Genomic DNA, 133,485 nt, shown 5'->3' on the forward strand with positions numbered 1-133,485 from the left:
GCTATGACCAGAAGTTACTTTTTTGTAGCAGGTTAGGAGAATTTACGCAGCAGGTTAAGATAATTAACGTAGCAGGTTAGGAACATTTGGTTAAGGTTGGGAAAAGGATTTGGGTTAGCAAAAATGCTCTCCTAACGTGCTACAAAAATCACTTCCGGTCATAGCTGTATCGAAGTGGCATGAAACGAGTGTGTCTAGGGCTGTGACGGTCACGAAATTTCGTCAGCCAGTGATTGTCAAGTAGATAACTGTCAGTCTCACGCTAATTGACTGTTAATTAACATAAACACATTTAGCATCTCCTGGCTTCCACACAAGCCACTGATGCTGACCTTTGGAACATCTACATTTTAAAAAGTCTAATAAATCCATGTAATATATCCTACACCTTCACAATACATCTATAATTTATTTTAGACAGCTCTAAAGAAACATGATATGAGACAATGTTGTATATTTCAGAAGAACAGAATAGCATCCCCCGAGTTGTCCTTATGTTAGGCCCTGATCTGGCTATCCCAAATGGCTGTGGGCTACACTAGTTAATTTATCAGACAAGATTTGCTTTGAATTACGTGGCATTATTTTATGGTATGAAGAATACAATTGAACAAAGCTGAATAATATAGACAATATATTTTCGCCAAACGATTTGAGGGAGTGCGCACATTTGTCTATTCTGTGTTCTGCGGTTAAACTAAGAAATTGGTATTCCTATATGCTTAATTTAAAGTTATTAATGTAACTTTAGTTGTTCAACAAACGTTGGGGTATATGTTTTGATTTTTAATACATTGTAAGGCTGCATGATGCAACTCTAATGATCATTTGAAAAAAGTTGCTTGAAAGGCATGAGCTCTGCTTTGTTTTTTGTGCAGGCTGTACACACTAGAGGTCGACCGATTAATCGGAATGGCAGATTAATTAGGGTTGATTTCAAGTTTTCATAACAATCGGTAATCGGCATTTCTGGACACCGATTATGGCTGATTACATTGCACTCCACGAGGAGACTGCGTGGCAGGCTGACTACCTGTTACGCGAGTGCATCAAGGAGCCAAGGTAAGTTGCTAGCTAGCATTAAACTTATCTTATAAAAAACAATCAATCTTAGCATAATCACTAGTTAACTACACATGGTTGATGATATTACTAGTTTATCTAGCTTGTCCTGCGTTGCATATAATCGATGCGGTGCCTGTTAATTTATCATCGAATCACAGCCTACTGCGCCAAACGGGTGATGATTTAACAAACGCATTCGCGAAAAAAGCACTGTCGTTGCACCAATGTGTACCTAACCATAAACATCAATGCCTTTCTTAAAATCAATACACAAATATATATTTTTAAACCTGCATATTTAGTTAATATTGCCTGCTAACATGAATTTCTTTTAATTAGGGAAATTGTGTCACTTCTCTTGCGTTCTGTGCAAGCAGAGTCAGGGTATATGCAGCAGTTCTGGCTGCCTGGCTCGTTGTGAACTGTGTGAAGACCATTTATTCCTAACAAAGACCTTAATTAATTTGCTAGAATTGTACATAATTATGACATAACATTGAAGGTTGGGCAATGTAACAGCAATATTTAGACTTAGGGATGCCAACCGTTAGATAAAATACGGAACGGTTCTGTATTTCACTGGAAGAATAAACGTTTTGTTTTCAAAATGATAGATTCCGGATTTGACCATATTAATGACCTAAGGCTCGTATTTCCGTGTGTTATTATATTATAATTAAGTCTATGATTTGATATTTGATAGAGCAGTCTGACTGAGTGCTGGTAGGCAGCAGCAGGCTCGTAAGCATTCATTCAAACAGCACTTTCCTGCATTTGCCAGCAGCTCTTTGCTGTGCTTCATGCCTATCAACCCCCGAGATTAGGCTAGCAATACTATAGTGCCTATAAGAACATCCAATAGTCAAAGGTATATGAAATACAAATGGTATAGAGAGAAATAGTCCTATAATTCCTATAACAACTACAACCTAAAACTTCTAACCTAGGAATATTGAAGACTCATGTTAAAAGGAACCACCAGCTTTCATATGTTCTCATGTTCTGAGCAAGGAACATAAACGTTAGCTTTTTTACATGGCAAATATTGCACTTTTACTTTCTTCTCCAACACTTTGTTTTAGCATTATTAAAACCAAATTGAACATATTTCATTATTTATTTGAGACTAAATTGATTTTATTGATGTATTATATTAAGTTAAAATAAAAGTGTTCATTCAGTATTGTTGTAATTGTCATTATTACAAAAATATATGTAAAAATCGGCCGATTAATCGGTATCGACATTTTTTGGTCCTCCAATAATCGGTATCCGTATCGGCGTTGAAAAATCATAATCAGTCGACCTCTGGTACACACTATATCAGTCACTCATTCAGAATTTGACAAGCACTTGATAATGCCTAGAATTTCACGGCAACATCCCATTTGTGTGGTTGTAATGCACCCTAAAAAAATCCATGCCTTTTGCTGCCAGCGGCCATTGTGCCCTTCTAGCCTGTGAGGAGTGCTGTGCGCTCCTCACATGCTACAATTGAAGACAGACACATCAGGGACGCAACTGCACGAGTCCTTATCCAATTCCTAGGTGCATATTGAAGATATTAGATAGATAACTGTCCACATTTACTTTTCGTCAGCCAACCAGATGAGCAGGCCTAATGAACAGCAAAAGCACTAGCTATCTACTAGCAAAAGCACTAGCAATCTACTATCCCCCATAGTACAAAGGTCGACCTATTCTATTCTGTGCGAGAAATAAATATTCCACATTTGTGGGATGCGATAGATCCCAAATTAACCACAAGCATTAAAAAAAACTTTTTTACACAATGTGGTTTACACAACAGATGAGAACGTTTAGCTTAAAATGTTGTTGAACTATTAGGCTATTTCTTCACATTATAAGCATAGCAATGCACCCATGTTGGTCCCGTGTGGCTCAGTTGGTAGAGCATGGTGTTTGCAACACCAGGGTTGTGTGTTCGATTCCCATGGGGGACCAGTATGGGAAAAAAAGAAAAACATGTATGAAATGTATGCATTCACTACTGTAAGTCGCTCTGGATAACAGCATCTGCTAAATGACTTAAATGTTAATAAGCTATAAGTGCGAATGTTCCATGAGTGGAAAACACCATTATTAAAAGTGACTGCAATTATGCATGTAATGCTTTTATTATAAAGGTGCATTTTTATGGTGAAAATTATCTTCACTAAACTTGAAACTCACACGCTGCTTATGTATGCCAGTTAGGCTCTAAAGCAGATAAATGTGGTTAATTTTAAGAAGTTATCTGGCCACTTTACTTGTGATACAAACCGTATTAGAACATATATAGGCCTATGGGCTAGGCTACATGAGGTGTGCGACTATGATTCGAAAAAGTCGCAAAAAAAGGTGTTGTTTCTTATGCTGGGCATCATTCACAAGTGATAATATAGAATTCACAAGTGATAGGCTAATATTGTCACCCATCAGACTATTCTTGATTAATCTTGTCTTTATATATACTAAATAATATATGTGTGAAATTTGTTTTGATTTAGAATGGACCATTATCATGCACCTGTATCGATACAGGGGCAGCGGGAAAAATACATGTCATCTATGCACTTAAAAAAGCGAATGGAGGTCGCTTTTCCCCGTGGTTTATTTTCATGCCAGCCAGGTAGGCTATACTCCTGTTGTAAATATAAGCAATGTGCTTAATATTAGGAAAGTTGAGAAATAAATATAGTAGGCCTAGCCTATAGAAGCTGATTCTCCTCTTTTTAATAGAGGCCATCACTCTGTTTTCTCTTGCAATTGCATAGCCTATTGAAATTTTGCACAGCATGAGCTCATGGGCTCTCATGAAGTGTTTGATTAGATTGATTAGCATTTATGTCAGAGTGATTAGAGGGACAACAGAGTGCTGAGTACCAGGCAGTTAGCAAGTTTGGTTGGCTACTAATGACCATCAGCAGCATCAGAGCTTGGAGAAGCTTAATAACAGTGACTGAAAGGTCACGTGGAATTTGACTGCTTTCATGACTGGTGGCAGCTGGTGTGGCAGTTTTACGGTCACCAGAACAGCCCTAAGTGTGTCCCTTGAGAACCCATTTTAAAACCCCAACTGTTTTGTTCTCATTTGTAAGTTCCCGATCTCTGTTTAGTGATAATATTTTTGGTTTCTTATTGGGAAATGTAACAGGTATACAGAGACCCGTGTGCTCACATAATACACATTTAATGCTGAGTTATTCAGAATGAAGGGGGATCGGTAAGATTTCGGGGTTTGGATGATAGTATAAAGGACCCACTGACTTTTTCAGCTCTCTCATTGTGCTAATACCTAAGGCACTGGCTCTTTTCCCCAGAGGGATACACAGGTGTCACAGAAGGACACTGACTTGAACTTTACAGATAATGTGAGTATGCTTTGAGGCTTATTAACCAAAAGGGCAGAAAGACAGACCTTTCCTTCCTCTGGGACAGCACCTTAAGGGAGGCCTGATGACTGTGACCAGGGGACAAGTATTCAACTGGAAGAATCACAGCACAAAATAAATTAGGCTATCTGGTTTATTGGGAGAAATGATGAACATACATGAAACAAGCAGCGAATACAATGTAGGCTATATTGTAAAGTACAGCATATTAATTTATAGTATCATTTTGAATATGCCCCATTACATTCCTTGGTGACTGCAGATGGAATTTAGCTAGATTTATAACTCAAAATACTATACAACACACAAGTTATGCAAATAAAACACAAATACATAAAATACATGTATTAACAGACAATTTACAACAAGGGACAAAAAGGTATCGTGCATGCAATTTCTGGACCACACGTTTTGTATTGGTCCTCAAGTGCCCTATAACGTCAGCCCTTGAACTCCAGAGCTCCCACCCAGACTCTATACAAGCTGCCTGTGCAGATGTCCTGAATCATGACTACTAATTGATACTTAGAATTGGAGTGCCCTTCCTATGATGCTCTGAGAGGAAGGGTGGGAAAGGCTGTGACTGAAAATGGAGAACACTGTTCTGCTGGATATTTTATATTCTGGATTTGGCAACAACAAGGAACATCGATGTGATCAGTCAAAGGGTTCCAGCATGTCAATATTAGCCTACTTCATGTCAATATTGTCAATATTCTCTTACACCTTTCAATATCACCTGTAAAGATTTACATATATTGAAACCAATTGTTGGCGCAAAATTGTTTTGTTACAGTCTAATGCTATTGTTTTTGAAAAATGGTTTTATTACTGTCACTGGTCATTTTCCACAGTCACAGTTAATTTTCCCTTTGCTGTAGAGTAACCTCTTCATACACCCCACAAAGGAGTGATTTGTTATTTATTGTTATCGCTGGGCACTACAAGCCAGCCAAGTTGAGTTGTTCTCCTGTCTGTTTAGGCTCTAAAGATCTTATCACACCCCTATCTTAGACACATAGGCTGTTAGAACTGGTTAGAACCTGCTTTTATTTGTTTTAATGCTGTAAGGGAGTAGAGCTAAATACCCCTTATCTCTCATGTAAGCTTGCCTCCCTCTTTGAGGGTTAAGCAGCTCTTTGTGTAGGTGGAGTACATGAAGACTGAGTGACTTGTAATTAATCGAGATCCTCTCCAGGTATATCCTGAGAATTCCTTTCCGGTGTGTCCTGAAGGTAACTCTCTGGGTTCACCCTGAAATAGTGATCTTCCTTGCAATTACTCGAATAAACATCTTATTGCTGACAAATGAGTTCTGTCTGATTCCTCTAATTCATTTTCCTCAACACAATAATAACCAATCAACCAACCAATCAATTATATCATCAAAGAAGATATACATGTCCTGTATACATGCAACTTATTGAATTAATAAATGATTTGGATTTTGGAAACAATGCTGCATTCCCTCTTCTTTAATCTTCAAATGAAATTGTATTAGTCACATGCGCCGAATACAACAGGTGTAGACCTTACAGTGAAATGCTTACTTACGAGCCCCCAACCAACAATGCGGTTTAAAAAAATACGTATAAGAATAAGAGATAAAAGTAACAAGTAATTAAAGAGCAACAGTAAAACAACAATAGCGAGACTATATACAGGGGGTGGGGTACCGGTACAGAGTCAATGTGCGGGGGCATCAGTTAGTTGAGGTCGTATGTACATGTAGGTAGAGTTATTGAAGTGACTATGCATAGATGACAACAACAGAGTAGCAGCGGTGTAAAGGGGAGGGGGGGCAATGCAAATAGTCTGGGTAGCCATTTGATTAGATGTTCAGTAGTCTTATGGCTTGGGGGTAGAAGCTGTTTAGAAGCCTCTTGGACCTAGACTTGGCGCTCCAGTACCGCTTGCAGTGTGGTAGCAGAGAGAACAGTCTATGACTAGCGTGGCTGGAGTCTTTGACAATTTTTATCTTACCTCTAGTAAAGGGACATTTCCCCACAACAAAACAAAAGAATGTCTGTGTGTGGCCTATAATGAACGTTGGATGAAGCCAAGCCAGATGGAGTCCGTCTGTGCCCAGGCCTGCCTGCCTGCCGCCAGCCAGCCAGCCACCACAGGAGGTTTCAGGATCTGATATTGCCTGGAGAAGATTTTCTGTAGGTGAAATGAACCTGGCTCAGGTCTGCAGCTGGAAACCAAGAAAGGCCTTGCTGAATCACATGAGACTTATGTAAAGATGAAAGGGGCCATATGATCTGGGGTGGCAGGTAGCCTAGTGGTTAGAGTGTTGGGCCAGTATCTGAAAGGTTACTACATCAAATCCCTGGGCTGACCAGGTAAAAATCTGTTGTTCTGCCCCTGAACAAGGCAGTTAACTCACTGTTCCTAGGCTGTCATTGAAAATAAGAATTTGTTCTTAACTGACTTGCCTAGTTAAATTAAACTTTTTTTCTTTTTTTAAAATCTGGCATTAACAAGAAAAAGATCATCTGAAGTACATTTAACTGTATGACAGTATTTGTGGGCCTACTGATCATTTAGGACTAATTTGAATCCTTCTTCACCCTTGTTTCCTGCTGTCGCTGCAGTCCATGTCAACAGAATGACATAGGGGAAACATCATCAGGCTGTGTTATCCTTACATAATCATAGTGGAAGAAGGCTGCTGGATAAGTGTAGTAAATGTAAACCTTCCCAGGTGAAGGTGTGGACTAACTCATATTCAATAGAATGTAAGTTAGTCCACACTTTCACTGGGGTAAGTTTACACTTTAATCTATACAAATACAAATAAGGCCTACCTCTGTCTCGAGTCATTCGACCGAACCCACAGTGTTGTGGATTGGCTGGTGTTTATGACTTCTTGCAAATGCTGGTGGAGGCATACGTTATCAGGTTTCCACTAGTTTCTGTATCCACAAAATCAGATTTCACAGCCACAATGTCAGATTCCTCAAACACAAAGTCAGATTCTACAGCCACAAAGTCAGATACTGTAGCCACAAAGTCAGATTTCACAGCCACAAAGTCAGATACCTTAGCCACAAAGTCAGATTCCACAGCCACAAAGTCAAAATTGCCCATACAGAAAAGTAATATATGGCAATACATGTATATTACGTATATGTATTATATGGACATATATGGTGGAAACATACATGTATCCACACATATAAGTACATATAGTGCCTTCAGAAAGTATTCATACTCCTTGACTTATTCCACATTTCGTTGTGTTACAGCCTGAATTCAAAATGGATTTTATAGATTTTTTTCTCACTCATCTACAAGCAATGCCCCATAATGACAAAGTGAAAACATGTTCTTTAGAATTTTTGGTAATATATTGAAAATTAAATTCAGAAATATCTAATTTACGTAAGTATTCACACCCCTGAGTCAATACTTTATAGAAGCACCTTTTGGCAGCGTTTACAGCTATGGGTAAGTCTCTAAGAGCTTTTCACACCAGGATTGTACAACATTTGCCCATTATTCTTTTCAAAATTCTTCAAACTCTGTAACATTAGTTATTGATCATTGCTAGACAACCATTTTCAGGTCCTTTTGCCATAGATTTGTTATGTAGATTTAGGTCAAACTGTAACTCAGCCACTCAGGAACATTCACTGTCTTCTTGGTAAGCAACTCCAATGTAGATTTGGCCTTATGTTTTAGGTTATTGTCCTGCTGAAAGGTGAGTTAATCTCCTAGTGTCTGGTTGAAAGCAGACTGAACCAGGTTTTCCTCTAGGATTTTGCCTTTTCTTAGCTCCATTCTGTTTCCTTTTTATCCTGAAAACTTCCCAGTCCTTAACGATTACAAGCATACCCAAAACATGATGCAGCCACCACTATGCTTGAAAATATGGGGAGTGCTACTCAGTAATGTGTTGTATTGGATCAAATCAAATCAAATTTATTTATATAGCCCTTCGTACATCAGCTGATATCTCAAAGTGCTGTACAGAAACCCAGCCTAAAACCCCAAACAGCAAGCAATGCATGTGAAAGAAGCACGGTGGTTAGGAAAAACTCCCTAGGAAAAACTCCCTAGAAAGGCCAAAAACCTAGGAAGAAACCTAGAGAGGAACCAGGCTATGAGGGGTGGCCAGTCCTTTTCTGGCTGTGCCGGGTGGATATTATAACAGAACATGGTCAAGATGTTAAAATGTTCATAAATGACCAGCATGGTCAAATAATAATAATCATAGTAGTTGTCGAGGGTGCAACAAGCACGTCCGGTGAACAGGTCAGGGTTCCATAGCCGCAGGCAGAACAGTTGAAACTGGAGCAGCAGCATGGCCAGGTGGACTGGGGACAGCAAGGAGTCATCAGGCCAGGTAGTCCTGAGGCATGGTCCTAGGGCTCAGGTCCTCCGAGAGAAAGAAAGAAAGAGAGAAAGAGAGAATTAGAGAGAGCATATTTAAATTCACACAGGACACCGGATAAGACAAGAGAAATACTCCAGATGTAACAGACTGACCCTAGCCCCCCGACACATAAACTACTGCAGCAGAAATACTGGAGGCTGAGACAGGAGGGATCAGAAGACACTGTGGCCCCATCCGATGATACCCCCGGACAGGGCCAAACAGGCAGGATATAACCCCACCCACTTTGCCAAAGCACAGCCCCCACACCACTAGAGGGATGTCTCCAACCACCAACTTACCGTCCTAAGACAAGGCCGAGTATAGCCCACAAAGATCTCCGCCACGGCACAACCCAAGGGGGGGGCGCCAACCCAGACAGGAAGACCACGTCAGTGACTCAACCCACTCAAGTGACGCACCCCTCCCATGGACGGCATGGAAGAACACCAGTAAGCCAGTGACTCAGCCCCTGTAATAGGGTTAGAGGCAGAGAATCCCAGTGGAGAGAGGGGAACCGGCAAGGCAGAGACAGCAAGGGCGGTTCGTTGCTCCAGCCTTTCCGTTCACCTTCACACTCCTGGGCCAGACTATACTTAATCATAGGACCTACTGAAGAGATAAGTCTTCAGTAAAGACTTAAAGGTTGAGACTGAGTCTGCGTCTCTCTACATGGGTAGGCAGACCATTCCATAAAAATGGAGCTCTATAGGAGAAAGCCCTACCTCCAGCAGTTTGCTTAGAAATTCTAGGGACAATTAGGAGGCCTGCGTCTTGTGACCGTAGCGTACGTGTAGGTATGTACGGCAGGACCAAATCGGAAAGATAGGTAGGAGCAAGCCCATGTAATGCTTTGTAGGTTAGCAGTAAAACCTTGAAATCAGCCCTTGCCTTAACAGGAAGCCAGTGTAGGGAGGCTAGCACTGGAGTAATATGATCACATTTTTTGGTTCTAGTCAGGATTCTAGCAGCCGTATTTAGCACTAACTGAAGTTTGTTTAGTGCTTTATCCGGGTAGCCGGAAAGTAGAGCATTGCAGTAGTCCAGCCTAGAAGTAACAAAAGCATGGATTAATTTTTCTGCATCATTTTTGGACAGAAAGTTTCTGATTTTTGCAATGTTACATACATGGAAAAAAGCTGTCCTTGAAACAGTCTTGATATGTTCTTCAAAAGATATGCCCCAAACATAACCCTTTGTATTCAGGACAAAAAGGTAATTACTTTGCCATATTATTTGCAGTATTACTTTAGTGCCTTGTTGCAAACAGGATGCAAGATTTTGAATATTTTCATTCTATACAGGCTTCCATCTTTTCAATGAGGTTAGTATTGCGTATAACTACAATGTTGTAGATCCATACTCAGTTTTCTCCTATCACAGCCTGTGACTATTTTAAAGTCACCATTGGCCTCATGGTGAAATCCCTGAGTAGTTATCTTCCTCTCCAGCAACTGAGTAAGGAAGGAGTCGAACGATGCCTGAATCTTTGTAGTGACTGTGTCACACCCTGATCTGTATCACCTGTCTTTGTGCTTGTCTCCACCCCCCTCCAGATGTTGCCCATCTTGTCCATTATCCCCTGTGTATTTATACCTGTGTTCTCCGTTTGTCTGTTGCCAGTTTGTTTTGTTCGTAGAACCTACCAGCATTTTTCACCTTGCTCCTGTCTTGTCTAAGTTCCTGTTTTTCTAGTTTTCCCGGCTTTGACCCTTTTGCCTGTCCTGACCCTGAGCCTGCCTGCCATCCTGTACCTTTGCCCCACTACTCTGGATTACTGACCTCTGTCTGACCTGACCCTGAGCCTGCATGCAGTCCTGTACCTTTGCCCCTGTTGTTGTAATAAACATTGTTACTTCGACACAGTCTGCATCTGGGTCTTACCTTAAACGTGATAATACGAACTGGCCATGACTGAACCAGCAGATGTGGATCAGATCCCCAACGCCCTCGCCTCCCAAGAGGCCATCATTGGAAGGCACGAGGAGTTGCTTCATGGTCTGATGGAAGGGTTCCAGGCCATGGCCGAACATCATGACCAAGCATTGGACACATTGCGGGAGCAATTCCGTGGGTTGTCTACTAGGCAGCCTACCCCGACGGTAGCCTCCCAGCTCCTCAGTAACCCGGCTGGTAGCAGCGTCGTCACCCCGGTTTCCTGGGAACAACGCTTACCTCCCCCGGAGTGTTTCGATTGAGAGTCGGGCACCTGTCGGGTATTTCTCACTCAGTGTTCCCTCGTCATGGAGCTGCAGCCTTCCTCCTTTCCCTCGGACCGCTCTAAGATAGCGTACCTCATCACCCTGATGTCCGTGAGGGCTACGGCCATTTGGGAACAACAGTTGGTCTGGAGGGATTTGTGGCGGAGGTGAAAAAGTTTTTGAGGCTCCGTTGGCCGGGAGAGAGGCTGCCCGGAAAATACTCCAGCTTCGGCAGGACTCCCTCAGTGTGGCAGACTATGCGGTGGATTTCCGGCACGCCAGCAGCGGAGGGTGCCTGGAACTCGACACGTTCCTGCACGGATTAACGGAGGAATTAAAGGACGAGCTTGTAGCCAGGGAACTACCGACGGATCTCGACTCACTCATCGCTTTAACCATCCGGATCGATGGTCGGCTACGCGCCCCACAGCAGGATGGCATGGAGAGGGGGGCGAGTAAGGGGAGAAGAAAAATTATCTTTAAGACACACCAGAGTACTCCCTCCAACGAATGAGCTTGGTCTCTTGAAGGGACAGGTAGACACATAATGACCGGTAGTACCGCAATATAGACAACTCTGGGTGTCAAGTCGGCGTATGCATTCGGCTGGAGACAGCTTAGCCCCGCCGAGCTGCATCGGCTCGGGAAGGGGTTAATCGGCAGTCTTCAGAGGCTCTTGGAGGAACTCGAGTAAGCTCGGATCCTCTCAGGGACGTAGATGCCGGGGACTTCCGGAGTTCATCAGATGCAAGGTGGGATCCTTGAGTTAGTGACTGGGACCGCAGTCAGACCTCTTCTCCGTCCTACGTTCCGACCAGTCCAAGTCTTTCCAGGTACTCATCGACTCAGGGGCTGATGTGAGTCTTATTGACGTTACCTTGGCGTCCGAGCTGGGCATCTCCACTCAACCCCTCTCCATTCCCATGGATATTAGAGCACTGTATGGGTGCTCTATAGGCTGGGTCACCAACCATACCACCCCCATCAACCTGCGAGTGTCAGGGAACCACAGCGAGATGAGACAATCCCTCTATTGACTGGGCTACAGGTGCCATCGTGGGCTGGAGCCTGTCCTGCCACACTCATTGCCTGAAGTCAGCTCTGCTTGCGCCGGGACATCTTCCTGGGGGCTTGGAAATTGCCCCGGACCTCCCCGCCAGCCCCGCGGAATACCAGGACCTCCAGGAGGGGTTCAGTAAGGCCTGGGCCACTTTGCTTCTGCAGCACCGACCGGTATCCAAGAAGGTCAAGGCTGATGCGCTATTTCTCTGCGGCCACACCCCCGGAAGCCGAGACCTTTCTCCTCCGCTCCAAGATCATTAGCCCCTCTGCTGTTCTTCCTCCATATTCTTCCTACCTTTCTTGTGTCTAGAATTGAAACCATGTCTTACAGCCCTTTGTACTTGTTTCCCCATTATTGCCTGTGTATTTATACCTGTGTTCTTTGTTTGTCTGTTTGTCTAAGTTATTGTTTTCTAGTTTGACCCCGCCTGCCGTCCTGTACCCTTGCCCCACTACTCTGGATTACCGACCTCTGCCTGACCTGACCCTGAGCCTGCCTGCCGTCCTGTACCCTTGCCCCACTACTCTGGATTACCGACCTCTGCCTGACCTGACCCTGAGCCTGCCTGCCATCCTGTACCTTTGCCCCTGTTGTTGTAATAACAATTGTTACTGAGTCTTTCCTTAAACGTGATAGATTGGGTGTATTGATACACCATCCAAAGTGTAATTAATAACTTAATCATGCTCAAAGGGATATTCAATGTCTGCTTTTTTAAAAATCCATCCACCAATATGTGCCCTTCTGTGTTAGGCATTGGAAAACCTCCTGGTCTTTGTGGTTGACTCTGTGTTTGAAATTCACCGCTCAACTGAGGGACCTTACAGATAATTGTATGTGTGGGGTACAGAAAAGGTTAGTCATTAAAAAATTATGTAAAACAGAGTGAGTCCATGCAACTTGTGACTTGTTAAACCCAAGTTAAATAATTCTGAAATTAAGCACAAACCTAAATAATTCTGAAATTATTTAGGTTTGCCATAACAAAAGGGTTGAATACTTATTGATTCAAGACAATTTAGCTTTTCATTTATAATTAATTTGTACAAATGTTGAAAAACATAATTCCACTTTGACGTTATGGGGTATTGTGTGTAGGCCAGTGACAAAAAAAATCTACATTTAAGCCAGTTTAAAATTCAGGCAGCAGTCTTGAAAGAGTTCCCACATATGCTGAGCACTTGTTGGCTATTTTTGCTTCACTCTGCGGTCCAACTCATCCCAAACCATCTGAAGTTGTATGAGGTCAGGTGATTGTGGAGGCCAGGTCATCTGATCCATCACACTCCTTTGTCAAATAGCCCTTACACAGCCTGGTGTTGGGTCATTATCCTGTAGAAAAACAAATGATTGTGCCACTAAGCGAAAACCAGATGGGATGGCGTATCGCTGCAGAATGCTGTGGTAGCCATGCTGGTTAAGTATGCCTTGAATTCTACATAAATCACAGACAGTGTCACCAGCAAAGCACCCCCACACCATCACACCTCCTCCTCCATGCTTCACGGTGGGAACCACACATGCAGAGATCATACTTTCACCTACTCTGCATCTCACAAAGACACGGTGGTTGGAACCAAAAATCTCACATTTAGACTCACCAGACCAAAGGACAGATTTCTACCTGTCTAATGTCCATTGATTGTGTTTATTGGCCCAAGCAGGTCTCTTCTTATTATTGGTGTCCTTTAGTAGTGTTTTTATTGTTTCAGCAATTCGACCATGGAGGCTTGATTCACGCATTCTCCTCTGAACAGTTGATGTTGAGATGTGTCTGTTACCATTTATTTGGGCTGCAATCTGAGGTGTAGAGGCAGATGGATGAACACTCCCTGCATCGAGAAAGTCCTCAATGTACTCCTCCATAGCCTTGGTTTCCGGACCCGACAGGGAGTAAAGCTGCCCCTGAGGTGATGAAGTGCCCGGGACAAGGTCAATGGTGCAGTCGTAGGGTCAATGCAGAGGGAGAGACATAGCGCGGGCCTTGTTGAAGGTCCAGGTACTCCGCGGGAATGGCGGAGAGTTCCAAGGCTTCTCCTAAGCCTGCAAGAAGACGTCCCGAGGCAGGCTGTGTCGACTTAAGACACTGCGCATGGCACAGTCCAACCCACGATAGAACCAGTAGCCCAGTCGATCAGAGAATTGTGCTTCTGGCCATGAATACCCCAAAACCGGGGTGGTATGGAGAGGGGTACGAGTAATGGGAGATTGGAAAATCCCCGTAAGGCTCACCAGAGTACTTGTACCTACACGTGAGCCTGGTCTTTTTAATGGACAGATAGAAATATAATGTTGTGTAGTCCCGCAATACAGACAGCTCCTGGTGCTCGACCTGTATAAACATTAATCCGGAGACAATCTAGCCCTTCCCAGTAGCTTGGGTTCTGGAGGAGGCGAGTCGACCGCCCTCTGTGATTCCTGTGGGCACTCGGGTGACCTCAGATTCTCTCGGGAAGGTAGACATCAGGAACTTCCGGGATTCCTCGGAGGTGAGGTGGGTGCAGTGGATGAGCGAATGTGACCGGGAACAGACCTCCTCTCCCTCCTACGTTCCCGTAGCGGCCCATCGATCCATACGGTCAAGGCGATGAGGGAGTCGAGGTCCATGGGAAGCTCCCGGGCTGCGAGCTCATCTAATCCGTGAAGGAACGTGTTGAAAAGGGCTTCTGGGTGTCAGGCACTCTCAGCCGCCAACGTGCGAAAATCCACTGCATAGTCTGCCACACTACGGGAGTCTTGACGTAGTTGGAGCAGCTTACGAGCAGCCTCTCTCCCGGACAATGGAGAATTGAACACTTTTCGTACCTCTGCCACCAACTCCTCCAGACTGAGGCAAACGGTGGACTGTTGCTCCCACACCACCGTAGCCCAGGCATGTGCCCTCCCGGATATCAGCATTATGAGGTACGCTATCTTCGAGCGGTACGAGGGGAATGAAGAAGGCTGCAGCTCGAAGATGAGGGAGCACTTGGAGAGAAAAGCCCGGCAGGTTCCAGAATCTCCAGCGTAGCACTCCGGAGGAGGTAAGCGAGGTTCTTGGGACACCGGGGTAGGCTGGGAAGAAGCGCCGCTTGTTTGGCGGGGTTGCTGAGAGTCTGGGGGATTACTGTTGTGGCTTGCTGCCTAGTAGGGAATCCACGTAATTGCTCAAGCAATGTATTGAATGCATGGTCATGGCATTCTGCCAGGGTATGGAGTCCCTCCATAAGGCTTTGCAGTAACTCCTCGTCTTCCAATGATGGCTCCTTGGGAGGAGACAGCGTTGTGGAGCTGGTCCAAGTCTGCTGGGCCAGTTCAACTATCAAGTCTCAGGCTAAGACCCAGATGCAGACACAGGAGGCAGAAAGTACGAGTCTCAGAGTTTATTATAGTACAAGGGGCAGGCAAAAGGTAAGTCAAGCAAAGAGTCATCTTAAGAGTTTTTTCTTAAGTCCGCAATCTGGATCCCTGCACATTGAAGATCTTGATCACTTTTCTAGCCTCTTTGGACTTAAACCTAATTATGACAAGTATATCATATTATGTATTGGATCGTTAAAAAAACACAGTGTTTACACTACCTTGTAGTTTACCAATAAAATGGGCAGATGGTGAAGTAGACATACTTCCAAATCAAATCAGACTTTATTTGTCACATGCGCAGAATACAACAAGTGTAGATCTTACCTTGAAATACTTACTTGCAAGCCCTTAACCAACAGTGTAGTTCAAGAAGAGTTAAGAAAATATTTACCAAATAAACTAAAGTACAAAATAAGAAGAAGTAACACAATAAAATAACAATAACAAGGCTATATACAGGGGGTACCGGTACCGAGTCAGTGTGCGAGGGTACAGGTTAGTTAAGGTAGTTTGTACATGTAGGTAGGGGTGAAGTGACTATGCATAGATAATAAACAGCGAGTAGCAGCAGTGCACAAAACAAAAGGAGGGGGGTGTCAATGTAAATAGTCCGGTGCCATTTGATTAATTGTTCAGCAGTTTTATGGCTTGGGGGTAGAAGCTGTTAAGGAGCCTTTTGGTCCTAGACTTGACGCTCCGGTACCATTTGCCGTGCGGTAGCAGAGAAAACAGTCTATAACAATGGGTGACTGGAGACTCTGACAATTTTATGGGCTTTCCTCTGTCACCGCCTATTATATAGGTACTGGAATGCAGGAAACTTGGCCCCAGTGATGTACTGGGCTGTACGCACTACCCTCTGTAGCACCTTACGGTCAGATGCCGAGCAGTTGCCATACCAGGCGGTGATGCAACTGGTCAGGATGCTCTCGATGGTGCATCTGTATAACTTCTTGAGGATCTGGAGACCCATGACAAATAGAGGGGGAAAATGTTTTGTCGTGCTCTCTTTACGAATGTCTTGGTTGGTGTGTTTGGACCATGATTGTTCGTTGGTGATGTGGACACCAAGGAACTTAAAACTCTCGACCCGCTCCACTACAGCCCCGTCAATGTTAATGGGGGCTTGTTCGGCCCGCAGTTTCCTGTAGTCCACAATCAGCTCCTTTGTCATGCTCACATTGAGGGAGAGGTTATGGTCCTGGCACCACACTGCCAGTTCTCTGACCTCCTCCTTGTAGGCTGTCTCATCGTTGTTGGTGATCAGGCCTACCATCGTTGTGTCATCAGCAATTTTAATGATGGTGTTGGAGTCATGTTTGGCCATGCAGTCATGGGTGAACAGGGAGTACAGGAGGGGACTAAGTACACACCCCTGAGGGGCCAATGCTTGGTATTCACATCTCAAAAAATATACATGAACTTACCACAATCAATTTCAAAAGAAAGTTAGCAAAAATAGATAAGATTCTGCAACCATGGAGAGGTAAATACTTGTCTATTTATGGAAAAATCACATTGATTAACTCTTTGGTCCTATTACAGTTTATTTACTTTCTAATGGCTACTCAAGACGACTCGTTTTTTAAATCATATGAGCAAAAAATATTTCATTTTATTTGGAATGCTAAGCCAGACAAAATTAAACATGTCTATTTATATAATGAATATGAGTTTGGGGGGCAAAAATGATTCAATATTAAAGCTTTAAACCTCTCACTAAAAGCTTCACTCATACATACATTATACTTAAACCCGAAATGGTTCTCCAGTAGATTATTAATAAAGGCTCATCCTTTGTTCAAAAATGGCCTTTTTGCCTTTATACAGATTACAACTTCTCATTTGCGACTAATTGAAAGATAAATGTTGTTTAAAGTATTGCCCTTTCTTAAACAAGCCATACAAAGCTGGATACAATATCAGTTTTATCCTCCAGAAAAGATAGAACAAATATTACAACAAATGTTATGGTTAAACTCAAATATACTGATTAATTAAAAAAACATTCTTTATGGATTAAAAAAAATATATATTATATGTATTAATAATATTATGAATAGAAACGGAGGAGCAGCTATCGAAAATATATGTGAATATCTGCTCAATCCAAACTTACAACCAACTGATTGCAGCATTACCACAAAATTGGATGAGGCAAGTGGAAAAAGGAGAAGGTAGGGAACTTGTTTTCCTGACACATATTAAAGATAGAAATTGGCTGAAAGGAATTGGCATATATACCAGTTTCATTTGAGGACCAAAATGTTGACAGCTGCGCCATACAGGTTGCAAAATAAATGGGAAGAGATTTTCAATGTACCGATTCCATGGCACATGGTTTATGAACTGGTACGAAAAAACAACACTTGATTCAATACATATAGTTTTTCTATTTAAATTATTATATATAATTCTTGCCACCAACAGAATGATATATATATGGGGCATACAACAAATTCAGCTCTGTAGATTTTGCTGCGGAGACAGAATCAACAGATAATTTATTCTGGTATTGCCCCTATGTAGCTTGTTTCTAGTCACAGGTTCAGGAAAGGTTAAAAAATCGCAACATACGCTTAAAATGAACCTTGCAAATAGCAGTGTTGGGCGATTTGGAAAGCCATAGTCCGTCAATAAATAATATAATAATACTGGTAGGAAAGGTTTTCATCTTTAATCAAATCAAATTGAAATCTATTTTTATTGGTCACATACACATGTTTAACAGATGTTAATGCAAGTGTAGCGAAATGCTTGTGCTTCTAGTCCGACAGTGCAGTAATATCTAACAAGTAATCTAACAAATTCACAACGACTACCTTATACACACAGTGTAAGAGGATGGAATAAGAATTTGTACATATAAATATATGGATGCGTGATGGCTGTGCAGCATAGGCAAGATACAGTAGATGGTATAAAATACAGTATATACATATGAGATGAGTAATGTAGGATGTGTAAACATTTTTAAAGTGGCATTATTTAAAGTGACTAGTGATACCATTATTAAATCCATTTATTAAAGTGGCCAGTGATTTGAGTCTGTATGTTGTCAGCAGCCTCTCTATGTTAGTGATTGCTGTCTGATTGCCTTGATGTCTCTCAGTCCCAGCTTTGATGCACCTCGCCTTCTGGATGATAGCGGGGTGAACAGGCAGTGGCTCGGGTGGTTGTTGTCCTTGATGATCTTTTTGGCCTTCCTGTGACATCGAGTGCTGTAGGTGTCCTGGATGGCAGGTAGTTTGCCCCTGGTGATACGTTGTGCAGACCTCACTACCCTCTGGTTGAGGGCGGTGCAGTTGCCGTACCAGGCGGTGATACAGCCCGACAGGATGCTCTCGATTGTGCATCTGTAGACGTTTGTAAGGGCTATAGGTGACAAGCCACATTTCTTCAGCCTCCTGAGGTTGAATAGGCGCTGTTGCGCCTTCTTCACCACGCTGTCTGTGTGGTTGGACCATTTCAGTTTGTCCGTGATATGTACGCCGAGGAACTTAAAACTTTCCACCTTCTCCTCTACTGTCCCGTCAATGTGGATAGGGGGGTGCTCCCTCTGCTATTTCCTGAAGTCCACGATCATCTCCTTTGTTTTGTTGACGTTGAGTGTGAGGTTATTCTCCTGACACCACACTCCGAGCGCCCTCACCTCCCTGTAGTCTGTCTCGTCGTTGTTGGTAATCAAGCCTACCACTGTAGTGTTGTCTGCAAACTTGATGATTGAGTTTGGGTGAAGTACAGGAGAGGGCTGAGAATGCACCCTTGTGGGGCCCCAGTGTTGAGGATCAGCGGGTGGGGATGTTGTTTCCTACCTTCACCACCTGGGGGCGGCCCATCAGAACGTCCAGTACCCAGTTGCACAGGGCGGGGTCGAGACCCAGGGTCTCAAGCTTAATGATGAGTTTGGAGGGTACTATGGTTTTGAATGCTGTAGTCAATGAACAGCATTCTTCCATAGGTATTCCTCTTATCCAGATGTGATAGGGCAGTGTGATGGCGATTGAATCGTCTGTGGACCTATTGGGCCGGTAAGCAAATTGGAGTGGGTCTAGGGCTATTAGGTGATATGATCCTTGACTAGTCTCTCAAATCACTTCATGATGACAGAAGTGAGTGCTACGGGGCGATAGTCATTTAGTTCAGTTACCTTAGCTTTCTTGGGAACAGGAACAATGGTGGCCATCTTGAAGCATGTGGGGACAGCAGACTGGGATAGGGATTGATTGAATTTGTCCGTAAACACACCAGTCAGCTGGTCAGCGTATACTCTGAGGACGCGGCTACGAGGGTATAGATTGTCTAGGAGCGAGACTTTGATGTCCGCTAAAGGGCTGGTTTTCTTTTTGTAATCCGTGATTGTCTGTAGACCCTACCACATATGTCTCGTGTTTGAGCCGTTGAATTGTGACTCTACTTTGTCTCTATACTGACGCTTTGCTTGTTTGATTGCCTTGCGGAGGGAATAGCTACACTGTTTGTATTCGGTCATGTTTCCAGTCGCATTGCCATGATTAAATGCGGTGGTTCGCACTTTCCGTTTTGCACGAGTGCTGCCATCAATCCACAGTTTCTGGTTAGGGAAGGTTTTAATAGTCACAGGGGGTGCAACATCTCCAATGCACTTCTTTATAAACTCACTCACTGAGTCAATGTATACGTCGATGTTATTGTCTGAGGCTACCCGGAATATATCCCAGTCCACGTGATCGAAGCAATCTTGAAGCATGGAATCCGATTGGTCAGATCAGCGTTGGATAGACCTAAGCAGGGTTTTTGTTTCTGCCTATAGGAGGGGAGCAACAAGATGGAGTCATGGTCAGATTTGCCGAAGGGAGGGCGGGGGAGGGCCTTGTATGCATTGCGGAAGTTAGAGTAGCAGTGGTCCAATGTTTTGCTCGAGCGGGTGCAACAATCAATGTGCTGGTAGAATTTGGGTAACCTTGTTCTCAAATTAGCTTTGTTAAAATCCCCAGCTACAATTAATGCGGCCTCAGGATCTATGGTTTCCAGTTTGCATAAAGTCCAGTGAAGTTCTTTGAAGGCCGTCATGGTATCTGCTTGAGGGGGAATATACACGGCCGTGACTATAACCGAAGAGAATTACAACTACAAGTCCACTCCGAATACCTCTTCTCCGCAGGTGGTGTTTTGGATCAGCCTCTGGAAACAATTCAATTGCCCTGGGGAGTACGAACAAAGGATCCAATTCGGGAAAGTCGTATTCACGGTCGTAATGCTGGTGAGTTACCACAGCTCTGATATCCAAAACCTATTTTTGTATGTAATAACACAAAAGAATCCTGGGCTAATAATGTAAGAAATAACACACACAAAAAAAATACTGCAAAGTTGCTAAGGAGCTAGAAGCAGAGCTGCCCTATCTGTCAGCGCCATCTTGCTTTGTGGCAACAGTTTGGGGATGGCCATTTCCAGTTTCAGTTTGACAATGCCCCCATGCACAAAGCAAAGTCCATACAGAAATGGTTTGTTGAGGTTGGTGTGGAATAACTTGACAGGCCTGCATAGAGCCCTGACCTCAACCCCATCGAAACACCTTCGGGATGAATTGGATCGCCTAGCCAGGCCTAATCGCCTAACATCAGTGCCTGACCTCACTAATTCTCTAGTGTCTGAATGGAATCAAGTCCCCGAAGCAATGTTCCAACATCTATTGGAAAGCCGTCCCAGAAGAGTGGGGCTGTTATAGCACCAAAGGAGGGACCAACTCCATATTAATGCCCATGATTTTGGAATGAGATGTTCGACGAACAGGTGTCCACATTCTCATATATGGCCAAATATTACTTTTCCGTATGGGTGGCAAAAAACAAATTGGTCTTAATTTAAGGTTAGAGTTAGTCATAACGTTAGCAGTGTGGTTAAGTTTAGGGATAAGTTTAGGTTTCAAATAAAATGTATGAGTAACTTTCATGAAGAATAAAAGTTCATAAAAAAAATGATGTTTTAAGATTAGTTATAGTGAAACACGTCAATTCTAGTCTTAATTTTCACAGTCCGTTGCAAAAGTGATATACACTGAGTGTACAAAACATTAGGAGAACCTTCCTAATATTGAGTTGCACCCCCTTTTGCCTTAAGAACAGCCTACATTTGTCGGGGCATGGACTCTACAAGGTGTCGAAAGCGTTCCACAGGGATGCTGGTCCATGTTGACTCCAATGCTTCTCACAGTTGTGTCAAGTTGGCTGGATGTCCTTTGGGTGGTGGACCATTCTTGATACACACGGGAAACTGTTGAGTGTCTTGCCCATTCACCTTCTGAATGGCACACATACACAATACATTTCTCAACTGTCTCAAGCCTTAAAAATCCTTCTTTAACCTGTTTCCTTCCTTTCCTCTACACCAGTGGTTCCCAGACTTTTTATAGTCCATACCCCTTCAATCATTCAACCTCCAGCTGCGTAACCCTTCTAGCACCAGGGTCAGCGCGCTCTCAAATGTTGTTTTTTGCCACCATTGTAAGCCTGCCACACACACACTATACAATACATTTATTGAACATAAGAATGAGTGTGAGTTTTTGTCACAACCCGGCTCATGGGAAGTGACAAAGAGCTCTTATAGGACCAGGGCACAAATAATAATATAATAATAATCAATAATTTTGCTCTTTATTTAACCATCTTACATATAAAACCTTATTTGTTCATCAAAAATTGTGAATATCTCACCGCAGGTTAATGAGAAGGGTGTGCTTGAAAGGATGCATATACCTCTGCAATGTTGGATTGTATTGGAGAGAGTCTCAGCCTTAAATCATTTTCCACACACAGTCTGTGCCTGTATTTAGTTTCATGCTAGTGAGGGCCGAGAATCCACTCTCACATAGGTACATGGTTGCAAAGGGCATTAGTCTCTTCACAGCACGATTTGCCAAGGCAGGATACTCTGAGCGCAGCCCAATCGAGAAATCTGGCTATGGCTTCTGATTAAATTCAATTTTCACAGAAGCGCTTGTTGCAATTTTGATGAGGCTCTCTTGTTCAGATATCGGTAAGTGGACTGGAGGCAGGGCATGAAAGGGATAATGAATCCAATTGTTCGTGTCATCCGTTTCGGAAAGTACTTGTGTAATTGCACACCCAACTCACTCAGGTGCTTCGTTATATCATATTTGACATTGTCCATAAACTGGAGTTAATTTGCACACAAACAATCATACACTGATGGAAAGACCTATGTGTTGTCCTTGTTAATGCAGACAGAGGGGTGCTTCAACTTCTTAATCATATCCTCAATTTTGTCCCACACATTGAATATAGTTGCGGAGAGTCCCTGTAATCCTAGATTCAGATCATTCAGGCAAGGAAAAACATCACCCAGGTAGGTCAGTCGTGAGAGAAACTCGTCATCATGCAAGCGGTCAGACAAGTGAAAATGATGTTCAGTAAAGAAAACTTTAAGCTTGTCTCTCAATTAAAAAAACGTGTCAATACTTTGCCCCTTGATTACCAGCGCATTTCTGTATGTTGTAAAAGCGTTACATGGTCTCTGCCCATATCATTGCATAGTGCAGAAAATACACGAGAGTTCAGGGGCCTTGCTTTAACAAAGTTAACCATTTTCACTGTAGTGTCCAAAACGTCTTTCAAGCTGTCTTGCACGCTACATTACCACTCCACTATGTCTCTCTGTCATGGCTTTTGCGCCATCAGTTCAGATACCAACATGAGCAGCAGCTACGTTTGGCTCCATACGGACCGTTAGTCGTATTCCCGTGCGAGTAACGGTTAATGTGATTGGATGTTAATTATTTGACTAGGTTACCTGTATTTGACGTTGTGTTGTTATTTCGCTGAACACTAGACTAATTTTAGGCAGTGAAAGGAGGCTACTCAGATGAGAAAAAAACCTCACCCAAATGTATAGCCACATTGGAAAATATAAATGGACTGTTTGAAAATGTGTAGAAAAGTACATTTTGCGTACCCCTGACGGCATTGCGTGTACCCCTGGGGGAACGCGTACCCCAGTTTGGGAATACCTGCTCTACACTGATTGAAGTGGATTTATCAGGTGACATCAATAAGGGATCATGGCTTTCACCTGGATTCACCTGGGTAGTTTATGTATGTCATGGAAAGAGCAGGTGTTCTCAGTGTATTTTGGTCTTTTAGTAGTAAATCTAGCTCTTTTTGCCTTGAAAAGGTGCCTCTTTGTCATCTCAAGGGAGGGGTTCGGTATGAAATACCTTCTAGATATGCTAAGTGGTAACACCTCAATGCCTTATCAGAGGTTCTAAACCCAGAGGCGCAACATCACAAGACTTCTGGGAATATTTGTGAAACAGACCAGACCTGGGTGTGGGGTTTGAGAAGTCAATGAAAGAAGTGAAAAATGCATCCCTAAATGTTCATTTTCTCGAAATCTAAAGGCACAACCTAGATTTGAAGCGAACGTCTTAAGTAGTTGAACAAGTTATTACTCCAATCTCGTGAAAGTGACAAACTGACACATTTTCATTTTACTAAAAAACAACTTTTCAGTGCATTCCGAAAGTATTCAGACCCGTTGAATTTTTCCACATTTTGTTACGTTACAGCCTTATTTTAAAATTGATTAAATACATTTTTTCCCTCATCAATCTACACACAAAATCACATTTACGTAAGTATTGAGACCCTTTACTCAGTAAATCAAATCAAATGTATTTATATAGCCCTTCTTACATCAGCAGCTGATATCTCAAAGCACTGTACAGAAACCCAGCCTAAAACCCCAAACAGCAAGCAATGCAGGTGTAGAAGCACAGTGGCTAGAAAAAACTCCCTAGAAAGGCCAAAACCTAGGAAGAAACCTAGAGAGGAACCAGGCTATGAGGGGTGGCCAGTCCTCTTCTGGCTGTGCCGGGTGGAGATTATAACAGAATATGGCCAAGATGTTCAAATGTTCATAAATGACCAGCATGGTCAAATAATAATAATCACAGTAGTTGTCGAGGGTGCAACAAGTCAGCACCTCAAGAGTAAATGTCAGTTGGCTTTTCATAGCCAATCACTAAGAGTATCTCTACCGCTCCTGCTGTCTCTAGAGAGTTGAAAACAGCAGGTCTGGGACAGGTAGCACGTCCGGTGAACAGGTCAGGGTTCCGTAGCCGCAGGCAGAACAATTGAAACTAGAGCAGCAGCACGGCCAGGTGGACTGGGGACAGCAAGGAGTCATCATGCCAGGTAGTCCTGAGGCATGGTCCTAGGGCTCAGGTCCTCCGAGAGAAAGAAAGAAAGAGAGAATTAGAGAGAGCATACTTAAATTCACACAGGACACCGGATAAGACAGGAGAAATACTCCAGATGTAACAGACTGACCCTAGCCCCCCGACACATAAACTACTGCAGCATAAATACTGGAGGCTGAGACAGGAGGGGTCAGGAGACACTGTGGCCCCATCCGATGATACCCCCGGACAGGGTCAAACAGGCAGGATATAACCCCACCCACTTTGCCAAAGCACAGCCCCCACACCACTAGAGGGATATCTTCAACCACCAACTTACCATCCTGAGACAAGGCCGAGTATAACCCACAAAGCCTCCGCCACGGCACAACCCAAGGGTGATGCCAACCCAGACAGGAAGACCACGTCAATGACTCAACACACTCAAGTGATGCATCCCTCGTAGGGACGGCATGGAAGAGCACCAGTAAGCCTGTGACTCAGCCCCTGTAATAGGGTTAGAGGCAGAGAATCCCAGTGGAGAGAGGGGAACCGGCCAGGCAGAGAGAGCAAGGGCGGTTTGTTGCTCCAGAGCCTTTCTGTTCACCTTCACACTCCTGGGCCAGACTACACACATATGACCTACTGAAGAGATGAGTCTTCAGTAAAGACTTACAGGTTGAGACCGAGTCTGTGTCTCTCACATGGGTAGGCAGACCATTCCATAAAAATTGAGCTCTATTGGAGAAAGCCCTGCCTCCAGCTGTTTGCTTAGAAATTCTAGGGACAATTAGGAGGCCTGCGCCTTGTGACCGTAGCGTACGTGTAGGTATGTACGGTAGGACCAAATTGGAAAGATAGGTAGGAGCAAGCCCATGTAATGCTTTGTAGGTTAGCAGTAAAACCTTGAAATCAGCCCTTGCCTTAACAGGAAGCCAGTGTAGGGAGGCTTGCACGGTAGTAATATGATCCACATTTTTGGTTCTAGTCAGGATTGTAGCAGCCGTATTTAGCACTAACGGAAGTGAATTTAGTGTTTTATCTCGGTAGCCGGAAAGTAGAGCATTGCAGTAGTCTATCCTAGAAGTAACAAAAGCATGGATACATTTTTCTGCATCATTTTTGGACATAAAGTTTCAGATTTTTGCAACTCAGTACTTTGTTGAAACACCTTTGACAGTGATAACATCCTCAAGTCATCTTGGGTATGACACTACAAGCTTGGCATACCTGTATTTGGGAAGTTTCTCCCATTCTTCTCTGCAGATCCTTTCAAGCTCTGTCAGGTTGGATTGGGAGCGTCACTGCACAGCTATTTTCAGGTCTCTCCAGAGATGTTTGATCGGGTTCAAGTCTGGGCTCTGGCTGGATCACTCAAGGACATTCAGAGATTTGTTCCGAAGCCACTCCTGTGTTGTCCTGGCTGTGTGCTTAGTGTCGTTGTCCTGTTGGAAGGTGAACCTTCGCCACAGTCTGAGGGCCTGAGCACTCTGGAGCAGGTATTCATCAAGGACCTCTCTGTACTTTGCTCCGTTCATCTTTGCCTCGATCCTGACTAGTCTCCCAGCCTCTGAAAATCATCCCCACAGCATGATGCTGCCACCACCATGATTCACCGCAGGGATTGTGCCAAGTTTCCCCCAGAAGTGACGCTTGGCATTCAGGCCAAAGAGTTAAATCTTGGTTTCATCAGACCAGAGAATCTTGTTTCTCATGGTCTGAGAGTCTTTAGGTGCCTTTTGGCAAACTCCAAGCGGGCTGTTATGTGCCTTTTACTGAGGAGTGGCTTCCGTCTGGCCACTCTACCATAAAGGCCTGATTAGTGGAGTGCTGCAGAGATGGTTGTCCTTCTGGAAAGTTCTCCCATCTCCACAGAGGAACTCTGGAGTTCTGTCAGAGTGACAATGGGGTTCTTGGTCACCTCCCTGACCAAGGGCCTTCTCCCCCGACTGCTCAGTTTGGCTGGGTGGCCAGCTCTAGGAAGAGTCTTGGCGGTTCCAAACTTCTGGAGGCCACTGTGTTCTTGGGGACCTTCAATGCTGCAGACATTTTTTGGTACCCTACTCCAGATCTGTGCCTCGGCACAATCCTGTCTCGGAGCTCTACGGACAATTCCTTCTACCTCATGCCTTGGTTTTTGCTCTGACAATCACTGTCAACTATGGGACCTTATATAGACAGGTGTGTACCTTTTCAAATCATCATCCAATCAATCATCCAATCAATTGAATTTGCCGCAGGTGGACTCCAATCAAGTTGTAGAAACATCTCAAGGATGATCAATGGAAACAGGATGCACTTGAGCTCAATTTCAAGTCTCATAGCCAATGGTCTGAATACTTAGGTAAATTAGCTTTTTTTATATATATAAATATTTTGCTTTTTTATATATATACATTTCTCAAATGATTGCCTTGCCTGGTTCACCAACTACTTCTCTGATAGAGTTCAATGTGTCAAATCGGATGGCCTGTTGTCTGGGCCTCTGGTAGTCTCTATGGGGGTGCCTCAGGGTTCAATTCTTGGGCCAACTCTTTTCTCTGTATACATCAATGATGTCGCTCTTGCTGCTGGTGAGTCTCTGATCCACCTCTACGCAGACGACACCATTCTGTATACATCTGGCCCATCTTTGGACACTGTGTTAACAACCCTCCAGACGAGCTTCAATGCCATACAACTCTCCTTCCGTGGCCTCCAACTGCTCTTAAATACAAGTAAAACTAAATGCATGCGCTTCAATCGATCGCTGCCTGCACCTGCCCGCCCATCCAGCATCACTACTCTGGACGGTTCTGACTTAGAATATGTGGACAACTACAAATACCTAGGTGTCTGGTTAGACTGTAAGCTCTCCTTCCAGACTCACATCAAACATCTCCAATCCAAAGTTAAATCTAGAATCAGCTTCCTATTTCACAACAAAGCATCCTTCACTCATGCTGCCAAACATACCCTCGTAATAGTGACCATACTACCGATCCTCGACTTTGGCGATGTCATTTACAAAATAGCCTCCAATACCCTTGTGCTGCCATCCTGTCAGAAGGTAACAGATAATTTTATTACAATGGTTAAGTTGGATTTTCATTATGTTCCATGGTGTTATTTGCCCCCTAGTGGAGCTTTCTGGTACTTAGACTGTACGCAAACAGGAAGTAAAGAATTTGTTCTGCACGTATAGAAGCAGCTAAAAACAATGCTACGGTGCAGGTCTTTCAGTGTAGCTATTTCTTGTCACGCTTCAGCCTCGGAAAATATATGTTTTTTCACAACATAAACGTTTTCAATATTCATTCAAGAAAAGTCACGCCTTGGGAGTTTTATTGAAGACTTAGTTGTTAGCTATCTATCTAGTTTTGCATGGGAACGCAATTCAAGGGCGTTCATTGAGTAGAATGGGCGTTTATTGAGTAGAATAACCCTACTCAATAAACTGGATGCAGTCTATCACAGTGCCATCCGTTTTGTCACCAAAGCCCCATATACTACCCACCACTGTGACCTGTACACTCTCGTTGGCTGGTCCTCGCTTCATACTCGTCGCCAAACCCACTGGCTCCAGGTCATCTACAAGACCCTGCTAGGTAAAGTCCCCCTTATCTCCGCTCACTGGTCACCATAGCAGCACCCACCTGTAGCACGCGCTCCAGCAGGTATATCTCTCTGGTCACCCCCAAAGCCAATTCCTCCTTTGGCCGTCTCTCCTTCCAGTTCTCTGCTGCCAATGACTGGAACAAACTACAAAAATCTCTGAAACTGGAAACACTTATCTCCCTCACTAGCATTAAGCACCAGCTGTCAGAGCAGCTCACAGATCACTGCACCTGTACATAGCCCATCTATAATTTAGCCAATACAACTACCTCTTCCCCTACGGTATTTATTTATTTTGCTCCTTTGCACCCCATTATTTCTATTTCTACTTTGCGCTTTCTTCCACTGCAAATCTACCATTCCAGTGTTTTACTTGCTATATTGTATTTACTTTGCCACCATGGCCTTTTTTGCCTTTACCTCCCTTATCTCACCTCATTTGCTCACATTGTATATAGGCTTATTTTTCTACTGTATTATTGACTGTATGTTTGTTTTACTCCATGTGTAACTCTGTGTTGTTGTATGTGTCAAACTGCTTTGCTTTATCTTGGCCAGGTCGCAATTGTAAATGAGAACTTGTTCTCAACTTGCCTACCTGGTTAAATAAAGGTGAAATATATATTTTTTTAACCATTCAGCTACTAAAAACTCTTGGTTTAAAATGGTGCAGTTCCCGCATATTTAGGAGTTGATAATAAATAATAAATAAAGTTGTAATGGGATGCTGGGAACCCCCTCTTTTTAACAAAGGCCATTAAAACAACCGTTTTCCCCGTGATTGCAGTATGAATTGTTGTGCATTGACTGCTTGTCAGAATGCATGTTTCCCTCCCTATGGTACTCGCAACTTCAATGTGCCTTGAGAGGAATATTCATCTCGCACAGAATGCACAACAACAAACCGACTAGGTAAATAGATCAACTATGGACTTGTCTGGATTTTCTCTTCATTACTCATTTATTTTGCAAGGGAGAATTAAATGTGGACTGTTCTACTATCGTCAAAGTGCACCCCGGCTGTTCCATTTTTTTTTTTTGCGCGCGTTGTCAATGAGTTTGCAATGGTGCAGCGCCACAACTAAATGACTGAAGCGGAAACACTGCACCTGTTGTGAAATCCACAATCCAGTACAGAGGTTTTAAGCAAGGTGATCGCCAACCATTTACTGTTTAAAAAAGACCAGAAGCCCTTGCTCTAGTACTTCTGGACATGTTTACCCAAGGAGTTTAAGGCATGCTGATGACTGGTCATTGGTCAACAATCAAGACAATCAACTTTTTGGTTCTGAAGCACAGATTAGGTGTTTTTGAGACAAAGGTATATAGATAAAATACAAATGGTACCATATATGTAGCCTATTAAAATATCTAAGAAAAACATTAATTTTCATACATGCGACCCCACAAAAGAACCACTACGCTAGCTCACCTGACCTGGGTTGATTGACAGTTTACTGGTCCAATCAGAGGGCCAAGTGTGCGTTTCACTAGCCAATCTGTTGAACGTTTTTTTGCCTGTCGATTCTGCAGCTCGTGTCTGGCTTGGTGGAGAGTAATCATGGAGACTGTTCGACAAAATGAATGACAATGTTACAAAACCTAGCCAGATCATTTAAAATCATCAGTCTTAAGTGAAAGTAGACTCCCAAGTTTTGAGGCTCCAATTTCAAGTCAAGTTTCAAGTTATTTAATTTTCTATCAAGTTAACTCTTCATGAATATTCATAGCCATCTTTTTTAATTTAACTAGGCAAGACAGTTAAGAACGAATTCTTATTTACAATGACGGCCTATCCCGGGCAAAAATCTCGAGACAACTCCTTTATTAAAAGTTTTTTTTTTTTTGTCAAAGTTACCTGGATAGACAGTATATCCGTACACGAATAACAACTAAGGCATTACGAAACTTCTATTTAACCCATTTTTTGGTTGACCACTCTCATTGACCTCCATACAAAAAGCCCTTCCTCTGCAAAACAAGGAAAAAACGTCACCTGCTGGAAGGAGAAAGATTTTCCGCCGAGTTGGGCTTCTCTTCCTCTTCATCCACACCTCTGCCATTCAGTGCTTTCAGTGTTCATTGTCATAGTGACAACTGCAAATAATACTTAAATGTAGGCTACATGTAGGCCTAATGAAAAATAATATAATAACTCATATTTAAAGGTAGCAATTAAACAACAAACCCTATTTGTCTCCGCATCTATTACAACATGTCATTGTCTCCTTGCTCAAGTGGTTTACAAGTGATTTCCATTTTTGTAATGGTTGTCAATTCCTTTGGGTCTTCTTTTTCACTGTGCTCATCTTTCTGTCTGTCCTGTGCAACTATTTACAATGCATCAGTGCAATAATGTGATCATAACCAGCCAAAAGTGATAACACCAATGCACTTTTTTCCACACCAATACCAGTCATGCATTTTCTATGCTTCTTTCCTCGAATAGGCTATTAGGCCTAGTCTAACAAAATGGTTGCCTGTTGTGCACGTGAACAGCTGGAAGAGTGAGGCTAGTGATGTGTAGCCCGAAGTAAGAAGCTAAATATTAGCGAGATATTAGGCCATTCATTAGCTAAATATTATCGCTATAGGCTAAATATTTACCTGTCAAAGTTTATAGATTATGTAGTTCGTTCCTCCAGGGTGCGCTCTGTGGTCCCCGGGCACGCAAAGCTCCACTACTGATTAGGCCTACATTTTTAGACAAGAAAATGATTATCCCTCGGCTACAACAACGCAGTGCAATGAGGAATGTATTATTGTTATCAAGTGAGGTCACCATTATTGTTCATAGACTGTAAACTGTAGTGATGTAGGGTAATTTGAACAGGGGTGCAACTTTCTATTTATTTTTTGTCCTCCCCAGTTTTATCATTGTACTGTGATACAAAATGTGGCATCCGGGGGCCGAGGGGTTCGTGCTGATTGTACGGAGATTGTGCAGCAGTGTGTAAGAGGGAGGTTACTAGGTGTGAGAAGTGTGCAGAAGGGCATGAGACAAAGGAATGTGTAGCGTTGGGGAAAGTAGTGGAATGTGTTAATTGTAAGGGTGCTCATGGGGCTGGGGATCAGAAATGTCCCGTGAGAGAGAGGCAGGTTGAGGTTTCCAGGGTTAGAGTAGTGCAGAAGTTGTCATATGCTGAGGCAGTGAAGAAAGTAGAGGAAGATGGGTCAAGGGGGAGGTATCCTGAGAGGAATGGTGTGAGTAGTAGATCTGTACCAGTACAGAGATAAACCAGCAAGTGATATGTTTCAGTAAGATTGGACTGAACTGCAGGGATGGAACATAAGTCGCAAAAAAATGTAGATTGTGATGGCAGCTGCAGAGAGGTATTTGGGTGTGTGAGACTTGATGTCAGAAGAGTTGCAGGGTGTGTTAAGTGGTGGTGTCCCATCCTTTCAAGTTGTTGGCCTGAGGTAGGACTAAATAGATGTAAATAGTGGAGTAGGGTGATGTTTATTTATTATTATATATATATTTATTTTGTGAGTGTAGTGTTAAATGGTAGGGTATTTGTTTATTTATTTTTCAAGCAAAGTATAAAGGAGTTATACTCCAGTCTAGTAGGTGGCGGTAATGCAAAATGTATTGGATGCCAATAGCAGTTAAACTTCATCGAATAAGAAGTTTTCGCTTCGGTGTGTTTTAGGACCATGCGGACAACTCAGGGCCGTCGGCTCGTTTCAGCTGGCAGGATACAGGGCACTCGGAATCATGAGCCCCACCGTCTGCACACACTTGAAACATGGACAAATCGTCTACATTTCTTAGTGGTTTGCGGACAAACGCGCTTAAAGTGTATCTTACATAACCAAGCTTCACATGCGTAGGTAGTTAATCTTCAACAAAAAACAACAGGACAGACAGACTTATTTTTCTCCATTCAGCCAGCGGGTCAGACGCCGGCCACAACCACACCAGGAATTCTCTTCAGGTAGGCTACTCAACCTGAACATCAGTCTTCACCTCTGAGGTGACTCCTTTGACGGGTGCTCTACTCCTAAATGCAAAGCACGAAACTTTTCCCAGCTCAATCGGCAACGTCACATTTGACAACTCAAATGGGCCTCCTACATATGCATGCTTACTCAACCAACGCATCCCAACACAAAACAATGATCATTCATACACGTATCCTCCACTCCAGTTTTAGGCAACTTCCTTTTTGATCCAGTCTTCGACACTGCTGTTATCCATTCAGGACATTCATCTAAACCAACTTTGCTCGACGCACTGCTAATTCGAACTCATCATTCACTTCCACCACCTCTCCCCCGGAAAATGTTGCTATTGCTGCGTACAAAACAAACTGGGAACTCCGAAAGATACGAGGTCAAATCATGACGTCAGCGATCTCCAGGTTGGAGCTCTGGAAAGAGGCCCGATTCAGTTAAGAACAAACTCGTATTTACAATGACGGCCAAAACCGGACGACGCTGGGCCAATTGTGCGCCACCCTATGGGACTCTCAATCATGGCCGGATGTGATACCGCCTGGATTCGAACCAGGGACTGCAGTTACGCCTCTTGCACTGAAATGCAGTGCCTTGAACCGCTGCTCCACTCGGGAGTTTGAGTTGTATGACCGTTCAAATATTTTTACCAGTCATCTCGTTTTATTTTGAGTTCCAAGTTGTTTGTACTTCTGTTTTTAAAGAGGATGAGAGTGAGTCGGTTAGTTTTACAACTAATTGTACATTTTTAGTTATAAAACGAAGAGAAATATTGTTGTTGGGTGTAAAGTTCCTTCAAGCGTATGCTTGCTGTGACTGTCACCCTGATATTGGCGACTAAGTAGCAACTTCCCAAGCCATTGCTGGACAGTATTGTCACAGATTAACATATTTTGGTATTGCTTGTCAAGCGGGAGATAAGGGCACTTTGTCCTCGTTGTTGCCGTTCATGCCCTCCCCATTGAGTGGTAGACTGTATGTATCAATGTGTAGGCTGCTATCCTACTTGAAATAAAGTAATGTGACGGGAAAAAATGGCCACGTAGCTACCATCGCCGACACGACCACAATACACTGAAACAAACACTTCAAGTCGGCAGGCACAACACCAGAGGTAATGGTCGTTTACTATCGACCAATTGTGAAGCCCAATCAGTCAAGCGAAACGGCCTTGAGTGGCAAGAAACGTACCCAATTAGCTGATTCACTTTACATGCACCCATTCTTTTCGACACACCCACTCGCCGGTCGCCATTGGGCTGCAGTTACCCAGACTGAACTAGCGGGAGCCAACCAACACTAAATGAAAATGGAGGACTGAACGTGGACCGTGCAAGAACATAACGTCGAGGTTTACAAGTGGGTCGAATTGTACGTTATTTATCCAAACGATACTTGGTTACCATTCTTTGTAAATTACTAGCCATGTTTCAATAATGCTTGTTTGAAAGTATTAGATAGCGAAGTAGTTGAAAGCTAGCGAAAGCTAGCTAGGCGAAGCGCATGGTTGTGGCCTAGCTTGTTAGCTAACACTACGCGGTTTGCAATGACGTCGGTTACGGGTGATACAGCACGCTAATTAGTTAACTATATGTTCGTAAATTATTTAGGTCTAAACGAGGCCTTGTTTGTGTGTGCATTAATAACGCATGTTGTCTTGTGGCACGAGTTACTTTTGAGGTCACTGTGGTGATAGTTAGGTAATCCCAGTAAATGTCTACTAACGGTAACGTTAGGTTAAATGTACGGTGTGATTCTGACTAGTTTCTCCATCTAACACGAGTCTTGTCGTTAAGTAGCATGCCGTTTGATTTACCCACCGCGACCTAGCTATAGTAGTTCGCAATCTATCGTGTCGGAGTTCTCAGTGCACGCAGACTCCTTGCGACGTATTGGCGTTTCTTCCGTGTGGCAGCCACCTTACGACTGTCGGGATTGTGCGCGGCCTGAAGAGCTATCCGGCATCTAGTTAGCGCAGTCGGAGTGAAATGACGTTAGGTATTAGTTTCAATATCAATTCCCTACGCTTTCGAATAACATTGCAGCTAACCTAACGTTAGCCAGCTAACATTGTTGCATTGACCACCCCTCCCCCACACGACAACTGGGGTGGGTCTGGGAGTGTTTCCCCCCCTTTCTCACTTGGCTGTGTGCGGTGACCATAGTCAGGGAACAATCCGTGGTGAACCTTTCTTTCTCTCATCCCAGCATCGTAGTAATTAAATAGTTTATGTTGAGTCACTGCGTCTTCAAATCCAGACATTTAAAATTCCATCTATTGTGTTTTTATTTTTTTATGACGATGTTTCCAAATGATATGGAGGGTAGGAGTTATCTATAGGCCTGAAGTTACCACTCTGCCTTTTGTTTGCGCTCCCATCTATTGGTGAGTTCTAATAATGTGGTGGGTCATTTTGAATTGCGTTTGCAAACCATCAATGTGGTTCTTTGGAGCACAAAATACCGTTTCTATTCAGAGGTGAGCAGTGAATATGAAAACGATCATACCAATGAATGGGTTATTGAATGTTCGGTGAAAGTAAATGTCAATGGTTCCCTGCATGTGTGTTTGTCTCATTGAAACATGGATCAGGGTACCCATTTTAAAACTGAAGAACTGTTGTGTATTAGGCTACTTCTATAGAACCAACGCCATCTCCACAGCTGTACTAATATAATCAGGTGGATTTTGACTTGGTGTTTTTGGTGTGACGTGTTTATTTGGTGCGACAGAGTTCAGTTCATTGTGCACATTATGGTGCAATGTTTCTTGATGTACCAATTCACAAAATAAAAATATGACCTACTTGTATTCCAAACAACCCCAACAAAAACTGCAGAAATGGTGTCTCCATTTCTTGCTGTATTTGTATATCCCAAATCTCCCTTTTCATTGAGGTATTATCATGCTGCATTGATTTGAGTCACTCTTGCTGTAGAAGGATAGTACCCATGTTTTGGGTATGTTTGTAAAAATCCATGCTCTTCTCACCACAATTCTACAATTGCAACATAGTTGGTTCTATTTATTCTCAGACATGTTTTCAAGTTTGTGGTGTTGTCAGTGGAATTCAGGCCAGACTGCTCTTCTGAAAGTTGTACATGTATAGCAAGCTGCTTTGATCGTGGGGAACATGTTCCACTTTCATGAACTCTTGGTTGATCGAATAGGTAAAAAAAATTGTGGTGACAAGTTACTTTAGATACACTACTACAATGTTTTATTGAGCTGTGGATTGTCACTTTAGCTCATTGTTTATCATGCTACAGAGGTATTGCTCAGGTGCTCAAAATAATAATTGAAATGCTGGTTTCAGTTCAACTGCTCTGATTTTTAGGCAGGCATAGTTATATTATTTTTGGGCAACATTTGTCACAAATACTGCATTCTGTTACTCGGGGGGAAAGAGCAGGCATTGTTTGTAACATGTAGGTCTACTTGTTGTGTTTTGTATGATTTGATAGTGTAAACTGCAATGTGGGATTTAGGTTAGTTGGGATTGAAACACATTTTTTGTTACTCTGAATGAAGTTAGGTGGGGCTGATTATGATTACCTAGCCTCTTTCTTGAGTACTCCGAAAATCTTTTCTGACATGTTGACTTTGTCTGTACCTTACATTGAACATAATTTGCTATTGCAACTATTATTTTGCAACCCTTATATTTAAATAAATCTGATTGAAGTGAACTATCATGAGACTAAAGGAAGTCAATCTGATAAAGGAAAATTGTCAGGGATGACATACTGTTTCAGCAGCGTCTTGAATTTATAATCGGTGACCTATGATCTGAAGTCCCAGACATTGAACAAAATTAGGAGTATATATTGTTGCAATTTCCATACCCCAAAATACTTAACAGTTTTATTCTGACTTATGTACAGGTCCAGGATCCCACTACCAGGCCTGTGATGATTACTGATCAGAACCTGCTCTGTGCGGAATCTTAAATCATCAGATAAGCCCTCGATCAGTGTCCCACCACTACAGATCAGCAGGTTGGTTCATTTTTTTATTCTGTGAAAGGACAAATGCCATGTACTCATTTTGACTTTTGTAGATGTTTCAACAGACTTGTCCCAGTAGTGGTGTTCTATTGTGTTCTTGTAAGAATTTGATGACATTGGAGTATTTTGCCTAGTTAGTGAACTTCAGATTTTCTGAGCTTCCAATATAATTTCCAATAGTAAATATTTTGTTATTGAGTTGTATCAATGAGCAGCAAAGTGCCAGAATATGGCTTTGTAAAATCTGTGCACTTACAAATATTGTTCTGTGGGGGGGTTTTAGATTATTCATAACTTTGTTACATGAAAATACTCCTGCTGTGGTTTGGTCATCTGGGGTGGGCAAACTACGGGCCATATCCGGCCCACCAGCCGATTTGAAATGTCTTGTGAGGGATTTGGTTTAAAAAAAAAATGTAGCAATTGTAATGGACCCATTTTTAAAGAACTGCCCTTTCTCTGACCCGCAAAAATGATTTTGACGAACAAATCAATCAAAAAAAAATCTAAGTGTCAAAATCCAGATGTGGCCCTCGTGCCAAAATGTATTGCCCACCCTGATCTAGAGTAACAACTGTAGCGTTATCATATCTACAGCAGCCAGCTTGCGGTAGCCAGTTTGTGGAAAGGAAGAAAATTGGTATGAAAGAACTGCACTCGCTGACACAAACAAATCCGGGATTTTTTTTTTTGAAAGGGTTGTTTATGGATATAAAGAAAGTAGTTGAATATGACAGTGCTGCTCCAACCCCCCTCCCCAAAACAACCACGCACTTCAGTTAAATGGAGTTGAAGAGTAGCTGTCTCACAGTTCGTCTCTTGTGCTCTTCTCTTAACTGTAGATATTCTGTTTGAAAGTAGTGAGTGACTCCATCTATGGAGGAGAATGTGAGTCCTGAGCTCTCTCTAGCTCCTGAGCCAGAGCAGAGCCAGGACCCTATGGATAGCAACTCTCAAGGTACCTTGGACAAGCTTCTTTTCCCCTTTTCAGTGAGGGGGGGGGCGTCATGCTTTGTCTCACTTTAATAGGCACTGCACTGCTGGATCCTCTGCAAATCTTTTGTAGGTTGTTAATTAGGGTATAGGGTCAGGATTTCTAGAATCATGATCAGCACAAGGGATTTCACTATTCCCTTATATGCTTTGAATACCTAATTAGCGTTCTAGTCTTTTGATTGGCAAAATCTGCTACATTACGTAAATGTATTGTCCCTTAATGTGTCATTTACATCAACAGCTATTCTAGAGGACTATAAAGCTGAGAAGGAGGACGGAGAAGACCAAGAGCATGGTAACAATGATACTGAGGAAAAGCTAGAGAACAGAGAGCAACCTGCTAAGACCACAAACGAGTTCAAGAAAACCTGGGGATTCCGTCGGACCACCATAGCCAAGAGAGAAATGCCTGGAGACACTGCTGCTGAGAGCCAGGATGGCCATGTAGGGCCTGTACGTCGCAGTGGGAGGCAGGCAAAACGCACTGACAAGCTGGAGGAGTTCCTGCTCACCACCAAGAGAGCGCGCACAGTAGGGAGGAGGAGTGCACCTGGCAGCATAGAGGCTGGGGATCCTCCCTCCCAGACCCCAACAGATGCAGAGACGGCCTCTGAGGCCAGTTTTGACGGCAACGCAGAGGCCAAGTCTGTGGACGATAAGCCAGATTCCCCAGTGAGGAAGACTAGGAGCAGGAAGAAGACAACTCGGAAGGCTAAAGGCCGTGGCAGAAGCAGAGTTGGCTCTGTCAGTGATGATGGAAGCTCTGACAATGAGAAGTGTAGTGGCGATGCACTCAAAGAGCTGCAGGAGGAGGAGAAGGGTAGCGGGGATGCACCCAAAGAGCTGCAGGAGGAGGAGAAGGGTAGCGGGGATGCACCCAAAGAGCTCCAGGAGGAGGAGAAGGGTAGCGGAGATGCACCCAAAGAGCTCCAGGAGGAGGAGAAGGGTAGCGGAGATGCACCCAAAGAGCTCCAGGAAGAGGAGGGTAGCGGAGATGCACCCAAAGAGCTCCAGGAAGAGGAGGGTAGCGGAGATGCACCCAAAGAGCTCCAGGAAGAGGAGGGTAGCGGAGATGCACCCAAAGAGCCCGAGGAGGAGAAGGGTTGTGGAGATGCACCCAAAGAGCCACAGCCCGAGGAGAAGGAGCAGCAGGAAGAGAAGGATGACACAGTGCTGCCAGAGCAGGACTCTGTGAAGAAAGAAAAAGAGGAGGAAGAGCAGGAGGAGAAAGAAAAAAAGGGGAGTGCGGAGAAGCCCATAGACGCCAGTGGCGAGCGTGCCTCCAGGTCCAGGAGTCCTACTAAGGCAGCCAGTAGGGGAACCACCCCCAACAAGAGAGACACCAAGTCCAGAGGAGGGATAAAGACCCGCAATGACCAGGAGGAAGATGAATCCCCATCGTCATCCTCATCATCCAGTGACTCCGGCGATGATGAAGGATACGACCCTAATGCACTGTACTGCATCTGTCGACAGAAACACAACAAAAGGTATGCATTTGGATGTTGATCAATTGGAAATCCAATGCCTCTAGTTCTTACAAATGCTCTGTCTGATCCTTCATGGATTACTGAATGTGATCAAATTAACCTCCATTGCCCACCTACAAGGGGATGAGTGGTTAGTGATTAGTTGGCCGGAGTGATGTGCTCGACTTGTATTCTGTGCTTTAGCAGCGACTTTGTTCCACATTGTTAACCCACTTTCTCTGACTAGCTGTTTTTGCATATCTGTCTGTGCTCTGCTAAGTGTTCTGTGTGCACCCAGGTTCATGATCTGCTGCGACCGCTGTGAGGAGTGGTTCCATGGAGACTGTGTGGGCATCACTGAGGCTCGTGGACGTCTGATGGAGCGGAACGGGGAGGACTACGTCTGCCCTAACTGCACCACCAAGAAGAGCCAGACGGCCAAGCCCAATGGCAAACCCAAAGCAGCTGCCCCCGGTGCCCTCAAGGCTGAGCAAAGCCCCTCTGTGGCGGCTCCCTCACCTACAGCCTCAGCTGGGGCGGAAGAAAAGGGTGACGACTTGGGGATCAAAGGGAGGATAGAGAAGACCACCAACCCCAGTGGGAAAAAGAAGATCAAGATCTTTCAGGCGGTAGGTTTCTGTTACTTTTCTCACAGCCCCAGTGGATGAACTCAACAAATGACCTATTCAGGCTTATTATGTCATGCCAGCAATGGCTTGCTTAAAGATGTCTGAGAGCACCATATTAGGGATGGGCGTGAGTACTCGATTCAAGGTCTGTGTTTGATTTACTAATAATTGAATACAAGCACTCAAAATGTATACGCACAGATGTAGAGAATGTCAAGTGTAGTGAAAATAGGTTGTTTCCTTTTCAGTTGTGTATCAGAACAACCAGTAATTGGAACAACCAATGGCGTACCGAAACTGTATTTCCATCAGCCCCTTAACCTCTCTAGGGCAGGCGGGACGAATTCGTCCCACCTACGTAACAGCCAGTTGAATCCTGTGGCGCGATTTTTAAAACGTTTGAAATGCTATTACTTCAATTTCAAACATATGACTATTTTACAGCTATTTAAAGACAAGACTCTCGTTAATCTAACCACACTGTCCGATTTCAAAAAGGCTTTACAACGAAAACAAAACATTAGATTATGTCAGCAGAGTACCCAGCCAGAAATAATCAGACACCCATTTTTCAAGCTAGCATATAATGTCACAAAAACCCAGAAGACAGCTAAATGCAGCACTAACCTTTGATGATCTTCATCAGATGACACACCTAGGACATTATGTTATACAATAATGCATGTTTTGTTCAATCAAGTTCATATTTATATCAAAAACCAGCTTTTTACATTAGCATGTGACGTTCAGAACTAGCATACCCCCGCAAACTTCCGGCGAATTTACTAACAATTTACTAAATTACTCACGATAAACGTTCACAAAAAGCATAACAATTATTTTAAGAATTATAGATACATTACTCCTCTATGCACTCGATATGTCCGATTTTAAAATAGCTTTTCGGTGAAAGCACATTTTGCAATATTCTAAGTAGATAGCCCGGTATCACAGGGCTAGCTATTTAGACACCCACCAAGTTTAGCCTTAGTCAGATTTACTATTAGAAAAGTTTGATTACCTTTCCTGTTCTTCGTCAGAATGCACTCCCAGGACTTCTACTTCAATAACAAATGTAGGTTTGGTCCAAAATAATCCATAGTTATGTTCCAACAGCAACGTTTTGTTCGTGCGTTCTAGACACTATCCCAATGGTAAATAACGGTCATGCGCACGGCGCATTTCGTGACAAAAGATTTCTAAATATTTCATTACCGTACTTCGAAGCATGTCAACCGCTGTTTAAAATCAATTTTTATGCCATTTTTCTCGTAAAAAAACGATAATATTCCGACCCGGGAATCTGCAATTAGGTAAACAGCCGAAAGAAAATATATCACTGGGTCGACTCGGGCACGAGCCTAATTCCTTTGTCCTCTGATCGGCCACTTGGCAAAGGCGATAATGTGTTTCAGCCAGAGGCTGCCTCGACATCGTTCAGGTTTTTCCCGGGCTCTGAGAGCCTATTGGAGCCGTAGGAAGTGTCACGTTACAGCTAAGATCCTGACTCTTCAATAAACAGAAGCAAGAACAACACCTTGTCAGACAGGCCACTTCCTGCATGAAATCTTCTCAGGTTTTTGCCTGCCATATGAGTTCTGTTATACTCACAGACACCATTCAAACAGTTTTAGAAACTTTAGGGTGTTTTCTATCCAAAGCCAATAATTATATGCATATTCTAGTTACTGGGCAGGAGTAGTAACCAGATTAAATCGGGTTCGTTTTTTATCCGGCCGTGTAAATACTGCCCCCTACCCCCAACAGGTTAAAAAATTGAATATACGAACAGACTTTCTTTGAAATCACCATCCCTACTCCATATGACAATTTGTATATTGTAATCCCTGACACTTTTGCCTGTACACGAATCCGTCTGTGGTGCACCTCTGTGACCTGTTTGAATTTCAACAGGCGGCGGAGGAGTCTAAGCTACCCAAATGCATTGGGCCAGGCTGTGAAAAGACTGCCCTGAAGGACTCTGTCTACTGCGGCAGCGAGTGCATCCTGAGACACGCCGCCGCAGCCATGGCAGCCAAGTCAATTTCTGAACCCAAGCAGAAAGATCAAGACAAGGCTAAGGGACAGAAAAAAACACCTGGTGCCAGGGCAACGACCAAGGTAAACAAAGGGTTCATAAGATAACACAGATGTTTATATTTTCACCTATTGTTGTGGAGAGTTGAGAAACCTTTCACTGAGCGTATTGGAACCTGTGCACTGGTTATTAATACAATGAGTGGAGCATAAATTAAGATCAATATGTATTCCAATGTTTTGAAATAAGTTTTCTGAATCTGCCCCCTTCTTTCTGTGAAATTGTGACTCATTACCAATGACTAACAAGGCCATACACCAGGTCAGATTTTTTTCCCTGAAATATCTGAGTAATTATAGTGAAATGACAGAAAATGTCTGTTTACTTGCAAGATAATTTTTTCTGAATCATTGTTAACGAACATTCATGTGAAGGTTGGTAATTGATTGCTTCAGCAGGAACTACAGAACAGAATTCTGTTATGAGGAACATCTTGCCGAGGAGGGACGGGGCGACGTTGCCCCAGGAGAGAAACAGTGCCTTCAGAAAGTTTTCATACCCTTTGACTTATTCCACATTCTGTTACAGCCTGAATTCAAAAAAACATGCTCACCCATATACACGCGATACCCCATAATGACAAAGTGAAAACATGTTTTTAGAAATGTTGGCACATTTTTTTGAAAATTAAATAGAGATATTCACACCCCTTTGCTATCATGCTCAAAATTTAGCTCGGTTTAAAGACCTTCACTGGTCCAAAAAGATGCACCCCTCCCGAAATGGCCCTGGGGCTTTCCCATCCGGACCCGATATGCATTTTTTGTAAATTGTATTTAGAGATACAGACCCAAGGACAACTAGACCCATTCCATATAGACCTGGTTGGGTCTGATCGAAGTGAGGGAAGCAGCAGAAAAGTACATTTTTAAGCTACTTTATTAGCCGGAGCTGATAAAGCGTGAGGTAGGAAGTGGTGACTCGAGCAGGGGCCTAGCTGTGTGTGTGTGTTGGCTGTGAGAGTGAGCAAGTGACACTGAGTGCAGGGAGGAGGGAGAGATGGCAACCACCAAGCCGACTTGAGCTATAGTAGACTTAATGGCTGCCATATCTAGGTTATTTCATTCAATATGATTACGTAGTACCTGTCTTGACAGCATCAAACTGAGAAGCTACTCCATTTAGAATATTTAAGTAGCAGACTACATGTTGGCTCTTGGTCGTTGTAGCCTATCCTTTAACTTTTTAATTCCATCTTCGATTGATTTTAGATATCTCCTAACTTTTGCCACACAGGGAGGCTCTAACTGTAGCCTATTTTCATGACTTATGATTGGCCAACAACAAGCTACACGCGCCACTCATGAAAAGCAAGACCCGCAGCATAAATTATACAATATATCTCTCTACTGCAGCGGTCACGTTCGGATATGTATGTTTTAAGTCCCTCCGGACAAGCCAGTTAAAGTTAGACTCGTGACAATCAGATCAGACCCGTGACATTTATTTAGAATTCTGTCTCCGGACCCCCATGGGTATTTGGGTAGAGGTGGAGCCGTGACGACCCATAGCTCAGGTGAATCCAATTTCTTTTGATCAACTTGATTGGAGTCCACCTGTGGCCAACTCAATTGTTTGGACATGATTTAGAAAGTAACGCACCTGTCTATATAAGGTCCCACAGTTGACTGTGCATGTCAGAGCAGAAGCCATACCATGAAGTCCAAGGAACTCTCCGAAGGACCTCGACGTAGATCTCCAAGATGGAATTGTGATGATGCATATATAGTATCTGGGGAAGGGTATAAAACCATTTCTAGATTGTTGAACGTTTCTAAGAGTAGTGGTCTCCATTAGGAAATGGGGGAAAATATGGAACTACCCAGACTCTGCCTAGAGTTGGCCGTCCGACCAAACTGAGCAACCGGGCAAGAAGGACCTTGGTCAGGGAGATGACCAAGAACCCAATGAACACTCTGACAGAAATAGAGAGTGCCTTGGCTGAGATGGGATAACCTGGCAGAAGAACAACAGTCTCTGGTGAAGTGCTGTAATCTGAGCTCTATGGGTTAGTGGCCAGACAGAAGCCACTCCTGAGAAATAGATACATGACTGCATGCCTGGAGTTTGCAAAAAGGCATGAGAAAGACTTGTAACGTAAGGCAAACGAGTCTGGTGTGATGAGACCCATTTTACTCTGAATGCAAATGGTTATATCTGGAGAGAAGCAGGCACAGCTCATCACCGGTCTAACACAATTCCTACTGTGAAGTATGGTGGTGGCAGCTTAGTTACAGTTCATATAAGGAAATCGGTAAATTCAAATAAACTCATTTCACATGACCTGGGAATACGGATATGCATTGGTTGGTCAGACAGTGCATTTGGAAAGTATTCAGACCCCTTGACTTTTTCCACATTTTGTTACTTTACAGCCTTATTCTAAAATGGATTAAATCGTTTTTCCCCCTCATTGATCTACAAACCCACAATGACGAAGCAGGTTTTAGAAATGTTAGCAAATGTATTACAAATAAACTGATCCCATTTACATCGGTATTCAGACCCTTTACTCAGTACTTTGTTGAAGCAGCGATTACAGCCTCGCGTCTTCGGTATGACGCTACAAGCTTGGCACACATGTATTTGGGGAGTTTCTCCCCTTCTTCTCTGCAGATCATCTCAAGCTCTGTCAGGTTGGATGGGGAGCATTGCTGCTCTGCTATTTTCACATCTCCAGAGATTTTCAAGTCCGGGCTCTGGCTGGGCCACTCAAGGACATTCAGAGACTCGTCCCGAAGCCACTCTTGCGCTGTCTTGGCTGTGTGCTTAGGGTTGTTTTCCTGTTGGAAGGTGAACCTTCCCCCCCCAGTCCGAGGTCCTGAGCGCTCTGGAGCAGATTTTCATCAAGGATCTCTCTGTACTTTGCTCCGTTCATCTTTGCCTCGGTCCTGACTAGACTCCCAGTCCCTGCTGCTGAAAAACAGGCCTTTCGTCTTGCCACTCAACTATAAAGGCCCTGACCAAGGGCCCCCCCCCACCCGATTGCTCAGTTTGGCCAGGCGGCCAGCTCTAGGAAGAGTCTTGGCGGTTCCAAATGATAGAGGCCGCGGTGTTCTTGGGGACCTTCAATGCTGCAGAAATGTTTTGGTAACCTTCCCTAGATCTGTACATCGACACAATCCTGTCTCGGAGCTCTACGGACAGTTCATTCGACCTCATGGCCTGGTTTTTGCTCTGACATGCACTGTCAACTGTAGGACCTTTATTTAGACAGGTGTGCCTTTCCAAATCATGTCCAATCATTTGAATTTACCACAGGTGGACTCCAGTCAAGTTGTAGAAACATCTCAAGGATGATCAATGGAAACAGGATGCACCCGAGCTCAATTTTGAGTCTCAAAGCAAAGGGTCTGAATACTTATGTATTTAAGGTATTTCTGTTTTTATTTCTTTATAAATTTGCAAACATTTCTAAACATGTTTCCGCTTTGTCATTGTGGGGTAGTGTGTGTGTGTGTGTGTGTGTGTGGATTGAGGAAATATTTATTTAATTCAGTTTAGAATAAGGCTGTAATGTAACAATGTGGAAAGGTCTAGGAGTCCGAATACTTTCTGAATACACTGTGCCTTAAAGAAAAAGGGCCGTGGATCATGACCACCATTTTTGTCATTCAGCCCGACACATCTCCTTTGCATAGAGTTGATCAGGCTGCTGATTGTGTTCTGTGGAATGTTTTCCCACTCTTCAATAGCTGTGCGAAGTTGCTGGATGTTGGCGGCAACTTGAACACGCTGTCGTACATGTCAATCCAGAGCGTCCCAAACATGCTCAATGGGTGACATGTCTGGTGAGTATGCAGGCCATGGAAGAACTGGGACATTTTCAGCTTCCAGGAATTGTGTCCTTGGGGGCCGTGCATTATCATGCTGAAACGTGAGGTGATGGCAGCAGAGGAATGGCATGACAATGGGTCTCAGGATCTCGTCACGGTATCTCTGCATTCAAATTGCCATCGATAAAATGCAATTATTCGTTGTCTGTAGCTTATGCCTGCCCGTACCATAAACCCACCGCCACCATGGGGCACTCTTTACGGAGTCTTCATCATCCCGATAGTTGAAACTGGGATTCGTCCTTGAAGAGCACACTTCTCCAGCGTACCAGTGAGCATTTGCACTCTGAAGTCAGATCAAAACCCTGGTGAGGACGACGAGCACACAGATGAGCTTCCCTGAGATGATTTCTGACAGTTTTTGCAGAAATTCTTTGTTTGTGCAAACCTATAGTTTCATCAGCTCTCCGGCTGGCTGATCTCTGACCATCCCGCAGGTGAATAAGCCGGATATGGAGGTCCTGGGCTGGCATGGTTACATGTGGTCTGCTGTTAAGGCCGGTTGGACGTACTACCAAAGTCTACAAAAATAACGTTGGAGGCAGCTTATGGTAGAGAAATTGCATTTAAATTCTCTGCCAACAGCTCTGGTGGACATTCCTGCAGTCAGCATGCCAATTGCACGCTCCCTCAACTTGAGACATCTGTGGCGTTGTGTGACAGAACTGCACATTTTAGCGTGGCCTTTTTTTGTCCCCAGTGCAAGGTGCACCTATGTAACAATCATGCTGATATGCCACACCTGTCACGTGGATGGATTATCTTGGCAAAGGAGAAATGTAAACTAATAGGGATGTAAACAAATTTGTCTACAATTTGACAGAAGTAAGGTTTTTTTGTGCGTATGGGACATTTCTGGGATCTTTTGTTTCAGCTGATGGGACCAACAGTTTAGATATTTTTGTTCAGTGTACATCCTGCATTACACAAAACAAGTTTTGCTATGGAACCTTTCCTGTGCCCTGTTACTGATTTTTGATTGAATGTCTGTTCATGCAGAAGAGTTCCACCGGAAGGAAGACCAGCAAGAAGTCCACAGAGGAGGAGTCTGACAGTGAGGATGACAAGAAGGATGGTGATGAAGAGCAGAATGCAGTGCAGCAGCCACCACCACCCACCATGTCGTCCTGGTCCAGCGACCATAATTACAATGCAGTAACGCCAGAAAAGACTACACCCATAGCACCACCAACAGTGTTAAACAAAACGTGTATGTATCTCTTTGAAGGTCTTAATAATCCACTTTTAAACATTTTGTCTTCTCACACTATAGGGGTTGTCAAGTGAGCCATCTGAATGTGTTTGCATCGCTCTATTATGGGTTCTTAGAAACAAAACCACATTATTTCCCCATTGATAAATGTGGTTGCTGTCATGGCAACGTAATGCCTTAGATCAGTGGTGTCACATTTATTTCATGGAGGGCTTTAGTTCATCAATCAAGTACAAGGGAGGAGCGAAAACCCGCAGACACTCGGGCCTCCGTGGAATGAGATTGACACACGTGCCTTAGATTTAATGACCCAGATCTTTGGGGAAAGCACTAAAGAGAATGGGTCCCCAAATGTATTTGGAGTTTGAAAGTGTGTTACAAGGTCATGGTTACTTAGTCAGGTATACAGAGTTGCTGAGTGGGTAAGTACACATTGCTATGAATGAATACAAACGTGACTATTTTAGGATTTATTTTGAAAGCCGTGTTTTAAAAAAATATATATCGGTAACCATGAACAAAGTAATGATTGGGGATTATTTATGATAAATGAATCAAAGGTTACTGTATGCAGTGCGAATGTGTGTTGGCACTCTTGTGGTGCGTGTGAAAATCTCCACGTGCTCCTCCAAACTGCTGTTCATCTAGAGGCAGTCCCTCTCTCTCGAGCAGGTAGGTCTCAGCGGTGTTTTTTTTGTCCCTGGATTTATACAGGGAACTATACAGAAATACAGCTCACACTGCTGATGAATTGAGCTATAAGTATTCGGTGCAACCAAGGAAGTATTCACGATTAGCTTTGTGAATGGTGTGCTGTTTCTTTATTGAATGTCATGCATCCAAACTCCCTCTGGGGCACTGGCGATAAAATAAAAGGTGTTAAGACAGATTTTTGGATGCCTTGATTGATTATATGAGGGGTCTCGGATTACTTAGGATGTCCTGACCAGTTGCTCTCGGACAGCATGTGCCACAGATCTACACGCCACGAGAGGAAGTGAAAGTCTGAAGCGGACTGACTCGGACAGCTGGAACAGGAAATCTATTGTTTCTTCTACTGAGACAAGACCTGCTGAAGACACTGCTCAGAAGAATTAGATGACTAGAAGAGTGGAACACCAGAGTCGTCATCAACTAAACATAAAGAGCAGGGTGGCAGACCATTATTTCCTAAGTTCTACCACACTTCTGTTTTACTGATATGAAATTACTGAGACATTTAGGGACAATTTAGTATTTTTTGCTATGAACTCTGCTTTGTTTCAAAGCTTTACCCAGGTTTCTAATTTTGAGGGGAGTAATTAGACTGAGGTTATGGATAGTTTGGAATGCGAGTATTTTAAATGTGTATTTGCATTGGTAGTTCATGACTTCAGGAATCCGCTTAGCCATGTAATTACAGCTGCCTGTTCTTCAGATGTATGGAGGGGAAATGCCATATGTTATTCACTCATGACCTGCTTGCATGTCTATATACTCTCAGATCTCCAATATATTATTTTGCGTACATACAAATTTTGATAGTTTGCCAAGTTTTTGTGAGCAAATCAGTCACGTTGAAATTCCTATTGCTGCCCGTTTGTCTAACAGGTCTTGTTTGAAATCTGTGTATATGAACATATTGGTGATTTTAAAAGAATGCAAGTGATAATTGTTGTACAGGTAAGAACAGGTTTAGTAGTTAGGGCTGGAGGTGAACGATGTGTGCCTTTTGGCTCAATGAGAAATTGTTTAATTGGATATGGCAGTAGCATTTTCTGCTGATGGCACTCACAGGTATTTGCCATTTTTAATGTACAGACAGATTTCTCATACTTTGGTAATGAGCAACACCGACGTGGCAGAAAATATCTGCTTTAACAAAGCTATAACTAATATCGATGTCCAGATTTTTCCATATCAAGTCATACAAAAGCAATTGGTACTAGTATACTTGTCATGCACAACCAGTGCCTCTGGGGAAAGATGTTGCATTGATCTTGAATTGTTGAGCTTAATATTACTTGACAAATATTTTGTCTTTATTGAACGCTCATTAGATGTGTGTACAGCTGAAGGTAGATGGTATTGTTAGAACAACCCTAGTTCTGTGTGCTGGCCTCACAGCAATATGAATTTTCAGTGGTGAAAATATCAGATTTGGTGTGGGCTGTATGAAGCTATGTAGAAGGAGATGAACGTTCAGACATTTTTTTTGCCCAAACATGGTAAGTTCCAAGTTAAGTTGAACTATTGGTTGTTTTCTGGCCACTTGATACAGTGGGTCAACTAGTGGGATCTTCAAAGACCAGACACAGGGAGATTCACATCCTAATGGAATCTATTTTTAGTTTTGTGGAGACCCCTGTACCCAGTGACTTTCCAGACAGTGTTTTTGTTAGGGCTTAATATCTGATGGGTTGTTGATCGGGGTCTAGTGCTGTAGCTCAGGAACGGATGTAAAATGGGATGCAGGAACAATTCATACTGTTGCTTTTTTTTGCTCATTTAGTACACAGTCAGGCCTAGGAGCATTTAGTACGTCGGTCCCTTCTGATAACACTGAAGTGGTGTCTCGTCTACATTCTTCATGAAGAGGATCAACACCATTTGAACTAATGTTGAGAAGACTGGAATTGCAACACCCCAAAAATGGGTCCTTTTTATACAAATTCATTTTACATCAATTTTAGCCAGAGAATAAAAGATATTTCCAAGTACTGTTTTATATTTATTTAGCCCATTTTATGTGCATGCCTATGGTTGGCTTTCTCCGTGTGTGGAAAGATGAATTTTAACCAGGTTTATTTTGTGTTTGTCATGGTATTTATTATTAGATCCAACAACGGGAGGAGGTCCATCTTCAATATTTTGTGTTCTATGTATGCATTCTGGTCATGTCTGGCAGTCCGTCATTAAGTGAATCTAAGATCACATTGCATATGCAATCATTGTAAATAAGAATGTGTTATTAACTGACTTGCTAGTTAAATGTTGTACCTTTTTTACCCTGAATTCAATTTACTTGTCATATGTTTTCATGATGGGTCATATACTGTTTCTACTTGTGTTTAATGCAAGTTGTTTTACACTCCACAGCTCCTGTAGAGAAGGAGAGTGAAGAGGACCAGAGTGAGAAAGAATCAACCCCTTCTGAGAAGTCACCTACTTCTACAGCACCGCTCAAAGGAGGAAAGAAGTCCCCCGGCCCCAAATTATTAAAGACATACACCAGACGCAATAAACCAGCAACTCCAGGCAGCAGTGCTAAGGCACCAAAGAAACAACCACCCCCCCCTCCTAACAAAACCAAATCCAAGAAACCACCTCCACCACCTGCTGTCCTGACCCCTTCTGCCCCTGGTTCTTTAGATGCCCCACGACATCACGTCACAGGAGCCCTGAGGGTTGGCAAGTCCAGCTTTACCATCCCTAAGAAGCAGGCCCAGCCCCAGCAAAGGGACTCCTCAGGTCGTAGTCCGTCCAGAGTCACATCCTCAGCCCCTTCCACCCGACACCATGAGCCAGGCGCTTCTGCACCTTCCATGATGTGCCCGACAGCTCCGCCCAACAACCAGATGAGACAGAACATCCGCCGCTCGCTCACAGACATCCTCTACAAGAGGTGAGTATCCCAGAAGTCCTAGACCTAGACTGATCCATGTTTAGAGAGAATGGCTTACATTGTCTCTTGAACTTCATGCAAGGTCATTCATCTGATTTATGGTTTTAATGTAGTTTTTTTTTTTTTTTTGCAAATACTAAGACATTGTTGTAGGCCAATGGAGAATACAGTTTAAGTCGGAAGTTTACATACACTTAGGTTGGAGTCATTAAAACTAATTTTTCAACCACTCCACAAATTTCTTGTTAACAAACTATAGTTATGGCAAATCGGTTAGGATTTACTTTGTGCATGACACAAGTAAATTTTCCAACAATTGTTTGCAGACAGATTGTTTCACTTATAATGCAGTGTATCACAATTCCAGTGGGTCAGAAGTTTACATACACTAAGTTGGCTTTGCCTTTAAACAGCTTGGGAAATTCCAGAAAATTATGTCATGGCTTTAGAAGCTTCTGATCGGCTAATTGACATCATTTGAGTCAATTGGAGGTGGACCTGTGGATGTATTTCATGGCCTACCTTCAAACTCAGTGCTTCTTTGCTTGTCATCATGGGAAAATCAAAAGAAATCGGCCAAGACCTCAGAAAAATAAAAACAATAGTATGCAAGTATAAACACCATGGGACCACGCAGCCGTCATACCGCTCAGGAAGGAGACCCCTTCTGTCTCCTAGAGATGAACATACTTTGGTGCGAAAAGTGCAAATTTATTCCAGAACAACAGCAAAGGGCCTTATGAAGACGCTGAAGGAAACAGATACAAAAGTATCTATATCCACAGTAAAACGAGTCCTATATCGACATAACCTGAAAGGCCGCTCAGCAAGGAAGAAGCCACTGCTCCAAAACCACCATAAAAAATACAGAATACGGTTTGCAACTGCACATGGGGACAAAGATTGTACTTTTTGGAGAAATGTCCTCTGGTCTGATGAAACAAAAATAGAACAGTTTGGCCATAATGACCATCGTTATGTTTGGAGGGAAAAGGGGGAGGCTTGCAAGCCGAAGAACACCATCCCAACCGTGAAGCACGGGGGTGGCAGCATCATGTTGTGGGGGTGCTTTGCTGCAGGAGGGACTGGTGCACTTCACAAAATAGATGGCATCATGAGGCAGGAAAATTATGTGGATATATTGAAGCAACATTTCAAGACATCAGTCAGGAAGTTAAAGCTTTGTCACATATGGGTCTTCCAAATGGACAATGACCCCAAGCATACTTCCAAAGTTGTGGCAAAATGGCTTAAGGACAACAAAGTCTAGGTATTGGAGTGGCTATCACAAAGCCCTGACCTCAATCCTATTGAAAATTTGTGGGCAGAACTGAAAAAGCATGTGCGAGCAAGAAGGCCTACAAACCTGACTCGGTTACACCAGCTCTGTCAGGAGGAATGGGCCAAAATTCACCCAACTTATTGTGGGAAGCTTGTGGAAGGCTACCCAAAACGTTTGACCCAAGTTAAACAATTGAAAAGTTTTGCTACCAAATACTAATTGAGTGTATGTGAACTTCTGACCCACTGGGAATGTGATGAAAGAAATAAAAGCTGAAATGAATCATCCTCTCTACTATTATTCTGACATTTCACATTCTTTAAATAAAGTGGTGATCCTAACTGACCTAAGACAGGGAATTTTATACTAGGATTAAATGTCAGGAATTGTGAAACTGAGTTTAAATGTATTTGGCAAAGGTGTATGTGAACTTCTGACTTCAACTGTACATGTTCCCCACATCTTTACAACTGCAATGTCTAGAATGTTTAGCTCTAATATGTGTATGTGACCAATGCGATTTGATTTATTGTCCCACCAGGGTAAGTGACAGTGATGATTTGAACATGTCTGAGAACGAGGTGGGAAAACTGGCGGTCAGCATTGAGAAGGAGATGTTCAACCTGTGCCTTTGCACGGACAGCAAGTACAAGAACAAGTACAGATCCCTCATGTTTAACCTGAAGGACCCCAAAAACAAGGTGAGTCCACAGGTGTCTGCAGAAGTGACTAGTCAAGTGATAAGTTGTGTAGGCTAAACCAAATATGGCAAATGTTGGAAAGCCATGTACATGTAACTGCCAAAACAACGTGGGTGAATTGATCGTGAGTCATGAATTCAATTTAAATGATATTACTGAAAAGTTTTATGTTCACAAGCCATATGTGCCAGGTGAGTAAACGGTATGTTGTGCTTGTCTCAGGGCCTGTTCTACCGCGTGGTCTGGGGAGAGGTCAGTCCCTTCAGGCTGGTGAGGCTGAGTGCAGATGAGCTACTCTCCAAAGAGATCTCAGAGTGGAGGAAGCCTGACACCACTGAGGTAAGAAGGAACTCCTCTGTTGACCTATTAGAGATTATGATAATGAAACCAATAATTCTATAGACAGCAGTACTAGGAATGGTATTTATTGTGCAACTAAATATCACTACTAAAGAGACCATATAATTAGCTTCATTTTTGCATATTGTTCAATAAGGCCTACATCCAAGTTGATGACCTCTGTTGTATCTCATAGGCTCCCAGTGCTAGATCCCAGACAGGGCAGTCCAAATCGGGCCATAGGCTTGATTCTGGCCCCCTTGATGTGGACATGGAGGACGCTCCTCCAATGTCTGATGGAGACGTATGTAACTCTGGCACCTCTCCATCTCCTCGCATGTCTTTTTCTGCAGTAAGTGGTGGCTTTCTCACCCTTTCTTTCACTTCCGCTTGTCTTTCATTTTCCTTGCATAAGACAAGATCTATGTTGTCCTGGGTGTTAACATGTGGGTAACATATTGTGGTTTTACAGTTTAATTCTCTTGCCAACCTGTCCCATACCTCTTTAAACTGTCCCTTTGTCCTACTGAAGCTCACTGCCAGCCGCCCTGTGCATCACTCTAATCACGTTTCACATCCACTGTGCATCAATGTAGCTATCGTTTTAGAGATGATCTAATGATTCATGTGCTCAGAATATTTCTTCCATTCAGGACCTCATCAGATTTGGCTATGGTTTGATGTGCTATTTGAGATTCCATTGTCAGTTTGTAGTTTTGACTGTCTCTCTGTTTTCGTTTTACAATGTGTTCAGGAACAAGAGGAAGCTAGCTCCGCTCCCTCTTCTGGCTCTGTTCAGGTGGGGGTGAAAAGTGGCAGTTCCCTGCCAGACATCTTCAGCATGATGCGGGACACCACAGCCGAACACAGGGCCCACCTCTTTGACCTCAACTGCCAAATCTGCACAGGTAAAAATGAATGTTGCAAGAAACGGTGGCATATAAACTTTGAGCATACCTGAACTCCCCTCACATATGTCCCTCATATCTTCATTCTTATTACTCCATGCTTAACTTTGATTAGTGGATTTGGAGGTTTAAGTAACCTGTCTCCCCTCTTCCAGGCCAGAAGTCTGCAGAAGATGAACCAGCTGCCAAGAAGGCCAAACTCTCCAAGAAGCCTGAAATGAGGCAAGAAGTGAGGCGCTTGTCCAGGTCCTCCTCAGGTGAAGGTGCCCCGGTCTCTTATCCCGGCAGTGAGACGCCAGTCCCTGAGCCCCTGCCCTACCAGGAGGACACAAGCATCCATTTCCCTCCGCCCCAGACCCCTGTCACTGCACCAGCCGTCTCCTCTGTCAGCATCACCCGCAGAGATCCCCGCATGGCAAGACACAGCTCTGGAGTGACGGTCACCCACTCTGCCCCAGACACATCCATGGTAGCACCCATCTCAACAGATACCTATTCAAGACCCATTCCAACAGAGTCCTATTCAAGACCTTTCCCAGCAGATACTTATTCAAGACCAGCCGTCTCAGTAGAGCCCACTCCGGTTGCAGCGATGGAGGTGGTGCCCAAGGGGCCTCTGCCCATGCCCCCAGCTCCTCCACCTTCCATCCCCAGGCCCGTCATGCAGAAAGCTGCCTCGTCAGAGCCTCCTCCAGAGGGCGAGACCGCAATCTTCCTCCATGGCCAGGAGATGATGTGGAAAGGATTAGTCAACATGCACACCGTGGCCAAGTTTGTCACTAAGGCATACCTGGTCTCAGGATCCTTTGAGCACCTGAAAGAGGTTGGTTATTAATTTGTTAGAAAATATTACATCACTGGTAGTTGTAGTTTTTTTACGTGAACTAAGAAAAACCACAACTAAGACAACAAAACTGCTAAGATAACTTATATTTGATCATAGAGAAAGTCTCAATTAAATTGAGATTGTGTGTCACTGGCCTAAACACAGTACCCCATAATGTCAGTGTGGAATTATGTTTTTAGGCATTTTTACAAATTAATTCAAAATGAAGAGCTGAAATGTTTTGAGTAAGTATTCAACCCCTTTGTTATTGGAAGTCTGAGTTCAGGAGTCACATAAATTGCATGGACTCACTCTGTATGCAATAATAGTGCTTAACTAGATTTTTGAATGACTACCTCATCTCTGTATCCCACACATACAATTATCTGTAAGGTCCCTCAGTGGAGCAGAGGAATTTCAACCAGGGAGGTTTTCTAATGCCTCGCAAAGAAGGGCACCTATTGGTAGATAGGTAATTTTTTTTATAAAAAGCTGACATTGAATGCCCCTTTTTGATCATGGGTGAAGTTACTAATTACGCTTAATACACCCAGTCACTACAAAGATACAGGCATCCTTCCTAACTCAGTTGCCGGAGAGGAAGGAAACCGCTCAGGGATTTCACCGAGGCCAATGGTGACTTTAATGGCTGTGGTAGGAGCATCCTGTTTGCAATTATTTTATTTTATTTAACCTTTATTTAACTTGGCAAGTCAGTTAAGAACAAATTCTTATTTTCAATGACGGCCTAGTGGGTTAACTGCCTTGTTCAGGGGCAGAATGACAGATGTTTACCTTGTCAGCTTGGGGATTCGATCTAGCAACCTTTCGGTTACTGGCCCAATGCTCTAACCACTAGGCTACCTGCCGCCCCAATAAGGCACTAAAGTAAAACTGCAAGAAATGTGACAAAGAAGTTCACTTTATTTCCTGAATACAACGCATTATGGTTGGCGCAAGTCCAACACATCACTGAGTACCACCCTTTATATTTTCAACCATGGTGGTGGCAGCATCATGTTATGGGTATGCTTGTCATTGTCAAGGACTAGGGAGTTTTTTTTTAATAAAAAGAAACGGAATAGAGCAAAGCACAGGCAAATCCTAGAGGAAAACCTGGTTCAGTTTGCTTTCCAACAGACACTAGGTGACAAATTCACCTTTCAGCAGGACAATAACTTTAAACACAAGGCCAAATACACACTGTTGCTTACCAAGATGTCATTGAATGTTCCTGAGTGGCCTAGTTACAGTTTTGTCTTAAATCGGCTTGAAAATCTATGGCAAGACTTGAAAATGGCTGTCTAGCAATGATCAACAACCAACTTGACAGCTTGATGAATTTTGCAAAGAATAATTAGCTCATATTGTACAATCCAGGTGTGCAAAGCTCATAGACTTATTTTCGATAAATTAGCTACAATTTCTAAACATGTTTCACTTTGGCATATGGGGTATTGTGTGTAGATGAAAATAAAGATTTAATACATTTTGAATTCAGACTGTAATAACAAAATGTGGAATAAGTCTAGGGTTATGAATACTTTCCGAAGGCACTGTACTTGTTTGAATTGGTTGTGAATATATGGTAATGTCATCCGAGTTTAACACAAAGGTGACATTGTTAATCCTGTACAGGATCTGCCTGACACCATCCACATTGGAGGCCGAATCTCTCCCAGCACTGTGTGGGACTATGTGGGAAAACTGAAGACATCTCTGTCCAAGGTAAAGCTTCCACCACAATCTAATAATGTGAGGTATTTATACACAACCTACTTCCTGGTTGAGGACCCTAAAGTCACACCCCTCTCTTTGTTTGCCTCATCTCCAGGAGCTGTGTCTGATCCGGTTCCATCCAGCCACAGAGGAAGAGGAGGTGGCCTACGTCTCTCTCTTCTCTTATTTCAGCAGTAGGAAACGTTTTGGAGTGGTCGCCAACAACAACCGCCGCATCAAAGACCTGTACCTCATCCCCCTGAGCTCCAAGGACCCCCTGCCCTCCAAACTGTTACCTTTTGATGGGCCAGGTAAGCATCTGCAGGGAGACGCACAGAGGCCTCTGATAACCCTAACACCCAAGCACTGGATTGAATATGATGTGCCAAAGTCTCTATACCTCAAGACAATTAAGTTAGGCATAATGTCAGTCGATAGTTTTGTCCAGAGTGGTCACTATGTTCAGGATTTTGTTAATTTACTTCGTTTTCCTCTGTGTGAAAGGAGAGCTTGTTTCATGAAGTTGGTTTATGATTTATATTGTAGGGGACGAGCATCTACTTCTGCTGTTGCCTTCCTCCATAAACATCCCTCTGTACCTTTTCTATGCCCCCAGTGTGTACTCTGTGTGTATATTACCTTGTATCACACGTCTGTCTTAAATAAAGGATGTTGTGCATCACAGGTTGGTGCGGCCTTAGACGTCAGTCTCAGCCTGTTGTTTTTAAGGCTCAGCTTTTATTCTGTAGATACTCGTGTGAAATGTTTGGGTAATGATGGTGTTTCTGAAAATGACATCTGCCACAATGTGTTACATTTAAATTACCCTTCACTGCAACTTGGTGTACTGTGTTAGTGGATCTACCTGCATCTCCAGTACCCACACATCATAACTGAATGGGCAGCACCTGACCTACACCTAGTCCATCCCATACCACAAACAATGCCTGGAAAGCCATGGTAAGTTATTATGAGAGGTCCAGCTTGGAGAGCCTTGGACAGAGATGGTTCTACTCATGTTGGCGTTTTAAAGAAGATGAAGGACAAGAGAAGAATCTATGGATCTCAAACACTTACTGAATTGAAGAAACAAACACTTAACCATCCATATAATTAGTTGTCAGCAGAGGTTGGATTAGTAGTGTCATAATTAAAAACGTTGCATATAAGTTCAGTGGAATGCACTGTACAACACATATTGTCCTTTCTAAATAGAATAGTAAAGAATATGGAAATGTCCACTAATATTGACAAGTGACTTCATGAGAATGCATGCTAATGACAATCTAGCATGATGAGAAGCTTAGTGAAAGTTGCGTTTTTGTGTACCTGCAAAGTGTGATGCTAGATCAACAACAGAAACATGTAATCTAATGCAGTGCACAGACAGTCACAGTTCTCAAATAATCGTGGGTAGTTTAAGACTGCTCAGCAGTGTGATGACTCAGCACTTATAAAGGTTGCCTGTAGCTTACAATTCTTGTTTGTATTCTTTTGACACATGAATATTTTAATTTAATGGTTATACCTAAAGCTGATTATACAGGTGGTGTTTTGTGCTCATATTTATTTTGTTAGAACAATTTGAAATGGAAAGTGACGACCACAGCTTGAGGCTTTAAATCAACAGACCTTTTTGTGATAAGTTTTGGTTTGTGATCTGTGTGATTCCCGGTCTCTGTGAAATCCTCTTGTCTGTTGTCGTCCATAGCATCGGGTGTTTGAAACAAGCTCTCATTTCACAGTTTCACTTCAAACAAATTGTATCTCTGGAAATTTTACATTTTAGTCATTTAGCAGACGAATCTATCGGAGGTATACAAGTATGTAAGTGGATAAAGGATATGTTCTAGAATGCTTTCTATTCAGTTTTCACTAATTGTTTTAACTTTGTCTTGTAGGACTTGAGCCAGCGCGCCCTAACCTCCTGCTTGGTTTGGTGATCTGCCAGAAGGACAAGAAGCGTGCTGGAGCCTCTTTGGAGACTGAGGAGAAGCGTTCCAAGATCCAAATCAGAGACCTGGATGATACTGGCCTTCCAAAACCAACCACCACCATCAAAGCTGAAGTCAAAGCCGAGAAAGCCTTGCGGTACACCCAGGATCTTCCCTTCAGCACAACCCCCCCAGGTACACCTCCCCCTCTCAGCTCCTCAGAGACCTCCACGTCCATGGCAGCCTTATCAGTGCTGTCCTTCCTGTCCTCTGTCAAAGCCCCTGCTACAGACAAAGAGTCACCTGCCTCGAGCTCTGCTGCATCATCTGCTGCCAATGCCACTCCCCTTCAGACCATCCTGAAGACTTTGTTTGGGAACAAGAGGCAAGACTCTGAGGCCTCCATGTCTCCCTCAGAGCATGGTGCTGTTGACGTCTCAGCCGTGCCTGCTACTCTGCTAGATCCCATTGTTCAGCAATTTGGACAGATTTCTAAGGAGAAGCAGGTGGAGGAAGATGAGGATGACAGACCATACGATCCAGAGGAGGAATATGACCCAGGCATGGGCTATGGAGCACCCCAGAAGTCGGTTAAAGAACCTGAGGTCATCAAGCAGCCAGAGGCTACGGATGTGGATGATGTGGCTTATGACCCGGAGGATGACACCATTTTTGAGGCGGTCAAGACTGAGGTCCCTAGTCAAGCCAAGGCCACCGGGGATCTGACCAAACAGCAGAAAATGGTGGAGGATCTCAACAAACAGATTGAGGAGCAGAAACAGCAGCTGGTGGAGCAGGAGGAATCCGTCCACGAAAAAAAGTCGACCACAGGGACATCAGCTGCCTCGTTCTCAGTCACAGACGGTTTGATCTCACAGCCATCCCTACTGGCCAACAGTCGGCTCCTGCAGCTGGGCAAAAAAGTTGAAGAGTTAGTGAAATCTTCTGCTGCTGCTCCTTTGATTAACCAGAGAAGGGACCCAAGACAGAGTAGGGATCCCAGGAGGCTAACCTCAGACTCAATAGAAAAAGTGGAGATACCTCCTGCCAAAGACACCACGCCACCACCACAGACTGATGTCCAAGAACCAGAAACACCACTGCCCCAAGAAGAGGTTATAACAGATTCTCTTCCCTTTCTGGAATCAGACGCAACAGAGGTTTCCATTCCCCTGTTAGGTGAGCATGTAGAACCTGCTACGGAGGTCAATTACATGGAGGAACAAACTGTTGAATCTGAGGAAGTCGACACAAGCAAGAGTGACTTGGACAAATACAGTATTTGGCCAAATGCAGACAGCATTTTAAAAACAGGTGAGATCTCTAGTTTTGAGAAGAACCGTCAAGAGCCTACCTCCTCTGGCTACTTCAACATGTCCACAAACAACACCTTAGCTTCACCTACAATGAATGTACTGTCTCAGAATGTCACCCAGGATAGCTCCACCCTGGTGGACACTCAAACCTCCCACATGTCACATATGGGAACATCAAGCTACATGGACTATGGAGCTCCTCCTGACGTTCTCCCAACAACCACCTTCCCACCCCAGCTTGTACCACCACCAATGCAGGGTCCACCCCCAATGCTCGGGCCACCACCCATGTCAGTTCCCCCACCCATGCAGAGTATTCCTTCCTTGTCAGGCCCTCTACCTATGCAGAGACCTCCTCCACCCATTCAAGTTCCTCCACCCATGCAAGTGGAGAGCAACCAGCCTCCGTACTCCCAATATGGGCCACCTCCTGCTGCTTATCCTCCCTATCAGAACCAATGGGGAGGCTCTCAGCAACAGTATGAGGCCCCCCCTGGTCCTCCACCCCAGACCATGATGCCACCCAGGGGGCCCCCTCCATTCCAGCCAATGGGCCCGAGAGCCCCACCTCCCCAGATGTTCAATGCCCCCATGGGCTCCATGCCTCCCCAGCACATGGGGCAGCAAGGCCCCCCTCCAGGCCAGTTCATGGAGGGCCATGGCCTTCCCAGACCTAATTTTGACGGGCAAAACGGTTTAGCTCCACCAAGGATCAGTGGACCCCCTCCTCCATTCAACTTCCCTGGACCCAGAGCACCCCCTCCACCCTTCACAGGGCCTCCCCCAGGCCACTTTGACAACAGAGGACCTCCTCCATCCCATTTCCCTGGGCCCAGAGGTCCACCTTCTCATTTTGGGGATCATGGGTCCCAAGCCCACATGATTGACCCACCAAGAGGCCCTGTAGATCAGTACAACAATGTCAGTGTTGGGTCCTACCAGCAGGGCATGGACCAACACCAGGGTCAGACCCCTCCACACATGTACAAAGACAACCAGGCTCCCCCACCAGGCCCCTCTTACAGAGGACCTCCACACAACCAGTATGAGGGGCGGAGAGGCCCGCCTCCTAGTGGAGATATGGGTGGACAACGCTTCCATCCACCTAACCAGTTTCGGGGCTCTATAGCACCCTCCCCACCACCACACAGGGTGTCTTATGATGACCAGAGACCCCCTCAGGACCACCGTGGGGCCCCACCACAGCATTTTGGAGGACCTGACCAGTATCGCCTTGACAGTCCAGGGGACTTAAGACCAGTTCGCCACAGTGGGCCTCTGCTCCCGACCCCACCAGAGGGCCCCATACCTCTACCAAACCGCATGGGGGGTCACAGCCCAGAGTCCCACAGGGATGACCACTGGCGACGACACTCGCCTGATATGAGGAGAAGGAGCAGCTCCACCAGAGAGGGCTCAGAACCTTGCGGTGGAGACAGGCCCAGTCGGTTTGAGGGGGGCCACAGAGACCGGGAGCCAATCCCTGGCTCCTCTCGGTTGTCTGAGGAAAGGCAAAGGGACCTGTCTGAGGACCGCAGGAGGGAGCGGGACAGAGAGGGGCCCCATGGAGCCAGGCCATGGGACAGGGGCCAGAGCAAGCCCTGGAGCCGGGAGAGAGAGTGGGACAGAGGCAGGGAGAGAGACAGGGGAGAGAGGGAACGAAGCCGGGAGAGGGAGCGCAGCAGAGGGAGGGAGGGAGAGCGACATGGGGAACCAGAGGGTGACAAACGCAGGGCGCCGGAGGGTGACAAACGCAGGGCGCCGGAGGGTGACAAACGCAGGGCGCCGGAGGGGGACAGACACAGGGCGCCGGAGGGGGACAGGCACAGGGCGCCGGAGGGGGACAGGCACAGGGCGCCGGAGGGGGACAGGCACAGGGCGCCGGAGGGGGACAGGCACAGGGCTCCGGAGGGGGACAGGCACAGGGCTCCGGAGGGGGACAGACACAGGGCGCCGGAGGGGGACCGACACAGGGCTCCGGAGGGGGACAAGAGAAGGGACAGGGAGAGAGACCGTGACCGAGAGAGGGACAGGGGCAGGGAGAAAGAGCCTGACAGGAGAGACTACGACCGAGACAGACCCAGGATCAGAGACCGGGAGAGAGACCGCGACAGGAGAAGGGACAGGTCCAGGAGCAGAGACCGAGACAGAGGCAAGGAAAGAGAGCCTGACAGGAGAGACAACGACCGAGACAGAGCACGAGACCGAGATAGAGAGAGGGATAAAGACCGGGACCGGCGCGACAGGAGCAAGAGCAAAGAAAAGAGAGAAGACAAAAAAGAAACAAACAAATCTGATGTCCCAAAGGAGAGCGATAAACCTGCAGAGGTTGAAACTGATAAAAACACATCGTAATGTCTTACTTTTGAGGACTTTTCACTGTAGTAAATCAATCACCCTGTAACTTTTACTTTCAGCACCATAACTAAATCTAAATAGACATTGGAAATGTGTTTCTACATGACAAATGATTTCATGGTACAATACTCTTGTAGTTTGAAAGGTCGGAACATTTTTTGCCACTTCATATTTTATGAATGTTATCACATTTGAAACTAATATTGAGGTCATTTAAGTTCATCTGACTATGATACCCTGTCATTTACATACAAGTACCTTTCTCCTGTCAAAGTACCTTTTCTAAGAAACACATGAAAGTAACTGATTAACTCCCTGACCTTTAATGTAAATATGAATGTATTTGTGTATATACCGGTATGTTTTTAATCACATTTTTCTAAGTAGAGAAATTATAAGCCATATATCTGGAATGGATAATGTGAGAATTTAGGAAACATTGATTGCTATAGTCTGAAGTCATTGGACAGTATGTACTTGTATGTTCAGCAGTTACCACTGAATGGATGCATCTATAGTATTGCTAATTACAGTTGACATTAATTTTGTTTAAACTTGGTCAATTAAACCTTCTTTATGGCAATCTTTGTCATTAATGGGTTCTGTCTTTCCATTACATCTCAAACCCAAAAAATGTAATGTTCAGAGACTGTAATAAACACCACATAGACTCCGTTTATCTATTTTTTTTATTAAAATCAAATGTATACAAATCATTAGGCACCCCTGGTGGTACACATGGTTAGGCACTAAAGATATTATAAGCAGTAGAAAGTATTTTGAAAAACCTGAGGCTAGCATAATCATTCAAAGCTGAACATTTACCCAAAACTCCATATAACAAATTCCCAAAACAAAAAATATGCTATTACAAAATAAACCATTAACATTATCGTTGCTGGTTTGAAAACTATAATCAATAGTATAACATTTGTATTGTTTGAAAAATGTGGATAATAACACACTGATATATTATACATGTGATCAGAAATCAGATGTAATAAATTGATTCACTAACATTTGTTCATATAAATGGAAATGATTAGAATACATAACATACATAATGTTCCTTTATTAGTGCATGACATGGTTGAATAGTCTAATCAATCGTCACTATTACTTCAAACACTGAATATTTCCTTTTGGTATCTTATCTTCATTTTCCTTTGCTGGGCTCAGCAGTACCTCTTCGGTAGGTTTCTTATTCAATTAACTATCACGGGATGTGCTAATATTGTCCTCTGAAACATCACTGCATGGTTCGCTCACTAAATGCTTACTTGCAGCTCCCTTATTCTCCCCATCACCATAATTTTCATCTTTGCTGTCTGTGTTTCCCTCCAAATCTCCACTGTCCCCCTCTGGTTGCTCATCTGTACTCTCATTACCATTGGTGTTAAGTCATTCCCTCTGAAACGTCATTGATTGGTTCACTACCTGCTCCCTTATTTTTTCTTTCATCATGACCAGCATTAGTCATTCCCTCTGAAACGTCATTGATTGGTTCACTACCTGCTCCCTTATTTTTTCTTTCATCATGACCAGCATTAGTCATTCCCTCTGAAACGTCATTGATTGGTTCACTACCTGCTCCCTTATTTTTTCTTTCATCATGACCAGCATTAGTCATTCCCTCTGAAACGTCATTGATTGGTTCACTATCTGCTCCCTTATTTTTTCTTTCATCATGATCAGCATTAGTCATTCCCTCTGAAACGTTGATACGTTTGGGAAGTTCCTGCTCTATTGTCTTATCTGCAGCTCTTTTTCTCCAATTATTAGTATTTCCCTCTGAATGATTGTCAGTATTTCCCTCTGAATGTCCACTGCTGGGTTGACAATCTGATTGCTTCGGAGAATCGATGGTGGGGTGCTGACTAGGGTAGGGGGTAGTTATAGAGCTACCTCTATCACAAGCTCCATAACTGGATTGAGCAATATCGTTTTGCCTAATTGGTAGATCCTCATGAGATGAATCACCATTGGTGTTTTGATTCCTTCCGCCAGTAGACTTTGTGCCCTGACTGGTCCCTTTGTTTCTCAGAGTGTACCTCGTTGACAGATCAGGCACATTATCATGAGGTATGGATACATGTCCCAACCATGCATCGTTTGGTGACCCAACTCGCATTAAGTCACTAACCTCACCTGCCATTCCACTCATATCCATTGGCTCATTCTTGTTAACATCGTGAGAGACAGACTGATAACTGGCAGTGTTGTCGTCAATGTCATCCTGTTTAAGATCAATTGGGTTTTTATCATCTGGGAATGTCTCTCCCCTAAATATACTCTGGATTGTCTTGGGGCACCACACAAACTCATGTTTGGGCTCATAGTGCACGTAGGCATACTTAACTAAATTCCTGCGCTCTTGCTTATCAATGACAGCGAAGATGAAGTAGTTGAGGGCACTTTCCTTCACATTGTACAGCTTGCCTTTGACAAGAGTCTGCTCTAGGAAGAAGCGGACCAGTGGGGCCTGGTAGTGGGGGAACCCCAGAGTTCCCAGGCACTTCAGGATGCGGGTGATGCGCAGGTTGTTGTGTGTGTTTCTGCCATGAACAAAAACACAAGAACAACTAAAATACAAGGGTACTGTTAACCTCAAAAGCACTGTTATTGTCAGAATTAATTTGAAAACTGAAATCTTAGCTATTATGTATCGCAATCACTATAAAATAATAACAGTTAAATGATCAAATGAAGAAATTTCTAACCTTTCCAGGTTGTCAAATCTCTCCTGCCAGTTATTCGCAAGTTTCACTTCCCCTGTTATGTCATTTGACAGCTCTATGCCGTAGAAGTCCAGCATGAGCTTGTAGGACGTGACCAGCCTCTGCTTTGCTGTGCCATCTTCAAGGAAAGCCTGAGGAGGAAGCGGATTGTCATTCAGAATGATTATGAACACATATTTTCATTTGTTTCCCAAGCCCCCAGTCAATAGATAATGTATGACATATGTAAATGCAGTATGCAGAGAACACTTTCCTTGCTCAAAGAAACTACTAGAAGTACCTCAATTTCCTTCTTGGTGAGTTCCTTGGCATGATAATTCATTCCTGGTTCTTGAAGTGGGAACAACCTAAATAAAATGTTTGTGTATTAAACAAATATTTTAAACAATTTAACTTAAAAATGTAAAGGAAACTGACCATTGGATGTATGAGTGAACTTCTTCCAGTTTTGAATATTTCCTGTGCCATTTATTGTGAAAGTCCTCAATGAAGACACCTAATCAGAGCAAAGTTTACAGTTAAACATGTCCAAGTCTTGTCAAATGGAAACTGCGCTGAAAGAAACAGTAAATAGATTACCATCGGGGGAGGAGGGTATTTGTCCACGGTAGAACTGTAAATTAGGCATATCATCCTGGGGGGGAAAGTCATGCAAATTCAGAAATGAGGATAATTCAGAGAGCTGTATTGAAACAGTACAATAATCACAGAGGAATTGGCCAGTAAAATTATTGACTCAAATCGTCCCGCTTTTCCATGTACCACATAAAGAGATGAGGACTTGCTTACTTGTTGTTGCCCGCCAAAGTACAAGTTTGATCCTTGCCCCTGTGGAAACAAGAACAAAGGTCTAAAGACTATGTACAAACTATTGACTGATTGATAGTCAGCAGCAGTAACATACTATAATTGGGGTGGATATATTTTATAGCATAAAGTGTGTAAGATTGTGTGAAGAGAATAATGACTTACTGGATAATCATGCCTGTACTTCTGCATATCCCTTGCTGCACTTCTGAATCTGTTAAACTTGTTTGACTGAAAACACATTCACTCCATGAGTTCACAAAATGGCAGATACTGGAAACACCTGACCTGAACAATACTGATACGCCCACGTGTCTGAGCTATATAAAGTAAAACCAACTTGGAGGGAAACTTTTACTAGCTGCAAAGGCCGGCTTGTATTCTACTTGGCTACTGACGGGCCTAGCACACTTTATTAGTCATATCCATTTTATGTGTCTGGAAGTTATTAGATCACATAGACAGACGTAATAAAAACATCAGAAGTCTTAAACCCTTGACTAAAGCTTTGCATGGTGAACAGACGCCTCACAAATCCTCAACTGGCATTAAATAGTACCCGCAAAACCACAGTCTCAACGTCAAAAGTGAATCCGGGATGCTGGCCTTCTAGGTAGAGTTGCAAAGAAAAAGCCATATCTTAGAATGGCCAATAAAAAGAAAAGATGAAGATGGGCAAAAGAACACAGACCCTGGACAGAGGAACTCTGCCTAGAAGGCCAGCATCCCGGAGTCGGCTCTTCACTTGATGTTGAGACTGGTGACTTGCGGGTACTATTTAATGAAGCTGCCAGTTTAGGACTTGTGAGGTGTCTGTTTCTCAAACTAGACACTCTAATGTACTTGTCCTCTTGCTCAGTTGTGCACCAGGACCTCCCACTCCTCTTTCTATTCTGGTTAGAGCCAGTTTGCGCTGTTCTGTGAAGGTAGTAGTTCACAGCGTTGTACGGGATCTTCAGTTTCTTGGCAATTTCTCGCATGGAATAGCCTTCATTTCTCAGAACAAGAATAGACTGATGAGTTTCAGAAGAAAGTTATTTGTTTCTGGCCATTTTGAGTCTGTAATCGAACCCACAAATGCTGATGCTCCAGATACGCAACTAGTCTAAAGAAGGCCTGTTTTATTGCTTCTTTAATCAGGACAACAGTTTTCAGCTGTGCTAACATAATTGCAAAATGGTTTTCAAATGATCACTTAGCCTTCCAAAATGATAAACTTGGATTAGCTAACACAACTGGCCATTGGAACACAGAAGTGATGGTTGCTGATAATGGGTACACCTATGTAGATATTCCATTAAAAATCTGCCGTTTCCAGCTACAATAGTCATTTACAACATTAACAATGTCTACACTGTATTTCTGATTAATTTTATGTTATTTTAATGGACAAAAAAATAGCTTTTCTTTAAAAAAACAAGGACATTTCTAAGTTACCCCAAAAATGTTGCACATTATTCTTGAAAATAATTATTCAAGCCCTGTCATGTTGATCATTGCTAGACAGCCATTTTTAAGTCTTGCCATTGATTTTGAAGACAATTTAATGCACAACTGTAACTAGGCCACTCAGAAACCTTCAATGTCATCTTGGTAAGCATTTCCAGTATATTTGGCCTTGTGTTTTAGGTTATTGTCCTGCTGAAAGATTAATTTGTCTCCCAGTTTCTGTTGGAAAGCAGACTTTTCCTCTAGGATTTTGTCTGTGCTTAGCTCTATTCCGTTTCTTTTCATCCTAAAACTCCCTAGTCCTAGCCAATGACAAGCATACCCATAACATGATGCAGCCACCACCATGGTTGAAAATATGAAGAGTGGTACTCAGTGATGTGTTGTGTTGGATTTGCCTCAAACATAAAGCTTTGTATTCAGAACTTAAAGTTCATTTCTCTGGCACATTTTTTTTCAGTTTTACTTTAGTAAAATGGTGCATATTTTGTAATATTTGTATTATGTACAAGCTTCCTTCTTTTCACTCTGTCATTTACTTTCATTTTTTGGAGAAACTACAATGTTGTTGATCCACCCTCAGTTTTCTCCTATCACAACCATTAAACTCTAACTGTTTTAAAGTCACCATTGGCCTCAGTGTGAGCAGTTTTCTTCCTCTCCGGAAACTGAGTTAGGAATGATGCCTGTGTCTTTGTAGTGGCTGGGTGTATTGATACACCATCCAACGTGTAACTAATAACTTCACCATGCTCAAAGCGATATTCAATGTCTGCTTCTTTTTTTTGTTTACCCATCTACCAATATGTGCACCTCTTTGAAAGGCATTGGAAAACCTCCCTGGTTGTTGTGATCCAATCTGTGTTTGAAATCCACTGCTCGACTGAGGGACATTACAGATAATTGTATGTGTGGGGTACAGAGATTAACTTGTCATTAAAAAATCCTGTTAAACACTATTATTGCACACATAATGAGTCCATGCATCTTATGTGACTTGTTAAGCAAATGTTGACTCCTGAACTTATTTAGGCTTGGTATAACAAAGGGATTAAATACTTATTGACACAAGAGATATCAGCTTTTCATTTTTAATTCATTTGTAAAAATGTCTAAAAACATAATTCCACTTTGACATTATGGGGTATTGTGTGTAGGCCAGTGACAAAATCTAAATGTAATCTATTTTAACTTCAGGCTGTAACGCAACAAAATGTGGAAAAAGTTAAGGGGTGTGAATACTTTCTGAAGGCGCTGTATGAGAGAGTACATGTATGAGCCATTGAAGCAAGCATTTTATATAATACATATCTATCTCCAAATTCTGAAAGATTGAGTTATAGATTGGGGAATTTTGTTTTAAATGTAAATGTTTTTTGTGGAAATTAAATATGTCAGTTGTATTTTATGGTGCCAATAAGAGACGTTTGATGATGGGCTACAGTATTCTGAAACTCATCTGCTGAGAGACCTCACCAAAAACATTATCAGGGCCCAAGGGCCGGCATACGTACATGTTTGGTCCTTCTTTCACTTGTTTCTTCGCTTGGATGATCCTCCCATGTCGAGTCGTACATGCAGTAGTATTCATCGGTGTCTTCAATATCAAATGACCTGAGAACCGGAACCTCCACTTTTCCACTGGGAATGGATTCAGGTTCCACTACTACACTTCCTAGAGACTCTTGACTCTCCACTTCTTCTCTGGGAAGGGAATCAGAAGGCTCCACTACTACACTTCCTAGAGACTCTTGACTCTCCACTTCATCTCTGGGAAGGGAATCAGAAGGCTCCACTACTACACTTCCTAGAGACTCTTGACTCTCCACTTCTTCTCTGGGAAGGGAATCAGAAGGCTCCACTACTACACTTCCTAGAGACTCTTGACTCTCCACTTCTTCTCTGGGAAGGGAATCAGAAGGCTCCACTACTACACTTCCTAGAGACTCTTGACTCTCCACTTCTTCTCTGGGAAGGGAATTCGGATTAGGATAACTTGGCATGATAAATCTCCAGATGCGTTCCAGCCAAGGCCAACAATTTGGTATGAACGACCTCCAGTGTAAGCCCATGTAGGCGAGAACTGGAAAAAGTAATAAAGTGCGTTTGTGCCTAAGACATTCAATCCCGGGAAACATCCTAGACGTGTGTCGTCTCAGTTTAGCTGACAATTTTAGCGCTGCTCGCAGACCTGTTCCTATTATCGTTAGAAGCCCACTAACTCCGGAGCGGCGCACAAGATAATGATGTAGGACTACGCTGTAGCCTATACAAAATGTTCCAAGGTAACAAATATTAATTTTATGATTAACTAAATGACCAGAGCCACCACGATATCTTGCATTCGGGTTCGAATAATATGTTCACATTTTCACTTTCGTTTCTTCCTGTCACTAGCTTCTATACTCAACGTAAATCGAAACACTGGCGCAATATCGCGAGACTTCCGCGAATGCTTGCGAAACAGACCAAGCAGACCGGGATTTGAATCAAAATCCAATTTATTTTGTCACATACACATGGTTAGCAGGTGTTAATGCAACTGTAGCGAAATGCTTGTGCTTCTAGTTCCGACCATGCAGTAATATCTAACAAGTAATCTACCAATTCCACAACAACTACCTTGTACACACAAGTGTTTTATTTATTTATTTATTTCACCTTTATTTAACCAGGTAGGCAAGTTGAGAACAAGTTCTCATTTACAATTGCGACCTGGCCAAGATAAAGCAAAGCAGTTCGACAACATACAAAAACACAGAGTTACACATGGAGTAAAACAACATACAATCAATGATGCAGTAGAAAAAAATAAGACTATATACAATGTGAGCAAATGATGTGAGATAATGGAGGTAAAGGCAAAAAAATGCCATGGTGGCAAAGTAAATAAAGTATGGCAAGAAAAACACTGGAATGGTAGATTTGTAGTTTGAAGAAAGTTAAAATATAAATAATATGGTGCAAAGGAGCAAAATAAATAAAATAAATAAATACAGTAGGGGAAAAGGTAGTAGTTTGGGCTCAATTAAAGATGGGCTATGTACAGGTGCAGAGATCTGTGAGCTGCTCTGACAGCTGGTGCTTAAAGCTAGTGAGGGAGATAAGTGTTTCCAGTTTTAGAGATTTTTGTAGTTCGTTCCAGTCATTGGCAGCTGAGAACTGGAAGGAGAGACGACCAAAGGAGGAGTTGGCTTTAGGGGTGACCAGAGAGATATACCTGCTGGAGCGCGTGCTACAGGTGGGTGCTGCTATGGTGACCAGTGAGCGGAGATAAGGGGGGACTTTACCTAGCAGGGTCTTGTAGATGACCTGGAGCCAATGTGTTTGGCGACGATTATGAAGTGAAGGCCAGCCAACGAGAGCATACAGGTCGCAGTGGTGGGTTGTATATGGGGCTTTGGTGACAAAACGGATGGCACTGTGATAGACTGCATCCAGCTTGTTGAGTAGGGTATTGGAGGCTATTTTGTAAATGACATCGCCGAAGTCGAGGATTGGTAGGATGGTCAGTTTTACGAGGGTATGTTTGGCAGCATGAGTGAAGGATGCTTTGTTGCGAAAAAGGAAGCCAATTCTAGATTTCACTTTGGATTGGAGATGATTGATGTGAGTCTGGAAGGAGAGTTTACAGTCTAACCAGACACCTAGGTATTTGTAGTTGTCCACAAATTCTAAGTTAGAACCGTCCAGAGAAGTTATGCTGGATGGGCGGGCAGGTGCAGGCAGCGATCGGTTGAAGAGCATGCATTTAGTTTTACTTGTGTTTAGGAGCAGTTGGAGACCACGGAAGGAGAGTTGAATGGCATTGAAGCTCGTCTGGAGGGTTGTTAACACAGTGTCCAAAGAAGGGCCAGAAGTATACAGAATGGTGTCGTCTGCGTAGAGGTGGATCAGAGACTCACCAGCAGCAAGAGCGACATCATTGATGTATACAGAGAAAAGAGTTGGCCCAAGAATTGAACCCTGAGGCACAACTGGGATATGCTTAACACCCCGGCAGTCCCACAATCTAAGCTAGATGCCCTCAATCTCACACAAATTATCAAGGAACCAACCAGGTACAACCCTAGATCTGTAAACATGGGCACCCTCATAGATATTATCCTGACCAACTTGCCCTCCAAATACACCTCTGCTGTTTTCAATCAGGATCTCAGCGATCACTGCCTCATTGCCTGCATCCGCTATGGGTCCATGGTCAAAGGACCACCCCTCATCACTGTCAAACGCTCCGTAAAACACTTCTGCGAGCAGGCCTTTCTAATCGACTTGGAAGGATATTGACCTCATCCCATCAGTCAAGGATGCCTAGTCGTTCTTTAAAAGTAATTTCCTCACCATCTTAAATAAGCATGCCCCTTTCAAAAAATGTAGATCTAAGAACCGATATAGCCCTTGGTTCACTCCAGACATGACTGCCCTCGAACAGCATAAAAACATCCTGTGGCGGACTGCACTAGAATCGAATAGTCCCCGCGATATGCAACTTTCAAGGAAGTCAGGAACCAATACACGCAGTCAGTCAGGAAACCAAAGGCTAGCTTTTTCAAACAGAAATTTGCATCCTGTAGCTCTAACTCCAAAAAGTTTTGGGACACTGTAAAGCCCATGGGGAATAAGAGCACCTCCTCCCAGCTGCTCACTGTACTGAGGCTAGGTAACACTGTCACCACCGATAAATCCACGATAATTGAGAATTTCAATAAGCATTTCTCTATGGCTGGCCATGCTTTCCTCCTGGCTACCCCAACCCTGGCCAACAGCTCTGCACCCCCTGCAGCTATTTGTCCAGGCCTCTCCAGCTTCTCCTTCACCCAAATGCAGATGTTCTGAAAGAGCTGCAAAAGCTGGACCCGTACAAATCAGCTGGGCTAGACAATCTGGACCCTCTCTTTCTCAAATTATCCACCACCATTGTTGCAACCCCTATTACCAGGCTGTTCAACCTCTCTTTCGTATCGTCCGAGATCCCTAAAGATTGGAAAGCTGCCGCGGTCATCCCCCTCTTCAAAGGGGGTGACACTCTAGACCCAAACTGTTATAGACCTATATCCATCCTAAGTTTCCTTTCTAAAGGCTTCGAAAGCCAAGTTAATAAACAGATCACTGACCATTTTGAATCCCACCGTACCTTCTCCGCTGTGCAATCTGGTTTTCGAGCTGGTCACGGGTGCACCTCAGCCACGCTCAAAGTACTAAACGATATCATAACCGCCATCGATAAAAGAGAGGGCCTGTTGTCCGGACCTCTGGCTGTCTCTATGGGGGTACCACAGGGTTCAATTCTCGGGCCGATTATTTTCTCTGTATATATCAACAATGTCGCTCTTGCTGCGGGTGATTCCCTGATCCACCTCTACGCAGACGACACCATTCTGTATACATCTGGCCCTTCTTTGGACACTGTGTTAACCAACCTCCAAACGAGCTTCAATGCCATACAACACTCCTTCCGTGGCCTCCAACTGCTCTTAAACGCTAGTAAAACCAAATGCATGCTTTTCAACCGTTCGCTCTATACACCCGCCCACCCGACTAGCATCACTACTCTGGACGGTTCTGACTTAGAATATGTGGACAACTACAAATACCTAGGTGTCTGGTTAGACTGTAAACTCTCCTTCCAGACTCATATTAAACATCTCCAATCCAAAATTAAATCTAGAATCGGCTTCCTATTTAGCAACAAAGCCTCCTTCACTCACGCCACCAAACATACCCTCGTAAAACTGACTATCCTACCGATCCTCGACTTTGGCGATGTCATTTACAAAACATCTTCCAATACTCTACTCAGCAAACTGGATGCAGTCTATCACAGTGCCATCCGTTTTGTTACCAAAGCCCCTTATACCACCTACCACTGCGACCTGTATGCTCTCGTCGGCTGGCCCTCGCTACATATTCATCGCCAGACCCACTGGCTCCAGGTCATCTATAAGTCTATGCTAGGTAAAGCTCCACCTTATCTCAGCTCACTGGTCACGATAACAACACCCACCCATAGCACACGCTCCAGCAGGTATATTTCACTGGTTATCCCCAAAGCCAACACCACCTTTGGCCGCCTTTCCTTTCAGTTCTCTGCTGCCAATGACTGGAACGAATTGCAAAAATTGCTGAAGCTGGAGACTTATATTTCCCTCACTAACTTTAAACATCAGCTAACCGATCGCTGCAGCTGTACATAGCCCATCTGTAAATAGCCCACCCACCCAATCTACCTACCTTATCCCCATTTTGCTTTTATTTACTTTTCTGCTCTTTTGCACACCAGTATTTCTACTTGCACATCACCATCTGCTCATCAATCACTCGTGTTAATTTGCTAAATTGTATTTACTTCGCTACTATGGCCTATTTTACCTTACCTCCTCACACCATTTGCACACACTGTATATAGACTTTCTTTTTTTATATTGTGTTATTGACTGTACTCTTGTTTATTCCATGTGTAACTCTGTGTTGTTGTTTGTGTCGCGCTGCTTTGCTTTATCTTGGCCAGGTCGCAGTTGTAAATGAGAACTTGTTCTCAACTAGCTTACCTGGTTAAATAAAGGTGAAATAAAAAAATTAAAAATAGAAAAGTTATCCTGGGAGAAGAAGGGGAAGGAAATGACAAAGAGGCAGGATACCCAGTGGGGATAAATGGGCCAGAAATAGTGGAAGAGGAGGAACAGGAAGCGCAGAGCGAAGGGCCTGGAAAATCTAATGCCAATGAGATTTTTCCCCCTGTGTTAACACAGTAAAGGGGAAGGTTTGGTACTGCTCAGCTGGAAGGCACCACACTACAGAACGCCAAACAGAATGTCAAGATAATAGATGGCATACCTGCAAATCCTGCTAATGTACTCACCTTTCCCCATGTTCCTCATGGAAAAAATCTCTTATACCAGGTCACGAAGTCCAATGACTTCACAGTGGAGCAGCTGTTGGCTCCAACCCCGTTTCGGCAGACAGTACTGAACCTGGCCCATAGCCACTTGTTGGAAGGACATTTACGGAGAGAAAAAAAATAAAAATGGGTGTTACAACGCTTCTTTTGGCCGGGGGTGTATGTGGATGTGATACGGTATTGCCAGGGGTGTCCTGACTGTCAGAGAACCTCACCCCTTCCTGATTTACAAAATCCCTTAATCCCGTTGCAAGTGATAGACAAACCATTCGATATAATTGCTATGGATTTATTGGATCATTACCACGGTTTGCAAAAGGTTTTCAACATATACTGGTCGTAGTGGATTATGCCACCAGGTATCCCAAGGCTATTCCTCTGCATAGTGATTACACCAAGAGCATCGCCAGGGAGCTGCTACAGATGCTCTCCAGGGTAGGTTTACCCTGAGAGATCCTGACAGATCAAGGCAATGGGTGGCTATTTGAAGAATCTCAAATGTAAAATATATTTTGATTTGTTTAACACTTTTTTTGGTTACTACATGATTCCATATGTGTTATTTCATAGTTTTGATGTCTTCACTATTATTCTACAATGTAAAAAATAGTAAAAAAAAAATGAGTAGGTGTTCAAAAAAGGGTATATACAGTACCAGTCAAAAGTTTGGACACACCTACTCACATGACCATCATGCCAGAAACACTAGACCCACTCCAATTCGCATACCGCCACAACAGATCCACAGATGACGCAATCTCAATCGCACTCCACACTGCCCTTTCCCACTTGGACAAAAGGAACACCTATGTAAGAATGCTGTTCATCGACTACAGCTCAGCGTTCAACACCATAGTGCCCACAGAGCGCATCAGTAAGCTAAGGACCCTGGGACTAAACACCTCCCTTTGCAACTGGATCCTGGACTTCCTGACGGGCCGTCCCCAGGTGGTAAGGGTAGGTAACAACACATCTGCCACGCTGACCCTCAACACTGGGGCCCCTCTGGGGTGCGTGCTTAGTCCCTTTCTGTACTCCCTGTTCACCCATGACTGCATGGCCAAGCCCATCACCAAAACCATCATTAAGTTTGTTGACAACACAACAGTGGTAGGCCTCATCACTGACAACGATGAGTCAGCCTTTAGGGAGGAGGTCAGAGACCTCTCTCTGTGTAAGCAAGACTAAGGAGCTGATCGTGGACTATAGGAAAAGGAGGGCCGAACAGGCCCCCATTAACATCAACGGGACTGAAGTGGAGCGGGTCAAGAGTTTCAAGTTCCTTGGTGTCCACATCAACGACAAACTATCATGGTCCAAACACACCAAGACAATTGTGAAGAGGGCACGACAACACCTTTTCCCCCTCAGGAGACTGAAAAGATTTGGCATGGGCCCCCAGATCCTCAAAAGGTTCTACAGCTGCACGATCGAGAGCATCCTGACCGGTTGCATCACCACCTGGTATGGCAACTGCTCAGCATCTGACCATAAGGCACTTCAGAGCGTAGTGAGTACAGACCAGTACATCACTGGGGCCAAGCTTCCTGCCATCCAGGACCTCTATACCAGGCGGTGTCAGAGGAAACATTTTTCAGAGGCAGAGGCAGAGGCTGGAGGAGTGGCTATGAGTGAGGTGGTGCCCAGGCCATGCCCGGGGGCTGGAGAGGGCTGAGCAGATAGCAGCTGAACTGCTCTGCTCTGCTCTGCTCTGCTCTGCCCTCTCCTCCCAGACAGACACTGGCAGGAAGCAGCCTCAGCAATGGCAACGGACCCAGGAACAGGTGAGGAATGGATGAGGGGAGACGACACACAGAGAGATGTCCATACACGGACATGGTACAGTATTTGTATTTATTATGGATCCCCATTAGCTGCTGCCAAGGTAGCAGCTACTCTTCCTGGGGTCCAGCAAGATTAAGGCAGTTGTAATGTTTTTAAAATTGTATAATATATTCACAACAGATTTCCCAACACATTAGGTGTGTACCCTCAGGCCCCTACTCTATTACCAAATATCTACAACACATATCTATCGTGTGTCTGTGCCTATGTTTGTGTTGCTTCATAGTCCCTGCTGTTCCATAAGGGGTATTTGTATCTGTTTTTTAATCTAATTTTAGTGCTTGCATCAGTTACTTGATGTGGAATATAGTTCAATGTAGTCATGGTTCTATGTAGTCATGTAGTCATGTATGTAGTACTGTGCGCCTCCCATAGTCTGTTCTGGACTTGGGGACTGTGAAAAGACGTCTGGTGGCATGTCTTGTTGTAGTACAGTACAAGCAGGTTTAACATCCCCTCCCCAAACACACATACTTTACTTATTTACACAAAGCACCATGGGAAATGAAATGTGTAGGCCTATTTGATCCGACCCTCGTTTGAAGTTGACTATCATTCTGCAACTACCATAAGACAGTCATATCTTCTTCCTTCCCATCCTTACCGTGATTTACATTTTAGTCATTTAGCAGACACTCTTATCCAGAGTGACTTACAGGAGCAATTAAGGTTAAGTGCCTTGCTCAAGATTTTACATCTTGTTGGCTCAGAGATTCAAACCAGCGACCTTTTGGTTACTGGCCTAATGCTCCTAATGTGACGTAAGATACCTGCTTTTTAATATTCTCTCTCATCTTCTCTAACATAGTGAAGGTTAGTCAGATAAATCATTGATGTGACTGAGTGGGGAGTAGAGATTATTTACCTTGTCTGAAATATTTCCCCTAAGAGGCAAGAAGGTATGGCAACAGATAGGAGAGATATCTTCCACTGTTCTGTTCTCGCCACAACATGCTCTTCCGCACACTCTCTATCACAGACCTTAGCCTGAGTCCCAGTCTGTTTGTGCCATCATGCCAACTCCCTGTCACTCATGGGGAAGCCAAATGCTTGGCTTGACAATGACAGCAATGGAATTGGCAGGAGCATAAATCTACGTCAATGCTACAGACACCTAGGCTTATTCCTGTTGCCAACTCACACTGCACCACAAACACACACACACTAACCCCACTACCTGTATGTCCCCCTCCGTCTAGGAGCAGTAACTGTGTGGGTCTCTCAGCTCTCATCTCGCCGGAATCTGTCCATCACTCATGGATCCCTGACCTCCCATTGGACAGCAGCCTACTGTTCAAGTTTCTGCTCTTCCTCTACCTGCTGGTGGTGCCGTTTATTCAGTACATCAACATTGAAAGGACCGTGAGGTGGTACCCTTAAAGTAATCTTGCTGCTTCTACGTCTCTGGTGGGTAGTAGTACAGACACACACACACACACACACACACACACACACACACACACACACACACACACACACACACACACACACACACGCACACACACACACGCACACACACACACGCACGCACGCACGCACGCACGCACGCACGCACACACACACAGCCACCTGCTGCCTCTACCTCTCTGGTGAGCAAACGTGTGCACACAGAGCCCTGCCCTCATTTCTCTCTCCCTCCCTCAGGGTTGCTGAAGACACAGCCCTGGTTAAGATCATCCATGAGTCTGTCAGTGCCCAGATCAAGAAGAACTTTGTCAAGAGCGAATGGAGGGTTGGCTACTCTTACTACACTCTCCCACTATCAACTATTTTAACTTCATTTTATGAGCTTTAAGGTGCAAAATGGCATTTTACAACAAGGGTCCCTTTACAAAGGGTTTCTAACTAGCTTAGTAATGGTTAATGAATCATTTGTAAATGCATACCTTCTCTGATGGGAATGTGTTTGGTCCTGCAGCAAGCGTGCCATAGCAGTGGTCCATCACCTGCTGAGGCGTCTCCAGACAGACCACCCTGCCCATCCCCTGTAGAAGACACCTGCTGCTGGCTGAGGAGGAACACACAGATCAGGAGGCTCCCAGACAGACCACCCTGCCCAGCCCTTGTAGAAGACACCTGCTGCTGGCTGAGGAGGAACACACAGATCAGGAGGCTCCCAGACAGACTACCCTGCCCAGCCCTTGTAGAAGACACCTGCTGCTGGCTGAGGAGGAGCACACAGATCAGGAGGCTCCCAGACAGACCACCCTGCCCAGCCCTTGTAGAAGACACCTGCTGCTGGCTGAGGAGGAGCACACAGATCAGGAGGCTGCCAGACAGACCACCCTGCCCAGCCCTTGTAGAAGACACCTGCTGCTGGCTGAGGAGGAGCACACAGATCAGGAGGCTCCCAGACAGACCACCCTGCCCAGCCCTTGTAGAAGACACCTGCTGCTGGCTGAGGAGGAGCACACAGATCACTGGCTCACAGCAAGACCCATTAGGATGACATGTAGCGCAACAGCAAAACAAGTGTCTCACTTACTAAAACTATGATAGTAAGTGAAGAGCCTTGATTTGCAAGATCACAGTGTGTCTAGTCCTGAATTCTCCCCGTCTCTCTGTTTCAGAGTCTCTAGTTGAGGGGAGCTGCTCCCAGAGTTTGGACCGGCAGGGCATGACAGTACCTACCGTTGCTAACCAACCTGCTGCATATGATCCCCCGGCACCTGGAGTGTAGCCAACCAGTCCAGAGAAACTCCCCAGTCTGGCCCGGAACACAGAGTTGTTGTTCCAGCGCCCTGCCACCAGATGGGGCAGGCATGTTAAGAACTCAGGGTGGGGAGGAGGGAAGAGGGACTCAATGATACCGTTGCCAATGGATAAGGTCACCTGACCTAGATTGAGTTGAGAGTAGATGTAACGGTTGTCGTATGTAATGGACCAAGGCGCAGCGGGTTGAGTGCTTATTTTAACGTTTATTAGAACACTGAAAAAACAAAACAAGAAAACGAACGAACGAACAGTAATGCAGGAACACATAAAACAAACACCCCTTTTACATAAATACATATCCCAACAAACCCCAAACCACATAAAACAAACACCCCCTGGTTTGGGGTTTGTTGGGATATGTATTTATGTAAGAGGGGTGTTTGTTTTATGTGTTCCGGGGTTTTTGGGTAATGTTCTTGTTTTGTATTTCTATGGTTTTTCTATGTTGTGTATTTCTTTGTTGGCCTGGTATGGCTCTCAATCAGGAACAGATGTACATCGTTGTTGCTGATTGGGAGTCATACTTAGGAAGCCCTTTTTTCACCTGTCTTTTGTGGGAAGTTGTTTTTGCATAGCTGTGTGTGTAGCCTGCATTACTGTTCGTTCGTTCGTTTTCTTGTTTTGTTTTTTCAGTGTTCTAATAAACGTGACCAAACTACAATAACAAATAACCCCTTTACTGGTCAGGACGTGACAGTACCCCCCCCAAAGGTGCAGACCCCGGATGCACCTCACAAAAACACAAAATAACCCATAAACAAAAATAATCCCAAACTAAAGGGAGGGAAGGGAGGGTGGCCACCGTCACCGACGGTTCTTGTGCTACACCCCCCCTCCCCAACCCACCTACTATGGAGGTGGCTCAGGCTCTGGCCTTACTTCCCCACCTAACCTGTCCACCCCCGCTAAATAATTATTAAATGTTACCCTTCCTGAAGTCTCTGGGCTATGGCGCATCGCTGAAGACCTCGGGCTGATGTGCGTTGCTGGAGACCTCGAGCTGATGCGCATCGCTGGAGACCTCGGGCTGAAGGGCGACTCTGGCTGCGCCGATTCCGACTGTAGGGCGACTCTCGCTGCGCCGACTCCGGACTGTGGGCCGTCTCTCTCGGCTCCGGACTGTGGGCCGTCTCTCTCAGCTCCGGACTGTGGGTCGTCTCTCTCGGCTCTGGACTGTGGGCCGTCTCTCTCGGCTCCGGACTGTGGGCCGTCTCTGCTGGCTCCGGACTGTGGGCCGTCTCTCTACGGGGCACTGTCGCCGGAAGCTCTAGATGAGGCACTGTCGCCGGACACTCTGGACGAGGCACTGTCGCCGGACACTCTGGATGAGGCACTGTTGCCGGACACTCTGGACGGGGCACTGTTGCTGGACACTCTGGACGGGGCACTGTTGCCGGACACTCTGGACGAGGCACTGTTGCCGGACACTCTGGACGAGGCACTGTTGCCGGACACTCTGGACGAGGCACTGTTGCAGGACACTCTGGACGAGGCACTGTTGCCGGACACTCTAGACGAGGCACTGTTGCCGGAAGCTCTGGACGGGGACTGCGCACTGAAGGCCTGATGCGTGGGGCTGGCTTGGGACGCGCCAGACTAAGGACACGCACCACAGGGCTAGTGCGAGGAGCAGGAGCAGGACGAGCTGGACTGGGCTGACGCACTGGAGGCCTGGTGCGTGGGGCTGGTAGTGGAGGTACCAGACTGGTGACACACACCCCAAGGCTAGTGCGAGGAGCGGGAACAGGACGTACTAGACTGGGCTGATGCACTGGAGTGCTGGCTCTCACCATTAGGTCACATTAAATTGTTTATACTTTTCATAACCTATTGCACATAGAAAAGTGGGATGTTATGTTATTCCCTTGACTACTCATTTTTTTGTTTTAAAAGGTTTTCGCACCATCCTATTTTTATTATTATTCCATTAAATGTCCATCATTTTAATGTACGAGAAATAGCTTGACCTGGCAATCTTTGGGGTCTAATATGTTGAGATAAGTGGCCGATGAAAAGTCTGACATGGATGTATACCCTAACCTGTGATCTGTGGAAGAGGCGATATTTAGTGAGAAATTGTCAGCTGTAACCCATTCGGCTGAGGTTTTCAGCCCTCTATCAAAATATTACAAGTCATATGAGCAACATCTTTGACTTTTGGGGTCAAAGATGTTGAGAAAAGCGGCACTGCAGTCTGACATGAAAAAGCATGCCTAACCCTAACCTGTGAAAAATATCCTACCTACACCCAATTCAGTAGTGGTCTTCAGTGAGGTGCACAGCTACAGTTGAAGTCTGAAGTTTACATACACCTAAGCCAAATACATTTAAACTCAGTTTTTCACAATTCCTGACATTTAATCATTGGAAAAATTCCCTGTCTTAGGACAGTTCGGATCACCACTTTATTTTAGGAATGTGAAATGTCAGAATAATAGTAGAGAGAATGATTTATTTCAGCTTGTATTTCTTTCATCACATTCCCAGTGGGTCAAGTAGTTGTTTCCCTTGCTCTGCAAGGGCCGCAGCTTTTGTGGAGCGATGGGTAACAATGTTTCGTGTGAGTGTCACGTCCTGACCAGTTAAGGGTTATTTGTTGTTGGAGTTTGGTCAGGATGTGGCAGAGGGTATTTGTTTTATATGGTTCGGGGTGGTGGTGTAGGTAGTAGGTTGTTTTATTGATGTATTCCGGGGGTTTTGGGCACTGCTCTGTGTTTATGTATTTCTAGGTTTAGTTAGTTAGTTGTGGGTATAGGTTCTAGGTTTGTTTTCTATGTAGAGTTAATTGGGATTGGACTCCCAATTGAAGGCAGGTGTGTTGAGTTGCCTTTGATTGGGAGTCCTATATTAGTAGGGTGTGTTTGTCTGTGAGTTTGTGGGTAATTGTTTGTGAGCACTGCTTGTTTAGCCTGCCACACTGTTTGGTCGTGAGTATCGTTTATTGTTTGTTTTTTCTGTGGATGCTTTACGTATTTCATTAAAAGAATGAGTATCCACATTCCCGCTGCATTTTAGTCTTCTCTCCACTACGACACCCGTGACAGGGAGGCAGTTGTTGATGTGTGCAGAGGGTCCGTGGTTCGAGCCCAGGTAGGGGCGAGGAGAGGGACGGAAGCTATACTGTTACAGTAACATTGCCTTTAAATTGTTTAACTTGGGTCAAACGTTTCGGGTAGCCTTCCACAACCTTCCCACAATAAGTTGGGGGGAATTTTGGCCCATTCCTCCTGACAGAGCTGGTGTAACTGAGTCAGGTTTGTAGGCCTCCTTGCTCGCACACACTTTTTCAGTTCTGCCCACAAATGTTCTATAGGATTGAGGTCAGGGCTTTGGGATGGCCACTTCAATACCTTGACTTTGTTGTCCTTAAGCCATTTTGCCACAACTTTGGAAGTATGCTTGGGGTCATTGTCCATTTGGAAGACCCATTTGCGACCAAGCTTTAACTTCCTGACTGATGTCTTGAGATGTTGCTTCAATATATCCACATAATTTTCCATCCTCATGATGCCATCTATTTTGTGAAGTGCACCAGTCCCTCCTGCAGTGAAGCACCCCCACAACATGATGCTGCCACCCCCTTGCTTCACGGTTGGGATGGTGTTCTTCGGCTTGCAAGCCTCCCCCTTTTCACTCCAAACATAATATTGGTCATTATGGCCAAACAGTTCTATTTTTGTTTCATCAGACCAAAAGTACGATCTTTATCCGCATGTGCAGTTGCAAACCGTAGTCTGGCTTTTATGCCAGTTTGGAGCAGTGGCTTCTTCCTTGCTGAGCGGCCTTTCAGGTTATGTCGATATAGGACTTGTTTTACTGTGGATATAGATACTTTTGTACCTGTTTCCTCCAGCATCTTCACATGTCCTTTGATGTTGTTCTGGGATTGATTTGCACTTTTCGCACCAAAGTACGTTCATCTCTAGGAGACAGAACGCGTCTCCTTCCTGAGCGGTAGGATGGCTGCGTGGTCCCATGGTGTTTATACTTGCGTACTATTGTTTGTACAGATGAACGTGGTACCTTAAGGCATTTGGAAATTGCTCCCAAGTATGAACCAGACTGGTGGAGGTTTACAATTGTTTTTCTGAGGTATTGGCTGATTTCTTTTGATTTTCCCATGATGTTTGAAGGTAGGCCTTGAAATACATCCACAGGTATACCTCCAATTGACTCAAATTATGTAAATGAGCCTATCAGAAGCTTCTAAAGTCATGACATAATTTTGGGTAATTTTCCAAGCTGTTTGAAGGCAGTCAACTTTGTACATGTAAACTTCCGACTCACTGGAATTATGATTAGTTAAAAAATCTGTAAACAATTGATGGAAAAATGATTTGTGTCATGCACAAAGTAGATGTCCTAACCGACTTGCCAAAACTATAGTTTGTTAACAAGAAATGTGTGGAGTGGTTGAAAAACAAGTTTTAATGACTCCAACCTAAGTGTATGTAAACTTCCGACTTCAACTGTAAGTATCAAAAATATGAATAATTTCAAATTCCTTATGTTAAGCAAACCAGTAGGCACAAATTTCTTGTTTTTTTATTTACTGCTAGCCAGGGGCACACTCCAACACTCAGACATTATTTGTGTATGTAAACTTCTGACTTCAACTGTGCATGTTTCTATCCACCATGACTGGGGAAGGCATAGAAGATCCTACATCCATCTCATCAGAACAGTATGGATCAACAGTGATTCATATTTCTGGTTTACACGCCAAAATATATTTTGATCATTGTCCTGTATTTTGATTATTGACTCTAGGTTTCTTCCTAGGTTTCAGTCTTTCTAGGGAGTTTTTCCTAGCCACCGTGCTTCTACATCTGCATTGCTTGCTGTTTGGGGTTTTAGTCTGGATTTCTGTATAGCACTTTGTGACATCGGCTGATGTAAAAAGGGCTTTATAAATACATTGGATTGATTATAAATAAATTTGATTAGGGAGTCACATGATAACCTATGAATAAACCTGCTATTCAACATGTTTGGCTTACAGTATTCTTTGCTTGGAGTCTTGCATTGGCAGTCTGGCTGCTGTGGTAATGGCAGTAATACTGGAGGAGGTCCTAGGTAAGGATATAGTGTTAATATGTTGTCAGGCCTTATCTATTCAGATTCGCCAATGTCCCCCATTCTGAGAATATTGAGACACCAACAAAAAGTGAGGTTGAACCTCACAAAGCAATCGGTCTATGAAGGTACAATATATTTTTCTCATGCTATTTTGTTATCAGGGATTCAACAGTCTTAGTCAAGGGTTTAATAAAATTGGTTTTGTTTAATCAGGTACTTTTTCATACAGTATATCAACTGTTCTCACACACACATATACTTGTTTATGAGGTCAATCAGTTTATAACATGGTTTTTGGGGACCCACCTTTCCCATGGTCCTATCAATGTAATGTGATTTTATATGTAGAAGACATCTCTCACTTCAGATTTGTTGATAGGATCATATTGAAATAACATGCCTGTAAACACAGACACACCAGTGGACTGCTGAGGGGAGGACAGCTCATAGTAATGGCTGGAACAGAGCGAATGGAAACCAGGTGTTAGATGTACTTGATACCATTCCACTGATTCCTCTCCAGTCATTACCACGAGCCCGTCCTCCCCAAATAAGGTGCCACCAACCTCCCATGGCACACAAACACTTGATTTGATATCATTCTTCTCACTCCTACTCTCGAGGAGGGCTGGATGGAGGCCAACTTCAACCTGAAAAACACATATTGTCCACATTCCTTCTCAGGTTGTACAATGCATTTAACACATTTGTCTGGCACAAAATATTTACACAACTGTTGTGTCAAATGCTCTGTATATCAGTTGTACAACCTGAGCGTGTACGAGGACATTAAGGGAAAAAAAGACACTGAGTATTCAAGCTGTAATTTCAATAAGCTGGAGATTTGTAAAGTCATGTATTGGTTGGTGGTGAGATATGATTTACTTCTCTTTTAGCTCCTAGTGGAGCATAGGGCCTCAGCAGCATTTAGGGTTCAGCCAACAGGGTCATGGAGACACGTGATGCATGCTGCCCTACCACCACTGCGGACAGTCAGGTCTAATTATTGGCACCCTTTATAAAGATGTGCTCAACAGCATCATGAACTTTACCCAGCACTAGGACATGTCAGCCAAAAGCCTGGTTGCCTCTGCCAGGAGGCTGACACTTGGCCGCAAGTCCAGCAAGAAAATAACCCTACATCAAAATCCACAAAGAAATGGTTAATTGACCACAAAATCAACATTTTGCAATGGCCATCTCAGTCTCTGGACTTGAATCCCATTGCAAACCTGTGGTTTGAAGTGAAGAGGGCAATCCATGAAACAGACACAGAATATCAATGATCTGGAAAAATTCTGTATGGATGAATGGTCTAAGATCCCTCCCAATTTGTTCTCCAATCTCATAAAATATTTTAGGAAAAGTCTCAGTTCCGTTATTGTCGCAAAGTGAGGTATTGAAAACAGGGTTGCCTTGTTAAACTAAATATTTTTCTCTAAGCAATTGTATTAATATAAAATAATATAATTTTTCCCATACTTTGGAGCATACAATATACTATTTGTATTATTTATTTTATACAATATTGTTTGCTCATCTTTATCATTAATTTTGAACCTGACTGCAACTCCAGCTCCAGCAGGGTAACATTTGTTTTGTGCCTCGGGTATGGATAAACTTTATAGAGATTGTTGAGCTTGGATGAGGCAATCATAGCAGATAAGCCCAGTCTTCTCTGGTTGCAGAACACCCTTATCAGGTCGCTCTTCCTCTTGCGAGTCCAGAAATATTGCAAGCATTCTGTACCTGGTGAGATGGTTTGGGGTAGAAAGCAAAATCATAACATTTGCAAAAAAGGTTGTGGAATGAGAACAACTTAACAAGCCCAGATGCATCAAAAAGAAATGTTGTAGTATTTTGTCCATTATTACACCATAAACCCCCAACAATGATCATGCCTTAATTTGGAGAAAAAAATGAAATTTGTGAACGCTATTCCTTTCTATGACCAAAAAGGGTCCCATTTTTACTTCAAAGACCCTCTTTATCATGAACAATGTCTGGATTAACAAAATAACATGAACAGATAGAACATTGTAGTAAGAACAACTGCAAAACAAAGTAATTTCACATAGAAAGAAAATCACATTTATTACAGGAAATATTTGGTTTAAAAGTACACTATTTGGGCAAAGTATTACTACGTTATGTAGACTTGATTGTTATTAAAATACCAGCATGCCACCATGTGGGTTCAATCCCTTTTGTAGAGAAATGAAGCTAAGTGGCATTCACAAGAGGTGAATGGCCATACGTCTCCTCACTCTCCCTACACCATGCAGTTATCTAGGTAACATACAGTACATGGCACCGCTCAGTGAACCACATGATATCCTGTCCTTTTATTGATATGATCTAAATACACTGATCTAATCATCTCCAGCTTACAATCGGCTCATTCATCCCCCCTCCTCTCCCCTGTAACTATTCCCCAGGTCATTGCTGTACATGAGAATGTGTTCTCAGTCAACTTACCTGGTAAAATAAGGGTTAAATAAAAATAAATAAATAAAAAGTCACAAATATAGGCTATATTCTATTTGAACACACTACATTGCCAAAAGTATGTGGACACAAGCTTGTCGAATATCTCATTCCAAAATCATGGGCATTGATAAGGAGTTGGTTCCCCCTTTGCTGCTATAACAGCCTCCACTCTTCTGGGAATCCTTTCCACTAGATGTTGGAACGTTGCTGTGGGACTTGCTTCTATTCAGCCACAAGAGCATTAGTGAGGTCTGGCACTGATGTTGGGCGATTAGGCCTGGCCCGCAGTCAGCGTTCCAATTAATCCCAAAGATGTTCGATGGGATTGAGGTCAGGGCTCTGTGAAGGCCAGTCAAGTTCTTCCACACCGATCTCGACAAACCATTTCTATATGGACCTCGATTTGTGCACGCGGGCATTGTCATACTGGAACAGGAAAGGGCCTTCCACAAACTGTTGCCACAAAGTTGGAAGCTCAGAATCATCTAGAATGTCATTGTATGCTGTAGCGTTAAGATTTCCCTTCACTGGAACTAGGGGGCCTAGCCCAAACCATGAAAAACAGCCCCAGACCAATATTCCTCCTCCACCAAACTTTACAGTTGGCACTATGCATTCGGGCAAGTAGCGTTCTCCTGACATCCGCCAAATCCAGATTCATCCGTCGGACTGCCAGATGGTGAAGCGTAATTCATCACTCCAGAGAAAGCGTTTCCAATGCCCCAGAGTTTGGAACTTGGTAGTGTTGCAATCGAGGACAGATGATTTTTACACGCTACACACTTCAGCGGTCCCGTTCTGTGAGCTTGTGTGGCCTACCACTTCGCGGCTGAGCCGTTGTTGCTCCTAGACTTTTCCACTTCACAATAACTGCACTTACAGTGACCGGGGCAGCTCTAACAAGGCATACATTTGACGAACTGACTTGTTGGAAAGGTGGCATCATATGATGGTGCCACATTGAAAGTCACTGAGCTCTTCAGTAAGGCCATTCTACTGCCAATGTTTGTCTATGGAGATTGCATGGCGGTGTGCTAGATTTTATACACCTGTCAGCAACGGGTGTGGCTAAAATAGCAGAATCCGAATACTTTTGAATATATAGTGTATGTTCCTTTTTATTTTATTTTTATCATGCATATCAGAGTTCAATTGTCTTCTACCATGTGAATGATTTAAATGAATTTGTTCTGAAAAATAAGGACAAAGCACTCGTCATGTCTAATAGATATGTCACTGTGTAATTTTAGCCATGAATTTGCCACGAGCCACAGCATCCCGATAAGTTTTGTAGATTGCTTGTCATCCGCCCGCCGTATGTGGCTGACAAGGCTCCTTTGCTATCACAATATGACAGGGCAAACAACATTAGTAGAATGGCCTTTATCTTCTCCCAATATATTTACAGCTATCGTACACACAGAAGGAAGGGATAGATGGAAGAGGCTCGAGAGTATACAATCGTCTTGTGAAATTGCCCAGTGTGAAGGCTACTTACTATAGGGCTATGTTGTGCTTTGAATTTGAAGTGGAGATCTAATAGTATTGTGTGAGATTCTGCCACCATTTCAGATTAGTGAAATTGTACTTAACATGCATCTTTCTCTCCACGGCCCTCCTCTCCACGGCCCTCCTCTCCACGGCCCTCCTCTCCACGGCCCTCCTCTCCACGGCCCTCCTCTCCAAGGCCCTCCTCTCCAAGGCCCTCCTCTCCATGGCCCTCCTCTCCAAGGCCCTCCTCTCCACGGCCCTCCTCTCCAAGGCCCTCCTCTCCAAGGCCCTCCTCTCCAAGGCCCTCCTCTCCATGCGCATCCTCTCTCCTTGGCTCCTGAACTAGAGAGAAATATGAATAGATACATGCGTAATTGATCAGATACATCATGAAAAATATTTACAGAAACATTTCAGGTTTTAATAGTTATTAACTGTAACACACACTGAGGAAATAGACTTAATAACTTACGATGATGCAGATATTGCTCTCCCCTTAAAGCCAAGGCCCTGTGATAGACTAGCATCCTGTGCAGGGGGTGTACTTGTACATCAAGATGCCTCACACTACAGAAACCGGAAATAGGCTCCTGCTCCTATGAGTCGTTTCAGCTCGCACAAGCCAAGGCTTGTGCAAGGCTACTTTACTTTAAAGCCAAGGTTAAGTATGACCTGCCCTGTGGGTGCTAAATGATCATCATCCAACCCTGCCTATTATAAGTAGGCCTAGTCAACTTACCATGCCTACTCTTATACCTGTAGCTATGTTGTAGAGTAATTATATAGCTTGCCTACCTGCAACAGGACATTAGACGCTATTCAACCATGTGGAGCTGTGGGGTAAGCAGTGGAGTCAAGCCCAACACTTACAAACCCTCCAGTGTATTAGTCCACATAGTGTTAGCTGGGACAGAAGCCTTCACACCACGTGGAGTTCCAGGAACAGGGTTGGTGACCAATGCCCTACATGCCCGGAAAGGCTGATCCCTACTAACCCTTGTATAGGCAGCCCTACTATACCTAATAGCACCGATAGTCTCTTGTTATTGTGGTGTTGGCCATTAGACCACATGAATGCAGTGTTGATCTGGGTGTGGACTCAGAGCCCAGGGTCTTGGTCCATTGGTACTAATCCCTGGAACACAAATAAACCTATAGCCCTTAGAAACTTGTTGTGTAGATCTGGAAGTATTGGATATAAGCAATACGCTGGTAGCTCCATCTTGACCTCTAATAGGCCAGGAGGGAGTAAGGAAATGGCCAGCTGGGATTAAGGAAATGTCCTGTTCTGGTGTGTTGTCTTTGTATTTAATATATATATATATTTTTACAGAAGCTAGTTAGTAAGTTCTCAAAACAAGCATGCTGGAGCTCTGATCTTGACACTGCTTATATCTGCAATATAGTTACAGGCAGCTAGCTAGGTATACGTGCAGGTGAATGTAATATAAAACCACTTCTAACACTGTTTGCCCAGTTTATTAACACCCTAAATATGCATCACCAATCTAGCTACAGCAGCCAGCTATTTGTAGCTACAGCAGCTAGCTATTTGCAGCTAAACAATCACCAGCTGATCATTTTGTGAATATAACTTGTGTGCATCACACTCAGGTTTACTTTGTTATAAAACAAATAAAACGTTAAATATTTTTGTTGCTAAGTAGCTACATTATCTAGCTATCTATCTGTCTGTACTCATTGCTGATGATCCATTAACCTCATCCTTTTGTCTTCTGTTAAGGTCCAAACACTTAAAAGACACACCCTATCCCCTCAGCCCTCAAATTAAGTGGACACTTCTGATGACGTTTAATAAGAATACACTTGCAGGGCAAGAGGCAAGGGAGGAAGGAATAATTTTTGAAATGGGCCATCCTTGGCCGGAAATTCGTCACTCGTTCATCACACGATAATTATGTTTTCAGCCACGGGTAGCTTGTGGGTGCTTTATATTCGCTACAGTCAATTATGAATGCATGTCTACTTATATTAAATATTGTATATTAGCTAACTAACGTTAGCCTGCCTAGCTGAAACTTCTGAAGAAGGAAAATGTTTAATTTCTACAATTTCCAAAAGATAACCAAACAAAAACATATTGTAGCGACCCGCACAGACAGTGGTGGGTTAGGTGTTAGGCTATTAGTGGGTTGTGTCGTACTTACCAGTGTTCGCGGGGTCATGCCAATCAACCTGCTATCTGCCAATCACGGGAATGCCTGGAATGTTCAGATACCGGGCAGCCTGGTGGTTGGCGGAGTGGCGTGGAGGGGGGTTGGGCAGGGGGATGGAGCATTGGAAGTTAAGACCGGGTTTTAGCCATTGTTCTCTCTCTTACGTCTGGGCTTCACAAGAGAAGGTCACGGTTCGTTTGTAGGGTACCTTTCATTTATTTGGCGTGGGCTACGGCCAAACAGTAGCCTGTGTTAAGTTGTGTTAATAAACCGTCCATTCGTTAACTCCATCCTCTGTCTGGACAATTGTTCCTTCATGATCTAGTCAGGTCATTACAATATTTACTTTTTACGAGACGTGTTTGTGCCGTTGTGTGCATTAGTAGCACAAATTCTAACTTATTCGTTTTAATTACACTTGTATGTTTACTTCTCCATTGATGTTGTTTTTAAGTTTTCGCAGACTTTTCTTAGCGGATGTACTGTCGTCGATAATTGAATTATGGGGCGTTTCAGGCCCTGAAGTGAACATAATTGTACACTCGTAAAGCCGACTAAAAACGAGGGCTGATGGGATTGCGACGGGGATTCACCCAATGGCATAAGGCGAGGGTAAATGGACGAGGGTGTGTATTTTAAGTGTTTGGACCGCACATTTCATCTACTGTACAGGGTTATGAATCCATTATGTCTTCACGGCTAAGTCGCAAGCTAGATTCAAAAAACCTAAACAAATCCGGACCAATTAAATAGAGCCGAAGATTTGTATAACTAACCCAAGATAGACCACTGCCCTTCGTTTCAAATGGAAGCAAATGAATCATAGTGGACAGAACAAGCAAGGAGGTGGGCAGAGACAGGCACGCCTATTAGTGCCTAATGGCACTTATTTGCATATTTTCTCTAGGGAACGCCTACTCTGAAGTAAATTCGCACTTGCAATTTTTTAAAACTTTGGTAAATGGTAAAGTCTACAAAAATGTGTCCACTCTGTTCGTAACAGATTCTAGTTTTACAAACGAAACTGTGTTGAGATCAAATGTTTCATCGATGAGAAAATTAGCAGAATGTCGGCCAAAATCCATCTCGCTCAATCTTCTCCCACTGCCGGCAACTGGGCTTCCTCTCACCACCATATTTGGTAGTGAGTGGAAACGCCAACCGGATGCTTCACATTTATACATCCAGTGAAATATCTGTCTCATTGTTCTATCTGTGCTAGAGCTACTTAGTTCAGACTTCACATACACATGTCCATATATGGCAAAGCGTTGGCAGCCTGGACTTCTTATCCAGTGATGTCCCTGGAACAGGGACCGCTTTATACCTCCAGAATGTTGCAGACTATTTGTCAGATAAAGGAGAACTGGAAGGTATGTGGCTATATTGCTCAGTTGTTACCACAGCGCTAATGAAAGCCAGGAGTGGAACGATTCTGATTCCAAAACAAACCACAGGGAAGCCAGGGCATTGCCATATGCCATATGTTGGTGAATCTTTTTGTAGGCACACTGGTGATTCCAAATCAAAATTCCAGGTCACACAGCAACATATTTGAGGGCATATGCGACCGAAATGGTGGCACATTAGAGCCATGCTGCTACCACTTGTTGAATAGCTCTCAGCCCAAGGACTTTATTCTGATAGGATGGGAACAATGGTATTTTGTCAAGGTCAGACAGTTTCAGAACAACACACTTTATTTATTTACAGAATGTAAACAAACATGAAATACAACAGAGTTCCTTTAGTCTCTTCTCTATACCGGAACAGGGAGGAATGACTCCATTACAGTATGCTGTAGGAGAATAGTTTGAAAATCAAATGGGGTTTCCTGCAGATGAGTGAATATATTGTAGTAGAGCGTTCAAACCTGACATACAAAGACGTGTTCAGTTCACCGTAGCCGATCATTTCCAACCAGATACATTTATGTTTTTGTATCATCATGTGGGAGACACATAGAAAATGCAAGGGCTTTCAAAAACTAGTGTTGCATTCTGTTCCCTCTCAGGGCCTGTGTTTGCCATAAATATGGTTTATTTCTCAGTGACAACAATACAAGATGAAAGAGTATGAACACAGAAATATGAATACAGGACAAATGTCGGTATGTTGAACAGTCCTACGGGAGGAAAGAAAAACATTCTGAAATGGAAAAGCTTCATATAACTCTCTGTACCATGTCTTAATTCAGTCCATCGAACATTATCTCCTCAATAAAACTGTAGGCAACATTCCAGCATAAATAATGAATAAATTAACATACAAGATGGCGGTTGAAAATAATTTGTATCAACAATAATCTGAAGCCATGTTCCATTCTGGTCCATTCACATTAAGTTTGGTCATCTGGGTGATCATTGACCAAACTGTCCAATTCTTTCACACAGTACCAAAATGTATTATGCACTCTCAATACAGTTTTATTAATATTACGTATAACAATAGATACACTTTCTGTACATCTGCCTCACACACCCAACCCTCAAATTTGGCAATGAAAAGCTGCTTCTCTATGAGCTTGCAAAGCGTGTAATGCAAGGTGACAGTGATTAAGAGAACAGGTGGCGCTCTCTAGTGGTTACTTGTCCCATGGTACATCTGGATTTGAGATGGAGAAGGATGATAATAGCGTTTGGGAAAGATGAAATTCTGGTCATTATCACTTAAAATAAAAAAGTATTTTGATACCTTCAGAGCAGCAGCTTGAAAAGACTAATGCTAACGAAACATGTCCATGTACAGTAGCTAAGAAGGTGTCAGTATTTTATGTTACAGGTTCAAGTGTGATAACTCAATGCCAGGGCAGGGGCTCAGTGTTAGGACAGACTGACAGTGACATTGTCCTTGCTTTTCTCCATGTTAGAGTCTTTGTCTGTGGGGGCAGATGCTGTCGTTTCTCTGGGAGAAGTTTGACCACTGTTGGACTGTCCTGAGGCTTTGTTTGCGCCGTCTGCCGTGGACCCTGACTCAGGCTCTTGCTGTGAGGCTGTCGCTACAAAAGAAGAACATAAATATATAACTATACAGTTGTAAGACAATTAGTAGCTGTATTCAGATGGAATCAATGTTCTTTAACTAGTATAAATTCAGCTTTGAATATGGCTGGTGTGTGTTACCTGATTGTGTGCAGGACTTCATGTGTTCTGGCCAGTGGGCTTGCTGACAGGGGTAGTCACAGTAGCTGGTGTTCCAGCAGCAGTAGAAGATGGCCTCCTTCCTGCAGTTGGCACACCACTGTTTCTTTTTGGTCTCATCCACCACCTGCTGTTTCTCCACTTCTGTCTGCTTCTTTACCTCCGCCATCAGACGCTCCCTCTCCTGCTCCAGACTCTGTCTCATCTCAGCCATGGTTAACTCTGCACATGTACACATATCAGACAATAACATAACCTTTTCTATAGAATAATGTGATTAATTCTCCTCAGTCAATGACATCCATTGTTATAGACGGGTTGGCTGACAACCTCGTGAAAATCGCAGTTGTGGAAAAAGTACCTAACTGTCATACTTGAGTAAAAGTAAAGATACCTTAATAGAAAAGGACTAAAGTAAAAGTGAAAGTCATCCAGTAAAATACTACTTGCGTAAAAGTATTTGGTTTTAAATGTACTTAAGTATCAAAAGTAAATGTAATTGCTAAAATATACTTACAGTTGAAGTTTACACACACCTTAGCCAAATACATTTAAACTCAGTTTTTCACAATTCCTGATATGTAATCCTAGTAAAAATTCCCTGTCTTAGGTCAGTTAGGATCACCACTTTATTTTAAGAATGTAAAATGTAAGAATAATAGTAGAGAGAATTATTTATTTCAGCTTTTATTTCTTTCATCACATTCCCAGTGGGTCAGGAGTTTACATACACTCAATAAATATCTGGTAGCATTGCCTTTAAATTGTTTAACTTGGGTCAAACGTTTTGGGTAGCCTTCCACAAGCTTCCCACAATAAGTTGGGTGCATTTTGGCCCATTCCTCCTGACAGAGCTAGTGTAACTGAGTCAGGTTTGTAGGCCTCCTTGCTCGCACACACTTTTTCAGTTCTGCCCCCACATTTTCTATGGGATTGAGGTCAGGGCTTTGTGATGGCCATTCCAATACCTTGACTTTGTTGTCCTTAAGCCATTTTGCCTCAACTTTGGAAGTATGCTTGGGGTCATTGTCCATTTGGAAGACCCATTTGCGACCAAGCTTTAACTTCCTGATTGATGTCTTGTGACCTTGCTTCAATATATCCACAGAATTTTCCATCCTCATGATGCCATCTATTTTGTGAAGTGCACCAGTCCCTCCTGCAGCAAAGCACTCCCATAATATGATGCTGCCACCCCCGTGCTTGAGGGTTGGGATGGTGTTCTTTGGCTTGCAAGCCTCCCCCTTTTTCCTCCAAACACAACGATGGTCATTATGGCCAAACTGTTCTATTTTTGTTTCATCAGACCAGAGGACATTTCTCCAAAAAGTATGATCTTTGTCCCCATGTGCAGTTGCAAACCATAGTCTGGCTTTTTTATGGTGGTTTTGGAGCAGTGGCTTCTTCCTTGCTGAGCGGCCTTTCAGGTTATGTCGATATAGGACTCGTTTTACTGTGGTTATAGATACTTTTGTACCTGTTTCCTCCAGCATCTTCACAAGGTCCTTTGCTGTTGTTCTGGGATTGGTTTGCACTTTTTGCACCAAAGTACATTCACAGAACGCGTCTCCTTCCTGAGCGGTATGACAGCTGTGTGGTCCCATGGTATTTATACTTGTGGACTATTGTTTGTACAGATGAACGTGGTACCTTCAGGTGTTTGGAAATTCAACCAGACTTGTGGAGGTCTACAATTTTTATTCTGAGGTCTTGGCTGATTTCTGTTGATTTTCCCATGATGTCAAGCAAAGAGGCACTGAGTTTGAAGGTAGGCCATAAAATACATCCACAGGTACACCTCCAATTGATGTCAATTAGCCTATCAGAAGCTTCTAATGCCATGACATCATTTTCTGGAATTTTCCAAGCTGTTTAAAGGCACAGTCATCTTAGTGTATGTAAACTTCTGACCCACTGGAATTGTGATACAGTGAATTATAAGTGAAATAATCTGTCAAAAAAATTGTTGGAAAATTTACTTGTGTCATGCACAAAGTAAATCCTAACCGACTTGCCAAAACTATAGTTCGTTAACAAGACATTTCTGGAGTGGTTGAAAAACAGGTTTTAATGACTCCAACCTAAGTGTATGTAAACTTCCGACTTCAACTGTAAGTATCAAATGTAAAAGTAAAAGTATGAATCATTTCAAATTCCTTATATTAAGCAAACCAGTAGGCACAATTTTCTTGTTGTTTTTTTATTTACTGCTAGCCAGGGGCACACTCCAACACTCAGACATTATTTACAAACGAAGCATTTGTGTTTAGTGAGTCCGCCAGATCAGAGGCAGTAGGGATGACCAGGGATGTTCTCTTGATAACTGCGTTAATTTGACCATTTTCTGTTCAGGTAAGCATTCAAAAAGTAACGAGTACTTTTGGGTGTCAGGGAAAATGTATGGAGTAAAAAGTACATTATTTTCTTTATGAATGTAGTTAAGTAAAACTAAAAGTTGTCAAAAATATGAATAGTAAAGTACAGATACCAGAAAAAATGACCTAAGTAAAAATACTTTAAAGGACTACTTAAGTACTTTACACCACTGTGAAAATGATGTATGTGCATCATGATTCTGAATGGTCAGATAGCTAGCAACAATAAGCTGCCATGTGGGGAGTTGTAGGTGGCTCCTTTCAGCTCATTGTCCCTTGTTATTGATACCATGTCTTGTTTTGAGGTGTTCTGGCTGATTTCATGTCAATGCTAATATGGCGAAATTCGCTAGCCAGCTAACCAACAACTGTAACAATGCATTTGAGAAACAACAAGTGCTTTTTGTGCAAATGCGTTTATGATTTCAATAAACATTGAAAACAAAATATAGTTTACGTGTTGTCAACAATCATGTCAATGCTAATATGGCAAATATTTGCCATCTAGCTACAACAATAGCAATGTATTTGAGAGACAAGTGATTATTGTGCAATTGTATTTATGATTTCAATAAACATTGGAGGTGAATATTGTTTACATGTTGTCAACAATCTAAGCCAACCCCATCTGTTTTGCCCCATAGTTGCGCACACGTCGATTTTGTTGCTAAGTAACCAACCCGTCTATACTGAGAGACAGTCCTTTGACCCAGAATTGACTGGGTCATCTGCAGTGGAAGCTTGAGTAATGCAAAGGTCCTTACCTAGATTGTGCTTCATTTCTGAAAGCTCCTGTTGATGAAGCCACTGCAGTTTTTCTATTTCAATTCTCAATCGTCTTATCTGTGTGGGAGAGACAAGGACATACATTCACTCCCCAGAGTCATACAGTTAACTATTATATGCAGGGTGTTATTCGGTGCCTCTGAGAGTGACCAGCAGATAGATACATACCTCTGCTATTGTGTTCCCTGAAGTGCTTTTGGAAAGCTCGGTGTACAGCTCAGTCATCGTCCCTTTGATTGCATCCACTATCTGAGGAAAAAGGAGAAATGAAGCAAAACTGTCCAAAGTACCCAAGAGACCGCTGACTAGTAATAACTCCTTTAAATAAATTTGGGATGAATTGGAACGCCGACTGCGAGTCAGGCCTAATCTCCCAACATCAGTGCCCGACCTCACGAATACTCTTGTGGCAAGTGAAGCAAGTCCCCACAGCAATGTTCCAACATCTAGTGGAAAACCTTCCCAGAAGAGTGGAGGCTGTTTATAGCAGCAAAGGGGGGACCAACTTCATATTAATGGAATTAAATGTTTGACGAGCAGGTGTCCACATATTTTTGGTCATGTAGTGCATGTAAAATTGTCCCCAAAAAGTCTGTATGCTTCAATAAGCTCTGCTCCAAGCCCCAAACTATCGTAATATACTGATAGTGAGTGTAGTTTACATCCTTCAGCTTGTTTACTCTGTGGCCATCACTCCAAGTCTTGCATACTCACTTTATTAGTGTACTTGGCGATGTCAGCTGCTACGTCTGCTGATGCGGTGGGGATCTGGAAGTCCCCTGCCATGGAGGTGGAGGGGCCACTGCCTACTCCGGGAGCTGCCATCATGGCCACAGAGGCTGGGATACTGGTCACCAGGGTAACAGCCGACGTGGACGTACTGAGTGGGGCGTCTTTCTGCTGGACAGCTACAGTAAACAACAACAATCAAAACTAATCATTGACATCACAGTCATGGTATTTAGGCCTGCGGTTGCACTCAAATAGTTTTTTAGCTGTCTCCACTTTCTCTGTAGTGTGCTAATTTAATTATGAACTAATACTGTGGTGTACCTTTGACAGATTGCCTGGTCTGGTACCGTGTGCTTTGGGAAGGTTGCTCTGGCGATAATGATGATGAAGATGTTGCAGATGCCGGCGTTTGGGGCAATTTTTGTGTCTGTGGCTGGCCAGGTGATGTTGTCTGCAGCTGAGGCGTATCTGGCTGCGGATTCTGCTGCTGTCGCTGCACCTTCTGCATGTGCCACTTCTGGGAGGATGTCTGGAACTTGTTGGTGGGGTTCCACACCACTGCCCGCTGCACCACCGGGACAGTCTCCCTGGGCAGCAGAGGGCGCTGTTTCTTCACTGCTGTGGTGGCGGAGGAGGCTGTGATGGGGGCTGTTGATGTGGCACTGGCCATGGTGGTGGGGCCAATGGTGGTGGGAGCAGCAGTAGTGAAGGGCACCATGTTTAGAGGGATGGCTAGTGGAGACTGTGATGAATCTTTCACACTGGGGGTTAAGGAAGGGGCTGTGTTGTTTTGAGATGGAGTAAGGGCACTTGACGGGGTGGGGGCTTTACCTAGAATGGAAAGAAATGAATTAATAACAGCAACTATTATGTTTGTCAAATAGTGGTAGAGAATAGGAGGACTCTCACCCTCTGTCTTATTGGTTGGTGGATCTTTGGTGGCGTGTGCATCTTTCCTAGTCCTCTTCCGGTCTCTACCCCCCTGGTCCTCCCCCAGGTCAATCACCAGCTCCCTCTCAGAGTCGGAGTCATCCACCAGAGAGGTCTGCTTGGCCTCCTGCTTCACCTGGGGCTTCTCTCTGGGGGCTGGGGACGCAGGGACTGCTTTGGCTTTCTCTGGGGGCTCTTTGTCTGACTCTACACCCTGCTTCTCTTTCGACAAGTATTCAGAGAGGGTAGATTGTACTCCTGCATCTCCCATGGTTGCCGTTGCAGTTGCTGGCCCTGGCCCCTCTGTTTTGCCCTCCTTGTTTTGGATGGAGGGCAGGGGGTCTTTGGACCCCCTCTTGGAAGGGTCCTTCTCGCCCTTGTCATTGGCCTCAGTGTGCTGGCCCACTTTAGGTTTCTGTTCCTCGTCGCTGGCGTACTCACTGTCACTCGAATCTGATTTATCAGAGTCCTCGGAGTCGCTGTGTTCCACTCCCTTATACACGTCCTCAGAGATCTCATCTATACCTGTAAGCAGAGGGGAAAATTGTGGTAAATGTATAACATCAAAGGTTTCAGCCATGGTTGTTTTCATACATGTAAAAAAAAAGTTGAATTGTCCTGGTATCTTAATAAGCGGTTATTTTTTAGCGGTGCGGTTAGGTTACTCACCCAGCTGGGCCTTGCAGCTCTTGATGGTTCTGTCCAGATTGAGCTGGAAGCGGCTCCTGATCTGTCTTTTGGGTGAGGTGAGGACTGGTGGCACCCCCTGCTGTTGCTGCTGCTGCTGCTGCACAGTCTCACTCAACTCCTTTAGGTCCATCTCGGCTTTGCTTCGGTCTGAAAGGCCAGCACAAGAAACCACAAACAATGTTATGAGCTGGTTGAAATCAGCCACAATCACTAGACCATCAAGTAGGACTGCCTCTACATGTGGTTAAGGTTTCTAGGGTTTATGGATAGTGTTACCCAGGTCAGGTGTGCTAAATAGCTGAACTTTGATGATGATTGAGGTTTTGATGACAGGTGTGTGGCAGCTCACCCAGGTTGAGATTAAGGATGCTCCCTGTGGGTGTTGCTTTCTCCTGCTTGGGAACGAGAGGCAGGGCAGGGCCCTGGGAGTGGAATGGTTTAGGGCTGTCCTTGGCACCAGAGACAGGATCAGGTCGAGTGGAAGCCGGTGATGCTGTGGGGAGAGTTCAGATATACAGTATCTATCAATGTCATGCTCTTCTTTGGATCTTCATTTAAGAGGTAGGTTTTATTAAAATAACGTATGGCAATTGTGCATTGAAGAAGAACTCAACATGCCTTTCGTTTACAGTGCTTGATTTAAAACAAAAACCAGAGTCTAGGTTGCTGTTACAGTATATTCCATAGTCCCAGGACACTCCAGACCGTTAGAGAGGCAGTGTGCAGTACCTACCTGTGCAGTCCATGGACTCCTCCCCAGCACTGTAGTGGCTAGCTGGGGCTCTAGCCTGGCCCTTGTCTGGTGTCTCCTGCTCTCCATCAGAACCTGTGTGACCAGAGGAGTTAGTGCTCATGGGCGAGCGGGGCATATCTGTCAGGGAGATCCTCCGGCCTGTACTTCCTCCAACCCCGCCCATGCACCCGCCCCCTCCTGACAGCACGCTCCTGGACAAGGGCATTTTGGGAGATGCAGTCATGTCGAAGTTGAACTTGATCTTTTCATGCTTCTCCGGCCGGACCGAGCCGGATGAGGGGTTGGCGGGGTCCAGCAACATCTGGTACTGGTTGTCAGGGGTATAGGGCGTCCTGAAGGGGGCGTAGGTGAACACTCCAAACTTCTTCCTCATGTTCTCCACGTAGACCTCCATTTCCTGCATGGCGCTGTTGAAGATGCTCTTAGTCTTCTTCACAGAGAAGGGAATCTCCTTGGACATGAGGTAGCAGTTGTTTAAGGGGACCCACGCCCTGGAAGGTGAAGAAACATAACACAACTAAACAGCTGGCTAGAGACAGAGGCTAGAGACAGAGAGTTGAGAAATGCAAATGCACTGATGAGTATAATTTACATAGGTAGGTACCAAAGGGGAATTACCTGTCATGTTGCCCAAAGAAGCGAGCATCCACCTGCCCATCTTTGTCCCGCAGTGCTTTGGCAGGCCAGAATGGAAACCCCTTCAGCTTGGCCCACACCAGAGGGTGAGGATCACTCTGAGCAAAGTAAGCAGGAAGACTACTTATAATACTGAGACTATTATATAGGCAGAATTCAGTATACACAAGGCACTACAATTCCAATGTATGACTCGTTTAGCACAAGCTTTGATACAAGTAAATAAGGGAGTTTAAGTAACTGAACTCACACATGGCTCACAGAACCAGTTGTCTCTCTTTTGGCAAGCTGACAGATAGCATTCCGGACAGACTTCAATCTCATTCATCTGAAAGAGAAGAATCATTGTAGGTGTAACAATTGTAGGTGTCTTCTGAAGGCCTGAAAAAAGTATTGAACGCCTTCCCATACTCACCTCATGTTCACAGATTTTCACTATGACTTTAGCTGTGGCAGTGAGCTTATGATTTCCTGGAATAAGAAGGTCACCATTAGAAATAACTACAAACCAGTTATTGAAACCAGTGAAAATCCATTGCAATCTAAACACGGACACTGACCTCCATTATAAATTATGCAGTTGTGTAAAATCCATTTCACATCTGCCAAGAAAGCTTCGGTACAGCCATACATTTTCTTCTTTGTATTCTGGAAAAAGAAAATGGAAAAGGTCAGGGATCAACAACTGGTGAGGTTTGGGATTGTAGTTCTAACAACACAAAGAAAAAAGCACAGAACATTAACCTTCTCTAATGTACAGAGGTCCATGGCGTGAAAAATATACTCTGCGTAGTCCGGATGCTGTTCAAGAGATACTGGCTTCTGGAAGGGCTCCGTCTGGAGAAGATATAAAAGATACGTGCACAGTGAATTAACCTTCATATTCCAAATACAGGCCTCACTTAGGCCAAATCCTAACTTGAGACACAAGCACAGCTACAACTTTCATGTAAATATATACAATTGGCATCAATTCAAAATTTAGGTCAAGATTTAAAATTGCTTGCCTTGCACGCATCTCAATTTAGGATTCAACTGCATGACCTCCATAACACACACACACACACACCTTACCACCCAGACTCTACCACCCAGACTCTACCACCCCAGGACAGACAACAGCAACTAAAAACAGACACACAAAACAAAAAGAACACTCCAAACAGGAGGGGAAAAAAACGAACGGAAAATTTAATGGGGTCTTTTTTTAGTGTGATTGATTGATTACCCAATTAAAAGCCTTTCTCTGCGTGGCGGCTGCATGGGGGGAGTGAGATGACGAGCGTGGTTGGTCCTGAAAAAGAGTAAGAGGGGCAACTGTATCCTCACCACACCACGCTTTACAAACTGCACCCTTGGTTCAATGGTCCCTTTCCTCTTTATGCCATTGTAGAGGAGAAGACTGGCGAAAACAGGCTTGGGGTGGTTTAGTGTTGTTAGAGAGCTTCCTTACTTATGACATAGGTAACCACTTTGTAACCAGAACACCAAAAGATACTTCAGACTCTGAGTATAGGAAATCATTTGGCAGGGTGCAGTTCTCCGTGTATTAGGGCAGGGGCAATGGACATCATCACTGATGGAAAATAAAACCATGAGAAAGCATTAAGCAGTCTTAGAATCAGACCATATCAACAAGCGACCATTCCATTGTGTTTGTGTGAGAGCTCTGTTCACTCGCATTGGAATTACTAATACATCTATCTCTTCTTCAATAGTCCAATATATCTACTGTCAAAACAATTAGTCAATGACAACAGTTAGAAAAGGTAGAAATTAGGTAGAGTTCTTCCATGACAATGTGGGGAGGGTGAAAGCAGAAGCACAAGCCATTGCAATATGCACTATATCCAGTTGATTTCCCAACAGACCTGATATTTGTTTATAGTGTTACTGGGACTAATCAGCCAGGTAGAAGAGGGAGGTCAGTGCACTTACACCTGGCTGTTTCATCTTCTGGAGTGCAAACTTTAGCAGGTAAGACAGCTGGTCTAGTGTTAGCATCGTCATTGCTTTACTCTGAGTCTCTATGCACTCAGCAACTGTTATTTTCTGAAAGAAAAGAGGTAGAGAGAAAGATGTTAGCTTCAAACGTATTTTGCCATCTCAAAGGATATTCTCAGTATCAAGCCTCATTTTACTACCTTGACAACATCGTAAACCAACATGATCAGAATTTCTCTTAGCGCCAAGATTTTGCTCAACTCTAACTTCCAATAAATAGGGATGTATTTCATCATAGTCAGGGCTCATCCCCCAGCCTAAAACCTCCCACGCATTTTAAAGTCATCTTCCTAGTAGACAACTGGTTTCCAGTCCCACCCACAAGCGAGTACCTCACACTCAGGGCAGAACCAGTCACCCTCGGGCTCTGCGGGCAGTTTGAGGCACTTGGCATGGTACACCCTCGGGCAGAGCTCACAGCAGAGCACCTGGCCCTCGCGGTGGCACAGCCAGCAGTAAAAGTCATTCCTGCCGTCCTGCGGTACAACATCAACAGGGTCTGTGGTGAGTGCTGGCTGCTTCACATAGTAAAAGGGACCATGTCTTAGTTCTGACTGAAATGCAGGCAAGAGAAGGAGAAAGTTGGAGGGGTTCAACATTTAATTTAGGCGTGAGATTACATGAGTAGCACAGACATTCAAAAAAATTTAAATCGACAGGAGTTACATAGTAACGGTCCAAAGCACAGACTGCTTAGAACCCTGTGTTGCAACATAAGATATTCCAAAATGTATTAATTTATCATTTCTGTTATCAAACTGGAAGAGAATCACTGTAGATTATATTGCAAATCCCTTTTCAAAGGTCAAGACAGTGAAAAGGATCAGTATGAGAAACTAGCCTTTAGTATCACTTAATGATTGGATCTGAGAAACTGTGTTTTGGTCCACACCCATTACTGTTTTGCATTGAGACAAGCTTTGATCCATGGCTTATAAGCCAATGTTGCTATTATAACTGACCATTTATAAAGCTGATAAAAGTGTTAAACATTAATTGCATCAGTTTTTCTTTGAGCAATATCCGAAAACTCAATCAAATTCTTGATTTCAGTAGGCAAAATTAAGCATGAAAACACACATTAATGAAACAATAATCAGTTAGATAACAATCGTATTAGGACATATAGGCTTACTGTAACACTATAAGAAAATATAAACCCTTGGTCTCACAAACATCAAATATTCCCATGGCATACCAAAAGACAAAATTGGAACCGAAAGTTAGTTTTTTTAGTAGGATATATTGCAGTGTAACAGAAACCCAGCAGCCTCTGAAAGCCCCACAGTGTGAGCACAGAGGAGAGTGGAGGGGGAGGGTGCACCTGGTCTTTACTGCTGCTGACTGCTCCTGGTTTCTTCTTCTTTTTGACCGGGCTGGAGGAGGTCTCAGCAGGGGAGTGACCGTTGGATGAGTGAGGGGGGCTGGGCACCTTTCGTTTCTGCGCCGCCCGCTCCACTGACCCAGGGACTGAAACTGCAGAGAGGGGTCAAAGGTCAGACAAGCCAACATGACAGATGCACTATCTCTAAGAAGAAGGTGCATGTACTAGCCATAGAACAGTAGATGTTCATTGTTTTCATACTGTACAGCAGATAAAACCAGTTGCCATAGCGATAAGACATGACAGCGATATGAACAGAAGCAGCACATTAGCCTCCATCTTGTACCTTGTGTCGTTCAGCTCTGTACCAGACACATGCATGCACACATGCAGTACACTCAACATAGGAACAATAAAATAAACCCTTTCACCACCACCACATACTCCCCACAGGCATAGGCAATCATAAGTAATAGTATAGCTCAGCTTTGTGTTTTTTTTCTCACCTTTGGATCGTGTAGAGATCTCCATCCCCTCTACTGCATCCGACTCAGTCTTCACCTCCTCCTCAGCCACACTGACGCAGGAAAAAGAGGCACTATTAATGCCCTGTTATGACAACACCTACAGAAAAAGACTCCCAACATAGATCATTTCATCCAATGCGTTCTACAGTTTGACTCACTATGCTTCCACCAGAGACGGCTTCATCCACAGTATGTTCAGTATGCACTTGGTAACAATCATAAAATCACACTGTAAAAGAGCATCTGCTGAAGTCTTACAAATCTTATTTGTGTGGATCTAGTATCATTTTCAGGGGAAAGACATAATCCCGTCTGGCTATAAAGGTCTGCTTTAACACAGACTCACTTGGCAGTGAGACTCACTCTCTCAGTCTCACAACAATGGGGTTATTCTTAGAGCGAGAGTCCATTTGGCCCAGAAGCAGACTCTGTCTCAACCAATTCTGACTGGACACAGACACACGCTGTTCATTTGGGTGCCGGCTATGGCCAGCAAGAGTCCCTCTCTTATTGGGAGAAGGAAAATGTTTAGTAAGGCAATTTCGAAACAGGAAACGCCACGTATTCATTTAACCATTTATTCGAAAAAAGATTACAACATGTAATAGATTAGTCTTGGCGTTAGGCTCTGATCCTTTGGGGTAGCTCACTACGTGTGTCATGTTAAGATACTAATGATAACTACAGGCAGGTTACGCTATATCAATCCCACTGCAAGAAGGAAACACAGAACCAAAAAGGTGGAGGATGGGGTGGGTGCTAGAAAATGCAACTGCATACTATCAAGCAACCAACAGAAGTACAGGTAGCAGAGAATGAGTGAGTAAAACTGATCAGCTAAATAGACCACCATATTAAAGGTAGGAAGTGTTTGTAGAATATGATGCGACGTCAGCTGATGCATCAGCTAATGCATCGCAGAAGCCAACACTCGGGTTCCCTGTATGAATTAGCGCCTAGTAAAGCAGTGTTCCAACGTTAAGAGTTCCAGAGTGTCAAACTGACAGAATGTGATTGGACTAGGTCAAATGATTAGTTTAGTTAATTAGGATCCCCATTAGCTACTGCACATTGAGCAGCTACTCTTCCTGGGGTCTACACAAAACGTACAAATACATGACAGAATACAGAACAGTTATAGACAAGAACAACATAAGATATCACACTAAATGAAAAAATTAAATAAGAGTTATATATAGGAAAGACACCAAGACACAACAATACTATTTACATACAGTTGAAGTCAGAAGTTTACATACACTTAGGTTGGAGTCATGAAAACACATTTTTCAACCACTCCACAAATTTCTTATTAACAAACTATAGTTTTGGCAAGTCTGTTAGGACATCTACTTTGTGCATGCACAAGTAATTTTTTCAACAATTGTTTACAGACAGATTATTCACTTATAACTCACTGTGTTACAAGTCCAGTGGGTCAGAAGTTTACATACACTAAGTTGACTGTGCCTTTAAACAGCTTGGAAAATTCCAGAAATGTATGTCATGGCTTTAGAAGCTTCTGATAGGCTAATTGACATCATTTGAGTCAATTGGAGGTGTACCTGGGGATGTATTTCAAGGCCTACCTTCAAACTCAGTGCCTCTTTGCTTGACATCATGAGAAAATCTAAAGAACTCAGCCAAGACCTCATAAAAACATTGTACACCTCCACAAGTCTGTTTCATCCTTGGGAGCAATTTTCAAACGCCTGAAGGTACCATTTTCATCTGTACAAACAATATTATGCAAGTATAAACACCATGGGACCACGCAGCCATCATACCGCTCAGGAAGAAGACCCGTTCTGTCTCCTAGAGATGAACGTATTTTGGTGCGAAAAGTGCAAATCAATCCCAGAACAACAGCAAAGGACCATGTGAAGATGCTGGAGGAAACAGGTACAAAAGTATCTATATCCACAGTAAAACAAGTCCTATATCGACATAACCTGAAAGGCCGCTCAGCAAGGAAGAAGCCACTGCTCCAAAACAGCCATAAAAACGGTTTACAACTGCACATGGGGACAAAGATCGTACTTTTTGGAGAAATGTCCTCTGGTCTGATGAAACATAACATAATAAAACTGTTTGGCTGTAATTACCATCAATATGTTTGAAGGAAAAAGGGGGATGCTTGCAAGCCGAAGAACACCATCCCAACCGTGAAGCAAGGGGGTGGCAGCATCATGTTGTGGGGGTGCTTTGCTGCAGGAGGGTCTGGTGCACTTCACAAAATAGATGGCATCATGAGGATGGAAAATTAGGTGGATATATTGAAGCAACATCTCAAGACATCAGTCAGGAAGTTAAAGCTTGGTCACAAATGGGTCTTCCAAATGGACAATGACCCCAAGCATACTTCCAAAGTTGTGACAAATTTGCTTAAGGACAACAAAGTCAAGGTACTGGAGTGGCCATCACAAAGCCCTGACCTCAATCCTATAGAACATTTGTGGGCAGAACTGAAAAAGTGTGTGCGAGCAAGAAGGCCTACAAACCTGACTCACTTACACTAGCTCTGTCAGGAGGAATGGGCCAAAATTCACCCAACTTATTGTGGGAAGCTTGTGGAAGGCTACCCAAAACGTTTGACCCAAGTTAAACAATTTAAAGGCAATGCTACCAAATACTAATTGAGTGTATGTAAACTTCTAACCCACTGTGATAAAAGGTTGCAAAATCTGAAATAAATCATTCTCTCTACTATTATTCTTACATTTCACATCCTTAAAATAAAGTGGTGATCCTAACTGACCTAAGACAGGGAATTTGTACTAGGATTAAATGTCAGGAATTGTGAAAAACTGAGTTTAAATGAATTTGGCTAAGGTGTATGTAAACTTCTGACTTCAACCGTACCTATTCATATTCTTAAATACAGTACAGTTAAATTAGATGTAATTTTTTTAATGAAGAGAGGCGCTGTGACGCAATATGTTTTTTTAATCTGTTTTTTAAAGCTAAACTTGCTTTTTGCCCGAGTAACCTCTGGTGGCCGAGCATTCCACGATGATATGGCTCTATAAATAACTGAGTGACACATTCAAACCGGTTTTTGGTTTGGGTATCGTGAAGAAACCCATAGTGGCATGTCTGGTTTTATGTATGGCTGTTTGAAGTGTACGCAAATAGATTATACAAGTGGTTAGGCATTTTCGATACACAAATGTTTCTTAAAAAGACAAAGAGAAGTAGTAAATTTGTCGTCAACCATGAGACTATCATGTACTGTATGTTGTTGATATTAGTTCTGTGTGTACAGTTAAGGGCAAGGCGTGCTGCTTTGTTTTGAGCCAGCTGCAGCTTTGCTACAGTAGGTCTTTTCTTTGCTGCACCTGACCATATTACCGGACAGTGATCAAGATGGGACAAGATCAATGCCTGAACAACTAGTACAGTTGATCTGTGTGTCGAAAAACGCAGAACCTTTTTTATTACATACATACAGTACATTCGAGAAGTATTGAGACCCCTTGACTTGACATATTGTTATGTTACAGCCTTGTTCTAAAATGGATTAAATCGTTTTTTACTCCATAATGACAAAACAAGAACAGGTTTTTAGACATTTTTGCTCATTTATTGGGAGAAAAAACGGAAACATGACATTTACATAAGTATTCAGACCCTTTACTCAGTACTCTGTTGAAGCACATTTGGCTGCGATTACAGCCTTGCATCTTCTTGGGTATAACGCTACAAGCTTGGCACACCTGTATTTGGGGAGTTTCTCCCATTCTTCTCTGCAGATCCTCTCAAACTCTGTCAGGTTGGATGGGAAGTGTCACTGCACAGCTATTTTCAGGTCTCTCCAGAGATGTTCGATCGGGGCTTTGGCTGGGCCACTCAAGGACATTCAGAGACTTGTCCTGAAGCCACCACTGCATTGTCTTGGCTGCGTGCTTAGGGTCATTGTCCTGTTGGAAGGTGAACCTTCACCCGTCTGAGGTCCTGAGCGCTCCGGAGCAGGTTTTCCTCAAGAATCTCTCTGTACTTTGCTCCGTTCATCTTTCCCTCGATCCTGACTAGTCTCCCAGTCCCTACCACTGAAAAATATCCCCACAGCATGATGCTGCCACCACCATGCTTCACCGTTGGGATAGTGCCAGGTTTCCAGACGTGACGCTTGGCATTCAGGCCAAGAGTTCAATCTTGGTTTCATTAGACCAGAGAATCTTGTTTTTCATGGTCAGAGTCCTTTAGGTGTCTTTTGGCAAACTCCAAGCGGGCTGTCATGTGCCTTTTACTGAGGAGTGGCTTCCGTCTGGCCACTCTACCAAAAAGGCCTGATTGGTGGAGTGCTGCAGAGATGGTTGTCCTTCTGGAAGGTTCTCCCATCTCCACAGAGGAACTCTGGAGCTCTTTCAGAGTGACCATTGGGTTCTTGGCCACCTCCCTGACCAAGACCCTTCTCCTATGATTGGTCAGTTTGGCCGGGCGGCCAGTTCTAGGAAGTCTTGGTGGTTCCAAACTTCTTCCATTTAAGAATGATGGAGGCCACTGTGTTTTTGGGGACCTTATATGCTGCAGAAATGTTTTGGTGCCCTTCCCCAGATCTGTGCCTCGACACAATCCTGTCTCGGAGCTCTACGGACAATTCCTTTGACCTCATGGCTTGGTTTTTGCTCTGACATGCACTGTCAACTGTAGGACCTTATATAGACAGGTGTGTCCCTTTCCAAATCGTGTATTTACCGCAGGTGGACTCCAATCAAGTTGTAGAAACATCTCAAGGATGATCAATGGAAACAGGATGCACCTGAGCTCAATTTCGAGTATCATAGGAAAGGGTCTGAATAGTTATGAAAATAAGGTATTTCTGTTTTTTTATTTGTTTTTAACTGTTTTTGCTTTGTCAATATGGGGTATTGTGTGTATTTAATCCATTTTAGAATAAGGCTGTAATGTAACAAAATGTGGAAAAAGGGAAGGGGTCTGAATACTTTCCGAATGCTCTGTACTTCTCCCCATTTTCAAAACAACTTCTGGTCAAAAAAAGGTACCAATCATCTGTCATTGTCTCATTAGAACAATTGTCTCAGGGATTAGACATGCTTTTGTGAAGCCATGTATTTCATAAAATTGTGTTGAATCCTATTTACATGTGAACTCACACTTATGCATTGATGTCCAACCTGGACTCAAGGGTAGACGTAACATAGTAAATGTAAATCCGGGACACTCCAATTGATATATGATATGCTACATTCCGTATGGTATGTATTAATTTATGGATGTCCAGGCAAGTCAGTTAAGAACAAATTATTATTTACAATGATGGCCTAGGATCAGTGGGTTAACTGCCTTGTTCAGGGGAAGAACGGCAAATGTTTACCTTATCAGCTTGGGGATTCGATCTAGAAACCTTTCGGTTAATGGCCCAACACTCTAACCATTAGGCTACCTGGTGCCCCAAGACTCATCCATTTTGTATGATATGTTACGAATTACAATTCCTCCAATATGTTACGAATTGCAATTCGTACAATATGTTATAAATTTGCAAAACATATGATATGTTACGAATTCCAATTAGTTGTGGCTAACATTAGCTAGGTGGCTTGGGTTAGGGGTTAAGGTTAGGGTTAGCTAACATACTAAGTAGTTGCAAAGTAGTTAAAATTGTAATGCTGTCTGATGAGATTCGAACACGCAACCTTTGGGTTGCTAGACATTCACGTTATACACCCACCCACCCTGACCAGCCTTAAAGATGCACTATGCAGAAATCGCCGTGCCATTTCCTGGTTGCTAAAATTCGAATAGTTTGCCTAATTTCAGTTTATGTGACAAAACTAGCAAGTATCGTATACAGAATCAATGTATAATCTAAACCACTGTGAAATATATTTTCCATAACCAATGTTTGAATCTGGTATACAAAAGACGCAAAAATGAAACTTAAGCACGGGAAGCATAGATATAGCGTACATAGAACAGATCTACCACTTCTTAGATTTGCTTTCAATGAGAATGACATATCTATAACTCACCTTTCTATGTGAATTTGGTCAGGTTGCACAAAAAATTACATATTGCAGCTTTAAGTAACCTTCTGTCTTATGTAACCATACCATATCATACTCATTTGAGTGTCAAGAGGTTTATGTTTATTATGTTACGTCTTGTCTATGAGACCAGGCTGTGATGTCAAAAGGGGATTTCTCAGATGAACAAATTATACAGACATCTCATCTACTGTAAATGACTGGGCATGGATGGGACTGTATGTAACTAACTGGTTTGTAACCAACAGCTAAATGTGTCCTAGTTTCAACATGACTTGAAAAATAATCATGCATTAAACTCAATAAATCTTCTCCTTCCTGTCACCCATGAATCCTGAGCCCACCACCCTTGGGTCCCATGACTGAGACTTCTGAGAGAGACAGGTCAAGGCTGAACTGAGGCAGGGGCAATGGAGAACCATCCGCTCTACAACTGCATGGTGACTACAATGCCCTCTATAATGGAACTATCCCGTCCCAAACCCCCCTAAATGCAACATCACACTCATGCGCATCATATCCCTCAAGAGAGAAGCAACTCAAACATTCCTTTTTCTAAGTCTTGCACAAACACAGCCCCAGCCCTATGCATGTGCATCATTTAAATGCACACTTCCTTGAATTTAAACAGTAATTTCTTGTGGGAAAGCCACTGTTTTACTCAGTATCAGCTCAACATCAACCTCCTTATTATTCAGACACCAAATGTGTCGATCCCCTTATTTCAGCCATTTTCTTTGACGCCAAGGCACAAGCTACTGTCTCACAGCTCAGATGGGTTCCATTTCACAAGCTTTTTATTTAGCTCTTGGGGAGAGCAGCATAATTAGAATGCAAGATTGCGGGATACAAAGATAGCAGCTCCCTGTTAGAACAGCAAATGTAGTCCCTTTTCCACCACCTCTCTATCCCCCCTCTCTGTCTTAGTTCTCCTCTCCATCTCGGGTAGAAAATGACAGCACATCTGCAGTGACAGAGCATTGGCTTTACTGGCCTCCACCTCTGACATAACCTGTCAGCAAAGACAGAGATAGTCTCCCTCAGCTACATCCCCTCCTCCCCAGGCCAGGAGAGCAGAGGGAGAGAACAGTGAAAACACAATAAATCAATGCCTCCCAATCTTCCAACAACACCCCTTCCTGTTGTTAAAGCATTGCAGAAAATACATTATTTTCATGAATATAGTGATATCACCCTTCCCATACCCTCTCTTGACGCAAAACCCATGCTTCAATGTAGGAAATTGACAGCATACCTTTTTTCTCTTTACGCACAGAATTCTTCAGGCTTTTTTTTTTTTCAATTAGTGAGGCCGGTGGGGGATGAGACAAAGCAGAATTTTCCAGAAGGGCCTTGCTCTTCCTGCTGCTCTCTCTGCGATTGTCAATCTTTAACCTCGGCTGTGGGCTTCTGATTGGTTTGTGCGCCACACGGAGGAGTTGCCTGATTGGGCGCCGGGCTTAGTGTGCCACACAGGCTATATTCTCCCCTCTTTCCTCAGACACAGTGCTGCAATGCAGAGAGGATTTCTCCTCACTCTCACAAAACCTCTGCAACCAAGTCCCTCAAAGTCCATATAGCCCTCACTGGCTGTGTGCATTTTCTAAAACATGGGGGATGCAGTTACACAGGCTTAGAGGGAGCGTATCAGATTCCCTCCCTCTTCCTCCACGGCTCTGAGGCAGTGTGTATGGCGTCCATTTTGAAGACATTCCCTCCCTGCCTGCTGAGCACACTGCACACACACGGCTCCGGCTGAGGCGAGCTGCTGTAGAAAGCACACACAGCTTACCAGTAGACCGGCTCACAGGAATGCAGGAAGGGCCTTACAAAGACAGGGCTGGAAATGTCACAGGCCTCAGAATCAAAATGGACGGCTGTGGTTTAGACTGAAGAACATGCAGCCAGTGCCAACACCCTTTTCCCTGTCCAATACTTCCTACTGGCATTACCTCTGGTCAAATAAATCCTTAAGGGCTTGAACCTTAACAATGTGTCTATACTTTTAAGCAACAGTGGTATTGCTATTACTTATTGTACCAGAACCAGTACCAGATCTCTATTTGTAGTTAAATAAATACTAATGCTGCCATTAAGATCATAATGGACAAAAACAATGATGGTTTAACATGGAGAATAAATCTGAACAACGTGAAGGTCGTTAGGAAAGGTCAGACTACTCAGGTATGGTGAATAATTCAAAATGAGTTCCAGCATGACATGGTTTTCTTGCTTCGTGCGAAACCGAAAGTGTCCAGTGGTTTAAAGTCTCTATAACATGGGACAGCAGCATTGGCTGTGTGTGTGAGTAGGCTTTGCTGCATGCGTTTGTGACTGTGAGGTGTGTGTTTTGTGTGAGTGAGTGTTTATCACCTGGTGGATGGCTAGTGATGGCTGTTAAACAGTCTGATGGCCTGGTAATAGAAGCTGTTTTTCAGGCAATTCAATTTGAGGCAGTTGACGTTACATGCCAGACATTGCATGGTTGTTGTCAAAACATCTGCCGACATACAGCATTCGTCTATGTGTGCAAATTCTATGAGTTCCACTAGAGACGTAGAGATTCTCATATCCTTTTTGGGATAATTATATACTTTTGTCCAAGGCTCTGTCTGAAGCAGCCTTGCTTCCCTTCATCAGGCTTCACATACAAACACCCAGAGTGTCTAGACCCGAGGCACAGAAAGGGGAAGCTCTCTGAAATGGATGCCACTCCACAGCAAAGAGAAAGCTGTAAACTGAAAAATAACATTAGGCAGATTTTCTCACCAGATACTAAACTGTTGAGGCATATAATCTAACATTGAGACATTTTATTTCAGCTTGTTGTTTAAAAACAGTACTGTATATGTTGGTTTAAACCCAGACGAAACATGTTCAATGATTCAACATGCTAAAACAAGAATGTGAATACTACCCATTGTTATAAACAGTAGTCTGGAAAAACACCCTGACTGTACAGCCATCAGGATATGCCTTTTTAATAGTTCATCTTGATTGACTACTTCCTGCTTAGAGGTTGTAAGATTAAAAGTAGTGCCATGCACTACTACCACTCTGAGGCCTAAATCATTCTTGCTGTGCTGTCATTGCTGACCTGTCTCTTTACCATCTGTTAAATCCACTGGGATCCCCTAATGAATGTTCTCTCTCCCTGCTACGGCCCTCACCCCTCCCCACACCTTCCATTTTGAATGTACAGGCCTGTGACACAGTCATAAACCCTTACAACCCAACAACAGCCTAGCCAAACTGATCAATCCTGTGCCTTATTCCAAAAGGGATATATTCCTCTTGCCATGGTATATTCTGTACAATGAAGACAGGCTGATCCCCTATGTCACCAGAGACATATACAGTCAGCAGAGGAGAGGCAGCCTGCTGTGCTCTGCTCTCCTGCCAGGCTCCACTCCTGTGTTCTAGGGACTAGCAGGCTCTCTCCCCCCTTCTCTCTCCATGAGACAAACCTGTATTCCTGAGGCACATAACATACACAGTAGCTGGTAGCTTATTAAAGAGGAAGTGAAATAATAAAAATCAAGCTTACCTCTGTGGATGCATGGCTAACAAACTCAGTGTGTTATATGTCAATGCTTGTTAAAACATGGAGGACAAACAGCCCTCTAAGTCCTCACCCTGCTCAGAGCATAGCCACGGCTCTCCAGGCTGGCCGATCGGCTGCTAGGATAGAAGCCAGGCTGTGAGTGGCCTGCTCTCACTGACAGGATGTAAGGCTGCAGCTGATTGGCTGGGGCATTTCCTGGCTGCTAATCTTTTGTTCCACACAGGCAGGCAGGAGAAGCGCTGTGGACAGAGGAAGAAACAAGGCCCAAATCACAAGATAAACCATTTCACAACACAAATCAGCCAAGAAAACCACATGGAGCTGTAATCCATGTCTGACCCATCTATATTACATGGACATTTGGTTGTATTTCACAAAGTACAGCAACAGCAGCATGAATACAGGACAGGCCCAGGGCCCTCATGTTTCAGGAAAAGCCTTTGTCTCAGAGATTACGCCGCAGTGAAAAACCATCCGCTGTGAAAAAAGTGTTGCACAAATACAAGAGAGCAAACAGCGAGAGACCGTCAGAGGGCTCGATCTGCAAGGTTACCTCCTCTTGTAAATGAGATGAACTCGTGCAAATGCCTACTGGACATCAACACATTACATAACAGTGCAAACATAGTTTAACAGAACATAGATGAGTTGTTGAAGTTCTCATGTGGCCTCAAATTCTAATGTGATCACATAAAAATTTACTTTTTATGAACAGATGTGGTGGGTTTTATCTCATCATATAAAGAGAATTGCAGGAATATTTTTTTTAGGTGATTCTATGGGTATTTAACAAAGTATGTTTCCTTGGCAAGTCAGATTTAACAGGGTTTCAAACCTGTAGACTACTTAAGCCAATGTGCCAATGTTATTATTACTTCACTAACGTAATACTAGAATTGGGATTTCTCTGCCTTCCTAAGGAACCTTTTCTTAAGAAAACAGACTAACCTGTGGTCTATAGCAGAATGGAGAGATCAAATATGTGGCTAATAAAAATAAAAAAGTCTGGTATTCCTCTCAGAATTCTGCAGATTGACAATGTACAGTAGTCCCTGCAGAGCCGTGAGAGTTGGGCCAATGTAATTATGAAGCATTTACATGACACTTCAACATTCTATGGCAGCCATGTTAGCTCCCCATTATTATTACATGGAGAATACAATGCTATGTAACTGAATGTCTAGAATTTGAAAAATACAAACAATTCAAAAAGTTGGACTAACTCTCTAAATGTATGGCTCTGAGTCCCTCTATTGCCTATGACAGATTCTATGTTTGCCCCTTATCTGTTGCCTGGCTACCCAAACTCATTTCTCCGGCCAAACGCTACACCACGCCCATGGACATTCGTTTCTTCTCCACAATGGTCAAGTTTATTTTGCATGACCCGGTGCCCCGGGTGAGTGGAGTTAACTCATTTTATACAGTGCCATTCCGGACTAAACCAATGAGTCTGGATCTGAGTCGCTGCAAGGCAGTTAACCCCCTCAACAACTGTGCCATTGGACGTTGATTAAAGCAGCCCCCCACAGCTCTCTGATTCAGAGGGGTTGGGTTAAATGCGTTGTGCAACTGACTAGATATCCCCTTTCCCTTTGGGCTGCGTTCAGTACGTTTGTACGTTCTGGGACATTCAATTGAACGGAAACGGTGTTGTACTGAACGATCAGTTGAAAATCGGAGAGGTTGGGGAACGCTGTCAGCATGGCTCCTGCCCTTTAAATACGTCACTCATTGCTGCAAGCCACACCCACCAAATGGGAGCAAACGTACCTCAAAGTCTGTTCAAGAATTTACAAGAACGTTTTGAGAACATTTCGCGTAGTACAAACCGTTCCGCACGTAGCAAACATTCAAGCGAACTGCACGCACCTCAGGTAAAACGACAGTTTGAAAATTCGTCATTGGCTTTGATACTCTGATTGGTTAGAGATGATTCAATCGCTAATTACTTTATTTTGTCCAACACCCCTCATTTTGACATCACCACAAATTGACTTCAACGATGGCAGACTAAGGTATGTAGCCAGTGGTGTAAAAATACTTAAGTAGTATTTTGGGGTATCTGTACTTTACTTTACTACATATATTTTTGACCATTTTTACTTCACTACATTCCTAAAGAAAATTATGTACTTTTTACTCCATACATTTTCCCTGACACCCAAAATAACTTGTTACATTTTGAATGCTTAGCAGGACAGAAAATGGTCCAATTCACACACTTATCAAGAGAACATCCCATGTCATCTCTACTGCCTCTGATCTGGCAGACTCACTAAATACAAATGCTTTGACCCTGGCTATACGTAAATATAAAAAATATTAATAAAATTGTGCTGTCTGGTTTGCTCAATATAAGGAATTTTAAATTATTGTTACTTTTGATACTTACACATTTTAGCAACTAGATTTACTTTTGATACTTAAGTATACTGCTCAAAAAAATAAAGGGAACACTTAAACAACACATCATAGATCTGAATGAAATAAATAATCTTATTAAATACTTTTTTCTTTACATAGTTGAATGTGCTGACAACAAAATCACACAAAAATAATCAATGGAAATCCAATTTATCAACCCATGGAGGTCTGGATTTGGAGTCACACTCAAAATTAAAGTGGAAAACCACACTACAGGCTGATCCAACTTTGATGTAATGTCCTTAAAACAAGTCAAAATGAGGCTCAGTAGTGTGTGTGGCCTCCACGTGCCTGTATGACCTTCCTACAACGCCTGGGCATGCTCCTGATGAGGTGGCGGATGGTCTCCTGAGGGATCTCCTCCCAGACCTGGACTAAAGCATCCGCCAACTCCTGGACAGTCTGTGGTGCAACGTGGCGTTGGTGGATGGAGCGAGACATGATGTCCCGGATGTGCTCAATTGGATTCAGGTCTGGGGAACGGGCGGGCCAGTCCATAGCATCAATGCCTTCCTCTTGCAGGAACTGCTGACACACTCCAGCCACATGAGGTCTAGCATTGTCTTGCATTAGGAGGAACCCAGGGCCAACCGCACCAGCATATGGTCTCACAAGGGGTCTGAGGATCTCATCTCGGTACCTAATGGCAGTCAGGCTACCTCTGGTGAGCACATGGAGGGCTGTGCGGCCCCCCAAAGAAATGCCACCCCACACCATGACTGACCCACCGCCAAACCAGTCATGCTGGAGGATGTTGCGGGCAGCAGAATGTTCTCCACGGCGTCTCCAGACTCTGTCACGTCTGTCACATGTGCCCAGTGTGAACCTGCTTTCATCTGTGAAGAGCACAGGGCACCAGTGGCAAATTTGCCAAACTTGGTGTTCTCTGGCAAATGCCAAATGTCCTGCACGGTGTTGGGCAGTAAGCACAACCCCCACCTGTGGACGTCGGGCCCTCATACCACCCTCATGGAGTCTGTTTCTGACCGTTTGAGCAGACACATGCACATTTGTGGCCTGCCAGAGGTCATTTTGCAGGGCTCTGGCAGTGCTTCTCCTGCTCCTCCTTGCACAAAGGCGGAGGTAGCGGTCCTGCTGCTGGGTTGTTGCGCTCCTACGGCCTCCTCCACGTCTCCTGATGTACTGGCCTGTCTCCTGGTACCGCCTCCATGCTCTGGACACTACGCTGACAGACACAGCAAACCTTCTTGCCACAGCTCGCATTGATGTGCCATCCTGGATGAGCTGCACTACCTGAGCCACTTGTGTGGGTTGTAGACTCCGTCTCATGCTACCACTAGAGTGAAAGCACCGCCAGCATTCAAAAGTGACCAAAACATCAGCCAGGAAGCATAGGAACTGAGAAGTGGTCTGTGGTCCCCACCTGCAGAACCACTCCTTTATTGGGGGTGTCTTGCTAATCGCCTATAATTTCCACCTGTTGTCTATTCCATTTGCACAACAGCATGTGAAATTTATTGTCAATCAGTGTTGCTTCCTAAGTTGACAGTTTGATTTCACAGAAGTGTGATTGACTTGGCGTTACATTGTGTTGTTTAAGTGTTCCCTTTATTTTTTTGAGCAGTGTATATTTAAAACCACATACTTTTTGACTTTTACTCAAGTAGTATTTTACTGGGTGACTTTCACGTTTACTAATTTTCTATTAAGGTATCTTTACTTTTACTCAAGTATGAGATCAATAAAAAAAGTGGTCAGATGAAGCAGATGCTAAGCTACAGGACTGTTTTGCTAGCACAGACTGGAATATGTTCCGGGATTCTTCATTGGCTTCATCAATAAGTGCATCGCTGACGTCATACCCACAGTGACCGTACGTACATAACCCAACCAGAAGCCATGGATTACAGGCAACATCCGCACTGAGCTAAAGGCTAGAGCTACCGCTTTCAAGGACTCTAACCCGAAGCTTATAAGAAATCCCGCTATGCCCTCCGACGAACCAACAAACAGGCAAAGCGTCAATACAGGACTAAGATCGAATCGTACTACACTGGTTCCGACACTCGTCGGATGTGGCAGGGCTTGCAAACCATTACAGACTACAAAGGGAAGCACAGCTTACCGCTGCCCAGTGACACGAGCCTACCATACGAGCTAAACTACTTCTATGCTCGCTTCGAGGCAAATAACACTGAAACATGCATGAGAGCACCAGCTGTTCCAGACGACTGTGTGATCACGCTCTCCGCAGCCGATGTGAGTAAGACCTTTAAAAAGGTCAACATTCACATGGCCAGACGGATTACCAGGACATGTACTGTGAGTAAGAACTGACCAACTGGCAAGTGTCTTCACTGACATTTTCATTTCTCCCTGTCCGAGTCTGTAATGGCAACATGTTTTAAGCAGACTGCCATAGTCCCTGTGCCCAAGAACACTAAGGTTACCTGCCTAAATGACTACCAACCCGTAGCACTCACATCTGTAGCCATGAAGTGCTTTGAAATGCTGGTCATGGCTCTCATCAACACCATTATCCCAGAAACCATAGACCCTCTCCAATTTTCATACTGCCCTAACAGATCCACAGATTATGCAATCTCTATTGCACATCACACTGTCCTTTCCCACCTGGACAAAAGGAACACCTATGTGAGAACGCTATTCATTGAGTACAGCTCAGCGTTCAACACCATAGTGCCCTCAAAGCTCATCAATAAGCTAAGGACCCTGGGACTAAACACCTCCCTCTACAACTGGATCCTGGACTTCCTGAAGGGCCACCCACAGGTGGTAAGGCTAGGTAACAACACATTCGCCATGCTGATCCTCAACACAGGGGCCCCTCAGGGGTGTGTGCTCAGTCCCCTCCTGTACTCCCTGTTCACTCATGACTGCACGGCCAGGCACGACTCCAACAGCATCATTAAGTTGGCCGATGACACAACAGTGGTATGACTGATCACTGACAATGACAAGACAGCCTATAGGGAGGAGGTCAGAGACCTGGCCATGTGGTGCCAGGACAATAACCCCTCCCTCAACATGATCAAGACTAAGGAGATGATTATGGACTACAGGTAAAGGAGGACCGAGCACGCCCCTATTCTCATCGAAGGGGTTATAGTGGAGCAGGTTGAGAGCTTCAAGTTCCTTGGTGTCCACATCACCAACAGACTAACATGGTCCAAGCACACCAAGACAGTCGTGAAGAGGGCACGATAACACCTATTCCCCCTCAGGAGACTGAAAAGATTTGGCATGGGTCCTCAGATCCTCAAAAGGTTCTACAGCCGCACCATCGAGAGCATCCGGACTGGTTGCGTCACTGTCTCGTATGGCAACTGCTCGGCCTCTGACCGCAATGCACTACAGAGGGTGGTGCGTACGGCCCAGTACATCACTGGGGCCAAGCTTCCTGCCATCCAGGACCTCTATACCAGGCGGTGTCAGAGGAAGGCCCTAAAAATTATCAAAGACTCCAGCCACCCTAGTTATAGACTGTTCTCTCTGCTACCGCATGGCAAGCGGTACCGGAACACCAAGTCTAGGTCCAAGAGGCTTCTTAACAGCTTCTACCCCCAAGCCATAAGACTCCTGAACATCTAATCAAATGGCTACCCAGACTATTTGCATGCCACCCCCTTTTACACCGCTGCTACTCTCTGTTATTATCTATGCATAGTCACTTTAATAACTCTACCTACATGTACATATTACCTCAATTACCTCGGCTAACCGGTGCCCCCGCACATCGACTCTGTACCGGTACACCTTGTATATAGTCTCGCTATTGTTATTTTACTGCTGCTCTTTAAATACTTGTTCCTTTAGTTTCTTATTCTTATTAGTTTTTTTAAACTGCATTGTTGGTTATGGGCTTGTAATTAAGCATTTCACTGTAAGGTCTACACCTGTTGTATTCGGCGCATGTGACTAATAACATTTTATTTGATTTAGTCCTTTTTCCACCACTGTATGTAGTAGAGCATCGGAAGAATTCTGTTTGAGTCATCAGGCAACTTTATCTGTGCACTGAATGACACATTGCCTTTTCTCCATAAGTACACAGGGCATTACTCAGACACCAGTTTATCAACCCTGAGACATTTTTCTGCTCTTGAATAATTTTGCTGTCATTAGTCACACCTCTGGAATATTATCCAATTATAAACTCAGCAACAAAAGAAACTCTTTGGAAGATAATTTGTAAAAATCCAAATAACCTCACAGATCTTCATTGTAAAGGGTTTAAACACTGTTTCCCATGCTTGTTCAATGAACCATAAACAATTAATGAACATGCACCAGTGGAACGGTTGTTAAGACACTAACAGCTTACAGACGGTAGGCAATTAAGGTCACAGTTCTGAAAATTTAGGACACTAAAGAAGCCTTTCTACTGACACTGAAAAACACCAAAAGAAAGATGCCCAGGGTCCCTGCTCATCGAACGTGCCTTAGGCATGCTGCAAGGAGGCATGAGGACTGCAGATGTGGCCAGGGAAATGAATTGCAATGGCCGTACAGTGAGACACCTAAGACAGTGCTACAGGGAGACAGGATGGACAGCTGATCGTCCTCGCAGTGGCAGACCACGTGTAACAACACCTGCACAGGATCGGTACATCCGAACATCACACCTGCGGGACAGGTCCAGGATGGCAACAACAACTGCCCGAGTTACACCAGGAATGCACAATCCCTCCATCAGTGCTCAGACTGTCCGCAATAGGCTGAGAGAGGCTGGACTGAGGGCTTGTAGGCCTGTTGTAAGGCAGGTCCTCACCAGACATCACCGGCAACAACGTTGCCTGTGGGCAGAAACCCACCGTCGCTGGATCAGACAGGACTGGCAAAAAGTGCTCTTCTCTGACGAGTCGCGGTTTTGTCTCACCAGGGGTGATGGTCGGATTCGCGGATCGATTTGGAGGTGGAGAGTCCTTCATGGTCTGGGGAGGTGTGTCACACCGTCATCGACTGAGCTTGTTGTCATTGCAGGCAATCTCAACGCTGTGCGTTACAGGGAAAACATCCTTCTCCCTCATGTGGTACCTCGTTGTAACTAGTTCCATCTTGTTCTTGATACCATATCTTGTTGTGAGGTGTTTTTCCTGATTTCATATTATTGCTAATATAGCTAAAATTCGTTAGCTAGCTAACCAACAACTGTAACAATGTATTTGAGAGACAACAGGTGCTCATTGTGCAAATGTATTTGTTTTCAATAAACATTGGAGAGAAATATAGTTTACATGTTGTCAACAATCTAAGCCAACCCCATCTGTTTTGCCCCATACTGTAGTTGTGAAGGTGTCGGTTTTGTTGCTTAACAACCAACCCTTCAATATAGAGCCCGCCAGCTTGTAGTCACAGATAGTAGAACATCTTTGCTGTAGTCCTAAAAGCCGGAAATGTGTTACCTCCGACTCGTTCAGCCATCCCAATAGGGAAAATGAATGGGGAAAGAGTAGAGTTTGGGATAAACGCAGAAAATAAGGTCTGAGGTTAACACAGGCTTAGGAGATCTTACATTTTGTTCTATTAGATAATACCAGTCAGTTAACATGGCCTTTCTGAATTATGAAGCCTTTGGTGCTTTGTGTTTTTTGTTTATTACATAAATGCTTCAAAATTCACAAATTGACATTAGCTGATGAAGATTCTCATAAAACAAAACATATGATCTATGCCTGTATTTACCACATACGTTATTTTTGGCGTATATTCAAAAACCCAACAATAACGCCATTAATTTCCCCATAGGCTTTGTCCAACGAACCATGCCGGAGTTGGTACCTACAAAAATACATTACTATTTCTAGTTTGTACAGTTTTGCCTAACCTGAAGGTGAATAGCGACCTCTTGTGGCGCCGTATGCTAAAGCACTACATGTCACCCCTCTCTGACCTCTTTGCAAGTTGGGTAAATCTTTTTTCTTTGCTGTTTTCATTTAGTTTTATATTTCTTTAAAAAGACAATGGCTATGCACAATTTTGTCACAGTAGGCTAACTGCCAGGTGGATCCAGGTGCAAAATAAATTGCTGAAATCTTACTAGGCGATGAGAATTCTTTAATTTGCTGAAAAGCTAGCTATTAATAAGTATCACTGACTATATGAGAAAAATTCTCACCAAACGTCTGGCTACTCAGTTGTGTAGTTAGTGAGTTGGCAGACTAGTAGTCTAACAGGGATGTAAACAAATTTGTGGCCAAAATTTGAGAGAAATAAGCTTTTTGTGCATATGGAACATTTCAGGGATATTTTATTTCAGCTCATGAAACATGGGACCAACAGTTTACATGTTGCATTTATATTTTTGCTCAGTGTATTATGCTAAATTGATTCCAGATATGCTTCTCTTGGCTGAGGTCCATATCCAAATCTTAATATGCTCTTTGATATGCTGAAAATAAGGACGATTTCTGATGCATTTCTGAGTTTTCGGCACATGCTTAATAATTGGACAAATATGAAATCCATATTTTTCTTTCATGCACAAATCATTTTGGGATTTCCTCTGGATATCATATATAGTATGGTTAGATATTGACTCATTAGATATCCTGAGATGGGCCTATGTGGACATCTTACTTTTTCTATTTGATGACAAATACGTGCTTTTTTTCATCTATAACAAACAAGGGTATTTTTTTGTAGAAAACCTTGGCCTACATTTGCATCTTTACAGAAAACATGTGTTGTGATTGGTTCTCTGGATTTGCTATGCTGTATTTGTTTTTATAGAAATAGCAGAGATGTGCTTTGGAAATAGCAACTTGGATTAAATATAATGATGTTTGCCTTTCCGTGCCTTGTAGTTTATTACTGAATGTGGTGCACTTGTATGCTCAGATATGTCACCTTCATGTGAAGAAGCATGATAAGTTTAGGCGCCTGAACAGGTAAAATACTTTGGGTGCTGGACATTGATTATGAGTCATTTAGCCCATTTTCAAACAGACATACGAGATAGTATCTCAAAATGTTTAGATATGCTGGCATGGAATCCCCTATCACATATAGCAGAGAGCCAATTCTGGAAATGTGATGTCCTTGTAGAGTATATTGTTTAAAACAATACATATGTCTAAAAATGAAAAAGGGTACTTTTGAGATATGAATATTAATAGAGCACACTTAGGAGTATAATGACTCAACGGTGTTGTCAGTATCATTTACGGTTCACGGATCATTGGGTCTTACAGGTAGCATGTATAGGTCTAAAAGGGCCAATGGCCACTTTCATCATGATTTTCAAAAAAATGGTTTGTGTTACAAATGTAAAAAGCATATCAAACATCTTTCCTCCCAATGAAGTTTCTATGTGAGAAATGTCAGAACAATTTGAGATCCCAAAATGTTTTTCAGGCTATGCTGGTTTGGAATCCCCCGATAGTATCTCAAAATGTTGACGTAAGTATATATACACCGAGTGTACAAAACACTAAGTACACCTGGTCTTTCCATGACATAGACTGCCCAGGTGAATCCAGTGGAAAGCTATGATCCCTTATTGATGTCACTTGTTAAATCTACTTCAGCCAGTGTAGAGGAGGGAGCATCCTGATCAAGCTCTAAGGCTGAAATTGAATCTGATCAGCCTGTTAGGAGTGAAGCTCACCACTCTGTAAATGTAAAAATTATCTATAAAACATGAAGTGTCCGTTTTACGTGAGTTTCTCGTGATCTCAACAAAGCAACTTTTGTTATGTTGTGATCGTGAGAAAAATATATTGTAATCTCGACAAAACAACTTTGGTATGTTGTGATCATGAGATGAATAATGAATGATCTCGACATAACGAGGGAATAGTTTTTTTATTCATATGTCCTCTCTGGACGTCCGTAACTTTGAGCACTTTTTATCTCTTGAAAAAATCACTTTCTGAGCACTTCTACAATGGGTAAATAATTATGGAATGTTTTGTTCAAATCAAAAAGTGATTGAATTCAAATGGATGTACCCCAATTTAAACCTTCAAGGACATGCCTACGTGTAAGTAAGCCTACAATATCCTGTTGAACGTGAGGAAATGTCTCAAGGAAATGTGTAATTCAAAATTCTGTATTAAACCATCATCCAACCTGCAAGTGTAGCCTGAGGTATTTCAGTGAGACTTAAGACTTCTCTTTAATCCCAGAGGTAAACGCCCTAGGCTTTAGCACAGTGGACTAACAAAGGGCTCGTTCCTCTGCTCAGACGTTGTTTACGCCTGCCAGATCTCACAACGCCTGGATAGGTATTTTGCGTATCAGCTAACCACATCATATGTTATAGCAATCTGGTTACCGACTGCACAATCGGTGGTGTGGTACGCAACCATTGCATGCAACCTCTGAGCAGGGGAACGTGTCTAAATCCTTGTGGCATGTACAGTTGAAGTCGGAAGTTTACAAATCCCTTAGCCAAATACATTTAAACTCAGTTTTTCACAATTCCTGACATTTAATCCTAGTAAAAAAAAACCTGTCTTAGGTCAGTTAGGATCACCCCTTTATTTTAAGAATGTGAAATGTCAGAATAATAGTAGAGTGATTTATTTCAGCTTTTATTTCTTTCATCACATTCCCAGTGGGTCAGAAGTTTACATACACTCAATTAGTATTTGGTAGCATTGCCATTAAAAATGGTTTAACTTGGGTCAAACGTTTTGGGTAGCCTTCCACAAGCTTCCCACAATAAGTTGGGTGAATTTTGGCCCATTTCGCCTGACAGAGCTGGTGTAACTGAATCAGGTTTGTAGGCCTCCTTGCTCGCACACACTTTTTCAGTTCTGCCCACACATTTTCTATGGGATTGAGGTCAGGGCTTTGTGATGGCCACTCCAATACCTTGACTTTGTTGTCCTTAAGCCATTTTGCCACAACTTTGGAAGTATGCTTGGGGTCATTGTCCAATTGGAAGACTAATTTGCGACCAAGCTTTAACTTCCTGACTGATGTCTTGAGATGTTGCTTCAATATATCCACATAATTTTCCAGCCTCATGATGCCATCTATTTTGTGAAGTGCACCAGACCCTCCTGCAGTGAAGCACCCCCACAACATGATGCTGCCACCTCCTTGCTTCACGGTTGGGATGGTGTTCTTCGGCTTGCAAGCCTCCCCTTTTTCCTCCAAACATAACGATGGTCATTATGGCATAACAGTTCTATTTTTGTTTCATCAGACCAGAGGACAGTTCTCCAAAAAGTATGATATTTTGTCCCTATGTGCAGTTGCAAACCGTAGTCTGGATGTTTATGGCGGGTTTGGAATAGTGGCTTCTTCCTTGCTGAGCGGCTTTTCAGGTTACGTCAATATAGGACTCGTTTTACTGTGGATATAGATACTTTTGTACCTGGTTCCTCCAGCATCTTCACATGGTCCTTTGCTGTTGTTCTGGGATTGATTTGCACTTTTTGCACCAAAGTACGTTCATTTCTAGGAGACAGAACGCGTCTCCTTCCTGAGCGGTATGACGGCTGCGTGGTCACATGGTGTTTATACTTGCGTACTATTGTTTGTACAGATGAATGTGGTACCTTCAGTCATTTGGAAATTGCTCCCAAGGATGACCCAGATTTGTGGAGGTCTATAATTATTTTTCTGAGGTCTTGGCTGATTTCTTTAGATTTTCCCATAATGTCAAGCAAAGAGGCACTGAGTTTGAAGGTATGCCTTGAAATACATCCCCAGGTACACCTCCAATTGACTCAAATGATGTCAATTAGCCGATCAGAAGCTTCTAAAGCCATGACATAATTTTCTGGAATTTTCCAAGCTGTTTAAAGGCACAGTCCACTTAGTGTATGTAAACTTCTGACCCACTGGAATTGTGATACAGTGAATTATAAGTGAAATAATCTGTCTGTAAACAATTGTTGGAAAAATTACTTGTGTCATGCACAAAGTAGATGTCCTAACTGACTTGCCAAAACTATAGTTTGCTAACAAGAAATTTGTGGAGTGGTTGAAAAACGAGTTTTAATGAATCCAACCTAAGGGTATGTAAACTTCCGACTTCAACTGTATATGACCCAGACCAGGTTCCAACACTGTCAGACACACATATCTATGATGCACTGCTTACTCTTTGAGGAAAAGAGACTAGTCAAAGACGTCACTTTAAACTACAAAGATGCAGCCTTGCCTTGGGCGATTCTCAGTTGGGAAAAAGTATGTCCTCTCCTTGACCCCTTCGTCCTCCTCTCCTCCGTGTCCCGGAAACCGATAAGTGGCCGAGTGGTTGAGGAGAGTATCAATTCATTAGTAGGCGGATGGATGAGTATACTTCCCTCCACAATTGACCTACTTATGCAAAGGATACACAAGAGGTTCCTACCAGCAGCTAGCACAGAAGTGTTTGAAAATCTGCCACACCCCCTTTTGAATCAGCTGTTGGTTTCTCAAAGGAGAAAAGCATGCACACATTTCAATACGTTATTTATGGTTTTATCTATAACATGTCTTACACAACTAGTTGCATTTGATTTGATCACTTTACACATTTATTTTAGGATTCCACCCCTGTAAACATAATTTGCTTGATGATGTGGGAGTGGGGAAGGAGAGTCTCATTTCATACAAGCACATTTGTTTCTATGTTTACTGTCCTCGCCTTTGCTCCTCGATTACTTTTGAGGAGAGGAGGCAGGCAAAACCCATTGAGATTCTCCCCTTGACTTCTCTCCAATTGGTAACGTCTCCCTCTCTGGTGGTCTATGGCTTAGTGTCTGTTAGAAAGCACTCCACTAGATGTCACCCTCCAGCTTGACTTGTAGCAGATATCTTGACAATTTTGCTATGAACAGCTGTCACAGGCCCCTTGCTGCATTAATAAATCACAACATTCACATAATGCCTGGGAAAAGCTTTCACGTGTAAAGGAGAGAAAAAAGCTTTGAATGCGCTGAGGGAAAAGGAGGAACATTATTAAAGGTACGTATGTCATTGCTCATTGAAGAGCACTGGTTGATGCATTATTCTTTTCAGTCCCACTGTATTTAGCCTACCTTATGAATCTTTAATCTACATCTCACCTATCCAAACCTATCGGATCTCATCCCATAACTGCAGAGGAATGGTACACCTAAAAGCAGTCATCATTTTGAGATAAAATGGCCAGGTGACAAGAAGTGGATGTGTAGCTAAGCAATAAGGCCCAAGGGGGTGTGGTATATGGCCAATATACCACGGCTAAGGGCTGTTCTTAGGCATGACGCAGAGGTGCCTTATTGCTATTATAAACTGGTTACCAATGTAATTATAGCGATAAAAAAATGTTTTTGTCATACCCGGCTGTCAGCCAATAAAATTTGATTTGATTTATAAGCAGCTTTCAATGACCTGTCAAGAAAGAAAGCTGCTACCAGGTTTCACCCTTTTCCCCTGTGCTAGAAGAACTCATCATTGAATGGCCATGATCTACAGTATCTCAAGGCATGGGTTTAGATACATAGTGATCACCTTAGCTCTATATAAAATATACACTGCCTAGTCCAATACACAATAGAAGCATCCCTCTCAATTGTTGTGCGCTGCGCTGTGCAGGACTTGTAGAAGCCATCTACCCATCTGAAATGAGATATATCTGAAATCCCACTGTTCTGCATCCTACATCTGTCCTATGTCCCACTGTTCAGCAGCCTGATGGCTGATGGAATGAAACTTGCCCTGCTCCTATTCTTACTAAACAGTGGGACCCTTAATCTCCTTCCGGAGGGCAGCACCTCAAAACATTCGGACAAGACTGTGTGTGGGGTCCTCTATGATGTGTTTGGCCCTGTCCCTTGCCCGTTTTATCATAGAGGCCCTTAAGCCCCCTGCAATGCAGCCTGCAGAGCTTGGACCCCAGGTTCACAGTCCGCCTGAGGATACCCTTATCAGCAACTGACAGCCTACTGTACCAGGCAAGGAAACAGAAAGTCAGCCCACTCTCTATATGGCAGGTGTAATAATTGGAGAGTATCCGGGTGTTGGTATTAATTTGTCTCAGTCTGCGCATAAGGTACAGTCGTGGTTGGCATTTTTGATTGATGTTCTGAGTGTTGGCAATAAAAGAGAGTGGGCTATCCATGATAGTTCCCATACACTTAAAGCTCCCCACTCTGTCTACCTCTTCACCACCCAGGACTAGGTGGCTCACTGGGTCTGCCTTCCTCCGGAAATGAATGAGCAATTCTTTTTTGGGGTTGATGTTGAGTGTGAGGTAGTTGTTATTGCACCAGTCATGAATCCTGTTTACTTCTATTTGGAAATGCAGTGTGTCATCTGAGAGGTTGACAAGGGTGGTGTCATCTACATATTTCGTTGCCAAGCAGTCTCTGTCGGAACTTCTCAGGTCATTGGTGTATATGGAGAATAGCACTGGAGCGATGACCGTTCCTCAGGAGTAACTGAGGTAGATGTACACAGAGGAAGGAATGTTGGGTTGTTGAACTTGACATATTGTCCCCAATCAGCAGGAAGTCCAAGACCCAAAAGGTAATACTGGGGTCCACCTGTAAGTGGGAGAGTGTGTCACAGAGAAGGTGAGGCTGCATGCAGTTAAAAGCCAAGGAGAAGTACAGGAAAATGATGCACACCAATGGAGGCTGGTGGGAGGAGCAATAGAAAGACTGACTCATTGTAATGGCTGGATTGGAATGAATGGAATAGTATCGGACATATGGAAACCACATGTTTGACTCTGTTCCACCAATTCCATTCCAGCCATTACAATGAGCCTGCCCTCCTGTAGCTCCTCCCACCAGCCTCCACTGACTCACACATAAGAGTGAGGCCTCTCCATGTGTGTCACGGCACTGTGCATCTCCATCAGGACTGCATCCTCCACTGATCTGTTCTTTATGTACGCAAACTGCATTGGGTCAAGGGCTCCATCCACATGAGACCTGAGATGTGTGGGTATCAAGCGCTCAAGGCACTTCACAGCGACTGACGTTAACGCCACAGGACGATAGTCATTCAGCTCCGCTGGTTTGTTCTCCTTTGGAAATAGTCGGATCTCAGACGTCTTTCAGAGTGAGGGAACCATGTGTTCTGATAAGGAGCTGTTAAAGAGCATGCGGAAGATGTCTGCCAGCTCATCTGAGCATTCCTTCAGTAGCTGTCCCTTGATGTTGTCTGGTCCGGGTGCTTTGATGGATTTTACTCTCTTGAAGACCTGTCTCACCTCCTCTTCTCGATGGTTGATGCCTCCCCTCCATCCAGAGCCTGGAACTCCATTTGTTCCCTCAGACTTTCTGTTAGAGTGGAGAAGTTGTGATTATCAAAACAACAGTAAAAAAGTGTTGAGTTCATTGACAAACTGTCCCTATTCATTTATGTTTTTTCCTTGGGCTTTTTGGCTTGCCCTGTGAGGGTTGCCAGACCCTGCCAGGGCTGCCTGAGATTCCCATGATTTACACTTTTTTTTTGTAGTTGTCCTTAGCCTGGTCTATTTGTTCTTTTACTGTCCTCTGCAGGGTTTTCACTTCCTCTTGGTTGCCAGCAGAAATGGCTGTCTGTTTCATCTTAATAAGTGTCTGTTTCAACTCTGCAGTAATCCAAGGGTTGTGGATAACATTGAACTATCTTTGTGGAGACTAATATGCCCTCACAGAAATGTATATTTGCAGTCACTGCTGATACTGACTCCTCAATGGTATGGTCCACTATAAAAATGTCCCAGTTTATACAGGCAAAACAGCCTTGCAGGCTTTCTATAGCTTCCTATGACCATATATGGACTGCCCTTTCCTTAATATTTTCCTGTTTCAGTTTCAATGTTGGCAGTAATTTAATTGCATAGTGGTCTGATGTGCTCACTGGGGGCTTCTGCAGTGACTTATATGCCCTATAATATTACCAGTACAAATCCAATTTACTATCTCCCCCTATGCTACAAGTAACATACTGTTCATAGTTTGGTAGGACAGTGAGCGAGAGTTAAAATAAACGAGTATGGTTTTGGGTGCATCAGGGGACGTCTTCCAGCGTGTTGATGCATTGGTAGGTGGTTTGAGCAGCAGTTGAAGTATCTGCTGTGGGTGGTAAATAAACAGCTGTGATAAACACTTGTCCAAATTCCCTTGGGAGATAAAGGGCGCAGTGAAATGCATAATAGTTCAACATCTTTAGTGCTTGATGGTAATGGAAGAAAACCAGCATTTGTTTACGTAAGAACACACCCCTCCTCCTGTTGCTTTACCTGTGATTGACAGGTCACGATCGGTGCAAATGGGACCATAAAATCCATTCAATTTCAGCGCGTCATTAGAAATGTCATCAGATAACCAAGTCTCTGTAAAACAGAGATTGCAAGCGTCTCTATATTCACTCAGAAAGTGGGAATTGGCATTGAGCTCATCATTTTAGTTTCTTATTGATCTCACGTTGGCAAAAAGGATGTTGGGGAGTGGGGGGGATTGTTCTTATGTTTTTTGAAGTTTCCTTCGCAATCCTCCTCTTGTCTCCTTTCCTTAGTCCTCCTTTTCGTCTCTTCCATTGAACATTCCATGTTGCATTGATCTCCTGCGGCAATGTGCTTGTGTCATAGTTTTCTCTGCCGGTCGATGATGATTTGATATGAACAGGTTTGTATCTGGTGTACCTGATACTCCATCCATGTATTCCACCTGCATCTCCAAACTTTAAGGGACCTCCACAAGCAGATTAAGGCATGCGATCAAAACAAAAGCCAATTGTAAATCCATCTTATCTATAGGCTACTACCCATGAAATGCGTTCAAGAATCATTACATGGGAATGAATGATGAAATATTTGTCTGTGAGTTCAAATGAGCAGGCCTCTAAAGCAAACCATCAAACACCTATAATTCTCAAATGTATATTTCAATACCTCTATATCAGCTGGATAAAGATCAATGTATCATATTGTGTGTGTGTGTGTGTCTCTTGAACATTCTCTGCCCTTTTCATTTGTGCTTTATCTATCAATTTCACATTCCTTTGTAAAATCGTATTCATAAATTGTGCCCAAGTACTGCAATGGACTGTATCTCTGTGTGTCTTCATCATGATCCTAAAGCCTTGAATCTGAGTGCAATTGAAACAAAGTGGGGGAGGGGGAAGGGGTGATGAGCTGATAGGCGTCCGATTGGTTGTTTGCAGGTAAAGCAATCTGCAAATGCATGAATTATTAGGGGGCTATCTCCTGTCCTTTCAAACTGTTATCTCCTGTCTTCTCATACTGGAGAGGCAGAGTGGGAAGGGGGTTGGGATGTAGCGTCTCACACTCACTGACAGAGGGGGAGGTCAGTTTGCGGTGTGTTATGGGGGAGGGGGCACAAACAGAGGGCCATGGGCCCCTTTTTAGGTCTCTGTGGAATGTAATTGAGGCTCACTCTTTAAAACACAAGCAAACAACCAGGAAAACAGATGATTCATGATCGCAGTGTTGGCATTCTGGCTGTGGTGATATCTGTTATGAACATATCATCTCAGTTGAATGCTGTTTATCAAATGCATGTGAACTCTCGTAGCATAATATTATGGGAAAGAGTCCATATCAAACTTTCTCTGTCAAGACTAAATGTCTGTCTAGTGTCACAAATAATACTTCCTTTTGTGTTTTGAGTTCATGCGGATCAACAACCTAAATAAAATTGCTATGTTTGACGTTAAAATCTGTATACAATTGGCTGGACTGCATAAATCCCTTTGAGCTTGAAACTTGGGACTCAGCTGAGGCAATGAACTTCACAGATTTTTTCAACAACACCCCTTTGAAGGTGACATCAAAGAGGCCTTGCATGTAAGTAAAGCTTTTAAGAGACACACTGTGTATCAGGTGGGCTATTTTTTTCCATTATATATTATTTCTGTCAACGTTTCCCCTTTCGTTTGTAGACTGATTAAGGTCAAATATGCCCAGACAGGAAACAGCAAGCAAGGAGCTAATTACCAAGTGTTACACCAAAGACGGTACAGTATGAAGATAGGCTAAAACTGCTTCTCCAATAGAAATCCCAGATTAAACTTGTAATGTTCCCTCTAAACTGAGCATGTGTGCGGGCGCGCAGCTCCCCGGGGAATGCCGTGCGCTAATAAGCAAGAGATAGAACTTCACTCAACTTTCTAGAGTTTTCCCCATTAACACTATCAACGTTTCCCTTTACTGTGGGAATAGTGATCGAATCAACGCAATTTTAGCCACTTTCAATGCATTATACCAAAACAAAACAAACTATGCAAGACTTATAGTATGCGAAGCTAATTATGTAAGAGATTTTGTTGTCGGCAGAAAGCATCTGAGTAGGATTATATTGCATTGACAGGCAAGACTCAGGCCCATACTCTACAGTCTACACAGACCGGTGTGCCATAACCAATCAAAGCTGCAGTAGGCCTATATGCATTCACTTTGAACTGGACTGTTTTTACAGCATGAGCGGTCGTGAGTAGATGTACTTGTTTTGAGATCAAAGCGAGAGCTACATGTAGCGACATTTGTACATTTTGTTCATATCTTTCGCTAGTTAGTGAGTTATTAGCCCAGTTATAGATAATTTGTAGACAGCAATGGGGAAGGGATTGCTTCCCACAAGGGCACATAATGTGTGCATTTTTAGACATCTTTGAAAAGTGAGTCAGGTAAAGAGTTATTTTTTTTTTGTCTTAAAGGGGCAGTGTTGAATTTTGAGACAGGCTTGAATAAGCTAAGTAGCCAATAGGCAGAGGGTAGTATAATTTGTTTGATTCTCTGTAATAATGGAATGGGAATAATTATGCATTTTATTTTGTAATGTGGTTTCTTGCATCACACAACAACATTTTCAGTCACCTCCTTGTCTGAAGAACAAGTGGATAAACAGGTTAATGTCAAGCCCTGTAAGTTTTTTTTTTTCAAAAGTTTCATGGAATGTAGACCTACATTGAACACCACACATTGGCTGATACTGTTGACTGAACAATAGAACAGCTATTTCCATGTAACAAATGTTATGGGATGCATTTTCTCCATTGTTTTTGATGGCAGACCACTCTGTTAGGCCTACATTATGATCAAATAGCCACAGTAGCCTACTTGACCACTTAAAGCAGGTACAGCCTCAGTGTTCCCCTGGAAACACACCCGAAGTTGCACAGAATTTTCACAACACTCAAGTTTGTGCTCAGCAGACCTGAAATTTGTTCAGTGATGAAAGAAATTTCAGGGAACATTGCTTGTAGGCGCTGTCATGGTGACGTTGACTAGCTAAGCTCATGCATAGAAACAAGTCTTCGGGTCTAACAGTCGTCTCGCGCTGAACTTCGCATGTGCAGGCCATCAAATCAAAGGCACTCCTTCCATATAAAGTTATTTTTGACAAATGAAAACGTCACTTTGTCAGTTTGTCACTTTCATAAGGTTGGAGTAATAACATGTTCAACTACTTAAGTCATTTGAATATATAAAATTAACAACTAACTAAGAATGTTTAGCTTGATCGGTTTGGTCTGTTTCGCAAGCGTTCCCGGAAGTCTCGCGATGATGCACCTCTGGGTGGTTAGACTGTTTCTCACTGGCGTTATCCTCCAACCATTCCCTCTTTCTACCCTTCCCCTTCTCCTTCTCCCCTTCCCTCCCTCCATCTTTAGCCCTGACTCCCTCCGAACAGTTGAAATTCTACACTGGTGTGCCTAGAGATCACCATAGAGACAAATTCGTCACTATCTTCTGTGGCTCTTCTCCAGAGGGCAGTTGGGCCTCCCGAGTCCCTTCATCCTCCTATAGGGCGATTTGACTTCATAGTGTTTGCTACATAATTGCAAATTGCACCTTGACCACCGCTGCTCTCCATTCCCAATGTGGCATATGGATATTGGCCGGTTTGTGTGTCAGTAGATAACATGCATGTTTTATATCCCCCTCATTGAAATGGTCTGAAAGTCTGAGGGTTGTGTGTGAGCACATACTTGAGCTTGACTGCCAGTTAATGTGCAACTGTAAGGACTGACAGTAAGGAAGCATTCGGAGGAAGCATCGGCTACATTTTGTATCATGCTTATGTATCCTTCTCCATGTAACTGTTTACTCTAAATTCTGTATAATTGTGTATTTGTGTTAATATTCTTAAAGGATTATATAAAAAGGTCAACTCAACCCACTAATGTCTCTTTGAAAATTAATACTTGAAACCCGCAATGGTTACAACGGACCATGCTGAAAAATTAACCAACATCATACAATCAAAGAAAATATGTAGACCTATATGAAATTTGGGGGGTTAATTCTAGCCTTGTTACAATTGCAGACCGAAACATTAGACCTGTCAATATCAATTTTTGAGACCTCCATAGAATGATGTGTCTATAAAAGAAAATAGTTAACAGGGTTTCCTTATGGGGACTTGGCCTAATGGAAAATAGCATGTCACAACGGCCACGTGCACGTTATCATGCATATCTCCATGAGCTACTTTGGTGAGCTATAAATAAATGCATTGCTGCTGTCTGTCTCATAGGTAGGTTATTTAATTCGTGTACGTGTAGTCCATCTTTAGAAAGGCCCATATATCTTTATGCTAATAGAGGAGGAAG

At 43.4% G+C, this 133,485-nt stretch overlaps 3 protein-coding genes across 9 annotated transcripts; 1 reads left to right on the top strand and 2 right to left on the bottom strand.

The window, feature by feature from the left end:
• The first annotated feature begins 32,726 nt into the window (after positions 1 to 32,726).
• Positions 32,727 to 61,415, top strand: LOC115149821 (death-inducer obliterator 1). The gene is made up of 16 exons (XM_029692644.1): positions 32,727 to 33,553; positions 36,068 to 36,181; positions 37,033 to 37,148; positions 37,428 to 38,676; positions 38,954 to 39,284; positions 41,199 to 41,405; positions 46,218 to 46,428; positions 49,510 to 50,035; positions 51,859 to 52,018; positions 52,241 to 52,357; positions 52,554 to 52,661; positions 53,112 to 53,265; positions 53,421 to 54,088; positions 55,730 to 55,819; positions 55,926 to 56,121; positions 57,712 to 61,415. Exons 3-16 carry the CDS (start codon positions 37,067 to 37,069, stop codon positions 61,413 to 61,415), a joined length of 7,803 nt encoding a protein of 2,600 aa, XP_029548504.1. The 5' UTR covers positions 32,727 to 33,553; positions 36,068 to 36,181; positions 37,033 to 37,066.
• A 677-nt stretch (positions 61,416 to 62,092) lies between these two features.
• LOC115150817 (opioid growth factor receptor-like protein 1) lies at positions 62,093 to 68,798 on the bottom strand. 2 transcript variants are annotated; one of them, XM_029694512.1, is made up of 9 exons: positions 68,352 to 68,796; positions 67,927 to 68,285; positions 65,129 to 65,194; positions 64,946 to 64,984; positions 64,736 to 64,790; positions 64,574 to 64,652; positions 64,437 to 64,503; positions 64,139 to 64,287; positions 62,093 to 63,973 (listed from the first exon to the last, which is right to left on the bottom strand). In XM_029694512.1, the coding sequence occupies exons 1-9, from the start codon at positions 68,548 to 68,550 to the stop codon at positions 62,815 to 62,817; spliced, it is 2,172 nt and encodes a 723-aa protein (XP_029550372.1). In that variant the 5' UTR covers positions 68,551 to 68,796; the 3' UTR covers positions 62,093 to 62,814. The 2 variants fall into 2 exon arrangements, with proteins under 2 accessions (XP_029550372.1, XP_029550371.1); XM_029694511.1 differs by having other exon boundaries at positions 67,927 to 68,798.
• A 21,991-nt stretch (positions 68,799 to 90,789) lies between these two features.
• Positions 90,790 to 113,086, bottom strand: LOC115150818 (protein kinase C-binding protein 1). Of its 6 annotated transcripts, none has more exons than XM_029694517.1 (21): positions 112,564 to 113,086; positions 102,985 to 103,055; positions 102,479 to 102,630; positions 101,487 to 101,630; positions 101,089 to 101,202; positions 100,379 to 100,444; positions 99,895 to 99,987; positions 99,711 to 99,798; positions 99,566 to 99,621; positions 99,401 to 99,478; positions 99,133 to 99,248; positions 98,494 to 99,005; positions 98,110 to 98,253; positions 97,740 to 97,907; positions 97,050 to 97,595; positions 96,462 to 96,971; positions 96,123 to 96,316; positions 95,577 to 95,657; positions 95,387 to 95,465; positions 92,230 to 92,469; positions 90,790 to 92,105 (listed from the first exon to the last, which is right to left on the bottom strand). In XM_029694517.1, exons 1-21 carry the CDS (start codon positions 112,575 to 112,577, stop codon positions 91,930 to 91,932), a joined length of 3,642 nt encoding a protein of 1,213 aa, XP_029550377.1. In that variant the 5' UTR covers positions 112,578 to 113,086; the 3' UTR covers positions 90,790 to 91,929. The 6 variants fall into 6 exon arrangements, with proteins under 6 accessions (XP_029550377.1, XP_029550373.1, XP_029550374.1 ...); XM_029694513.1 differs by having other exon boundaries at positions 101,487 to 101,708; XM_029694514.1 differs by having other exon boundaries at positions 101,487 to 101,708; positions 112,652 to 113,085.
• Between the last annotated feature and the right edge of the window lie 20,399 nt (positions 113,087 to 133,485).

The sequence above is a fragment of the Salmo trutta genome, chromosome 16, assembly GCF_901001165.1.
Source record: "Salmo trutta chromosome 16, fSalTru1.1, whole genome shotgun sequence".
NCBI classification, from domain to species: Eukaryota; Metazoa; Chordata; class Actinopteri; order Salmoniformes; family Salmonidae; genus Salmo; species Salmo trutta.

What these genes read in the sequence shown, in the direction of transcription:
- LOC115149821 (XM_029692644.1), top strand. Translation starts at nt 37,067, where the DNA reads ATGGAGGAGAATGTGAGTCCTGAGCTCTCTCTAGCTCCTGAGCCAGAG. An exon ending in AGATCAAGATCTTTCAGGCG is followed by an intron (nt 39,285 to 41,198) that starts GTAGGTTTCTGT and finishes GAATTTCAACAG; the next exon opens with GCGGCGGAGGAGTCTAAGCT. An exon ending in TGAAGGACCCCAAAAACAAG is followed by an intron (nt 52,019 to 52,240) that starts GTGAGTCCACAG and finishes TGCTTGTCTCAG; the next exon opens with GGCCTGTTCTACCGCGTGGT.
- LOC115150817 (XM_029694511.1), bottom strand. Translation starts at nt 68,550, where the DNA reads ATGTTTCCCGGGATTGAATGTCTTAGGCACAAACGCACTTTATTACTT. An exon ending in AATACCCTCCTCCCCCGATG is followed by an intron (nt 64,653 to 64,735) that starts GTAATCTATTTA and finishes TGCTCTGATTAG; the next exon opens with GTGTCTTCATTGAGGACTTT. An exon ending in GTTCACTCATACATCCAATG is followed by an intron (nt 64,504 to 64,573) that starts GTCAGTTTCCTT and finishes CATTTTATTTAG; the next exon opens with GTTGTTCCCACTTCAAGAAC.
- LOC115150818 (XM_029694513.1), bottom strand. An exon ending in GAGCTGCAAGGCCCAGCTGG is followed by an intron (nt 97,596 to 97,739) that starts GTGAGTAACCTA and finishes CTCTGCTTACAG; the next exon opens with GTATAGATGAGATCTCTGAG. An exon ending in TCGCCAAGTACACTAATAAA is followed by an intron (nt 95,658 to 96,122) that starts GTGAGTATGCAA and finishes CTTTTTCCTCAG; the next exon opens with ATAGTGGATGCAATCAAAGG.